Here is a 144179-nt window from a genome sequence, read left to right on the forward strand (position 1 = left end):
ATATAGCTGATATGTGCATGAGTTTGTGTGCTCAGGCATATATTTGTGTGCCTTGGTGACCGATGAAGAAACCAGTTTTCTTAATAGTGCAGGAAATGTCTACATAAACAAGGTTCAAGTAATCCTGGTTTTCATGACGCACAGGTATTTCTGGAGTTCACTGTCCAGAACAAACACACAAACGCACTCTTGACTTTCAGTTCACACTACCGTGGACAGAATCTGATCGTTTGACGTCTATCTTTTTGGCTTTGAGCATCATACATCTCTGAGCTATTTACAGTACAGCACATATATTAATTTACTCATCTTAAATCGACTCTGTCTTAAATCATCTCTGAGTTTGGGAGATCTAGGTCAAACTCCCAGCAATGCTTCATTGCCAAATCATGCTTAACATCTCTAATCTATCTCTCAATCTTACACACACACAGACACACTTTTTGGATTGAGTGGCGAATGGCCTCTGTTAACCGTTTATGCTATTCGATAAAGAATGCAAATTTAGAGTTGAAAAAGTATATAAAAGCAAAACCATTTAGAATTTCTTTGAGCAGAACTAGATTCACCTTTAGTAACTTCACATTACACTGTGGAGAAGTGTATTTTCTCAAGCATAAAACAATGTAGAGCAGTGGTTCCCAACCTGGGCTTCGGGCACCCATAGGGGGGTAGGGATGTTCCTACGTGTCTATTTTCCCATTCATCTAAACGCCAATTCAAATTACATTTAACCGACTAGCCTAAAGAGGAGAAAATACCTAGAAAATAGTCAAATTCCTCACAGGATCACTGTTTCAGTGGGTATGATGTGAGCTTGTTACTCTGTTCAGCGTGGCTAACATTCGCAGCTAGCAGAGGTGGGTAGTACACGTTACATTTACTCCGTTACATGTACTTAAGTAGTTTTGTTTTTTTGAGAAATCCTACTTCTGAGAGTAGCTATTTAGCAGAGTACTTTTTACTCTGCTAAATAGCATGGGCAATACACTGGTCGCTACTTTTACTTGTCTATAATTTATTTTCATTAGGTATTTTTCTTACTCTCAGCTGAGCTCTCACAGCAGCGTGAGGTAAAGTCCCCTGCATCACAGAGTAAACAGAGGAGTGAGCCCTCCCCTACAAAGACCAACAGTTGGAGATAATGGCTGAATATGTAATACCTGCATCTCCTTCAGAGGAGCAGGTTCATCCCTGGCCCAACATCAAGACTCTTTGCCTTTCAAACGACGAGGAACAACAGTCACATAATGCGCTGCCTACCATGTCTTCCTTAAACGGTGGAAATCTCAAGCTTCAAAAATAGCACGTCAAATCTAAGAAAGCATGATATGGTAAGTAAGCTAAACAAGCTAATGACTGCACTGCTGGTTAGCTAAACGTATAAGTTCAAACCTCTGTTTTAACTTGCAGACCGCAAAGATACAGCTGTGTCAGTGATTTATGATGTCACGTGTCCAGGCACCGATATAACTCTGCCACAAAAGCGCTATGTCGTAGGTGAAACTACTATCGTGTGTGTGGCATATCTCTGATATCAGTGATTATACCTAACATAGTTATAACGTGGGGCTAGTGGGCCACATTTGTCTTTGGGTTAATTAACTTTCAGTTTGGCTTGCCAAATTTGTTGAGTGATAATCAGGATAAAAAACATCATAAATTGGAGCTAAAAAGTCAGAAATGAGGCCAGCTCATAAGATCAATTTCATAAATACGAGCCAAAAATAATTAACACATGATAAAATAAATAAAATGTGAATAAAAAGTAAGTACTGCAAGGTACAAATTCATGTGAGATTAAAGTCATCATGTAGAAATAAGTTAACTGTTATGAGAGAAAGAGTTTGTTTTTTCTCATTATATTGAATTTTTCATCCCATAATTTTGATTAACAAACATAATTTGACTGCTGCTTTATGTATTAAGTTTTTTTTTTTTTTTTTTTTTAACTTTTGGCAAGTTGTGCTACTTTATTTATGACAATGTGCAGTTTACATTACTACCCCTGAATAATATGTTGTAATGCAATACATTTTAATAAATTGCACAAAATGAAGTTAATCATGAAGCTACTCACTACTTGAGTAGTTTTTTAATGAGGTACTCATTTACTCTTACTCAACTACTTACTGTTATGAGTACTTTTACTTCTACTTGAGTAATAATTATTGTTAAGTAAAAGTACTTTTACTTGAGTACTGTAACTGTGTACTCTACCCACCACTGGCAGCTAGCTCCACAAGCCTTTATTCCTCTCTGCAGATTAATTTTGCTTTGATATGTGGCCTCTTTCCACTTCAGGTGAGTAGTTTCTGTGAGTTCAACCCTACAACTTTATTTACATTTACTACTAAAAAAAACTGTCATACTACGCTGTTCAAACCACACGGTAACTGCTGAGCTACTCATATTTCCATCCAGTAAAGTGCCACGGGCAGCTCAGACAAGAAGGCAGCAGCTATTAACTGAAGCTTCAGTGGCCTCTAGTGGCAGGAGGTTCATTAAAGTTTAAAAGAGCATTACAGACTGGGATTTCAAGCTTGTGTTTATAAAAAACTACAGGTAATTAGTTTAACCATCTTGTAAATCTCATGCCAGCTAATTTGATAAACAAATTTAACCATTTAACTGTGTGCATCCATACAAGGGGCAGCTAAAGATCTCAGGGGGGGATGCAAGACCCAGTCTGTTCCAATGTCAAAATTAGATGTACATATATATACTTTTTAAAACCACAATAAGAAACATAATTTATTAGGGCCAACTGAAAAGATGAAAAATAAAGGGAATCTGTTTTTTGTGCAAAAAAAAGTCAACATTTAAAAAAAGATTATAAGGTTATATATTTACCAGAAATCAAACTCAGAGCTCCAGAGTTAAAAAAGTTGGAAATTTACAAGAAAAATAAGTAAAATTTCAGATCTTAAAAAGTCTTGAATTTTGACACAAAAAACCCTCAAAAATGAGGAATTTCTTTGTAATTAATGTCATTTTAAACTTGAGAATTGTGAGTTTTTTTCTTTAAAAATCAACAGATCTTCTTTATTTTTTTCTAGAGAGGGACTAATGAACTGTTTTAATAATGGGCAGTTTATACATATTTCAGGGGTGTACAAACTATGGCCCAGGGGCCAAGTATGGCCTGCAGGCTATTTTTGATTGGCCCACAGCAGGTCCAGAAGATAAAATGAAATATGGCCCACATTAGAACATGAAGCTTGTGCTTGACTATATTGTACTTTATAGTTTCAGCACAAGGCCGTGCTACCATGTTAATTCTGTAAACAAACAATTTGACAAGAAGAATTTATTCATTGTTTTCTGAGACTTAACTGAGACAACACTGTAAATGGTAAGCATATTTTAAACCAAAATATGAACAATGATTGATTTATAATGCCCTAATGGATCATGGCAGAAAGTAGCACTGCAGAGGCAGATCCAGGGCCAAGCAGGGCCACCTGAAATCTAACTGGCCTCCCGAAAATCCTTAAAATGACTGGCTATTTGCCTTGTCAGCTATTCCCTACCCATACACAATCACTAAGCATATCTTAACCTTTGGACAGTTCGGACACACCTGACATAAATCTTTAACCAAGAACAAGTTTATTTGGGCCTATTATGTTGGGATTTTGTCAATAAAAACCATTAAAATTGATGTTTAATTTTCAAGTGTGTGTGTGGGGGGCCCTAAGGAAAAAGGTTGGGAACCACTAATTTAGAGAATAGCTCTTGACATGTGTAATAAAGTAAAACAGTGTTTTGAAGTGTAACTATTAAGAATGGGAGTTAAGAAAAACTTTGCAGAAAAGTAACTGAACCTCAGTGGAGTGAAGCCATTCCTCTGAGCCTTCATTCTTCATTCATGCAGGTGAACCATTCTTGGAGTGGAAATTAACAACCGCCTGTTAAAACACAGCAGTTGGGCAGAGCTACTGACAAGGCAGCCGTGTTTGCATTCATTTCAAGCTTGTATTAAAAAGAAAAGAAGAAGTAAAAGAAAGAAAACCCATGCCTGTCTTCTGAGTAGATATCTATAAAAAAAATAACACAGGGCACAGCTCTGCAGGCATGCGGATGGGGAGGGGTTGTTGGGATTAGACGGAGAAGGACGGAGCAAGTCAAAAAGACTGCCAAACCCATTTTCATCCCTCCCCCCTCAGTCAGAATATCTCTCTTTTTCCTCTTATTTTTTCCTCTTCCTCTTCTTCTTCTCCAATCAGGCATGGTGGCAGACAGCTCTAACCCGACTGGCACGGAAAGCATCTGATGCCGCTGTTGTTCTGAGTCCTTGCTGCCTTTCAGTCGCCATCCTTTAGATGCTTGTAGGATAGTGGTGTGACAGGCGCAATCTGCAAAAGCACAAGCACATGGATCTTACTTTACTGTGTTTTTGTAGGGAGTGTTTGACAAACAATACAACAAGACACCATGAAATCACCACGATCTTTGGAATGAGCTTTGATTGGACACATACCACAACACAAGAGAATACACAAAAAATACTTGTCCCACCACCATAAACGAGCAGAAATTAGTAAAAGAAAAGCTTCAAATTTCACCCCCAGTTATCGGTTAACGCTCAGCAGGGAAAAAGGAAAAGACAGACGGTTGGTTGATCTGGCTGTGGTTTACCTGGACGTTTGGAGGAGGCCGTTCTCTGACAGCTATTGGAAGAATAGAGATGAGGGTTAAACTGTGAAAGCTGTTGCAAAAAGGTCTTGAGCAGATATTGGTGACCCTGGTGACCAGTGATGAGAGGGTGGAACATTCAGACCTGTCTACAGGGGGTGGACAGAAAAATGAAGACATCTCCACATTAAAAGAAACGACTGACCAGGCCTAGGGTTGCTCTCTCACCTCCTGTATTTGTGTTTCCAGATTTTAATCTGTCTTTGAAGGGACATTGAGTGGCTTGATTGAACAAATGCTTAGTAGAGTTTCAACAAGGTCATGGCGGTAAAATATACCGGTATTTAGCAGGCCTGCCCACAGATTAGGCTGGGCCCTCCCCTGTTGTGATTTATTGATTGTATCAATCCATGTGTGTTGGATCAGGAGTATTGGTACTAGCATCCTGGCTAACACTCGCTTCATTTTGGAGCTGAAAAGTGTGTCAAACTATTATAGGGTTATGATGTGGAAATCATTTAATTTGTGACACTTTTTAAGCCTCTTTAACCTCTTTTTCCAACCATTTTTGTCAATATTATTTGGCACTTTACATCAATTTTCCACAATTTTGACACATTTTTGCCACCATTCACCTATTATTGCCCTGTTGACTCATTTTTATCACATTTAACTCCTTTCATCACTTTTTACAACCATGTTTGCCATTTTAACTGTATTTTGCCAATTGATACCAGTCTTTTGCCACACAACTGCTTTTCACCATTTTGGGAGTCTTTTTGACATTTTGAACCCATGTTTGCCTCTTTACACCCATTTTTTGCCACTTTTAGCCCATATCTGCTACTATTAAAGTCCCATTTCACCACTTTTTCTGCCCATTTTCACCAGTGTAAGTCATTTGGCCACACTTTAACCTTTTTTCAACATCATTTTCCACCCATTTTTGCCACTTTAAACATATTTTTGCCACTTTTAAACTTTTCTGCCACATTGCCATTCCATTTTACCTCATATTCCACCCATTTCCTGCCCTTTTGAATCATTTTTGCCACTATTAACCCTTTTTCATCACTTTTTAAACCTATTTTTGCCATTTCAACCACAATTTGCTAGTTCACACCTATTTTTTGCCACGTTGAACCCATATCTGCTACTATTTAAATTTCATTTCACCACTTTTTCTGCACAATTTTGCTAACTTTTAAAACCCACTTCACCTTTTCTGCCACTTTTTGCAACTTTCCCATCCCATTTTACCTCATATTCCACCCCCTTCAGCTCATTTTGACCCATTTTTGCCATTATCGAACTATCGTGGCCTCTGTTTACTTAATTTTCCTGCTATTAACTCCTTTTCATCACTTTCTAAGCCCATTTTTGCCAATTTTACTACATTTCTCTGATTGTTATGCCCATTTTTGCCACTTTTAACCGTTGTCAGCTACTTTTAAAATCCCTTTCACACCAATTATTTCCCTTTTTTTTTTTACCCATGTCAATTCTGTTTAAGCAAAGACAATTACATTTTAGAAGGCTTTATACTCAACATAAACAATTTCTGCTTTGATAAAAAAAGGTTATTATATTGGTAAAAAAAAAAAAAAATCTAATAAAATACGTTGACCACATCTTAACTTGTAATGGACCAGTATTTTCCTCACCTCTATTGGCTCCAGAAAGCTTCATCCCCCTTGATTGTGCTTAAAAGGATTGAGATTCTTCATGCATTTTTGCATAAAAAATACAGACTGACCAAAAAAAGCAAAAAATGACTTAATATTCCAAGGGTTAAAATGACTGTTTTAAAACACAGTGTATCTAAAGGGACTTGAGTATTGAACATTTTGATAGCCTTGGCCTTGATATCAGTTTTACTCCACAATGCCATTTCACATGAGGAGGATTACTTTGTGGAGCCAGCTGTGATTGGCTGTTGGTAAATTTAAACCAAAGTAACAGCCCTTTATCCATCTGACCAGTTTCTTTAACTGACCTGAATATGTTGAAGTGAGAAGTGGAATTACCTACTTTTTTATTAATAATAGAAATGTTAAAAAGTGGCATTTCAGCATAAAGCTGTTGACATACAACTTAAAACACCTACATATCTGATATTGTGAAAAAGCAGGCTTGCAAAGTATTCAATGTTTTTCTTCCTATTTACAATACTCCAGCGTTTCCTCTGCATCAGAAATCATTATAAAGTATTTTATCTGGAAATGTTCGTCTTCACTTTGTTGTGAACCCCCTGTACAAAATGCAGCTGCATTCAGTCTGAGGTCAAAGCAAGGTCACATCATGCAGTGAGCTCTATTCAGCACCTAAGAATGCATTCGTTATATGCCAAGAAAGAAAGCAGACAGCGACCACCGACACGTGTTTGGAACGTGCACACAGAATGAAACACCCATGGCCAAACCACCACATCACAAATAGCACAGTGGGGATGACGCCTCTGTTGTAACATCAACACCTTACACTCAGGCAACTTTGACAAATGTTATATACCGACATGAAAAAACACACTTTTAAAAAGCACATGCAGGTGGTTATATAAGCTGGGCTTCCAAAGGGAGGCTGAAAGGAGCATATGTGAACACAAACATATAAAAATGTATGGTTTGCAGCATTAGGCTTAAGGATGCATTCACCTTTTGACCTTTTTGACTAAACTTTGACACAAAACATTGAAAAATGCATCTCTTCAGCCAGCCAATATCAGCTTATACAACACATGAACACACTGGGTGTTGAGTGGGGCCTGTGTGCCGTAACGTCTTTTGGTTAAAACTCAGAGTTAGAGACCAGAACTGCTGAACAGGTTGGCTGGGGGGTGGGGGGGCGAGTCTTTGATTGGCTTAAATGTCCTGAAAGTGGGCTGGTACCTGTTTAAATGACAGTATTGGACTCATCTGAAAAGGTTCTCATGAGCAGAGGCCTGGCTGAAGACCGGGGAGTCTGGGGGCTCCCGGCGCTCGACTGAACCGGCTTCTTCTAGAAAGGTGAGGCAAGAGACACCAATGACATCACTACGCTGACAAACACAAACATACTTCGCCGCTCTCACCATGTTGGTCTCTTCCCTGCACACATACACAGTCACACAACGGATAGACATAAAGACACACAGACTGAAAAACTGGACAGGTGGACAATGAAAATCAGTCCAGGTGCCCTCTGAGGCACCTTCACCTTTAAATTCTTCCCCTGATTTTTACAAAGCTGCTTCCCTTGCGTGTTTCTATGCAGCATATGTGAGATAACGCACGCACAACACACGCACAGACAAAAATGCAGATGCCCGCAGGGTTTTTGGTGAGGATCCAGGATAAGGTTGTTGACTTGAACCTCATGCAGGTAAGTTTTGGTGCTTTGTCGTGCTGCATTCGACTGACTTGACATGCGGAGGCAGCAGGCACTGGGGCAGCACAAGCGGCCAGGAGGAAACATCGACTGATATAACCGGACAGACAAGAATGGAAGGCTGACTGCACGTTTTCAGCATGGACACCCGGTCCTACTCCACACTGCTAGTTGATTTAGGAACCAACTGACAAAAATTCCTCCCAATTAAACCAGTTTTCTAAAAAAAGAACACATCTAGGTTCATAGAGAAGGCCCAAAAAGAATAGCATTTCTAAACTCCTCATCCAAGCAGTGGCTGTAAAATGCCACAAAGCACCACCCCAAGTTTCTTTAGATGGTAAGAAAGAGATCTAACAGTGGGAGGGGAAGGACACAGAGGGTGGAAAACAAGCAAGACTGGAAGACACAGGGACTCTGCAGGAAGAGGCTTAAGACTAAAGGCTGACAGAAAGAAAAAGAGACCTCAGTCGCTCCATGAGAAGCTGTGAGTGCTAGCAGTCTGCGACAACATGAAGATAGTAGACGTCCCCGAGGAAGGAAGGCGATGCTGCATCTTTAGAGTAGAAGGTCCAGTGAGTAGAGAGAGGGAATAAGAGGGCAAGACAGAGCAAGAAGAAATATTTAAAGAGCATAAGCCACAGCACCAGTTAAGAAAACAAAGTCAAAGAGGAGGAAAATTAGTACAAATAAGATAGAAGGCCGTGCATTTACTGATTAAATATTTATACGGTGATATTTCACTGATTTTGAAGACTCTGATGTTGAAAAAAGAAATCCACACTGTACAAAGCTGCAGCATGATTTCTCTCAAATCGTGCAAAACATTTGGTTAATTTAGTTCTTTTCCTAATAAAACAAGTCTAGACACAATTTTAACAAGGAGGAGAGTGGAGCACACCCAGCAGCACACTGCCTGCCACCAAACAAATCCAGCTGCTTGAGAACACATTAACCACATGTAGAGCTGATGATAAAGTGGATCTGGGAAAGTAGTCTTCAGGAGGAAATTCTGACTGTCTAAGGTCCAGTCACACCAACCACTCGCAAACAACTTAAATATAGGAGGAAAGTAGCACCTTTTATCTTTGTTCAGTTATAAATATGCTGCAAAATATCTGAAGATTAAAGTAGGGCTGTCAGAATGTAAAAAAAATTTAAATTTTCTGTGGTGGATTGTGATTAATATAGCCTATGTGTCACATTTTTAAATTCCACTATTTTGCATTTAAAACTGTTTTGTTTCATTCTGGGGTTTTGTACTGTCTTAATCTAAGGGTCACTAACTTCCTGTTTGGATACAGACTTGTTTGTAATTTGAAGGAAAATAAGAAGCTTTAGGCAGATTGAGGATTATGACTGACTGTTAAGCTCAGTTCAAAGATTCGCAACATGAGACGGTCTTAGAACGCTGCTGGTGAGAGTCGCAGCAGTCCAAACTGAGCCACTGCAGCTTGAATCAAACCGTCTGATGTAGTCACCAGCCATTCAGCTTGTCAAGTCGCAGACAGCTGGGTTTAAAACGTTGCAGATCAATGTAAAAAAGGTGTATAAATCTCACTTTAAAAGGCTATAAATACTTTTTTCTTTAGCTAAAGTCATGTTATACATTTTGGAAATGATTGCATCTTTTTTCTCATTGATCTTCATAAAGGGTGCATGAAAGTAATTCATAATTATTCCTCCCCGTTAAACATCGCAGCACTGCTACAAAATTTCACAGCACATATAAACACAAAACGTCTTTGCTAGATCAGTCTTGTTATAACAAAGATATTCACTGAGAATAATAAGCTCCTTTTGTCTTGAATTTCTCATATATTATCTTAAAAAGTGCCGTGCATCTTGATTACAAGTGGAGCTGTAACAAAGACGGTCTTTTCTAAACTATATTTCTACTATATTTTCCTTCTTCAAATGTATCTGCTTCTTGGAAATGGTTAGGCCTACATCTACCTTTCTAAAGATTTAACACGGAAACTTCAGCCTGTGAACTCCTGTTTTCTGTCCCATCTTGTCTCCTCCATCAGCTACAAATTATGCTGAAATACACAGCTGATGGAGGGGACAAGACAGCTAACAGTCAGATACTATGTGGGAAAACTTAAGAAAAAAAAAAATATAATCATTTACAAGGTGCAGATAAACTTAATGGAAATAAAAAATACAGTTTTGAAAAGGCTCTCTTTTTTACAGCTCCACCTGTAAGCAGGACACATGCTGCCTTATTAGATAATATATGAGAAGTAGAATCTTGAGGGTAAAAAATGAATTTAATCCATTTTGGAATAAATGACCTATCATAACAAAATGTGGAAAAAGTGAAACGCACTTTTCTGATTCAGTGTAACTACAGAAAAATTAACTTGCTATGGATTGAAAAGGAAATAAGGGGACAGTAGAAAGGCAAATGTTTGATATCACGAGGTGCAGATGAAGTTTGACTTGTCCGCTGAGCTGCCGTCATTTTTTAAAACAGAAATGAGACTAAGACATGTAAAGCTGTTGCAGTAGTTTACAGGGACAATAAAGCATTTGATTCAAACATTTTTTTGAAAACCCACCAATTACGGATGTTACTTAATGGTTATTAGTGCATTAAAGCTGACAGCCCTAGATTAAATACTTTTTGAGACTCATCCTGAACATTATGCTGTATGCAATATATTCTCAAAATGTGACTCATGTCATGTTAGCCAGCTGTGCTAATACAGGTGGTGTGTTTTTGGAGGTCAGGTAAAGGTTGTACTTTTATCACAAACATGAGGTCGGCATATAAATGTTCCATTTCCCCTTGTCCTATATGTCCACATCTAACAATACACACAATAAAGTTGTTGGTGAAGGCAAAAAAATCCTTTAAAAGAGCAATTAAACATATTTGAGGGATTTAACTTAAATCCTTCTTATAACTAAAACACCAACACTTCATTTTCTTCACATTGCAATCCATAGAGTAACGGCTTTATTAGCAACAGAACCCCTGAGAAAAGATGTGGTTCAATTTTTACATAATTATACATGGTTTGATTGCTATAAATCTGGGACAAATGTGTAGTAGATGAGGCAGAGGGGACAGAGTGAGAAAATATTGAAAAAGAGAGAAGAGTAGTAGTAGAGAGCAAATGTGTGTGTCAGGTCAAGTGTGTGTTTGTTTCAGCTCTTACCTGTCGAGCGTGGGGCCCTCGGGGCTTGCGGAACACCACAAGCAGGATCTCTGGCAGTAGGCTGACGAGGATGAGCAAGATGATGACCAGCCATGCTGACACGGAGCTCAGCATGTTGGCAAACACAAAGTACAAACGCTGCTGCCTCAGGAAAGGCCTGCAGGAGAGGAAACACACTGGTTTAAAAAGCTGTAGAACAAGAAGACTGAATAAAAATGAACAACGTAACAGGTCAGCTAAAATGACTACATGGGTTCAGTCATCACCATATTATTCCTCCCCAGAAGAAGCTGAAAAACACGTAGAAAGCCAAGGAGCCCCAGATTACAAAATGGTTGATCCACGTCCAGTGCCGTGTGTCCAGTGCAAGCTGGGATCAAAAAAGGAAAAGTTTTTTGTAAATATGTCAAATATCTGACAGTCTACAACAAACCCTGGGATCTCAAGGTTCTTCTAATGCATTCCAACCTTGCATAACTTTAGATAAATAAAAAAGGGCAATATTTTACCTTTAGTGTAACAGTGAAGACTAGAACGGTGAAGACAATTGTTCCATACGACCAGTTGCCAAAAACCTGGATTGAATTAAGACAAGCAAATGTACTTGAGAGGCATAGATTAAACAAGAAATTTAATAGCAATTCTATTTTAAAAAGGGGTTAAAATCCTACCTGGCCATTATCCTGCAGTGCAGGATTGCTGAACAAATATCGGACACCAAAGAAGAAGAGCAAGCCATGGAAGACTCCAAGTACAGTCCAGTAAAGGAACGGTCCCCACCGCAACATGGCATTCTTGGCAATCTCTCTAAAGAACATTGCAGAAAAGAATAAGAAAAGAAAGAAAAAAGATTGACCGAATTGTTCTTTACATATATCCTACTATTTTCTGTCTCTTTTCATAAAATCTCAAATATAGGTGTGGAGATATAAATGTAAACCAAACTCATATTTACTGGGAATGGGTGAAAATTGAAAGGTAGTGGGATGATATATGGAAGGAGCTGGGCATAATGTTGGGTTATAAATTACAAAAGAAGTTTACAGTGTTGCATCTTGGTAATCTGACAATGAATAAAGTGCATTATGAGGACAGATATCTGGTAAAAATTAGCCAAAAAAGCAGTCACAAGGAAATGGTGCAAAGAGGATCCTCCTTCTTTGAGACTCTGGATGAAAACCATAGATGAGCTCTACAAAATGGAAAGACTCACACATATTCTGAGGATTTAACAATCAGAATTTTCTGAGAAATGGGAAAAATGGACTATGTAAAAAAACTCCTCAGAGACACTGCCACCACTCCATGAAAGACACAAAGATGTGTACAGTTTTAACAAAGCTTCTGTATGTATCCCACTGATGTGTTTTTTGGGGGTTTTTTTCTGCTCTTTATGCTGTTTTACTGTTAACTTCTAAAACAAAATAAAATAAAATCTCAACCATAAGGAGGTAAAAAACATAAAATATTTGGGCAAGGAAAAGGAACAGATTTACCTACTGAGGAAAAAGGAACTACAATGCACATTTATAATATTTAATGTCATAAATGAAGTCTTAATTCTATAAATCTATGAATCTATAAATCTATAAATTCTACAAAAACACACCAATTAATTAAATGTTCTTGTAACTACTTTTTTTATTATAACCAGTAGACCTGTCAAAATGTTAAGCCAGATCATAGACTTTTGTCCAACACAAGATTATAAACAAATAATCACAGATTTAATCCTTAGGGGAGGTTGTGTGCATTTTACACACTTCTCATTCTTCATTTTTGATAATTTTGGCTGTTCATGTATACAGCGTGAATTTTGGCAAGATTGTGTATTTTTATTTGATCGTGTTATTTCCAGTTCAACTCCTACAGTAAGTCCAAAATACTAACCAAGGTTATAATAGTTTGGGATTTTTCATTACTTTCTATTTTTCATTTTTCACTTTCTGCATTCAATTTAAGTTTAGTTTTAATTAGGTTTAACAGCTGGTTTGTTAGTTTAGTTTCATTGTTATTTTGCAAAGATGCTTCGTTGTAGTTTGATTTCTATTAGTTTTATTTTTTTTCGGATAGATGTCGGGGCTGATTGAATGTCATACTTTTTTAAAAACCTATTCAAACATGCTAATCTCCACTTATCATTTCATTTACCTAAAGATGATGTTTGAATACAATTCCAGATACAAAATTACTGTGTGAAGTCTTATCCAATCAAATCAGGCCATTTTACACTTCCCAGGCTTGGGTGTAGGTGCCAGTCAGTATAGTTGTGTCAAAGACTAAAACTGAGGATATTTTGTCTCTACTTTTTTTGGTAAAGCATAGTTTTTATTTAGTTGTAGTTAACTAAAATGATTTTCGAATTTTAGTTTTAGTCATATAGTTAGTTTCAGTTAACTATAATATCCTTGATACTGACCAGTTCATTAGACACATCTGTGCAATGTAATCCACACCAATAACAACATCTCTACCATGAATTCTACTTCAATAAATATTACTTTATAAATGTTGCTGACACTGAGAAAAATAATTCATTCTTCTGAGATTACAGTATGTGTTGCTGTTGTTAGAAGAAGTGTTCCTTATATTTTGACCCTCTGGTGCACGTGAGTAAGGCTGGTAAAATATCAGATTCCTCAATATGATGTTCCTCACACAAACACCCACTACCACCTCAATAAGAAACATACAGAAGAATTATCAGCTTTCAAACAGTCAATTAATTTAAAAAAAAAAAAAAAAAAGTGTAAAATTTAATCGGCTGATACTTTTCATTCCCTAATATCGGTATCAGCAATGGTCCTCAAACATTCACATCTGTTGGGCACGAGTTACAAGTAGCTCTTCCTTTGATGAATACAATTTTTAAAAAAGGGAGCAATGGATTTGCCTTTGGCTTAGCTTAGTCCACCTCTGTTGCATGCATAGATATTTGATATGAAGTGCTGTTAAAACACATGTTTGAGTCATGACTAGACAAAAAATAAACTATATGTAAACTGAGTGCAAAAAATATAATGGTTAAATTTGTCAAAATGTACTTGCAATCTTTGCATTTTATGACTTTCACTTAAATATAAAACAAAATTTCAAGTCATATGTTATGACAGTTTAGAAAAAGAGTGCAAAATCCCTTCTCATCACATCTCATTCTCGTTCCCAGTAAGACTAAATCAGGGTAAAATGTAAGTGCTGGACATTCAGAACTTCTCAACTGTGCACATAAAGTATGTCAGTATTTTCAGTGGGGTATTTTCAATTAATTTTCATTCTCATTAATATTACTGTTTTACATTTACATATTTTTTATTACTATTTATTTTTTGGTATGTAATGTCTTTCAACTATTGTACAGTGTCTTTGAGTTTTTGAAAAGCGCTGTATAAATAAAACGTATTATTATTATTGTATCAGTTATACAATATGGCTAATTATATTATTTAGATGAAAAAAGTTGTTTTGACTAAAAGTAAAGACTAAGATGTAAGGACTTTCCACTCTAATGTTTTTGAGTTTTCATCTACTAAAACTAGACTAATCTTAAAATAGCTTCCAGAATTAACACTGGTTCAAACCAGAACACCTACATCTAAAAACTAAGAGGCAAACTTGACCAGATTTGTTTATTGCTCATCCTTAACTGAAGTGAGCAGCTTAGCAGGCCCTGAATATACTGCTGATAACTGTAGGTTCCAAGGTTTACCTGTAGAGGGTAGCATTGTCCAGCAGAACCTCAATGCACATGTGCTGCTCAAAGAGGCTGTAAGCCAGGATGGGCATAGAGGTGAAGCAGATGTTGTACATCGTCAGATAGGCCGCATCATACAGGGGCTGGGGAGGATGGGAGGAGGAACAGGAGAAGAAGGGAGGGAGGGGTAGGAGGAGGGATGGGGCAACCAGGGGTTAATATCATGGAGAGGACAAGACTCACTCACACTTTAACAGTATACATGTGTATATACATCTTTAAAGTCCTTATGATTGAGCTACACTAAAGGACAGAGATAAAGGACACTGAAATATTCACCTTTAAATGACAGAAATATGATATTACTATTAAAACTGCTACTCCATACATACACTGCTATGATGCATCATTATGTTATGACTCATGATTGCATAATACTCACACACAACAAACCATAGGTGAAGAAAAAACATCTGTAGCAGTGCTATGCAGTCACAGTCAGTATAAAACATATCAATCAGAGCTCAAACATCCCAGGGGCAGTGAGGTAGGGGCAATCTGAGGGAAAGAGTCTAGCATTCAGGACAACAAGGACATGTGGATTCAAGGGACACTGCCTCCTTTCATCTTCACAGCATCTTTGAACCTTTAAAGGCCTCAGCTCATACTCACTTGCTGGGAATAGCCGCAGAAGAACTGGTACAAAAACTGAGGTAAGATGAAGCAAAGGTTCTGCAAGCAAACAGAGAAGAACAGGCTCACAATGGGAGATGAAAGCGTCAAAACATGAAATGCATTCATATCAAAGATTCCCACATGATGAATAATGCAGAACATGAACCGGTGCTCAACCTAAAAGAAAACTTTTCCCTGTGTAAGGTGGATTTATCTAGCTAATTTAAGTGAACGTGTGGGTTTGTTTGGGAGACAGCCTTTGTTGATAGTCAAAACAAGTTCTTAGTCTGAGAATGTGAAGTCAAAGTGTGACAGACGTGTATTTCTCCTACCTTGTAAAAGAAATATTGCACAAGATGTGCAATGCGAACATAGTAAAGGTGCCCATGAGCTAACAAAAGTTTCTTGAGGTGCTTGAGTTTAGGGATGGCGTAGTCACTGTTCCTCACTGCCTGCCGACCCTCTTTACCCTTTATACCTGAAACACAGAAACAATACTACTGTCAGGAATGTTGCTATTGCAGAAACAGATCAGTTCTGAGGACTAATATCTGTCATCTATAAGAAAAATTGGCCTCTTGAGTCCAGACACATGGTTAAAAGATCTGTATCTGACATCCAGTGGAGAGAAATCTGGTCTGTTCATCCTCCATATTTGCTAGACACAGCCTATTACAATGTAAAGTGCATAGTGGCTACATTTGGGCGTGCAGCAGCACACCCCGACCCCTACGCTGAAGCCCCAGCGTAGGGGTCTACACTTGACAGTGCAGTAGCAGATCCCGACCCATACGCTGGGGCTTCACCCGACTGGTTCGGTTTAGGCGTTTAAATCCGACTGGTTAGATTTAGGCATTAAAACCCGACTGGTTAGATTTAGGCATTAAAACCCGACTGGTTAGATTTAGGCATTAAAACCCGACTGGTTAGATTTAGGCATTAAAACCCGACTGGTTAGATTTAGGGTAAGCCTGTCGGCAAGCGGATAGAGCTGAAGTTTTGTCGCAGGTAATATACGTCACGCCCCAGCGTAGAGGTCCATGGCTTGGGCAATGTACGTCACGCCCCAGCGCAGAGGTTTCGCCCCACCATAGAGGTCTCCAGCCAAACACCCCAGCGTAGAGGTCTGCTCGAGGGCTGCAGCCAGATGCCTCTCGTCTGTGGCTTTAAATGCTAATGAGCAGTCTGACTCTGCCCCCGACTTTGCCCCTCTCAGGAAATAGATGCGGCTTAATGAATTGAATTCTCCTGATCCTCCTCTCAGCTGCTACTTGAGAGGGGGTTCAGGAGAGGAGGGTGGAACTTTTTCCCAAGTGGGGAGGGCCAACCGAACCTGGGGGCGGTGCTAGCTCCCTACATCATGAAGGGAAAATCTGAAAATGCCATATTTCAGCATACATTTTCTGAAAGCCTGACAAAGTATATTTTGCATAATATGCAACCTTTAAGCATGGATTTAGACACAGGGTGTGAGTGTGTCAGCCTTATATTCTCTTGCATGGAAAATGTTACTCTTACAAGTGTTAATTTAAGCAACTTTTTTTTTTTTTTTAAATCTAGTCTTAGTATTTAAAAACGTTTCAGTTTTATTTAGACTTTAGTCAATTTTAACCTTTATGTTTTTTGTCCAGATTTAGTTGACAACAGTTCGAAAACATTTTAGTCCAGTTTTAGGCAATAAAAAGTTCTTACATATCAGTCAAAACTTTGAGTCAAAATATTTATTCTCTTTAACCTGACTTAATCAAATTGTATAATTAATAAAACTGTAAAATATTCATATTGATACATTATCTGCTTCTGTTCAGACATACTGTCTCATTTTGTTGTCCTGGATTTTGACTATTGAAGATCTCTTTTAGCTACTCTTAGTCTCATCTACCTTGGACACTTACCTATGGACAAAAAGGTTGCCAATGAACATATTCATATTCATATTTTTAATCAATGAAATTAATGCAGATTCCTACAGTGGAAAAACTGAAAAAGACCATCCAGCTTCAAAACAAGATTTCTTACCGATACCAACGTGAGCTTCCAAAATCATGCTGACATCATTGGCACCGTCTCCAATGGACAGTGTGATCGGGCAGCCTTTGGAGTTTTTCACCATCTTGACAATCTATAATCAGCAACACAGAGAACAGCAATGGAAGTATTAGACAGAAAATCATTTACACTCTACAGTGATTAACATTTTCTTGAGTATAACTGACGATGCCAACCTGTGCCTTCTGTAAAGGTGCCATGCGGCAACAGAGCACAGCACTACAGTTTTGACAAATCTGCAGGAACAAGTTCTTGTAGCGACTTTCGTTGGATTCAGAGGAGTTGTTAAGCACCATCGACAGGGTGGCTCCATCTATGATAAAACCATAGTCCTGGTTTGCCGATGACCAGCTCCTATAATTCAAAATAGGACAATTCTATCAATCATTAAATAGATTTGGTTATAAATGCCATAACTCAAAAGAAAAACATAACAAAATAATCTCAGTTCAAAGAATGTTCTACCCTGAAGGTCAAGGTACAAACCTGGTGACGCCTGCTTTCACTGGTGGAGCATCCTGCACAGCTTTCTTATGGTAGTCAAGCAGGAGCTCATGCAGTCGTTCCTCCCGACTCCTGCCTCCGTCCTCCAGAGTACGCACAGTCAGCTCTAGAAGCTCTGTGTTTCTCTGGAACAATCTACAAGCATAACAGGTGGACTTTGCTGTCTCCATCTTGTCCCCTGTTAGGACCCAAACATTTATGCCCGCCCCCTGCAGCGCCTCCATGGTCTCTGCTGCCTCCTCTTGAAGCCTGAGGAAAAGGGCACAAATACGAGACATGAAACAAGTGAAAGATTAAACTACACTAATAGTAAGATCATGACTTCAAAGAGGGCAAAATGCTGGTTTCTTAAAGGCTTCAAGGTTGAATTTCACAAGAGATTTAGTGTAAAAGGAGACTGCTGCACACAGAGCACAGGAAAAATCATATTTAAGAAGAGCAAATGGAAGTTTAACAGAAATAAGACTTTCATTGCTTCACTGATGAGGCTGTAGTAAAATGCATCCCTCTTTTATCACATCTAGACAACGCATTAAAAGGGATTTATATGTGTTTTGGGCATTTGAACACCAAGAGGTAATCCTTAATGCTTTGTGTGATTGTACTTCAATGCATACTAAAACAGTTTGATGTCCAATAGCTTAGTCTGCATTCAGAGGTGGTCTAGGATGCCTCCACTGGAATTAGTTTGGAAGACCGCCCCATCAACTGATATGATCTGCTGTGCTGAGCTAGTAAACAAAAGTATGTCTTTACTTATGTCTGTCCAGCCTCGCTCAGAGTGAACTCAGCTCAATGAAAACAGATTGTCTTCCATTTTTAAAACAGCTTTTCATCCGCCTTCTTTATGCACTTTAAACAACAACAAAAGTGGAAAAAAGAACCACCATCTCTCTAATGGGAGCTTACTCCCATCGATCACAAAAGAAGCCAGCCCTAGAACCAGCTCGTCTGTGAATTACACAACACGACTCCCTCACAGCTTGTCATCTTGAATTGAGCTGTCATTACAGTTTAATCAGTAGCCCACAATATTTATTATCTAAATTACTGTGTCCTTTAAAAACATGTTTATCGTAACATGAGAGAGAAAGCTCTTAAATAGACCCTGCTAGCCTCTTAGCTTGTGGCTAATTCCCCAGCGGCTGCATTACACCAGCAAAGAGAGTTGCAAAGTCACCGTAAAAGAGGCACGGAAATGATGCATGGGCTGTTGTTTGCATAACAGGCAGGAAAGACATTAGGTTATCACTGAAGACGTATTGTTAGTGCATAATATGAAGACATGTGCTGAAGTGCAGTCACTTGGTGCCCAAATGCTCAAACATGAGCCTCTGTGATACAGAAATGTAACATCAACAAAACAGTTGCTCTTAAATAAGCATGCACCCTTGTCCTTTTCATCTAACTATTTAAGAAGCCAATGATTGAAAATGTATGTTAATTAGCTTTTTCTTAGGATACTTTAGATTCAATAATTTGATTTAATGTCTTATAAACAGATACATCTATTAAAGTGTAGTCAAAACCTCTTCTTATTTGTGTTTTACACATAATACATGTCCCAAAGTTTTTCAACTCTTGAAGTGTGACAGAGTACCCAAAGTTAACCACAAGATGGCAGTCTAACATCGCTTTTAAAAGTACCTAAAAGAGGGGGCTTTTTGCTGTCACCATTAGTAAATAAACTACTAAGAATCTGTTGATGTTGAGGTTAAGAGTTGGGGCAGTTACAAAAGTTTCAATTTCAATCACAACTGGCTTTGTATGATAATAATTCATAATAATTCACTTTATTTATATAGCATTTTTAAAAACAGTTACACAGTGCATACAATTAGCATACAATCAATAATAAACATAAGTAAAATATGTAAGAATTATAAAAATGCTACTCTATAAAACTGAGTTTTTAGTAGCAAACTTAGTAGAAACTCCAGATTGGTATACCTGATAATACAGGAAAAACTTCCAGATGTTACGAGCTGTCACTGCAAATGCACGATCACCTGGGATTTAAAATTTAAAGGAGGGACTGTTAAATGGCCCTGATTAGATGATCAGTGATGGCGACTGCTAGAATAAGTGCTCAGTAATTCAGTTACATATGTAGGAGCCAGGTCGTCAAGGGCCGTGTACACAGCAAAAAACTAGAGTGTTAAATTCTCGGTGTTAAACATTTCAGTGTTGATTTTAACACTCAGAGTGTTATTTTAACTCTATTCAGAGTAAATGGTCTTTAGTGTTGGAGTTATTTGACAGTGTTAATGGACCAGTGTTACTCTAACACTGTAGAGTGTCAATTGATCCAAGCCCTGCCTACTGCATTTTCAATCTGGAGGGCAGAGTTTTCCCATCATGCCTTTGGGCAGTATGTATAGATGTGTTTTAGATGTTTTAGATGTATTCAGATGTCTAGCTGTGTTTGTTTTGAGAGAGTTGCATGTCTTGTATCTTGTTATTTATAGATAATCTTCTACACCCACTGGAGTTAATTGTAATACACTCACTAGTGTTATCACAACAGATTTACATGAAGTCCAGTAGAGTTGAATTTTTTAACACTGACACCAGTGTAGAGTACTATCAACACTACTCGGTGTAAATTTTTAACACCATATAGTGTTGGAGTAACACTAGTTCAGTGTGAAAAAAGTAACACTTTGAAAAGTGTTAAATTAACACTCAAAAGTGTGGACACATATAAACACTTTTCTAGTGTTAGATTTAACACTCTCAGTGTTAATCTAACACTGCCGATTTTGCTGTGTATGAGCTTAATTTTCCATAAGGTCTTCCATGTGGTTGATGTCTTAGTGTTTGTATTATTTTTGCCTATTAATTGTTCTTATATCATATCATTTTTATAAATTTATATTTTTTTTCTCATTTATTTTAATTTATTGTTTGTTTTTCAATGTGTTAAAGAGTGTTTAAGTTTAATTATTGCAAGCATTGCAGTGTTGCAAAATCAGTGAGTAATCTTGTTTAAAAATCATGATCTCAATTCAACCTTTCAAAATAATGGTGACTATGATTTTTGCCATAACTGCCCTAAAATAAAGCTGCTACTACTTGCAAAAAAATGTTATTTGAATATTTAATGTTTGTTTAATTTCTAATTTAATTATTACCTGCTGCGAAATGCATGAAAGCAGGAAAAAGGTGCTGGAGGACCTTGTCTGATAAAAGAGCAGCAGGAAGTGTTGAGATTGTATAAGCAGCAGGAGTGATGTTTTTAAGAATAGCTCATAAGAATGGGATGTTTCTGGCAGGTTTTCTATTGCTGGCTTTTTTTAAAATTTGGGTCTCTCTCATCTATTTAAATCCCTTTTTAAGATTTCTTTAAAGGAAAGGAAGGGGAGGATAAGAGGAAGGGAAAGAGTATGGACAACTTCAAATATCAGCAGCTTCCAGTGGGACATGTATGGTTGTGTTGTGTAAGCACGCACCGATCTTCCACAGCAGTCGCTCCTATCAGACTCATGCCAGTCTCCACTTGGTTGTAAACAGCCATGAGCTTCTCCTCTCTGTCCTGCAGAGCGAGCCGGGCTTCCCTCAATCCTGCATCTGCCTGGGCGTACTCCTCTGCACTCAGATATTTGTAGGCCACACAGAGTGTCCTGTAGCCCTCCTGAGAAGTGATACAAAGAAAGCACAAAACGTGTCAGCATTAGAGTCTTAAATTTAAATCTGTCCTACCCCAGAATCATTTATCATAACAGTAAAAGCATCCAAAGTACTTCATTTTAAAAGGTTTTGCCACCCACTGTTGCATTACGCTCCACATGCATGCGTATCCTTTCGACTTCCTCTTGTCTGACGCGGGGAAAGATGGAAGAGTCTGCTCCTTTACAGAAAAGCAGTGTATCACCTGGACACAAACATATCGACACACAAACACAATGCTTGTTGAAGGACTCAGCGCCAACACTAAATCAACATCAAGGCAACAAACCTGACAGTAAACTTGAGCTCACCTGATTTGGATCGGACTATTACACTCATTCTCCTTCTTACAGGGTCAAAGTTTAACACGTGGAGGAGCTCATACCTTTAGGAACGAAAAAGATACTAAAATTAATCACAACATTAAAGCTAAAGAGCAAATATAAATGTAAATGCAACTGCTAACTTACATTTCTACATCATTGTTCCTGTTGAGAATCTTCATGTTTTTACTTTCAAGACCCAGAAATGTGAAGCCGTACCTGCAGATGGAAACAAATCATCACAAATGAGCCTTTAATGCACTTCTTAATTAAATTCACATAACTTTATTAATCCCTCTAAAACAGTGGTTCTCAATTGGTGGGTCAGGACCCAAAAGTGGGTCACAAAGCCTTTTCTAGTGGGTTGCAAATGTGTGCCAGGAAAAAGAAATGCAGCAAACGTTTATACCGAAGCCCTTAGTGGACATCTACTAAATTCATACGTGTATTTTTAGGTTGTCCTGTGATAAAGATTACATTTCAGTGTTTGTGGCAAGGTAAGGCAATTAAAACAGGATGTATACAAGCTCCTTCTGTAATGGTGTGCTTTTTAAATGTTCAGACCTGTCTCTTAGTTCTAAGGATGTTCAATTCAATTTGAGGTCCAAACTGCAACATTTTTCACTGAAAAATTTTGAGTGATCAGAAGTTTAAAAAAAATTGGGTCACAAGCTCTTAAAGGTCACATTTTATGCAAAACACACTTTTTCAGGCTTTTCTAACAAAATTATGTGCCCCTTGCCTGTCCACAACTCCCCCAAGAATCAAAAAAATCCATTCCATCCTCCCCTCTCTTTCTCCATCTTTCAGAAAATGTGTGCTAAAACAAGCTGCTCTCAGATTTTCCCCTCATGATGTCATGTGGGGAGTTAGCACTGCCCCCAGGTTTTGGTTGGCCCTCCCCACTTGGAAGAAAGTGCCACCCTCCTCACCCATTAAGCCACATCCATTTCCTGAGAGCGGCGTAGTCAGGGGCGGAGTCAGACAGCTCATTAACATTTAAAGCCACAGACACAGAAACAGCCCGTTCCGAGCAGTGCTAACAGAGGGGTTTTTTAGTGTTTTTTAGTTTTTAGTGTTTTTACAGCAACAAACTTCACAGGCATGTTTTGGGGACCTCTGAGACCAATATAAACTTGTCTTAAAGGTGTAAAATATGTGACTTTTAAGGAGCTGGTGGTGGGTCCTGATGCCCCACCAGTTGAGAACCACTGCTCTAAAGGTGGTTTGTTTGAAGCAGCTTGCGTACAAAATACAAACAAAACACAGCAACTTACAGACAAAAGAAGTTTTATACAGTTGTCTTCAAAGTAACAGCAGTTCAACCAGGTAAATCACTTTTTTTGGTAGAAAGTATCTTTCTGCATGGCAAATAATTCACTAGTTGATGTAGTCAACAGTCATGATATGCGTGCTGCTGGTTCTGTGTAACTGAATCATTAACTGAAAGGGCGTGTTTAAAATGACAGCACTGTGGAGTTAAATCACAGTGAGGTCATTCATTCTGTGTACAAACAGGTGTCAAACAGGTGGCTTTATTTAAGGATGAAGGCAGTGAGTGTTCTAAAAGCTGGTTATAGTGCATTTCTCTCTGAAAATCTGAGTAAAATGGGTCGTTCTAGACATTGTTCCAAAGAACAGCGTACTTTGTTTACAAAGTTAACTGAGAGAGGAAAACATATAAAGAAGTGCTCAGCTAAAATGATCTCATATGGCAACCAAAACCAGAAAGACATGGGAGAAAATGGAAAACTACAGCTGGAATGGATCGAATAAAGCCAAAATAGCAAAGACTCAGCTCCAGGACTATCAAAGAAAGTCTGCTGTTAACAATTAGAAGACGCCTATGTGACGCCAAGCTATTGGCAAGGAGCCTCGGCCAAGTCCCATTGTTGAAAACCCACATGTGCTGAAGAGGTGACGATTTTCCAAAGAACACACTAACTAGTTTACAGAGAAATGGTGCAACATTTTCTGGATTGATGAAGCAAGATTGCTCTTTCTGGCTCTAGGAGCCGCAGACAGTTTGTCAGATGACCCCCAAACACTGAATTCAAGCTGACAGTACACTGTGAAGACAGTGAAGCATGGTGGTGCAAACATCATGATATGAGGATGTTTCTCATACTGTGGTGTCAGACCTGTTCACTGAATGCCAGGGATCATGGATCAGTTTGAATACATCGGAATACTTGAAGAGGTCATGTTGCCTTATGCCAAAGAGGAAGTGCCCTTTAAGTGGGTGTTTCAACAAGACCACGACCCAAAACACACCAGTAAGCCAGCAGAATCTTCTAACACTATGGAGTGACCAGCCCAATCCTCCTACCTTGATCCAATAGTAAACTTATGGGGTGACATGAAAATGCTGTTTCTGAAGCAAAACCAAGAAATGCAGAGGAACTGTGGAATGTAGTCAAGCCATCCCTGCCTGGAATACCTTTTCACAGTTGCCAGATTTCATGCAGCACAGATGTGGAGCAGTTCTTAGAAACAGTGGTTATGCAACTACATTTTATTACAGTGATTCACAGGAAAGCTAAATCTTTTTCTTTCTTAGTTAATACAGAAATGTTTGAGTTTGTAAAGAAAAATGCAGACATTGCACTGCCTAATATTCATTTTTTCCTCACTTTCACTTTTTAAAACAATGACAAACTTGGTATATTTTTCTTCATGTTTTGATTTGGAATAGAATGTGCAGTGTTGTGCATGCTGCTATTATTTAAACACAACTGTATGAGGGCAGAAATATGAGATTAAAACTAAAATGAACACTTATGTTAAGCAGATTGAAAATAAATGAACATATGGGATACAAAAAATAAAAAGAACAGTCTTAATTAAGGGATAGGATACACTGTCTTAGAAAAAAAAAAATCATAGGCTGTACATCCTCTTAAACAGGGGTCATCAACTACATTTACAAGGGTCAGCTTTTTCTTAAACAGACACTTTGGGGGCCAAACTTTCAAATAAACTAAAGAAAATTGTCATATTAACATATTATTTTAAATATCTATTTTCATTTTCTTTCAAATGTACTAAATTTTTTGGCTTCAGTATTTGGATCAATACGTATATCACAGCCAGCCACAAGGGGGCGACTGAGAAATTTTAGCTAATTATTTCTGTGGCTGTCATGTTGTCTATCATTTGGTTTGATGCTAATATACTGTGTAATGGTAAGTGAAGAACCTAAGCAGGAAAACTGCACTCCCAAAACACCTTAAGCTGAAAGTTTCAATAGAACCAGCATTTTTTTTAATCAAGAATGAACTGATACATACATGTTTAACATGCACTATATTTGCTAATAATGGCTTATAGGTGGTTTTCTAAAAAAATGGATGAAACAAAGTAATTCCTGATTATACTGTTTTAATCTCAGTCAGTTGTTTATGGAGTTGTTTTAATAGTAGTAGGGAGTTTTAAAAAAATAATAATAACAACATTTTTTTCACTAGAATTTTAATTATGCTCATATTTTGAATTTGATAATATTCTGGGGGCCGGATGGGAAGATATGGGAGGGCCTGATGTGGTCCCCGGGCCTCCAGTTGATGATCACTGCTCTAAAGAACATTCAAACTCTAATGTGTTTTTCCGTTTCACAACATGTCATTTAAATTCACTGCATGGCTTTAGCCTCTCTCTTACCTCATGGCACCTTTGACCAGAGCAACCTCATCAGGTGAAGATGCTATAAAGCCCCTCTGCTCCTGTGGCGAATGAAGCACCCCTCCGTCCACCCCTAAGCCATCCACCTGGTCTATGAGTCCATCCCCTTGGCCTTGACCCTCCTCTGTAGACTCCTTCACCTGGACTGTGTGGCACAGGCACAGGGCACGCAGGAACAACTCCTCCCTCTCCTACTAACACAATAAACATGGGTTAGACTGGAAATTCTGTTTCAACACATTTAATCATTAGCCACGTTAACCTTTACTCTATTAATTAATTAAAAGCACGATAAAAAGCCATATACAGAAGCTTGAGTTCAAAGCTCAACCATTTCTCCAAACTGACTTCTTATCAATATGTGTTGAAGAACGGTAATCTGTCAAGTGTCATCAGGTGCTCATGTTAAGAGCACAGTCAATTTGCTCCCCCTTCATGTTGAGTGCTTAATGTTGACATGTCAAGGAGGATGTATGCGGATGACCTATGAAGGGTCTTTCTGGGCAGCGAGCTATGTAATGGCCATATGCTGCTGCTAGTGTGTGTGGTTATTTTAACAACAGATGGAGGGACGCCACAACACCCACCCTGCCAGCTTTCTGCTGCAGTTTGCTCACAGGTCCATCTGTGACACAGAATCCGTCCAGCTCGGAGCTCGCGTCCCGGTACTTGTACTGGAAACCGTCGATGCAGCACTCAATGAACTCCATGTTGTTCTGAGTGAGGGTGCCTGTTTTGTCTGTGAAGACGTACTCCACCTGCAGGCGACGTGATAAAGGTACATGACAGGCTCTTTCAAACACATAAAAATCCAGCCTGTCCATTTAACAGCTTTCAACAATAAGACGAAGCAGTTACTCCCAGAAAGAATTACACTGCATTCATGAGTTTAACGGAGCATCACCTTTAATTAAAGCAATCATCTAACAAACCAAGTGTGACTGATCTATGGCAGTGCTGTTTGAGTCAGAAAGGAGATAAAGTAGGTGAAGTCAGGACAGTGCAGGCAATCTGCTCTTATTATAGGCTGCTCTTATCAACAGCAGTACAGAAGAAATCACTGTAGACCAGTGGTTTTTAACTGCTCTAGCCTGAGGACCAAACATCAGCTCCTTCATGAAAAAACCAGACCCTTATTTCAGAACATTTTTGATGAATCAGATTTAGTTAACAAATATATAGTTTACTTTACACAGTTTGGCACTCAGAAGGTAAAAAACCATGCAACAAAAAAAAAAATAAAATACAAGCCTGTTGTAAAGTATTTCATGTGCTTTTTACGTGATTATTTTTCACATGCACACCTTCATGACCCAGAGAAAATATCCTTGCGACCCACTTTTGGGTCCAGACCTACTGACTTAGAACCAGTGCTGTACACAGAAAAAAGGGCTACAATTGGAATATAGAGTCAATTTAACTCTTGCAAAGTCTAATTAAACAACATGAGAGTCAATCTACGAAAGTCAAATTTTCCAATTAACTACAGTGTTGATTTTAATTCATAACCAGTGTCAACACCATGTCCAGAAATCTGGTTTGCAGTTATTCACTTTTGCTTCAACTGCACAGCACAAATTGGAGTATTGATATCTCCAGGTTAACCATTTTAGAGTTGAATTTACCTCCTATAGTGTAATTTTAACTCCATTCTGACCTCCACTTTCCACATACAGCGACCACACCCTGGAGTACCACTCCACTCCGCTCCATTCGAGATACGCTGCAGGTGTATTTTCAGTGCCGGCCACTGCCAAACCACATCAATTCTCGTCAATCAGAAAGCTCCAAAAAGCAAGTCACAAGCGTAGAATATCCGTTTTTTTTTTTTTAAATACAACACAATGCACAGACTTCCAATTGTAAATCATCACTACATCAACATTACATCTCATCCTGCAGCAAGAGCAAAGGGTCACTGGGAGGTCAGTGGGACACAGAGTTGCAACGGCACCACTGACGAGGAAAAGGTTAACTTCTGAAGATATCTAGCCAAAGAATTTAAGATAAAACCACAGTTTCTTTAAGCAAACATTAGCCTTTTAACTTCCTTATGTACTCACCCAGTGGCGGAAGCAATAATATCATGGACTTATACCGGAATGATATTTATAATTCAAATCTGCAGGATATTTGTGCGGAATTTCCAATCATGCCTTGGGCAGAGTGTTTAGCAGTGTTTATATGTGTTTAGTGAGCTCTGCTGGGATTCATGAATGCATGTTACTAGAGGACTGTTTGTATTTATTTATCTTTTTAATGTGAGACGCATCTGAACCATGAGTGAAGCTATCCACCAAGTTAGTGAGCTCTCACCTGTGAAAGCAGATGGGTCCCAATTAATGCTCGTCTTTCACCTACTGACTTTTCAAGCAATTTCAAAATCACAGACAGAATTCCAGAGTTGGAGTAAAATCATGAGAGTCTTGCTAAAGTTGCAGCGTGCTCCTGTAACCTCAGTCATTGTAAGGTGGTCATAAAACTCGACCAATGCAGTTTTAAGGCAGTCCTTCTTCAGTTTTCGAGTTCCAACAATATCAAACATGTTTGAATCAGGTTTTTAATGATGACATCCACAACGAATGGGAGCCAGTGTTGTGCGTAAGCAAGATAAAACAGTTGACTTTTGAAAACATGAACGGAAGATTAGATCAATCTGAAGCTGCTGAATATCTGAGGGTTTTTTTACCTGTTAGATGCATGGTTTTCAAGAGTATTAATTGTGCAGCACAAGCTCTTGTTCATAGTACTGCATAATAACATTACTCACAATAAAGGAAATTTTACAATGTGGAGAAGAGTTCAGGAAAGTTGTTGATGTCATAATGAAGGTTAATTTTCTGATTTTACAAAGAAAGCAGTTCCCATTTCTTAAAACCCAGTGCCACTTAACATTTTATTCAAATTCAATCAGAACTCAAGGACGCTTTGTTCTACTTTGTAAAATTTCAGGATCTTTAAATCCCTTGAAAGATGAATAAGATTTATGAATTAATAATAAATGGGAATGCTGAGTTGACTGAAATCGGTTCACCCAGACATTAACTGGCGTCATCAAGTTTTCTCTTTGTGCCTGACCTGTCCCAGCTCCTCGTTGAGGTCTGATGTGTTGACCAGCGCTCCCTCCTTGATTTCAGGGTCAAAGAAGTCCTTGTCCCAGGTGATGAAAAAGGATCCCAGAAACTTTTGCATCTCAACAGTCACATACATAGACACGGGGATGATGAAGTTGAAGAGCACCATGAAGGACAGGAAGTCAGTGAACATCTTTAAGTACTGTTGGGAAAACAAAAACAAAGATGGAAAAATCTTCATTTAAAGTTTGAAAACAGATCACTCTTCTCTGTCAGTTAGCTTTAAGGGTAACAACACTACTTCTTTGAACAGTTAAGAGAAATGAGTCTACATTATCCAAATATATGAATTCAGAAACAGCTATGCTGTAGCAGAGTGTTTGCAGTTCACTGAGGGCTGGAGCAGAAGGTTAACAGCCAATGAAAAGGACCATATCACATTATAGGCCTGCAGTGGCCTTTTCCCTGAGAAGAGTTTTATTAGTTTGAATCAGGAGAGGCTAGGGCTGGTAAAAGGCTTTTTTACAATGAAACTTTGAGCTCTGAAGTTATGACTACAAGCCTCTACAGGATCAGTGTTAAATGTACTAACCAGGGCCTTCGAGGTTCAGTTACATTTCTACAACACACGATAGTGTAATAACGGAAATTATTACTTTACATAGCCTTCCTTCAGTAGTGCTTATTCCACAGTATTACTCTGTCTTACCTCAGTTTTTAAGCACAAAAGGTCACGCCTATGCTTTATTATATCATTTCATACAGTTTTAAACTTTAACAAGAAGGACAGACACATTTCCTCAATGCTCTCACCAGATTGGTGTCCTTCTCTCTCTGGGTTTTCTCGTTGTACCATGGCTCGTCCTGTCCAGGCTTGCCCTGCCACACGTACTTCAGTGTAGTGCACACCAGGGCCTTGCTCACCAATATGCAAAGGTAAACCAGAAGGAAGGCATTGATAGACCTAGAAAACAATTAATTAATGAGCATTAATGGCATTTCATGTATTTAAAGCACAAGTGATCTTTTATAATCTTTTCCGCCTGTTCTATGATCTACTATTTCTTATTAATATCATCCAAATTATCCTCATTCATGTCATGAGCCACCACCATGAAGAATCATGATGTAGTGGCCCAGTGAGGAAAATTGGCAGGGAAATCTGATTGAAGTGCCTTTTTTTCACACCAGAATGTTAATATGCTGCACCAGTGATTTGATCATTTTACCGCATAAGTCAGTAAGCTAATACAAGGTCATACTGATATTTTGTCCAATCCCTGTCAAACATGCTCACAACAATTCCTCTTAACTTACTTCTCAACAACAGAGCGTTTCTGAGACTTTCCCTGGTAGTTCAGGGCCATCTTTGTCTCCATGCCGGTGTAAACTGCTACACCTTGACAAAGAAAAGGAGAAAGTTTTAAGATGCTGAGCTTCACTTCTATAACTTATTGTAATAAAGTCAGAGCCATCTGACTCACCATAGATTTTCTGAGTGTTTTTTAAAGTTGCTCCTTTCAGCAGAAGGTTTTCTGGGCCCAAAGACCTGCACAATCACATCAGTAGATCAAACAGTTCAGGCACACAGAAGCTGTGTAATCGACACACTCCCCCATTCTCTAAATGGAAACCTGGCAGGCAAGCTGGCATCCACTCTAAAATACGCAGTGACAATACACAGTACGACTGCGGTCTGGGCTTACACGGCTCCCAGTGTTCTTGAGAAGGACACTGGCATTTGTTTATACGGCCATTACAAAACAGTCAGTGATAAATGCCTTTGGGAGAGCTTTGGAAGCAGTGGCGGCAGCCATGCCAGGCTATTTTAATTTTAAAGCTTGTCTACAATGCAGGATCAATGGAATAATGAATTGTAGGTAATTCAAAGAGAAGCAAATGAGTGCTTAAGCTACTGTGTTTTGATTTTACCTCAGACAGCTGTGCATGAGTGCTCTCACCTTACTGCAGGCTCCTGATTGGTTCTGTAGATGTGCATACGGCCAACAAACCTGGAATGATATTACAAAAGCATTCGGAAGTCATGTTCAATCTCATATTTGCTTCATGTAGGATTCTATGTGATTATAAAAAAGCCGATTTTAACATGCATTACCCAAATAAATGGAAAGGATATTAACCAAGCAAAACTTTAAATAAACACTTAACCTAAATCAGTTGCAGAAATTTTGGAGCCAGCTAATTACTGGTAGTTAGCCAGCAGCACGCTGTCAGCTTTATTGACTCTGAATAGCACTTATTTGGCACCTCAAACACCATTCCAGCCTGGCTAAATTGCAATAGTCCTGCTTGCATAAAGAGGAAGCAACAGGCTGTCAGTGGACAGATTTGAGATAGGCTTTGCACCAGACAAACTGAAAATACCAGGCCTACTTTCTTATTGCTAATCAAACACCAGTTAGCCTACTAAGGCTTGTGAGAGCTCTCACACATTATTATCAGTGTCATTTAGCACACCCGGCACTGACTTAATGCATGGCAACGCACGCTTGTGGTGTAAACTTGATGGAGCCACATGATGAGTTCCTACTTGTAAAGGTCAGGCTGTGGCTGTTCACACTCTATGGTGGCGTTGAGAGATTCCAGATCCTTCTCTGTGTCTGGCACTGTGTAGTGTGTCTGTGGAGGAGGCGAAGAGAGACGGTATGAGTGATGGCCAGCTCAGGTCAAGTGATCATTTTAGCTCTCCTCTAAGTAACAGTTACAGACACTCATGAAAAAATGAAGACACCGAGATATCTCTGAGTCTAACATGAGCACAAAAAGGCAGAAATATGCATTTTTTAAGAACTAGAAAGCCGAAGAGCTTTATTCAAAGTACGATGATAAATATAACCTTACCAGAGACAACTGTGATAGACTATAAAAATAAGAATGCTCTTCTATACCAACATACAGATGAGGGTGAAATTATTAGCATCCCCTATGGAAGTTCTGTTTTTCCCAAGTATTTCCAAAGTGCTGTTAAACAGCAAGGGCTTTTTAACACAGATTTTCTAAACATGCTGGTTTTATTTTAAATGTTTACATTATTTTACTTTGTACAGAGAAACAAAAATATTTTAAAAAAACTACCAGGGTCAAAATGATTCACCTCCCCAATGCTAATAGTCAATTGTGTTTCCTTTTTGAGGGACAACAGCCTCCAATAGTTTGTTTTTCAACAAGCCTCAGACATGTCTCCTAAGGAAACACAGCCCATTCTTCCCCGGGCAATCACTCAAGCTCCTCCACATTTGATGGTCTTCTGGCATGGACCCTGGTCTTCAATTCATCCCAGATTTTCAATGGAATTTAAGTCAGGGCTTTGTGCAGGTCACGCAATAGCGTTCCCTTTGGTCTTCTGGAGGTAGCTCTTCATAAGCAGACACGTATGTTTTGGGTTGTTTGCATGTTGGAAGACAAAGTGACAACTCCGACCCAGTTTTGCTGGTAAGTGCTTAAGGTTTTCTTTCAAAATCTTCCCATATCCTCCTTTCTTCATGATTCCTTCCACCTTTATGAGACTCCCAATTCCAGATGCACTGAACTTTAACTTCAAAGTTCAGTTAAAGTTTTTAAACTTTGGTTTTTAAGGACTAAAGTTTGTTTCCTTGGTCATCCTGTAACCTTAAAGTGGGTCCAAAAGGACTGAAATTTCTTGGCCGAGAAGTATATTTAAGTATCGTATTGATATCCATATCGGCTAAAATGAATCTGTAAATATCAGCATATCGGATGTCAGCAAAAATCCATTACCGCGCATCCCTAGTCTATACTGATTTCTCGTTTTTGCCATTAAACTTTCTCCAGTGACAGCACAAAGCTCAAAACCTTACTGAAGTTTTCATACTGTGTGTAAATAAGAAGATTACATATAGTTTTAACTTGATTTTACAAGCTTTAAAAGCTTTACAGTAGCTTAAGCGTTACAACAAAAAGGTGAGTTCTGAAAGGAGCTTAAAATTCAGACCCTTTGTGAAATAATTCTGTTTCTGTGTGCAAAATAAAATAATCCAAGCAACAAAAATAAGGATGTTTGGAAAGCTGTGTTCACAAGTCGATGCTTCATGTAACAGCACTTTGGAAATACTTGGGAAAAAAATGAAATTGTCATGGGGGCAAATAATTTTGTCCTCATTTGTACCTTCTTTAACTTTAAAAGTAATATTCACTTTAATAATCAGTGTCAAAATTTAGATTATAATAATAAACCACAAACAAGGAAAACATGCTACTGGAAAAGGGAAGGGGGGTGTCTTCTTACTTTGTGGTTAGACTCTCCATCCAGACTTGCTGTGGTAACAAAACATGTGTCGTCATCTCGACTGGACTGCAGCAGAATTAAATCACAGGGAAAGGTCTCATCTTCTTCCACTTCAACAACATCTCCAACCTGATCAAATAAACACAACCAAACGCCACTTGTTAGCAGCGATCACAGTTTGCTTTCTTCTTCTTAGTCGCCAGATCAGTGGAGTTTGTCTTAGGATGAGTGGCAGAGGTTTAAACAATCATATATTTGAATGCTGTCACCACTAGGGAGTAGAAGGACTCCAAATCAAAATCAATCACTACCGATTTCCAATAAGCAAACAACTGCCTGCTTTAGCCAAAGATTAAACATTAATAGAGCCTCATGAATATTCGCTCAGCTTTTGCTCCTATTGGTTGAGTGCAGACACAAAAAATCTGGCACTCTTTGGCTTTCTAAATGTTTACTTGAGCTCTTGTCCTTGTATCGGTGGGTGGCACCAAACAGTTGTGTGAGCTCTCTAACTGGATGCAGCTTTCCAAAGACTCACACAGAGTGACAATGTTTTGGTTTTGACAGCTGGATGTTGAGTCTCAGTGGTCTCAACAGCACTAACAGCCCTCTAGCATGACCAGGAGTAACTATGTTCATTTTAAATATTCAAACCTATTAACTCTTTATATTTCATGATATGAGTAATATTCATGGTATCTTTTTCATGCTAATATTCAATGCACTTTTTACCTCACTGACATGCATAAATCTTTGAAAACCTGCACCATACAACCATCAGATAAGAATGCACTGGAGAAATCCCCTGCACAACACACCCTGGATACATAATTACTATCACGACCATATTTGAACATGTAATCAGCTCAGCAGAGCATGTTCCCCCCTGAGCATTTCTTCCAAACACTGTCATGTCAGCCTGCCTGCAGCTTCTCTCTGGACAAGTCTCCAAGGAGATATAAAAGGTACCTTGATCTTCTCACTCTCCTTCCGTATCCTGCGGCCGTCCTCCAGCACTATCACTGGGTACTTATTCACCTCATTGTCAGCTTTGTGCCGTAGCCAGTCCTCATATCCCTGCAGCAACATAACATGATCAGAATTGCATTATTTGCTTAGTAATCCAAAAATGCTAAATTTGTTCTTCGTGGTATTAGAATCCAAAGAACAGAGAAAGTAAAAATGCGAGTTGAAACATGGTGTCTGCACATATTCAAGTAATATAATTACTTTTTCATTACTATGTAAAAAATGTGCCCGCAGTAGCAGCAGAATTGGAAAGCAATTGTCCAGCACTGAATTGAAACAGTATATCATGAAATAATACTCAGTAGGGTAATAACATATTTCCTGGGGTTACCAAAGCAGCAGTATAAGGTACAGTGCCTGATGCAAAATTTATGAGTATTCCAGGATAGTGATGAAGACTTTAGTCTGTGCTCAAAACTTTCTCTGCCCGTGCTCAAAACTTTCTTTTTACACGGATGAAATGTTCAATCCGTACAAGTTTTAAATGTTCTCTGCGCCCTCGACATATATTTTCACTCTTTGGCTTTTTCATGATCCAACCAACAGGATATAAAAATAGGGTTGGCCAATCATGCTCTTCCTCTTGTTGCTGTGCTGTTCTCTAGGAGACACTATTTTTTCCTGTCGTTTTTTTTTTTGTTGTTGTTTTTTTTCACAGATTTTTAATATTACTGTTAAAGTTTAATGAGGATTATTAGATGTGAAACTTTTAAAATGAATGTGTATGTGATAAAATCTGAAACCATTTAAATGTGTCTTGGGGAACAGCACAGCAACAACAGGCAGAGCAAAAATAATTGGTCCCCACTGTGCCTGTATCCCGTTTGCTGGTTTATCAAAATATAATAGCAGAGATATATTTTTTGCATGGAGAGAAAGTTTAAAGCATACACAGTGAATATTTCATACATGAACAGAGAAAGTATTGTGCTTTTGCAGAAAAAGTTTTGCACATGCACAGAGAAAGTTTTAAGCATGTGCAGAGAAAGTTTTATACACAAACAGGCAGAGGACTGAGCATGTGAAGAGGAAGTTTCATGCACAGAGAAATCTGTACATACACAGTAAAAGTTTTAACAATGGGCAGACTAAGTTTTGAGTGCATGCACAGAGTAAAATCAAAGAGTGGCAGTTTTACAAACAAACAAGAAGCAACCTGAATGAGAGGAAAATTGTTTCAGCATCAGCACAAGAAATTCTAGCAGGCAACTTAAGATTTGGAGGAAGTTTTGAGCACAAAGGCAGGTTTCAGTGCAAAGTTTGAAAGAAAAAATGTGAGCCCAAGATCAACAAGTCATGCCTCAAAATGTTAAAATGTGCTCATGAGTTTTGCAACAATAATGACTCCATACTTCAGAGATGGTAAAAGATGCAGACAGTACTAGAGTGAGAAACCACAGTGTGTGCCAAGGTAGATTTTGTGCCAAAAAGCTGGATAACCAGGAAAGGTGATAGTAGGAGAGAAAAATGTTGTTGAGTGATACAGAGCAGAGATGGCAGGTGGAAGAAAGGAGGAGAGACGCAGAGGGAGGCATTCCACGGATGGTCAGTCGAACTATACAGTTCACCTCTGCCTGACTAATGGAGTCGGGCAGGTCGCCTTGGTGTCCTACTTCAAAGCCTGTCTGAAGGCGGTCTGATGCTATCAGTGTGCGGCACATACTTTCAGGAGGAAGTCCACCCACTATTGTGCATTTCAAAGCCCCAGCAGTCGACTTACTAAAAAGCCAATCCTAAAACAATACATCTAAAGCTGAGACGCAGCAGAAACACAGTAAGAGAAAACGACACTGAGCTTGATCATTTGGATCTCTGAAATAGACTCCTTTCTCTCTCATACTCATTTTTCTCCAATTTCCCCAGAGCCTATTTTGTCTTTCCACCATCAGACTCCACCAGAGAAGAACATTAATACAGCAGTAGTCACAAACTTTGTACAAAAATCACAGCAAGGGATTGAAAAAGGGAGAGAAACTAATTATTTTTAAAAGAGATGGAGAAGAATTTAATGCAAAGAGACAATATGAGGAAGCAGAGAATAGAAATCATTTTAATACCATCACTTATTAGCAACTTTAAGCAGATCCTTACCTGCTTAATAGCGGTTACTGTGATCACAAAAAATAAGGGTAGGCCACTGGTGACTGGGCTGGTGGGGGTATCCACTATCACCTGTTTGGGACAAAAAGAAACAACTTAATTTCAGAAAAAAAGTGGAATCATGCTCCTATATAAACTCAGAAGACAAAGGCTTACTGCAGCACATGTGTTTTTTTGTGACTACAGAGGGAGGAGTTTGTGGTGTGGGTTTCTTGGAAGTGGTTTGCCCTCTAAATGCTGGGTGTAGTCTCTTTCTGTGAGGCAGTCCTACTATCCCCCCATTTTTTTTCCATCCGTTGGAAACAACAGGGGAGACATTTACATTTTGCAAAGGAAGCCAGAGAGGTTCTGGACCACAGAACTTTTAATCAAGTGGGCAAAGGACGGAGTGCTTAATCTGCAGGCATGCCAGCACTTCTGTGTCTCTGCCAAGGCATGGGAGAAGAGCCAACACAAAGCTTTGCTGGACTCACCTTACCTGACTAAGCTGTGTGTGAGTCGATCTATACTGTATGTGTTGTATTTTTATGTATAGTATACGGCTTCCCCTTGAAATTCAGGCATAAAATCATCATTAAGAAGACCCAGAGGTGACAGCCTTTTTCTTAGTCCAATATTTCCACTTCACAACTGTTTAAGAGCAGTGCAACTCATGCAGGAATAACTGTACTGCCAAACAACCCTTCAGTGCTTAATATTGACACAATGAGCTGATTTATCTGAAAAAATGTCCTCCTAAGCAAACAGAACGAGTGAAAAAAACACTAAAAGCAATGATTGAAGCAATAAGAATCCATGCTTCTCTCAGGATACAAAAGATGTCGGAATGGGCTGTGAGCTGAGCTGCTGTTAGCTTTTTTTCTCAGTGGCTCAGCTTTTTCAAGCCAGGAAGCATTTAGTGTTCATCGCTCACATAGATTCTTTTACATTGAGGCGTAAAGCAGCAGTCTTCTCTTTTTCAAAGCAATCATGCTGCTAATTAAATCCTGAACTATCACAAAACCAGCTTGATGCAAAAATCAAAGTTTCCCTAATTCTCTTGGCAGGGTTTTTGGTCCTGAGAGCTAACTTTAGCTCACTAGCTAAATTAAATCCTTCACCCATTTAAATGATCTAATTAACAGCAACTGTGATGTTATTCAAAAATAGGATAAATGTAGTCGACTCATGTTTCAATGTTGAGCCAAAGCCAGGATGTACTGACAACTCTGATAACTATAGGGGTAAAGATGAGCCAGTGGGTAAGCTGATCTAACCCCTGTATTTAGCTGACTGTGCGTAAGTTTGGTCATGTGACCATGAAATCATCCATCTTTTCTATCTTGCTGCATTTGTAGAGAGCATAGGAGAAGTCGTGACTACTTTTTTACACATTTCACTCTTTGCCTTTCAAAGCAATTTTTTACATGTCAGGAGTAATGACTGCTCTGTCAAAGTAAATTCGTCCAGGTCTAAAAATACATCATACATGGTGATTTGCAAGCATATAAAACCATGTAAATCATTTTGCTAAAGATTAGATTGAATAACTAAACTAGGCATTATTTTTCAAAATGGCAGCAATGGGGCAAGAGAGCTAAAGGCTACAGGGTAAGTGTAGCAAGACATTTAACATCAGTTTAGTCTCTGACGTTTGAAAAGGCATTTACTGGACTTGAACAGCCCTGATTTAGATCCTTTTATTGTGCATTTGTAGCTTTTCTGTGCTTATTATGAGCAAACTGGGTTTTATTTTGGTGTATTTTAGACATAAGAGATATCTAGACATAAGAGGCTGATCTGGACTTGTCCAGCAAATGTGGCAAGCCTGCTTGGAGTCTACAAAAAGCTCCACTGTTTTGCACTGAGGAGAGGCTTCTGTCTAGCCACTCTGCCATAAAGCCTAGATCAGTGGAGGGCTGCAGTGACGGTTGTCCTTCTGGAACTTTATCCTTTGTCTCCACACAGGATCTCCGGAGCTCAGTCATTTCCATTTGAGAATTATGGAAGCTACTGTGCTCTTGGGAACCTTCAGTGCAACAGAAATTGTTCTGAAGCTGGTCAACAATCCTGTCTGAGCTCTGCAGGTGGTTCCTTTGACCACATGGCTTGGTTTTCTCTGATATGCATCGTCAGCTGTGAGGCCTTCTATAGAAAGGTGTGTATCTTTCCAAATAATGTCCAATCATTCTATTTTACTAAAGGTGGACTCCAATCAAAGTTTAGAAACATCTCCACAAAGAACCAGAGAAATGGGAGAAACCTGAGCTAAATTTCAAGTGTGTTTGCAAAAGGTCTGAATAGTTATGTTAATGGGATATTTCAGGTTTATATTTTTAATAAATTGGCAAAAATGTAGAATTCTGCTTTCTCTTTGTCATGGTGGCATACTGAGTGTAGATTATAGGGGAGAGGGAAAAAAATCAATACAGCATAGTATTGCAACATTTTGCACTATGATATATCATAATGTATCTATCCCCAAGTATTGATTTTTCTTCAAATAAGTTGCTAATATGAACTGAAGTCTATGATACTGGATAAATAGCATCAGTTGCTTTGCAGAGGTGACGGTCTTACAGCCGGAGAAAGTTAGTACAACCAACATGGCAGCACCAGCGGAAGGACATTAGGAAAGCAAGCAGGGCATGAACAACATGGACATGACTCATGGGGTTTGCAAGGAGTGCCACATAAAAATAAAAAACTGCGGTAATATGATAAAAATGAAGGTAAGGCTAATGCTAAATCAGCTAAGCAGTTGAAAAAAATGGTAAGATAGCACATATATAACAATATATGGTATCGCAATACTAATATCGAAATTGTGGCATAAGTATCGTGATAATATTGTACTAGTGATTCCCACCCCTAGTAGATTAATTTACCATAATTTACTGTTTTTGGACAGTAGCATCAGGCTGCAACATAACAAAATTAAGGTGAAGGGGGTCTGAATACTTTCTGCGTGCATTGTATTTAAGTTTCCCTTTTGAATTCATTGATGGGAAAAAAAAAACTTTGTCATGACATTTTCATTTTTTGAGATGCACCTGTATATCTGTTTAAAAATATGCAGTAAGGACCAGTGAAAAACTGCACTGTGTCACAACCAAGGGAGTAACAGAACAGCTGCACAGAAGAAATGAACACTTAAAAATGTTGTAAACTTAGGCAAATCTTCAAAGATGACATATTTGGACTCATTCTTGGTGACGCCCTTTGAAATGAAATGACAAAGGGTGTGACCAAGAGTGATTTTATTTGATCAGTTTGTCTGTTAGTGTGTTGCAATGTGTGGTTGCAATTTTGTTGACTTGCCTAGCTGTTTCTTTGTGTTCTTTAAAAGTTTTGGCTTTGGCTTTGGCTTAGGAGGTAAACCTCAGCAGAGAGAGGTGTAGAACTAGGATTTTTTTTCTGTATCTTTCACTTCATCGCAGCTCTTTTCAGATATCTTACCATCCTGGTTGGTAAAGGTTGGCATGGCCCATTAAAAGGGACATTACAAGGATCAATCCTGATAAAACTCACTAGAGTCTTCCAAAACTGTCTTTTAAAAATGCAAACCACATCCTGTTGAAATCTGATGAAGGGAAGACAAATGGCACAACTTTGACTGTGCTGTTATGGAAACACTGCAGGCTTTGTGATGATGGCATGAATCTCTGATTGTCCTCAGTTTTTCTTTAAAATACATGCTTGTTGCTGTTTGGAGCTTTAAAGGCTGAAATCTTACTGACTGTTGGAATACTTTTAACATTTTTATTTCTATCTTCAGCTTTTATCATTCTTTGACTCTGTGCCTGTTTGTAACATGTGTAGTAGGACTGTTTCTGGTATAAAAAGTAGGGCTGGGAAATTAATCAAAAATTGGATTAAATCGCATATAGCCTGCTGCAACTTTCAAATTGCATAAGATGCAACATTTCTTTAACCTGAAATTTGTGTCAATATAGCAGTTTAAAACTTTTTTTGCAGCAGAGATGTTATGCATTACACATCATAAAATTATCCACAGGCATTTTCTTTAAGAATTGTCTACAAAAATGCTTATTTTTTTTGTACATATTTCTTATTAAATTTGAAAATGGCATAAAATTATAACTCCCTTCAATACAACAATTCCTATCCAATTTGCAATACAAGTCAAAATCATCACAATTAGATATTTTTCAAAATTGTTCAGCCCTAGTTTGATCCAATATTGTGTTGGTTATAATATAGAATGACTTATTGCTCGTGTTTGTTGGTGAAAAAATATAACGTAAGGAACTTAAGAAATGATCGCATATCAAATCGCAATGGCAATACTGGGGAAAAAACTGTAATTAAATTATTTTCCCAAATCGTTCAGCCCTAATAAGAAGGAAACAATAATAATCCTAAAGAAAAAGAAAAAGAATCAAGTGTGGGCCCAGTGATCACGTAATCCCTCATAACCAGTTTAGGGGCAGCACCTGACCAAGGCTCACAGCTAAAATCCTAGCACAAAAATGCCCCTGTGTGTTTATGTGTTCCTTAAAACCATCATAAGATGGATTTACTCTGGCATTTCTGATCCTGCAGAAAGCACGCTGGCCTCCCCCTGAGCCGGCGTGTGTGTTCCAGCTAGCACAGGCACGACATATCCAGCTTGTTGGTATTCTGACCAGGAGCATTACACGCCGTCAGACACACATCAGCTCAAGGAAAAGCAGGAGATGCGTTTTGAAGCAGTCTCCAGTGTTCTTACTCACTTGTGCTTGAACTGAGAATAAAAACAAACCTGCTGCACCGGGTAATCACGAACACACCTGAACATGCTGTCACATTCTGTCCTCATAAGGACCCTTCCTCTCACTACATAGACACACTAAGTACAAAAGTTGCGGACTACTAGACTACCCCAGATTTACTGTGATTACAATTAACTGGAGGATAAATCAATTACAAGGCAGAGATGGACTTGGATGTGTGACCATTTAGAGGAGAGCAGACACAGAGGAGAGTGAGTATTGTATTTGTAGCAGTTGGCGATTCTGCTAAGACAGAAGCAGAGTCATAATTCTGCTGTAGAAAGCCTCAGGTGTTGAGAGCCAGGGGTAAGATTACTCAGTGTTCAAAAACAGCAGAGTGTGCACATGTGGATTGCAAATGGGGCTCTGTGTTAAACACCCATTACACATGACACATTTCTGTAGGCGTAGCTCGAGGATTAGAGAGCTCCTCTGGAGAACACATCCATTTAAAGGTATAACATTCAAGATACGAGAATTTTACATTTCAATATGACACTTGCTCAAATCAGATGATATGGATACCTGTTTCAATACCATAGAGAGTAAGATCCTCTCCTGGAAACCTGAAACTGGGGAATTCAGGTACTTTTTAAAATTTTCAACCAGCACATAGAAGACGATCACAAAACATTAAAAACTGAATTATCATTAAAAGAAAAAGAGAAGCGTGTGCTGTGATTCTCTCTATACTTTCATTTTTTTTCACATTTAGATCATTTTCTGGGTGTCAATGTTTATGCAGGGTTTGAGGCGGTCTTCATTCTGCAGGTCAGGATCTGGAGACATCGCTGTCTCTCTCCTCTGCTTTCTGCCTGTAAGAGACTCTGACATTGGCATGTGCATCTTTAAGCAACACTAAAGAGACTTATAAAACGTATTTGCTGACTGCTGAATTATATATATTAGAGAGGACAGAGGCTGTGATGAAGGGCAGAGTGGATGCAGAAAGAGGTATATCTATTTCTTTTAAAGATATATATTTTAGGCCTTCAATGTCTTTAATTAGACAGGAAGACAGTGTAAAGAGTCAGTAACAGGCATGGGAGACTGGTGGAGAGACATGCAAGAAAGAAGCCGCAGGCTGGACTTGGACCCAGGCCATCCGCCTACATGGGTGTGACCTAACCCTAGGACATCTGCGCCTTAGAGGTACATCTTTTGCATCAATAAAGAAAATCCTGGATCTTCCTTCATGCCTGAATATGCAGAGTTTTAGATGTGTTTTTTAATTTTTGTGAGTGTAACCACTGTGAAACAATCAGGAACTAACATCTCCTCTCTCTGCATCACCAATCTGATTCTTGCTGCACGTGCTGTCTCTTCACTTACAGCATCTTTGGGCTGAAACACTCACTTTCATGAGTTAAAAACATGTTTAGAAATTAAAGGATATTGTATACTTTAAAGCATGCTGTATCTAAAATTTTGAAGCACCAAGGCGAAGCATATAACATATATACAACTCGCTTTGGGTTTGTTGTTTTCAGCTCTGTATTTACACAGAAGTTACAAAAGTTGGTTTTTGTGTTCGTGTTTGTTTTCCCTCATGAACCCGTCCCTCGCCAACCATTATCCATGTCACATAGTGGAGGAATGACAACCCCGCCCACTCAGGGATGCTGTATGTTGTAACACAAGTTTCATCAGTCAAGCGCAATTCAAGTTGTACCAACTAACATTCCAAATCAAAGACAATACTTTGTTTGGTCTTGATGACCTTAAAAAAATAGGAACCTAATCAAATTTGGACAAAGTATGTTAGAAAGAGAAAGAGATCTACAGATGGCTGCATCTGGACGGAGGCAGAATACAGAGGGGGGAGTGGGGAACTGTGTAATTAATGTTGGTGTGAGACTGGTGTTAAAGTTCAACATCCACTGGACATCTACTCATACTGATAAATTTACTTCAATTATGGTTATAATTTTAGCTCCCATGATCATGAAAACAAGATAATTAAAAGTAAACAGTAATTAAACAGTTGAATTTACAAGTCATGTGTGGCAATTTGAGCTTAGCTCAATCTGAAGCTGATGAATGAGCCTTCAGGTACGGTAGGCCACTGGGATGCATTTCAGAGTAATAGCAAGGGTTTGAGCTATACTGGTTTTTCATAGCCGACACTGATACAGAAATACTAAGTTATGGATACTGATAACCGATATTTGAAACTGATATGCATTTATCATAATGTGCAAAATGTACTTATTGTGAAGCGCTCAGTAAAGACATTTTTTGTTTTTTAAACTTGGCTCCTCTTTCTAATTTTTTATATCGACACCCTTCTCACTTGTTCTCAACTCTTTCCCCTATTACTTTCTTTATCTTTGCTGTTGACCGATATTATTTAATCTTTTTATATATATGTTCACCTTGCTGTTACTACAAATAAAAGTATTCCATGTGAGATGAGTAACATATGCCTAAGTTATACCATATTCAAGTGCACAGGAGAGCTTTATCATTGTGATTACTTTTTACATTGTTCTACCAAAAACTCAACAAAAACATTAAAAAAAAAATGCTTCATGTGGCAAAAGTAAAATTGCGTGAACAAAAACATGAAGGAAAAAAAAAAAACATTTGAGTCCCAGCTTTATCAATTTTAGAAACAACACAAAGCAGCACAGTAGAAGTAGGAAAACAGGAAGTGATACCATATTCTCACTTTGTCAGCAGCACCCTGTCGTAAGTGCCGATTGGATAATACTCATGTGACATCTAGCCAATCAGATTATGTTGTATAAAGGGCATTCGTTGAGACTGTGGTGAGTAAAAACAAGGCTAAAGGAGGAGACATGCAAGAAAAGTAATGTACCTTTTGATTAACTAACTTTATCCACTATATATTAATTAAATGCTGATATCAATAATCAGCCAAATGTCAGCATAAATAGTCGTTAGGCAGATAATCTGCCAACCCCTAGTGAAAGTGTAATCTGATTTTTTGATGAAAGGACTACTTACATTTTCATACAAGGCTTTAATTCTGAAATTGTTTCCAGGGCTATTTTATTGCTGAAGTCACTTTGCAAAGTTGTAAGTTTCTTCACCAAAAAAAAACAGCCATAAATCACAAGTGTAACTTGTACATGCTTTTCAAATTATTGATATGATCAGGTTCTGGGTGATATGCTTCTTAGGATTTTACATTTCTTACAGTCTTTTGTCTTTTTACCCTCACAGACCCTTTTAATCCCTTTATTAGACTAATCCCTATTATTTTTAGTCCATTCATTCTTCAGCTTAATTTTTTTTATCTGTATTTGTTTTAGGTCTTGTTTCATATTTTTTAGCTTGCATGTTGTTGCTCCCTGTGTCACTGTGTTTTCATCTGTGTTTTATGTCTGTAACAATTGCCCCTTAAGGGATTAATACAACTGTTGAAATAAACTGAATATTCATTGAATGTTTTGCCTCCCTTTATGACTCACTTCTGCGTGCAGGGTTTTCTGCACCTGTGTTTCTTAATATAGTTTTTTTAAAGGAGCATCCCTGACATCTGTTCAATAACTTCAACCATCTCCTTAAAGGTATGACAAATACCTTTAAAATAAGTGACTAACATATCTGATTGATGTGCATTAGTTATAATTTAGGCCTCTCAAGGCAACACAGCGGCTTTCTCGAGCCTGATCATTTGAAACTCTTGCACAGATGCAGATGTAAAACCAATTAGTAATCATATATGATAGTTCTAATTTTAACAACAATCAAAAATAATCATGATTATGATATTTCCACAATAAACCAGCTCTAACGTCTGCTCTGAAAATAATTATATACCTTTAAACAGGTTATGTTAAACCTCCACTCTCTACAGGACTAAATCCTCACACTTGCACACTTCCCTGACTACAGATGGCAATGGAGCACTCCTTTTTTGCTTTTAAGTTGATATAAATCCTTCCACCTGCCTAGATCGAAGATTGGCTGATCACAGGGAGAAAAAAAAGGAACTACAAGAGCAATCGAGGACATCATGTCCCTCTGATGCAGCAGCCAGATGGCCAGACTTGAAAAAGTGTGACCACAGCACACAGCAAACGCTTCACAAAGCTGACTCTCTGCCTAAATGTTGTTTGATTGTGATGTCTTTGGCTCCTCTATGACAATTTTGATGGCGATTGTTCAGCGGAGAACTATAAAAAGAGACAGATCTTTCAGTGTCTTTTTTTAGTGTTCATCAACAATGATTCTATAAAAATGCTTTCTTTCATCTCACGCTACAAAAGCATGTGAAATCAGACTCGACAAGCTGCACAAACATAACCGCACCAAGGACAGGCCTCGTTTCTGGAACAGGCTAAGGGGTTAAAACTGCCCGACTGAAAATACTGCAGCAGCAAACTCCAAAGAACACTAAAACCTTCACAAAACCTTTAGATACTGTACCACAGCCAAACAACACATAATTCTCCCGGAGCTCGTCTTACACTGTTTATCTGCACTGATTCAAAACAATCCCTGCTAAACTTCCAGATGGTCAGATACCTTTCCTCCTCTGCACCAAATGCAAAGCCAAAAACCCTCAGCGATATGACTGTGTGCTGCTGATGCTGATGTGTTGGTGTGATATCAGAGCTGCAGAGAAAAGCAGCACAAAGCCCTTCATCTGTGCTGGGGAAGTGTGTCAGAGTGAGCGACAGACAGCAGGATCCGTGAGTCCCTGAGCAGCGTTATGGGGCCCCCTCGTGTCCTCCCACCCTTTCACCCCCCCTCCCCACCTTGCTCTCTCATCACCATTTCTCTCACTCTCTCCCCCTGTTCTATTCCCGTTCGATCAAATTCGAGCAAAGACATGCAGAGCTATTTATAGCCCAGTGGTGCTTTTTTATCAGCCTGTGTCTATTTGTGGCTCTCAGAAGTACAGAGGGCTTCCTGGCTGCTGACGTCAGCAGTGCAGCGCTGCAGAGAGGTGGGTGGAATGTGGGAGAGAGCGGGGGGGAAGAAGGGGAAAAGGGAGCAAATGACAAAAGAGAGAGACAAAAGAAGGGTAGGGCAAGATGCAGGGTGCATGGTATTTGGTTGCTGCTTGAGCATTTGCATGAAATCTCACAGGGGAAGTGGCAAGATTTTTATTCCTGCCGACGTGATGTGAGTGCAAAAAATGAGAGTGAACTGTGTACCTGTTTCCCTCTCATCCCTGCTCTGTGATATAATAGCAGGCTGCATGGGAAGAACTGAGTGGTTAGGATAAGGAGCCCCTCAAGAGAGGCTGGATTAGTGGAGAAACGCCAACCACGCTGCAGCGAGGGTAAACACCGTCAGCAAACCCAGGACACCCACTGAGTCATGCATCACATACACAGGCACACACACATACATGCAATGTGCTTACACACAAACAAACATTTCATGCTGTGCGCTTTACACACGCTGATAAATCCATGTGTCCGTGTGTATGATGCAAGCATGCTTGATGGTTTGCTCTGGCATTACCACATGATAATTTCACACTTTAAACCACTACTGCTCATAATCCAGACCTTTATCCTTGCTGAGGATAACATGGGAGTAGAAATAAATGGTTACCGGTTATAATGATAGCTGATAAAATTCCCCCATTGATATCATACCATTAATATTTTAATTATAAATGTAAATAATGATAGCATGCATCTTGAGTTTGTTTGCCAAGGTGAATTAGGAAAAAACCATCTGCAGGTGTGGGGCGCGCCAGTAGTCAAGTGGTTAAGGCACGCACCATGTACACAGGCGGCCCAGGTTCAAGTCCAGCCTGTGGCACCATTTCCTGCATGTCTCTCCCCGCTCTCTTCCCTGTTTCCGAGTCTATCCACTGTCGTCCTCTATCTAATAAAGGCACGAAAAGGCTCAAAAATAAATCTTAAAAAAAAAAAAAAAAAAAAAAAAACATCCATAGGTGTACCAGAGATGTAAAGAGACATCTCAGTGAGGAGGAGACATCACTGTCTCTCTCCTCTGCTCTCTCACTGCACTCACTGACATTGTCTGTTGGAGTTCAGGGCATAGACACCGACAAAATAAAGCCTAAAGACCTCTAAAGTAGAAGCTTAGCAATTCATGAGGTCAAAAAACATCAGCATGATGAATCAAATTAAACGAAAATGCAGTACCTTTAACTGTTGGCTTGAAGAAAAAAAAAATCCGACTGTTGAAGTAGCATGCACTCACTGGCTTTAGCTGCTCATCCATTGCACAGGAAGTAGAGAGGTTCCAATACCATCTTTTCCTTCCTGATACCAATTACAATATCAGAGTGTAAGGCATCGGTTGATACAGAGTCAATATACAGTAAATATTTTAGCTCTAAAGTGAGCTCATAACATGGTTAAACAGATAAAATGGTAATGCACAGCCTCTCTGTGACACTTAAAGTTGCATTTCCTGCCAATTATTGTGGGTTTTACACCTAAATATTGAAATGACAATCACACAAAGAGCCACATCACAGGCTCTCTGTCTCTCTTTCCCTCCATTATGAGCTATTCAGGCCATCTCCACAATGATCTGCATGTTTAAGCATGCACAGTTTGACACAGAATAACATGATGACAGAGCAGCCTGCCATCGGTTGTCAGCCTGTCACAAAGCATTGTAAGATACAATATGGTGGTTAGCATTCAAAGCTAGAGGCAGGAATGAACCAAAATTGTTTAAAAATGGATAGTAACCCTTTCAATATCTGATTTACTGGTGTGGAATTAATTTTTAAATACCCTGGAAAGTGACCCAAGTTCCAGGCTTGCTAGAAAAGTTCCCTAAAGGGCTACAAGGGCATAGATAGCAGCGTTGGAATGGCGCAATGGCTAGCTTCAAGAGGGGGAAAAGTAAGAGGGTACACTTTATGGTTCAAAAGTCATTTGACTTTTAATAACCTGCCACTTCCTGTCATACACAACAACACCAGTCCACAAGGGTTTTAAACAAATATACACAGAGAATAGTGAATGTCATGCTGCCTTCAAACTTTGCTGCTGCAGTGGGTCCATTGTTTGGTTCTGCTTTGCTGCTCTAAAATGCATGCTTGTGTTTTCGAGCAGCAAAGAAGCACTGATTTCTGGTTTGTAATGCTAAAAAATAGCACAGCTAAGAAAGAAAAATATAAGGTTAAACAACTTTTGTATTTTCCTGTCAAGCATAAAAAATAATGTGTAATACATTGTTTAAAATGTGGTATCAAAAAAGTATTAAAAATTTGATATGTTATTCCTTTATGCATGCTATTTATTTCTGTCTTGCTATGCTGTCTGGTCATTGGAAAGGGGTAATGTGTGATGTGTTCAAAACTTCAAAATTTCAATAAAATGTGTTTTAAAAAAGTACCAAAAATTATCAGTAAAGTACCTTTGTAAAAGTAAATTTATTGACACATTTATTTTCATATTTACTTTTAATTTTGGTACAGATATAATGTGTATAGTCCCCATACTGCTAGTTTTATACAAAGTGGTGGTGGTGGCGGCGGGGGTAAAAACAAACTTGATGAATTGATTTGAAATGATGAATCTGCACATTTTGTAAATCTATCTAATTAAAACAATACTGTGATAATACTGATAAATATGATATTTGAGGTCATGATAATTGTAATAGAAAATGTTCAGACTGTTATATCTCCAATATGAAGTAGAACTAGACTGACTGGAGAATAAAGTCGGAAAAGTGAAAAGTAAATACAGCAAGAAACAAGAAACAAGAAACAAGGGCCTGGGGAAATATAAACACAATGCCATTGACTCAAGAATTATGGTATTACTTTGTGACAGCAGCCTAGTGATATTTCTCAGTTTCGCACAGTGCTGGGCCTTTGGGAGAAGTCACTCTGTGAGCTCATTCAGTCTGTATGTGACTACAGAAAGCACATCCCTCCTGAACAGACCCATCACAGGCACCTGTTTACACTAGAGGGCTGTTTGCTGCCATAGTTTAGGTTAGGAGGGACATTATTTTCCATCTTCATAGATCAGAAAGGGAACATAAAAGGGAAAAGATGACAGAAGAGCAAGCAGAGAGAGAGGAGAGGAGAGGAGAGGAGAGGAGAGGGGAGGAGAGAAGAGGAGAGGAGAGGAGAGGAGAGGAGAGGAGAGGAGGGGTCACTTCAGAGCATAGAACAGGGGAATAAAGATGCCAGTCAATACATTATTGTCAGCGCTCTTGGCCAGCTGACAGTTTCCACTTACATGGATAGGAAAACAGGAAACAAACAGAATACAACCTACCAAAGACAGACAGAAAGAATTTCGATGCCACTAAAACCCCAGCAAAACTGTTATAATAGCATAAAAATAATGGGATGAAAAAGATATGCAATTAGAATATCATTTCTGCTGGTCCAAAAACTGTTGGCACTGTAGCCCCTTTTTCTGGGGTTAAATGCTGAACTGATTCTCAAACACTGATTCATCTTTTGAACCCTGTGATCTTATTCTAAAGTAATTCTGTACTGACGTGCTATAAAGATATCTACACGCCCCTGAGTAATTTCTAATAGCCTGTAATAAAATCCATTAACATGGCTACATATGAACTGGCCTGGAATAAAGTACATAATGGTAGAAAGGGTGTGATGTTAAACAGGACTTCCTCTGCGCAGCCCAGGTACTACTCAGGTGGTTTCAAGGAATATAGGCAACAACAAAAAAGGAACAATCTGCTGCACGCTGAAACTTTATTTTGACTTTACTGTGGCTCACAATAACGTCACAGCCAAGTAACTTTCTGTGTGCAGCTGATTATTTCTATCCTATTATATGAAGGTGTATTGCATACAGCTAGGTGGCAATTTAAATACAGCTAAGTAAATTCTGCTAACAGGAAGCTCTGAATCAAAAAAAATGGCAAAGGAGTAGAAGTAGAGATGCACTGCTTAGCTCAAACCACCTCTGTTGTATAATTCCTGTTTGGATTGATGACTTTGTTCATAAAAATTGAACTTCATAAGGTGTAATTTACAAAGCAGTAATCAACCATTTCCTTTTCTTGGATGAATTCTCAATAGGGCTGAATGTTTGCAAAAAATAATCTAATTGGGATGTTTTCCTAAATATTGGGATTGCAATTTAATATGTGATTATTCTTGAAATTATACAGAGGACTTTATCTTTAGTAGCATGAATCTGAATATGGGGGTGCAACAAGTTTTAAGCTATAACGGAGGCGGCTGGGGTGGGGGAGGTAAGTAACGCTAGGCTTCATCAGTTTTAGATAGAATGAACTAACTATTTTTGTTCATATTGCAAATGTGATTTGCTTTGCATTTGTCATTAAAAAAAAACAAACATAAAACACAAAAAGGAGTTTTTTTCACATTATAAAAAAACTGACACTTGAATGTTTGCATAATGTGCTTAAATCTCTGCCACTGCAAAAAATAGATTTATTAAACTGGTATTTTGACACATTCCAAGTTAAAGAAATGTTGCAACTTCTGCGATTTGAAAATTGCAGCAGGCCATATTGCAATTTAATCTATTTTGTGACTAATTCCCAGCCCTAATTCCCAATAATGAGGAGAAAAAGCTGTTTAGAAATGTCATTCCTGGTATGCATCATAAGCTAGTTGCAGAAAATAACAATGATCAATCATCCAGAAGCAGCACAAAACACGGATATGGCACAAACCCAATGGTAGCTTCCAAAAGCAGTTCCCACTTTATGTATCAAAACTTCCACTGTTTCCACAGCAGCAGGTGACAAGCAGAGCCTGCCCTAGGCATAGGCAGTAGAGGCAAATGCAAGGGGTTTATGAGCCCTCAACATTTTGAATGAAGCCCCAAATGTAAAACAGTTACCGCACTGCCAGCACCCCTGCTCATCTCAGTCTCTACTCTGCTTCACTCAGACTCTCTCTCTGCACAAGAGAAACTTGAAGAATGATTATTATGGACACTATTAAGGTAGAGTTTCTTTATCACAATTGTAGGCGCTATAACTGAGAAAGTTGTGTGATTACTTTCATCTATTCAGATAGATGGACAGCTGCAGGTGATAGAGAGAGATAGGTAGAGATCAGCAGACAATGAGAGGTAACCATCCCACACACTACTGATTAAACTGTATTTGAAAACTTGAGTGATTACAGGAAGCCTTTTGTGGCAGGCCAAGGTATCTGTTTAGGTAGCTGTTTCTCAAATTCAGCAAGGTAAGAGCTCTATGTTTGACACAAATACGGATACAGACGGACCTTTTTGTCATTACTCTGCGTTCATTTCATAGATTTTTCGTCTGTCCTCTCGAAGCTTATGGATACGGACCAAATGTTGTAATACTGCTGCCCATTGTGAGGGGCAGTGTCAAGCAATGCAGCCAACAGTTCAACCCAGACTAGCAAAACACAACGAAGGATAATTTGAAAACAGGTGGAACTTAAACAAGTTTTTTAAGGAAATATTGCAGAATACTAAATGAGTTTTTAGAAAACGCAAACATATCAATGATGTTAGCTTATCTGGGCACAGAGACAGACAACTACAAGGGCACAGCCGAGCAGAGGGCGGACCGTTTTTTCTCCAGTCTATGGGACAGACGGAGCAGCTTCAAAGTAGCTCCGTGAAGGGCAGGGATTTCTAGTGGACCAGTTTTGCAATGTCCACCCCGACATAATAGATGCATGTCAGTATGAGAGCAATGTCGGTTGTAAAGTTAAAAATGTACTGATCTATTTTTGGATGTGTGTAGAGCATAAATGAACCTATAGACATACAGTCCTAACAGCACACTGTCTAATAAGCAATCAAATCATCATAAAATCATATTTTATATAATATATAAACAAATGGATATAAAGTGCAATTTTTTTTCTTATCTTTTAAATTTTTGTTTTATTTTGTTTTTGTTTTTTTAATCTTCTTGCTAATACTTTTCCCTTTTTTCATCTCTATTTTAAAGGAAAACTTGAAAGAGGAATTATGCTGGAAGTCTTTTTGCTAGTCATCATATCATTGTCTATTAGGTATGACTTCAAATAAAAAATAAAAAATGTGTATATAAAATCACATAACCATATTCATCATGTAATATAATACAATGATATTCTTTGGCACTGCTTTTACTACTTGCTTTAATGCCATAAAATTACAATGATCACAGATTTACGGTGAAAACGGGATAATACATCTAAAAGTGTGTAAGTGGACCTTGCTTCCTCCTGATATCGCCATTTTTTTTATTTTCAAGAGAAGGAAAACAATGTGCATTGGATTGTGGGTAATTCATGTGAGCAGAGGATGCATATGTGAGAATCCTCTGTTGGATGGACTCAGTCTTTTGAATAATTTTAAGGATCCTAGACATTGGGAAAGTCCTCCAGTGGCAGGACTTTGAAAAACTGCTATTCCAGGATCCTTCCTTCACTTTAAGAAACTGCAAATATCATGTAGGGGTGGAACGGTGACCAATTTTAATGGCAACTGTGATAGGGTTAGTCTACCCCACAGCATTCAAATTTTAATCATAATTTGTAACAATAAATACATTGTGTTAAAATTATAGTTATTTGATACAAGGTTGGACTGATGTATTACATGCCTAATCTTGAAGAAGTTCACTCCAACATTTGTCAGAGAGTGACTTTTCTTCACAGAGATTTTATGTAAGACTAAATGTTTAATGAAGATGAGTGGCTCCTTCTGCCCTTTGGTTAGGCAGTTCCATTTTAATGGCAGTTATCTGTGATTCTACAAGTGCTTCCTAAGTACAAATATTTTATTTATTAAAGAATCACAACTGTTTTGTGTTGTGAGCAGCCTTGGTTTGAATCTGACCTGTGGCCACTCTGCCGAATGTCATCCTCCACTCTCTCTTAATGATTTCATGCACTATTCACTGTCCTATCTTCTACCAAACACAGACAACATACCCCCTCCCCCTCAAAAAAAAAAGCTGCTATATGCTAAGTTATCTGAGTGGTTTGAGGCCAGCACTTGATCAACTTCCAAGAAGCACTTACAAGCACAGGCGTAGTTCACCCCTGCAGCAACTGTTTCACACATGCCTTCATAGCATGCAAATGGTCACATTTTCACACTCACACTGTAATCAGAGACGCTGATACCTGATACCAGAGATCAGGAAGCTGAGACACATTAACCCATTCAGGTCAATCATAAACAGGTCCTAACCTGTTTTTTTTATGTTTTCTAAAATATTTATCAAACGTGCATACACAGGCCCTGTGTCACTTCAACCCCAAATGCACCCATGAGATTGTCATTAAGTATGAAAAAATCTTTGTTTGGGTGTGAGCACACAGAATTCTTGTTCTTACCTGCACCAGGAAGATGATAAGGAAGTAGAAATTGGCAATTCTTCTAAACTGTTCAAACAGGTTCTTTGGTAGAAAGTTCCAAACTGTATACTAAAGGGGAAGAGAGAAAACACTCATGTTAGTCACAGAGAAGTTAAAAAGATATAACAGTTTCTGTAGCCTGCTTTTTTCTGTTATTTATTTCTTTATTTCTTTATTTTTGGTTTAATTTTCCCATTCAGGCAAGATGTTTTTCTGCTAAACTTTGGGAGGTTGTAGAAAGGCTTGGCAGAAAAGGAGAGAGATTAGAGGCATTCGATATTCACAATCTCTTGCATGTGTGCATTCTGTCTGAACTGAGGAAGGGGAGAGGAAAGGCAGCTTCAATAGCTCGTAGTCTCTGTTCTTTGTATCGCCTCGGGAGAAGGGCCTTAGGAGAGCGCAGGTATTCCATTGATTCAGATTAGCGATTTATCTGCTTAATTTGGCTCCCCTTGAACGCTGAGCCAATGAACTTATCAGGGTTGGTGACTGTTTCTGTGTGTGTTTTGTTGTTTTAAGTGGCAATGACTGCTGATACAATCGCGGCTGAAGCGAAACTTTTATCTACTTAAACCCCTGAGAGGCAGCTCAGCAATACTCTGCTGGTAACTTTGTGTCAAATAACAAAGTATCAGGATGAAAAACACAAATACACACAGGGAATCACAAAGAAATGGCAATAAGCCGGCATTTATGAAGGGGGAAATGTCTGCATGGGGATAGTGTTGAAATGCAGCCGCAGCAGAATGGTCCATCTCATTTTGCCAGAGAGAAAAGAGAGTGGAAGTAATGAGAAAAGGGGGGTGGGCTGGAGCAAGGGTGGGTGAGTGCGGCGGTGCGGTGCAACAGCAGCAGCAGCAGCAGCACTGAGAGAGAAAAAGAGGAGAAGCAAAGATTGGTCATTGCAAAGTGCAAAAGCAACAGGATGATGGAGAGTAGAGGCATGGGGGAACATAAACACTACAGCCAGGGTAATTAAAGGCTGTTTACCCTGACATACTGGCAGGAGCCGATTGATTGGCCCATCCTCACCAGGACCCTCTGCACCACTATAAATCCCACTCCTGTCTCACTCTCACACTGCGTTTCCTTCCCCTCATCACCCTTCATATCCATAACCTGTGTGCTAGCGCTGACACCGGACTGACGGGTGAGATTTAGGTGGCAGGAAAGGAAGTGAGGCCTATCAGACTAAAATAGGGGTAGGACCAAAGTGCCCACCCTGCTAGTACATTAATAGCAGTGGTGTATTTCACTGCTCCCCTGACAGACAAATAATCTCCTTCCGTAGGGAGTGAGGACAAGCATGTGGAGTGGCAGGAATAAAAAGAGGAAGACACGGGGAATGCTCAGGACTGTTCAAGAGTTCATTTTGAATTCCAAGTGTTAGATAAGCGAAGAAAAAAAATAGCCTGGAGGCAGTTGGAATGTAATATGCAGAGGAGCAGAGAAACAAACTGAGAGGTATATGAATTTCATCTCAGTGCAGGGCCAGACTGCTGCGCAGGGATTTGTGAGTGTGAGTGTCTTTCTCACCTTGGAGGACACGATCCTGTTATCACAGAACTTGGGTGGGATGAAAGCCTCACTGGTTGAACATGAGCGATGACCAACGTAGATAGTCCGACTGTCCACTCTTCTCTCATCGCCACCAAGCTGGAGGAGGAAGCAGCAGAGGTGGGAGGGGAGGAAGATGAAAAGAGAGAGAAAAAAAAGGGAGGATGTGTTAGTCATTTAATGTACCTCTCTTCAAATAAACACAGATAAGACACTGAACCTGCATGAGAATCTAAGGAAATAAAAACTAACCTAAGAGGAAAGGCTTAAATTGTCTTGCCAATAATTACCAAGAGGGATGTAGAATAAATCAATAAAACATGTGAATTGTTACACTGATCCCTGTTATTTCAGCTGCAGAAAATCCACAATAACCACCAAGGATTTGTAGAGACCATAAAACATTTTACAGTGCGATGAAGCCTAAAGTCCACCCACAAGTCAAGAATTAAGAGATTAAAATTTCTACTGGGGTGCAGAAAATTAAAAAAGGCTGAGAGCATTCTACTGGAAAACAGTTGAGCGTCAGCCAATACCTCAGAGAGGGGACAAAAAAAAGTATGACAAGGGTCAGCGGGCCAAAATGGGGATCACGCAAGGACTATAACTTAATTTCTCCTCTATGTGGTGGTCACTCATCGATAATAAACGAGTAATAAATGTGAGCAGCCAAGAGAAAAATGCTGCGCTCAGATTTATGGGTTGGGCTATCTTGTTGTGATGCAGATGGCAAGGTGATACGCAAAGATATATGTGCACACATGCCTCACCATTGGGAGGCTGGTATATTCTTTTTCTATAATAGGAAGCTGAATGACAGAGAGAAGCTGGGAAGCAGGATTTCACTTTAATTTATAAAACCCCAATTCCAGATTGGGGATGCTGTGCAAATTGTAAATAGAAACAGAATGTAATGATTTGCACATCTCATAAACCCATATTTTAAACACAATAGAACATAAAAATAAGAGATAAGATATGATATTATTTTATTAGTCCCACAAGGGGAAATTCCAAATTTACAGCGGCAAGAGTGGTGTAAACAAAGCACGCAAGAGAGTAAAAAGAGCATTCAATTAGTATAATGATTACAAAATAGGAAATAAAAAAATGTAACTTACAAATTAAAAAATTATAAATTGTATTTATAGCTGTTATGTACATGTTGGATATATAACGGATTGGATAGCGGAGATATTTATATGCACACCTATACTCACATATATACATACACAAATCTATATGTTGATGGCCAACCAGACCAGTTGGCAGCAGGACAGATGCACTCTTGAGTTATATCTTTGAGTTGTAGCTTTATTTCACATTTAAGTTGACAACATATGTTGAAATCAATGACAACAAGAAGATAGATAGTCCAGGACATCTTTGAGAGAAAGAATGGGAAACTTCCATCAAGAAAAACACAAAAAAGATAAAAAAAGAAGACCGCAGTCTCAACTACAACTCTTGGCTACCTTAAAAACAGGAGACTACTGAATGCTACCTATTGAGGTATGTGTCTAAGAGACTGCTTCTTCAACGACTGCAAAGGAAGCGTGCCCATGGAGTTTACATCTTTCCAGACTAACATCCAACCAGCTCCTTGGTCTTTCCAGCGTTAATCTGGAGGTGGTTCTGCTGGCACCAGTCCACAAAGTCCTGGACGAGTCCTCTGTATGACCTGTTGTCCAACAATGGCAGATTCATCAGAGAACTGCAGGTGGCAGGTGGGTAACCGGTGGGAAAAGTCAGCAGTGTAGCGGGTGAAGAGTAGTGGCGCCAGCACTGTTTCCTGGGGGGCCCCTACACTGCAGAGGACAGTCTCTGACACACAGTCCCAGGTCCTCACATACTGTGGGCGGTGAGGTACTCCGCAGCATGTGAGGTGTTGGTCCAACCCCAAAAGCTCCAGCTTGTCCCTCATGATGTCTGGGCTGATGATGTTGAAAGCACTGCTGAGGTCCAGGAAGAGGACCCGAACAGAGCTCCCAGGGTACTCCAGGTGAGACAGAGCTCGATGGAGGAGGAAGATAATGGCATTGTCCAATCCGATGCTGGGCTGGTATGCGAACTGCACGGGTCCATGGACGAGCTCATCAGGGGCCGCAGGTGGCAAGGCTTGCTGCTCTAGGGCCTTGATGAGGTGGAATGTTAGGGCCACCGGCCTGTAGCAGCTAGGGTCCTTGGGATGCAGGGCCTTTGGCACTGGTACCATGCAGGACGTCGCCCAAGGCGTGGCACCCTTCCCAGTTTCAGACTCAGGTTGAACAGATGTCCAATGAGCTGTCTCTTTCAGGGAAAGCTTTGCATATTTCAGCTCAGCGATGCTATACCACATACCGCATCCATCACAACAGCATGGCTTCACAGTAGAGGAGTATGGGTCCTGAAATGGCTTGCCTGCAGTCTAGACCTTTTACCGATTAAAAAAAAAAAAATTTGCTGCATTATAAAAGAAAATCCAGAAAATAGGATCCAGCACTGTTGAGCAGCTAGAATCCTTAATCAGACTAGTATGGGACAACATTCCTCTCCCAAAACTCCAGCTACTGGTCTCTTCACTTCCCAGAAGTTTAGAGACTGTTGTTAAAAGAATAGAGGATGCTCCACAATGGTAAACATGGCCCTGTCCCTTCTTTTTTGAGATGCATTGCTGCCATCAAATTCAAAATGAGATCATATTTTTCATGAAATGGTTAAATGTCTCACTTTCTACATCTGATTTGTTAATAATTTTCTTTTGTAAATTATAAATTAAAAATTGATTCAAGAATTTAAAACCATTTTCCCTCATACTGTGTGCAGCCTTTGGGCTCTATTCGTCTGTATGTAAAGTACTGGAGGCTCTTAAACATCACTTGTTAACTGTAAATGGAAAAATCCATTCATTAACATTCTTTAAAGGCTTGTGAAAGATTTAATTATATAGTTCTACAAAAGATTATAAAGCAGCATTGTTACAATTTTATAATAATGACTAAGTAAGGGGATTTGTGCAGAAAGCTCATATGTGAACACTGCTCAGTCTGTTTAATAATGAAGGAGCAAAAACAAACAGTGCATCATATTACTGCACAATACAATTACAATTCAGTTTAAATGAACTAGATGAATCCCGCCTGTACACATGTACAGATGTTTTTTGTCCTAAAGAGTGCAGCCTTTCTGTTCATTCAATGGCCTCTTTAGTGTCCTGACTTTAGCTTTTGGGTGGACAGCCACAAGCGAGGGCTGGATAATCATGATAGCAACAGAGCCAGAGCACTGCATCAGCCAGAGTAACAGCTTTCATATTTGTTTCCACCTCCTCTCCTTCTTCTTTATCCTCAAGGATGTTCCCTATCGCAGTGGGGATGAAGATTAGTCTCACTTTCAAGGGTAAACTAACAGAGAAGTCAATAAAAATACTAAAGATGTGCAATTATATGCTGTTGTGTTGTTCCTTAAAAGGTACTAAATTATCTAGTATTGATGTTATCTGTTCATGTGTGTGTTTTTCACTATTACTCATCAATAAAGCAAATAAGCTGGATCAAAGATTGGCCATGTTTTTGTGCATCATAGATTTTGATAGTTCCTCAGTTTGAAGCTTTTTTGCTCCTCCTGGACGAAATTTTTGGCATTAAACTTTAAAGATGTCTGATATCATTGGCATAATATTAATTAAAAAGTGAATTATCAGCATGGGCAGATGATCAGAATTTCTTATATCTACTGCTGATATACTGACTGTTCATAAAGTTAACATGTACAAGCATACCAAAATGCTTCACCTTTTAAGTTTGTGTAGTTTAAGCAGAGCCAACAGGCCCACGTCAGCTGAGGTTTGTTTCTCTGTCTATCCTTATTACTTATCAAACCCATATCAATACCGTCACCAGTAAAATTTCTGCTGCAGAATGAATTTTTGCAACACTGTCATCACATGCCTTATGCTTTAGTTCATACACAAGGCGAAACTGATGCTGCTGTTAGCAAAGCAGAGTGATATGTGATGGACAACGGCTCAGTCTGGGTCCATTTATCAGTCTTTTTTACTCCAACTCTGAAGAGCAGCCAAGGCAAACGCCACCTGTATTATGCCAGTGTAATCAGGGAAAACATGTTCTTTCCTCTCCAAGTTTGATGTCTGTGCTAACAGCAAACTTACAGAGTGAGTTCACTTCGCAGAGCATCTCTGTTGGTCTGTCTGGGGCTTTAACACAAGCTGTGAACTGCAATGGATCAACTTGGTTGAACCCAAGGCTGTAGTGGTTTGTATAAATAGCTTAAACAATGGTTCATGGGTGGGTTTTAACTGATGACTTAAGTCCAAGGTGATACAACGAAGCAGGCTATGGCATTTAACAAGGTCAGAGAGGCATCTGTAAAGGCAGTTGCTCAATACAATCACTGACACGCTATTTCCTCATACCAAAAGTCCCTAGTTGTTATTTTTCTTGAGAGTTTTTTTTTTTGTGAATGCCTTACAGGTGTAGTTACAAAGAAGTGAACACAGACATATAAACATTTTTCTGTGACCTTATGCTCGGACATGAAGGGAGAAAATGGGGGTTGCAATATCTGATTAAGCATTTTAAAGTATCATGTCTTTTAGTTTTGTAAAACTGCATTACAATGTTCCTGCAAAAGGCAAAATATGCTGGTATACATTTTAGGCAAATTAGTGAAACCCTAGTGTAAAGTACACAACCACATTATTAGGTACACCTGTTCAATTGCTTGTTAACACAAATAGCTAATCAGCCAATCACATGGCAGCAAATCAATGCATTTAGTCCAGTAGATGTGGTCAAGACAACTTGCTGAAGTTCAAACCAAGCATCAGAATGGGAAAGAAAGGGGATTTTAGTGACTTTGAATGTGGCATGGTTGTCGCGCCCAATAGGCTGGTCTGAGTATGTCGGAAACAGCTGATCTACTGGGATTTTCACACACAACCATCCCTAGGGTTTACAGACACTGGTCTGAAAAAGGAAAATATCCAGTGAGGTCCAGTTGTTTCGAAGAAAATGCCTTGTTGATGTCAGAGGTCAGAGGAGAATGGGCAGACTGGTTCAAGGTGATAGAGAGGAAACAGTGTCTCAAAAAAAAAAAAAAACACATTACAACTGAGGTATGCAGAACACCATCTCTGAACACACGTTATGTCAGCAATGAGCTCACTGAACTCCAATGGCCTCCACAGTCACCAGATCTAAATCCAACAAAGCACCTTTGGGATGTGGAAAAACAGAAGATTCACATCATGGATGTACAGCAGACAAATCTGCAGCAACTGTGTGATGCTGTCATGTCAACATGGACCAAAATCTCTGAGGAATGTTGCCATCACCTTGTTGGAATCATGCAATGAAAGTAAAGGCAGTTCTGAAGGCAAAAGGGGCTCCAACCAGGCACTAGCAAGGTGTTGTGGTTCGCTTTTGCTGCTACCAAGCTCTGTAGCTGCAACACTGGCATGATCCATACTGAAAATACCTGATGTTTGTCACTTTTTTCCTCACTTTATTTCTCCAGTCCATAAATTTTTCAACATTGCACTGAAACTGATGAGATCCCCATCTGGTGTTGTTAAAAATTAATAGCAAGTGTATCTGAAAGGACCAAATTGAGTCTGAGTTTTGTTTTTGTTTTCTGCTCACCTATACTCTCTCTCTGTTTTTCTCTCATTTTTACCCCTCTCCACTTTTTAACAGAGCAAAAACATACTGATTGTGTCAGGTTGGGGAGAGAGGATACTTGGAAAAAAATTGTCTACTTAGAAAAAGGTTTCTCTTTCACAGTGCAATACTAAGAATAAAATCCAGTTCATTATTGTTCTAGCATCAAGGTTTTATCTAGGAGACAAGATCAACTACTTGCAGATGTTTTTATCCAATCTGCAAGTTCAGGCATGCTTCATGAATGCATTCTTAAAATTTTTAGTGAATGCATAACTTTTACGCAACATATTTACATATAAAACATTGAACTTCAAGAAATGCATGACAACAGTTTTTTCCCTTTACATTTATTTATGCTATGCACTTATCTAATATAGGTGCCAGCTCAACCAGCAGCCTACTGCTATTACAGAGGTTTCTCTGCTCTGACAGGCCATAGCATCCAGCAAAAATGTGTTCTGTGCATTTTTGTTTACCCATTAAAAATGGAAAAGCTGAATTATAGACATTTTTTTCAGATGGATGTTGCGTAAGTGGGTAGCTTCTAGGGCAAAGGGTTCATGATAGCAATCAAGGCTATTATTCAGAGCTACTCTACCCATGTTTACTTTCAGTTCTTCTCCCCTATCCTCAAGAATGTTTTTTCTCTAGTTGGGATAAGACTATTTCCTATAAAAGTAGCAAGATTAGCATTGTATAATGAATTCTTTTCTCTTCTGTTTGTCCAAATGTTACCCAAGACCCGACCCTTCCCAACAGTTCTGAAAAGGAGTTCTGCTATTAGGTTGAAAGCAAGTTGTGCAGCTCTTACTGGGTCTGTAAATTATTAAGGCCTTGCAGGCAGGGGATCTGTTTTCTTCAACATAAAGGCCAACAACATGTGGGTTGAGGAGACAAATTACCATGACCATCTAATCCTGGACAAATGCCAGCCAGGGGCGGTGCGAATTACGGCCACCTGGACGGGGAGCTGCCCAAAGTTTGTTTGTGACGAGAGGTTAGATCAAAGAATGGCCTCCAACACTAAGACATCTAATTTATGCATATGGGGGCACAACACAGCTTACATAACTCCAACTAGTGCAACCATTTGCTTCTCATTAATGGTCAAAAAACAAAATAAAAGCCAAATTTCTGTCTTAATTTGAAACATCTCCTATTCTTTCTGGGGTTCAGGCTCGAAGAGGAGGCCAACAGGCTTACACAGTGTCCCTTATGCATAAGCAGTGTTGTTCGCACCTCAGTATGTCTGTCAAATCTACCATCCCCTACCCGCTCAGCACACACTGACACTCCTTCAACAGGATCGGACAGACCTGGCTGCCAGAGGATGAAGGCAGGGAGAGAGTGGGAGGAAGAAAAAGTGTGAGAGCAGGGAAGTAAAACAGGATCCAAGGACACCAGCATATCCAGGTTTTCAATATCAAACAACAACAAGAGCAGCAGCAGCAGCCCTTAGGAGGAGATGGAAGCCAAAAACAACCCCTTGGACCACCTCATTCTGCTGGCAGTTATACTTCCTCTGTGCAATCTACAAATTTAATATCAGCATTCTGGATCTGTGATGCTGCTAACACCTAATATAACATTAGAAAAAGCAATGTAGGAGGAGAATGCAATCATGTAAAAAGGCTGTGCAGACAAAACATGAAGTGCAGAAGAATTTACAAAGCAAATTAGCTTTGAGGAAAAAGACATGCAAAGAGCTCAAGCTTCAGGATTACAGGTCAGACGGTCAACAGGAATAGTTGGCTGGCTTCCCCTTTTGTGCCAATCCTTTACCTGTGCCCATCTATTTACAATTGATTATGCATATGGGCAAAGATTATGCACATGGTTCAAGGGCACAGGTCTATGAAAGAAGCTTGTGCAGATAAGGTTATACTTGCAACAATATAAAAGCATGCTTCAGAATGATTCTCTCTAAGAAATGTTGCACATACACATAACTAAAGTTGAAAACTGTACACAAAATGAGGAAGGTTTCCATGCCTTCAGGTGCCAAAGATAAAAAAAAACTATTGAATGGCCATTGATTTAGTGGCAGATTCACAGTAAAACATAATGAGGGTCAGACCATAGGGCCTGCTTCATTTTGGAGCAGGTACGTGATCGCAATGCTCATCTAAAAACAGTGAGCTAAAGGCCACACAAGAAATGCTAATGCAAGGAAAAAATAGAATAGATTGCATTATTGTTGCCTCACTGCCAAAGGTCAAACAAAACCATTCTATGCCGATGATGTTGGCAAATAAAGCCAAAGTGGCCGAGAGTCTAGTGCAGGTAATTTTAAACAACAAACATTAGGTCCATCCTTGATGGCAGAGAGCTCCAGCTCCAAATGGTAACTGGAGATCGATAAGCAAACATCCAATGCTCATTTGAGCTTAGATGTAACTGCTCAGTCAGACATAAACGGTGCATTAGAAGATTGAAACTTTACATTAAATTATGCTTTAAATTGAATTATGCACACACATTGAGAAATTAGCTCAGGGCAGGATGAGGAGGGGAAAGGTGCTCCACTGAGAGCAAAAGGATTGTGAGAGAGCATTCAGCTCTGCCAAACTCCCAGTGATGACTCCAGTCTTATGACACAGCGTCCTGTCACACCATCTCACTACTCAGTGACTATCCCGCTTTGTCACAGGCTGCATGCTGTCAGCTGAATGGGTAACTAGAGCAATACACAACCACATACACTGATACAGTCCGCCACAGCAGTAACTTTCTGTCTGAAACAAATTATAATCTCACATGTAGAAAGTAGGCTCCTAAGAATCTCTTCATCACAACAGCAAAATAATTCATTTGATGATTTAAAGTTGCAAGACAAGTTTTTGTCTTCCTTATTAAAGAAACACTGCTAATCAGAGATGCACAATATTGGATTTTTGCCAATATCCAATATGCTGATATTTACAAATTCATTTTAGTCAATACTGATATTTAAACAAGCTTTACATAACTAAAAATTCCATCCTTTGAACACATTTTAAGGTCTGAGGATGAAAAAAGAACAACTTTTTTCTCAAAATACACTTTGAAGTTTAAAGAATGAAGCTGACTAATGAAAACGATCTCAACTTACATACACAATATATTGCCAAAAATATTCGCTCACCTGCATGTGAACTGAAGTGACATCCCATTCTTAATCCATAGGGTTTAATATGATGTCGGGTCCACCCTTTGCAGCTATAACAGCTTCAACTCTTCTGGGAAGGCTTTCTACAAGGTTTAGGAGTGTGTTTATGGGAATTTTTGACCATTCTTTCAGAAGTGCATTTGTGAGGTCACACACAGATGTTGGACGAGAAGGCCTGGCTCTCAGTCTCCGCTGTAATTCATCCCAAAGGTGTTCTTTCTGGTTGAGGTCAGGACTCTGTGCAGGCCAGTCAAGTTCACACCAAACTCTCTCATCCATGTCTTTATGGATCTTGCTTTGTGCACTGGTGCACAGTCATGTTGGAACAGGAAGGGGTCATCCCAAAACTGTTTCCACAAAGTTGGGAGCATGGAATTGTCCAAAATCTCTTGGTATGCTGAAGCATTCAGAGTTCATTTCACTGGAACTAAGGGTCCAAGCCCAGCTACTGAAAAACAACCCAACACTATAATCCCCCCTCCACCAAACTTTACACTTGGCACAATGCAGTCAGACAAGTACCGTTCTCCTGGCAACTGCCAAACCCAGACTCGTCCATCAGATTGCCAGATGGAGAAGTGTGATTAATCACTCCAGAGAACGCGTCTCCACTGCTCTAAAGTCCAGTGGCGTCGTGCTTTACACCACTGCATCCGATGCTTTGCATTGCACTTGGTGATGTATGGCTTGGATGCAGCTGCTTGGCCATGGAAACCCATTCCATGAAGCTCTCTAAGCACTGTACTTGAGCTAATCTGAAGGCCACATGAAGTTTGGAGGTCTGTAGCAACTGACTCTGCAGAAAGTTGGCCACCTCTGTGCACTATGCCCACTACCCTGCTCCGTCATTTTAGTGGCCTACCACTTCGTGGATGAGTTGCTGTCATTCCCAATCACATCCACTTTGTTATAATACCACTGACAGTTGACTGTGGAATATTTAGGAGCGAGGAAATTTCATGACTGGACTTGTTGCACAGGTGGCATCCTATCAAAGTACAGCGACCCATACTTTCACAAATGTTTGTAGAAACAGTCTGCATGCCTATGTGCCTGATTTTATACACCTGTGGCCATGGAAGTGATAGGAACACCTGATTTCAATTACTTGGATGGCTGAGTGAATACTTTTGGCAATATAGTGTATATCCGTTATAGGGCAGAAATGTTCATATCTGCCAATACAAATATTTAACTTTTTAGGCTAATATCCGTAGATATTTATATGATGCCAGTAATGTTGTGCATCCCGATTGCTAATGAAATACTTTCTGACATGACTGAGGGAAAGACTATGTTCATGGACTAGGTACTGCTTTATAGATTGATAAATAGTGCACACTCACAGTAGACCCCGTTGCCCAGTACTAAAAAACACTTCATGACTTACATTTGAAATAAAGCTTCAGTCAATCACATAAACTGTTTTAGGTCATCTCATTTGTAACAACCTCTTGAACTGACAAAAGAATAGATATGCAAGAGTATAGCCCTTGGACGGCTTTTTCTTTTTGGCTAAAATGCATGCCACCAGTAGTGATGTTGATTTAGCTCTCTCTTGATCTATAAGCAAAACAGGTGCTCCTAACATGACCTCCACACCAACATCTTCTTGCAGCCAAAATCAGAGTCAACTGGTGTCAAAGTTAGCATGAGGTGTCTTGATATGCCTTCTCAAGTTGTATTCCTCGCACACCAATATAAAAAATAGCTTAAATGTACTTTAATTCCATGTTTGATGCATTCAGTTAAGCATTTCTTTTTGCATTTGAACTTAAAAACCATAAATACTGGTATAATACATTTAATGAAACCAATATATTTACTCTTTTTGTTGAGTTTTAAGTTATTATAGTTGTCCTATTGAGAGTAATTGACAATACACTGTGGCCCTCTGGCTGTAAGAATGAAATTCATGTGCCTCCCTTGGTAATCAAAATTGCCTACCCCTGGTCTAGACTCTAGAGGAAAGACTGCATCGATTGTATGCCATGTCCGCGCTGTGCACCCGTGCTTGTGCTCTTGTAAGAGTAATCGTACCATGCTGAAGCTCAACTTTTCCATCCTTGCCAGGGCAAAGGAAGTGAACCATACCTAAGCGCTGTACAGAACTCACACTCCACTTAGGGGACCAAGCGTGCTTAGGCATGGTACAGATCGCCTAGTGTGAGTGCACCCTTAAACACATCTACGACATAGCTTAAAGCATTCCTTTAAGACGTGAAATGTTGAAGACATCTACTAATATTAAACCCTTTTCACACAGGCACTCCTGAAAATTCCAGGAATTTCCAGAGCAGTCTGCCCTTGAAACCTGCCTAGTTGCTCTTTCACACTTCCCCCCCTTACAGCGGGAAATCTTTACGGTCTGATCGGCCGGGGTCTCAGGGGGCAAGACATTATCTAAAGAGAGTGCTGTCAAAGTCTGTAACGTTTACAACATATTCAGAATGGCGAACAAAGCAGCACAGTGCAACACTACGGGGACGGCTTTGCTTTCGTATCAATACTGCAGGACACCGGACATGTTTGGGGTGTAAATATGAGTGACAGTAAACATGGTGGCATGCAGGAGGGAGGAGGAAGTAGTGCTATCAGAGGCACCAAGATCAAACCAGTGTTACAGCAGTTGCAGGGCACATGTATTTCATCTTCTAACAGAAAGGATAAGGCAGGAAAAAGTGTGGACAAGCAGTTCGTCCTGACAAATTAAGGAATTTTCAGGAATTTTGCATGTGTCAAAGGAGCTGGAGAGGCATCTATAAGATATCCTGATTGCTAAGGTATCTTATGCATCCTATCCAAATTTATATTGGTAACACCTAAATCATATAAGAATTATAAGGTACCTCCAGTTTCCTTCTCTTAAGACATAAACCTGCTGCCTTTTAAGGTCTGACAGAGGCCCACTCTAAGTGGTTCTTGATCTGAGGTCTGCTCTGGACAGTTAAGTATGTTTTAATGCCTGCATCTTTAGCTGTTTAGCTTTTAAATGAAGCCCGGCTCCTGCTGCTCCTTGCATGTGTATGTACAGGCGAGGACTGTTTGCTGTCACGCAAGTTAACCAGACAAGTATTTCTAAGCAAACAGCAAAAACACATAAAAGCATGATGTGTAAAGGAAAATAAGGTAAAAGACAAGTTAGGCAATGACAGAGCAAGGAAGGATTAGTCATTTACTCAGCTACAGTTTGTGGTCACGCAGAATGGATGCCGTTACTTTTTTTCTAGGAAGATGCCAAAGCAAATTGAAAATATAGTAAGCTCCTAAAAGGATACAGAGGTTTTTCTTTGTTCTGGTAAGTCTGCTATTGTGGTTTTGTAACTTGGATTGAGAGCACAAAAAAACATCAAGCTCATTCAGTAAGGAATGCAGGAGCTGTGCCATTAAGCTAACAGAAAAAACCCTCCTAGAAAATCTACTTAAACACATTTAATGAGGTGTGAGGGAGCTGTGTGAAGACGAGAGAGCGCCAGGGACCTGCGCTTGTACCTCTTTCTGTCCTGCACGTGTACTAATAACACTCTGCAGCACAGAGAGAACGACAGAAGCGTTGTTAAAACCATGTTCGTGTTTGACCTCGGTATCCATTTCATGTAAGTCTCTGAGCAAAAATGATCCAAGCCGCACACTGTCTAATTACTCATTCAGTTTTAGCAGTACATGAGGAGAGTGGGCTGCGTGTGAGAGTGCCTCAGTCCCTTATCATTTTCTACGACTTAACAACATCTGCTCCGAGTGCATCTTATCTCTCCTATCAGCTTTTATGATGTTGCTCTCAGCATAAGTGGATTCACTACAGGTCAACCTTATCTGCAGCTTAATGCAGTACCTTTTAGCAGTTTTCCCTGAGAACACAGGACAAACCATAACAGAGGAAGCTTTAAGAGAAGATAAATTGCGTTAGAGCAAGGTCTGAACACTTTAAAATGGTGTCTTAGAGTCGTGTAAAGAAGGAATGCCAAAGAAAAATGCTTAACTGCCACTAACCGCTCGGAGAAATGTTGATGACAACAGTAAAACAGCCTAACTGCAACATAAAGTTGGTACAATGACAGGCTGAATAGCGTTGAGTGATGAATGTTTGAATACGAGGGGAAAGATGCTCGCGGTGAGTCGATGCTGTTAGTCACTGCGGTACTCTATCCGGCACTCTACGCTTTTTTATTCTCTCTTGTCTTTTCTTGTCAGCCCACTTGCCTGTCCTCTTTCAGCATGATCACTCTGTCTCACTAATTGTTAGTCTCTCAGATTTGATTACACATCCAAGAGCTCAAAGCCCAGGTAGCAGAGTTTATAAAAGCTAGGTTATCTTTTGAGGAAAATATAGCACTGAGACACATTAACATCAAACCAAAATTAAAAATTAAAAGTTCATCACCGCAGGGGCTTTAAAAGTATTCACCTTTTGATGTATTCCCCTCAAACAAAGGAATCCTTGATAGAGCGACTTCACACCATTAATTTGTATGATTTCAGCACAAAGACTCTGTTTTAGTCAAGTATAATATAATCTTGAATAAATCTTCTCAAACATTCTTACCACAGCAAAACTAACATTTTTGAATTATTTATATTACCCCAAGGGGAAATTACATTAAGTTTTCATGCCATTAATCAAACTGAATCTTTGAGTTAAAGTTTGACTTTTCTATATTTGCTTTCGGTTTTAGCCCACTTTCTACACATTCAAACCCAGAGAAATGAACAACAACACAAGGTCATTGTGCATCTGCATTGGAGCCTTTTTTTTTAGTGTGATGTTTGGAGAGATTTCTCATTCTTTCAGGCTCCCGGGGGGGTGGGGATTGCAGGGTTACTCACAATACAAAGGGTCACAATAGAAACCAAGGTTGTCAAAATATTAAATACTTTGATAGTTTTTGGATACCACATGCTTTAAAATACAATATCCATTATGTTTTTGTTTCATTGCACCAAAAGCTCCAAAGTTTTTCCAAAAAAACATTCAACCCGAAAAAGCTGTGCATGGAGAAAGATGGAGACAGCGGCGGGCGATCAACTGAGAGTCAGTACCTGTGTCCTGTTGCTACAACAATGCAGTCATACAGAGAGAAGATGTTATTTTCTGATTGTTTCACAGTAGGGCTGTCAAAATATCAGATTTTCACTTCACGATTATCTTGGGCAAAAAATGTCACACTAACGGTATTATCACGATATCAATAAAAATTTAAATAATAATGGGACAATCAATCAAATTTATCTTTACCTTTTTTCATGTTGTGTTCTCTCTGTTGGCAGATGAATTACACTCAAAATACGTGTCTAAGGAGGTATTGAGACAATATGAAAACAGTAACTGTAAAACTGCATATAAAAAGTGCAATTACACTTGATAGTTAAAAGGTAACCAGATAAACTGAAGGTGCAACATCTGCTATAACTACAATATTAACTGAAACAAATCATTAGTGGATAGCAGGGGACACAGCATTTGTGTGCAACTGAAGAATGACAACTAATAACTTTGGAATAATCCAATGTCTACTGAACAATCACTGGCATGTTTTCTTTTTCTGTTTCCATTCTGTTTCCAAACTGTGTTCAAGTGGCATTGGATCATTTACACGATATTATCATATGCACATTTTTAACACGATATTGAAATTTTATTTTTTAATATCACGATTATCGTCAATACCGGTATATTGCAACAGCCCTATTTCACAGTTACGCTCTAAAGAAGTTAGTAGCACACCAAAACCTCTGCACAGACATGAAGGAAGCATCAGGATTTTGCTTGATTGGTGCCGAAGACATTTTACTTTCTGCCTGCGGCGTGCCGCTTTGCGCTGCCCTCTGTCACAGCCTCTATCCTTGCTAATCCTTTAATTCACCAGTCAGCAGGTATGTTTTAGTGAGTCTTTCTTGCATTTTTTTAAAGATGCATATGCTAACTTTATGGTCTGTTACAGACGGATGGAGATCAGAGGACAGACAGCGATGTCTCCTGGTCCCTTAAAGTTTCCTTAATCCCGACCGGCTGACTTGACAGCCTCACAGCCCTGCACAAACACAGACAACCACAAAGAAGCTTAAAAAAGCCAAAACACTCCGGGCTGTCCAGAGATTGCCCCTGTTATTTTCTATAATCAACACCACACCTGCAGCTGCCAGACGTGCATTGATGTGTTGTGTTGGCTGCACAACACTGCTCTGTTCCTGTTTTATCCATCTCGGCTGCTGTAGTAGCAGCTCTGTTTGAGAGCACAGAAAAAGAAATATCAAACTTTTGTTCAAGATGTAGAATAAATAGTGGTGAATTACCACTGTTCCTATCATTTTTCCAATTACCCAGTGAGGTGGGGAGGCAAGACTCAAGCAGGCTTTCAGCTCTCGTATCAAGCACCAGACCCAGCAGTGACTGGAAAGGAATTTGATGCTGACATGCTGCTGTTGGTTGTACTAGGAACAGCAATTGAGGCTTAATATAAATCATGACGAGACGGTCTGGTGTAGGTGTGTTTTGGGCTTAAGGAAAAATTAGAAATTACAGAGATCAGAATCAGACACTTTTTCCGGTGTATTAATGATAATTCAGAGGAAATATTTGACTTTTGGTAGGCCCAATACTAGTGTTCTTGTACTCGAGAATGGTCTTGGGACCATTCTTCAAGACCACATTTTTAATGTCTTGGTCTTGTCTCAAACTCGGGTGCATTTTTACTCGGCCTTGTCATGGTCTTGGACTGGACGGACTCGGGATTTTCCACCAACACCGGTTGAGACCAACACTGATCTGCTATTCTTCGACTTCATCAATGTGATAATAAGTAGAAGCACTTGCTAAAACAACAAATAGCTACACCTGCAAAAACTTGGACATCAGTCCATCTTATTTCTAGTCAAAAATACCTCTGAAAACTTATTTTAGGCCTTATTCGCCTGAAAAATCTAGATAAGCATCTTATTTTCTCATATTTAAAATAATTCTGGACATGTCAAATACATACAATGATTTACTTTTTATAAGAAGTTAGTTGAAAAAATTTGTTAGGATTTGAGATTTTTGAAAGTTGTGCATTGACAGAGTTTCAGCTTTTTTTTATCCATCAAATTTATTAAAAAGAAAACTAAAATTAAAGAGAGAATGCTCTCTAACTGTTCAACCTTGTCATGGGTTTTTAAAATGGATTTTTATGGTCTTGGTCTTGTCTTGGTCTTGACACAGTCTCGACCCCCAAAAAGTCTTGGTCTTTTCTTGGTCTCGGTGCACTCTGGTCTCAGGCAAGTCTAGGTCTCAGATAGTGTGGCCTTGAGTACAACACAACCCTATACATTATATTAGGAAAAATCATATTTATTTTTGATACGACAATTGTAATGCATTATCATAGTATATATAACATTACGTAGCCCACATTAACAATACTGTCACGATAAAGCCACTATACAATTACTGCTATATTTTAAGATAATCCAAATCCTGCATCACAGTGACTAATGAACAGAGAAATACAAAATGCTTCTAAAAAACAGAATTATTGCATTCATTCACTTCAATCTGGAGTCATGACAGTGAGTCAAATTTCCAAGGAAATCTGTTTAGAGAGCTGTATTTCATTTTAATAGAAATATCCATATTTGGCACCAACAATTTGCTAATATCACACAAGACATTTAACAATATACAAACTGAAATATCTGTATTCTGTACTATCCCTACTATCAAACCAAGTAAGAGTAGAGACGTTTCTCCTGAAGCCAAACTAAAACGGAAGTTACCTCCATCATGGGCTCACCAGCTCTCTGCCTACGCCACAGTCTACGAACCCCATATCCACTCTCTCCCCTGTGCGCTCAGTTTGCTCACAGTGATGAATGACCCCACAGCGTAATAATAGTCCAACTTGAACTGAGGGCTGATCCTAAGGAGCTGTTGTGGATGGGCAAAGGCCCATTGTTCAACTTGCATCCCCGCAGCTGTAGGAGACACAGAGAGCACTGTACCATGGGCTGGTACTGGCCTACATTAGGCTGTGTCCCTTGACAATGGGGAGGAGGGGAAACTCATCTAGACCTCGCACTGGGAGCTGCTTCCTCAATCATTCGGTCGCCTCAAAAAAAGAAACACAGACAGATAATTTTCATACCAGTTTTATGACGCCCATGGCCTACTGACAGCTTTGAAATGTGTGACATCTAAAACCCATTGACATTTTGTGACTACATAACAAGTAGCTGTGAAATGAAAAGCCTTTGTATGAACTGAGGGCTGAACTGCTCTTGGTTCCTGTCAGAGCACAATGTGAATAAAAAATGTGCAAATCATCAGTGGAAAACCTGTAGCCCTAGGCTAGTGTTTGACAGCAGAGAAGATTAAAAAGGGCAATGGAACACCAAAAAACGGCTGTAGACTTTACAACAGGAAATGTGTAAGCACGTTGTATATTGCTGACATAGGTCTGTGGTCGTATATGTTGTTTTGTAGACATGAAGTTCCTAAAAAAAGGAAACAGTGAGTGTAGATTAGACTTCTCAAAACATAACAGAAACAAGTTAAAATTCAACCAGCAAGTCTTTTTTTAACTGGTTTATAGTTTTAAAGCACTCATTCACAGAGGTTCTGGTTTGGGTTTTGATCACGTTATTCCACCTTCTCTAGCTCAGACTTTGTCCCCTGAGCTTCCTTCTTCTAGCTTAGTGAGTCTTTGAGCAAATGACAAAAGTGGAGAGGGTTCCTCTAACTGAGACACTTTGTGTTTTAAGACAGGGAGAAGTGAACACATGCCGAGCTGCAGCCTAGTCACACTTTAATCTATAATTAAAGAGAATTTAAAGTAGTGTAGCCATAAATGGAGTATGGTTTTTCCAGCCAAGTGCACATACTCTCTGTACTCTGTTTTAGCGTGCATGTGCGCGACAAATCACCAGATTCAGCTATTCAGATGCTTAATTTAGCTGCTTTTTCTTTCTTTTTTAGTATTGTACGGGTTGTAACTTAACTGCAAACGCGCTACAATGGCTTTCATCCCCTGGCAGAGAGCCACACACTAACAACAGAAAGGCATTAACAGTACATCCTAATGCTGACAGGCTTTAAAAAATTCTCCATCTCAGCTTCAGCCCTACTGATGACATTATCTTTAATAATGTACCAAGCTACACTGGCTGTAATTGCTTTCCAATTAATTATCCAAAGACACTGCAAAGGAGGCTAACGAGACTAATGACAAAAATCAATGTGGCTCTTTCCTTCTTTTACTCACAGGGGCACGGTTGATTTGGGTTTCCTCGGCGAGCGTTTCCTCCCACTGAACTGTGACCACTTTTAAGAGACTTATTTTTCTCCCAGTGACTGAGCATTGCCGCCTGCCTGCCTGTCTGCCTGTCTGCCTGCCTGCCTGGTTGGCTGGGAGTTCACCATGGAGATAATAATTGCAGGCTGATGCTGATGCTTAACTGAGGTGATCATACAAGCCTGTGCGTTGGGCGGGGGCATGTTCGTTTGCCTTCCAGCACTCGTTAAATCCTCTCAGGGACCTTGCGGTTCCTCCTCTCGGTGTCAGCGAGTACCCTATCATTTCAGGTGACAATAGAAAACTGGGATGACGAAACATCACAGTCGTTTCTCTTTCTCCCTGTGTGCTCAGACACAGAGATTGAGACAGACAGAGACCTAAAAAAAAGAGGAGAGAAAACATCACCCCCCCCCACACACACACACACACACACCCACACCCACACACATCTCAGCATTCCCTTCACATCTTACTGCGATGCTCTCTGGGTAATGCTAGAGCTGGAGCATGGCACAGAGATTCTCTGGATGAGCCTTTATACATATATGGATGATGAGGATGCATTCTGAGTGCCGCGAGCCTGGCGAGGATACGTGGGGTCAGGAAAAAGGGAGGAGCAACGTGAGGAGAATTCAAAATAAATGAAGCAACCTGAATTATTTAGAAGTACAAACTGAGAATTCAACCAAGCTTTTAAAGGGAAGTGGAAAATTGCCACAAAAAGCCATCCGTGGTCCCCTTGTATCCTAGCAAATCCGCCCACTCCAGTGTTAACCACCGCAGGAAGCCCAATAGAGCCTGTCCATTAGGTGGAGGAGGAGATGGAGAGGTGCAAAGAGGCTACAGGTCCATACCCCACCTCCTGGTTTCACTCTAGTTTCTCAGGTTTGAGTCACGCAGGGCTTTCCATACTCCCCCACTTTATTTCATCAGCCCGCTAACCCCACAGCCAGCCGTTTATTCCTTCACACCCCCTCCCTCCCTCCCTCCTCACACTAAATATATTTATTATCCTGCTGTGTGTTGCAGATGAGCTCCTTTGGCTGGGTTTCCATTACTGGGCAGAATGCAGGAGGAGACCAGACGGAGAGAGAGGAAGGAAGAGAAAGAAATCAGAGTAAGCAATTCTGTTCGCCAGCCTGTTTGCGATACAAGACTAATGGCGGCAAAACTGAGCACAGCTCCCAATCAATACGCATCTCTCCTAATCAAAAAGAGGCTGATAAATCAAACGGCCCTGCATGCTTTGTGTGGTCCGTGGCCTTCAGATGTACTCTTACTCTAATTACTCACCCAAAAAGTGACAAGTCTGTTCAAAGACTCTTGTATCTCATCAGTTAATAAAAGCCCCTAATATGTTCCCAACAGGTGCTACCGGCTGCTCACAGACGTGAGGAGGATATAGAAGCAAGACTGACCTGAATGCAAAACAGGAAACACATTTGGAACATTCAGAGGCAGAGAAGATGATGCAGCAAAACATGAATACAGTAGGTCTGCAGGATAAGAGAAGGCTATGTGCAATATCACTGTTCCATAATGCAATAACAATAGGAATGCAATAAATAAACAAAAAATACAGAGGTCATTTCAGCTGTAACTCACAGTTCCTATCTGCTTCTCTATCATCATGTTTCACAAGTCACCCGTGTCTGCATGCTACATGTCACTACTGAATGCAGAGTAAGTCCTAAGAACAGTTTTTTTTCCTACACTTAATTGGCAATAACTAATCTGAGGGTAGCTTATGGTCAGTTTTAGCTTTATCTGACTGCATCAAAATAGTGTGAAAGCATGGGAATTAGGAATGCAATTGGCCGGCTTATCAGTAAAATTCTGATGTTTTTGTTGTCGGCACCAGAATCGCAAGTCTCCAAAACTAATTAACTTTTTAAAAAAAATAATTTCAGGCCCACAATCCCTGTCAAACACACTAAACTGTAACACAACCGCCCGCCACTAGTAGATTTTGCTAACATCTAACCAAAGCAGCGAGTGATGATATTCAGTTCAAGAACGTGGACGTTAATCTGCAAAGAGGATCGAAGCACTGTGGTGTTAGCATTGCTAATGTTAGCCAAATTCCTAGTGATGCACGATAACTATTTTTCTGAACCGATACGGATAACCGATAGTTTCCTACTCCTGATGGCCGATAACCGATAATAACCGATATATTTTTTTCAATTGTTGATTTAACAAAAGAAGTTTATTTGATGTGTTTATGCACAGCTGGGGGTAAGAAGGGGTTAATATGTAGTGAGCAAAAATATTTATAACTCATTTTAACTAATATCACACATGTTTTTCAAAAAACAAAGAACCATTCTGACTTTATAACTGTTATTATAGTTCACTTTTCTTAGTTAAACATTTGTGTACCAAGTACAACATACACAAACGACTGACATAGGTTTCTCCCATAAAACCAAATGATAACAGGCTGTTATGCTGAACAAATGGAGATAATTGGGGGTCTGTTTTTTTTTTTTTTTGCTTAAGCCAGAATTAAAGCAAGCTGATGTTTGACATAAAGATTAAAAATATGCACTGACACAAGCCCCATCAGAGATAGGTTAAGAATGTAAAGTCCACCGTGGTCTGTGGTTAAATTTCTGTTCATAATATCGATTAGACTGAATGAAACCACATCAAACAGAGCAGGCAGGTATACGTCTATGAAAGTAGCGATTGATCAGGAGACTGTCAGACTGATTTTGTTATAATGTTGCGCCTTTTGGCTCTGGCAAGCTTTCTGCAGTTTTCAATTCCTGCTAATGCCCACGGCTGAGGCTAGTGGCTGCTGCCGCTTCATTGTAGCGTTGTTAGGATGATGACTCTTAAGTGACTTATAAGATCCGTCGACGACTTCTTTCTACTCTTTGCGACCTTTGCAAGGCAAATTCTACACACACGGTCGTGTTATCCTCCCCGTCAATGCTGAATAACGGCAACGTGTTGTTAGCATTTTAGCACAGGGGCTGCTACTTTCTCTTCTTCTTTGGTGCTTTAATAGCAGGTCGTGTACTGCGGTGCCACCTGCTGTTTCGGAATGTGTAGTCTCCTGAGAAAGAAAACAAACGCCAGCACTGCCGTGCTGACAAAAATATATATGTTATCGGGGCTCGTCGTAATGATATCGGACTGATTAGAATGACGTAATAATTTCCTGTTATCGGCCCGATAGTTATTGTGCACCCTACAAATTCCACAAACCTACTAAGTTGGTTTACAGAATGGGAAATTATAGGCCTAGAAACATCATTACCTACGCTCAGTGAGAAAACTATGCTTTAATATGACAAAATGTTTTATCTTACTTCTGCAATTGGCATCTGTCTGTCTGTCTTGATTTGTACACCACACCGTTGCTCCAATTGTCCTTGATATCTCATGGAAGACTTTTTGGGTGTACTGGTTTGAAACTAGTGCCACAAAAAAAATCATTAATATGTACAGATTTTCAATAAAATCCAATTTGTTGCACCTTTTGCTTCAGTTTGCCCCCTTCTCAGTCCATATAACACATTCACTCAGCCCTCCACCATGCCAAAGAGGAGACAATCTTCACTCTCAAACACACAACCACATGCTACAAGACGGAAGCTACAACGGGCTCATGAGTCTACTGAAGCTACAGGTAAGCTTCTTCATTATTGTTCCTGCCACGACCCTGCATGCACCGGCCACTACTAAAGCTCGCACAAAGTTTGTTGAAACATCACATCAAAACAAAGGTCAACTTAGCTGCAATATAGCATTACTTCCTGCTTTTGCAAGCCCTACATGACTCAGATGTTTTGTGTTTGCATGTTTTAATGATAAACTGAACATTTCATACTTCATATATGCAGTAATATCAAGTTGTGGATGTCAGCACTGGCCTGTGACTCACTTTTAGAGTGTGCCATATTAACTGGTGTTGAATTAACTGGTGACAGTGGGGGCAGGTATTCAGGAGGCGTGGCTTTTGTTCTTATCAATTGTGATAGCTGGCGAAGGCTTACAGAGGGACAATGATAAAGGCATGAAGATTTGTGCAGTCCTAGAATCAAGGCTGTCAAAATGTATGATAGTTCCCAATATCACTCATTTCTAAATTATATATTCCCTTTAATTTTAATGCATGATAGTAGTGCAACATGATTTTGCAATAATAAAGTGCGACTGGGATTACACAGAGCATAACAAAGTATTTAGACCCCGGAAGATTGTTGGCCCCCACATGTTGCCAACATGCATTTATTTGAGAAATTTAGGAAGTTAGTAGGAGTGTGTTTGCATTTTTTTCCAGAACTGAAACCATATTAAGTGCCTGGGAATTCTTTTTTTTTTGTTGCTGCAGTATCCCAACAGCTATCAATGTCATTTGATTTTTAATATTAAAGTTAAAAATTCTGCTGTCATGACAACAGTAATGAGCCTTCTCAGCAGCCTGTTTATGAACACAAATGAAAAAAGTGTCAGGTTCTTTTGAGATCACTGGTTTGGATGCTGGAAATTAAACTAATTAATCAAAGAGATGCATAAAAATCCTGTTTTAGCTAACAAAACATTAGCTTCCCAAAGGAAAACTGATACCAGAGAGCGTCTTTAAAGCATCTGGCGTGATTAAAAACTATGTTTGCACAAATCACCTTAAAGTGCATTGTGTGTGCATGTCAGCATTGTCGGCCTGCATGTTCGTGTGTGCATCCTAGAGCTGTGGGTGCTCTTGGCTGACCCGAGAAACTAGTTTAAAGAACCCCGGTGCTTCTAAACACACCTGACATGCAACCCTTCACATATAACTACATCTCCTGCCAGGTGAGGGCTTGCTTACTGGTGCCTGGGTCACAGTCAAGTGGAGACACATCTGACACCGGCAGACCTCAGTGCATCATTCACCCTGCAGCGGGGTGGATAGACTAAAGAGAAATGGAGAGGAGGGCATAGAGGTGAGGGGGAAGCCTGACTGAAATGGGGGAGCACCCGAGTAGCACTGCACCCAGAGCAGAGGCAGAAAACGTTTGACTGTTCAGGCCTCAGAACATAACTGGATTAGCATGATAGAGAGAAAGACAGAAAACCCCCTCACACTCAGAATAAAATCCCCCTCAAAGGTGCACTTCAAAGCTATATCAGGCCACTAGAAAAACACACAAAGCTTCAAAGGTGGATGTTCTATGTTATGGAAATGAATTGTGTAATGCCATGACATCTCTGTAGTGACTATGAATTGAAATCTAAACCCCAGCAAAAACCTTTTTCTGGAATGTATTGTAGTGTTTCAAATGCTGCCGAGCCAAACGCGCACAACTCACTAAGCTGTCAACAACTTATGTCTGAGTAGCGTCAAGAGGCTGCTTTAAAGTGAAGCCTAATTCAAGGCATATGAAGCCAAATAAACCAACCTAGACATCTTACACGTTATACAGGGTGAATAAATTCCAACCATAAAACGGTCCATCTAGCATTATATTTTACAAGCACCGTTGTTTTTAAGGGAGCTGCCACCAACTAGCATTAATATAAATCATTACAATAAACAATTACTCTGCCAATTATTCTCTTGCAGTTTTAATTCGGGCTGCAGTTTTAAATCTAGTTTGAGTCTTGGCCTTTAGATTAAAATACCTTTCAGTTCTAGTTACATTTTAATCCAGTTGTAGTCAAATAAGTCCTTCTGTCTTTCCTTTTAGCCACAAAGTAGAAATGAGTGTCCGTAATACAGTTGGCTCACACTATGCACTTCTGAAAGTTTTAGGCTCGGCTCTGTGTTAATAGCACTTGGTAATATGGTGCTTTATGTTGGTGAAGACAGCGTAATCGATGATGATGTTAAGTGGTCCCACATTGATGGCTTGCTGTTTCATTGCTGAGGTTTATAGGATTAGGAAAACAAAAAAATGCTTCTGTGCACCATGTGCACTGCCTCAAGCACTGCATGGCAGCATCTGTGCCCGATCAGACTTGCAACCCCTCCTGATGATGTTTCCTCCTGTCTAGATCATTGCTTGTGTTCAACTTACTCTCAGATGTACATTGCTGTGGACAAAAGTCAGGTCAACAGATATTGGTTTTTCACGGCCCATACCAATTTATAAGTTCATGAAACCGATAACCTATATTTGGAACGATACACATTTATAATGACGTGCAAATCTACTTAAAGGGATATTTCAACGTTTTGGCAAATTCGCCCATTGCCATAATCCCTAAAGTCTTAGAAATAGGTTCGTTACATTTAGTTGTCGGTGCAAGCTGTTTTTTTTGATTGGCAGGTCTGAGATGGGAGCTGCTCTGCCAACACAATGGAGTCTTATGGTAATTCCAGCTTTCCCTCATCAAACTCATCAAATACGCAATCCAACAACTCCAAAATGCTCTGGTGGACAAGTTGTGACCTGCACATTCACCATGCTATGAAATAATAATGTATAATTATGTTACATTATGACACATGAAGCAAATACTCGAAACTACTTTCTTGAGTAAACCACTTTTACCGCTTTTGAAATCACTCCGCCCAGCAGCCGTGTAAACGGTGTAGTTCCGGCTTTGCATTTTCCTGTTAAACAACTTCGTCTTGTAATGTTCTGTTATTATTTCAGATCATTTCAGTGATCTGGATCACTCCCAAAATCTAATCAGTTCTTCCTTATACCATTTCTGACATTTCCTGAAAACTTCATCAACACCCATCCATAACCTTTTGAGTTATGCTGCTAACAAACTAACAAACCCTGCCAATCACATAACCTCCATTGCGGAGGTAAATATCTTTTCTCCAAAGAATGTCTTTTTTCTGTCTGTTTATGCCCTTTTCATTCTTTTTTATGCTTCCCACTGTTTAATTTCTACTTCTCGTCTCTGGCATAATTGTTCAAAAGCTTTTTAATTTTTTTTTTTTTTTTTTTTGATTGTGGAAATACTTCTTGACATTTTTAAACCCCCAATGTCAAGAACAACAAGCTTTCCTGTAATTAAATGAGCTCTATAAATAGTCACTTGCTTGCTCGTATGCATAGTAGAGACATATCACAGATTTTGAAGGTCCAGCAGTCCAGCACTGACATTTAAGTCTCATTTTAGTGTCCTCAATTATAACTAAACTTACTTTTTGCCAGAGTTTTAATCACTAAATAACTATTACTTCTGGCTAGTATTAGCCTTCATCGTGGAAAAAAAAAGGTAGTCAACAGACATTTTTTGTCATAGTTTTAGTTGATGAAATAAACACTGTTCTCTTTTATTAATCATTATGAAATAGACAGCAGTTTTGATTCCATAATGACAACAAAAACAAAGGAAATCCAGGGAGTTGAGAGGCCAGTTGGAACTAGAGAATGTCCGGTGTTTTTGCCTAGTAAAGGATTTTAAAGATAAGCTGATTATCAAGGAACTTGTTCATTTAGTCAACTAAATGGATGATTGTTTCAACACCATGTTCTACTATTACATAACCCAAACATAAAGCAGTGCCGCGGGTGTCAGTGGGACAACATCCTGCCATTGTACACAGGATAAGAGCACCTGTGGAGTCTCCAACTGTGCGCAGGGCTCGTCAACTTTGCTACAGCTCGGGCGTACTTCAGTGCAGAGTAGGAGGAGGGTTTTTAAAAGTACTACAACACAAAAATCATAAGCTTCACACGTGTGATTTCATCGAGCCACAGAGTAGGAGGAGGACTAAAAAAAGATAGTGCGAGGTGCTGCCTGGGTGATTGTGTTTTCATGGGTCGCTGCTGTTCTCCATGCAGTCAAGGCAGGGGCTCCCACCATGAATACTATCACATTTCCGCCAGGCTCCACCTCTAACAGATCAGACTGCTGCCTTCAAGGGCTTGAACGAACATCAAAGGGAAGTGTGTGATTTTGCATTCCTGTCAGAGCATTACAACCACTGGAGCTCCCCCCTCCCAGTGAAAAGCCTCGGCCTCAATCGTTCCCATAGCCATATTTAATGGTTTCCCAAAGACACACTCAGGATTTAGTGGCACAGGGCAGGATAGCGGGAGAGTCAAGTGAGACACGTGGAGGCTCCTCTGCGCCTTCTGGCATGAGCAGGCAATCCCCCTTTCGCTCTGTATCGCTCCCTTCCTTCATGATGCGCATGTACCTCCCGTGGGCAAGGGGAGGATGGTGTGAATCAGGAGGCAGGGAGCCAGAGCCTGAGATAACGGAACTGTGTGCATTACTGACAGTGTGGCTGGCTGCTTCACACAAAATATTATTTACAGCTCACACTGAAGAGAAATTACAGCAGCAATCCTCTCCAGAAGCAGGAAAATCAGCTGACCTGGCAACACTTAGAGGGAGGCCAGGAGGAGGGTCAGGCACTATAATTATTATATTGCTTCCCCTTATTCACTGTCAGTATCTATACTGCTCACAGAGCCTTTGGGGGATTCAATCCAGCGGTGACAACAGGTTCCTGGTGCATAAGAGGATGATAAAGGAGCAGTAAAGGCGATTTAGCATTTATAAACCTGGCCTTGCAGAGAGTTACTCCACTCTCAACTAGCCGGCCCATGACTGATTAGCGTATGAGGAAGGCAATGAAACCAATGGAGGAACTTTAAAAGGGTACACATTAAATTGACCAATCGAGAAATATGATGTCAAAGCAGTTCATGCTGGCAGAATACCCACTTTTTCTTTGTACTGACATAATCCAGTGGCTGCATTTAAGTGACACAAAAGCACAGAAAGATTATCATTGTCAAATATTGTGCATCCTCAGGAGGGTTGCATAGCCTTTTATACTGATTGTTTTCTCAATAAGGTCGTCAATGAGGAAGAAAACACTGGTGGCTTCACAAGATGCTCAAAAATATAGTCAAGTCCAAAGATATACTGTTTAAAAGAAATTAAATTCATCATACTTAGGGATGATTCCTTTATAATGCCTTTGTTCCACGTGCCTTGAAAACCACAAACTCACGTGAGGCAGTGAAGTGAACAAGAAAAAGGAAGTTGAGGAAGTAAAGATGGCAACGGCCACAAAGCTATGGAGGACCAAACCTGTCAAAATTAAAAATAAATAAACAAAATTAGGTCCAGATAAATGTCAGGAAACTTGATTTGTGGCCAGATATCAATGTCCACAGACTGGGAAACAGTTCGGATCTCTGTCGCGTCCGAATATTTCCAATTTAAGCAGATATTAGTTCGTTTTCCTCCCGTTTTCCCTGCTCCTCACAGAGCACACTTCCAGTATTTCATGCAAAGTAGATCTCTGCACTCACATGCCGATCAACCAATAGGCGAACACTTCAACCCAACCCATGTTGGCAGGGTTGGTCCTCATACAAAACAGGCTAAATGGGTCGAAAGTGTGGCTTGATTTCTCAAGACAATTCCTGTCGAACAGTGATTTCATGGCTTATATTTTTTCCTAGATTTCATTTTATTTGTTTATATGTCCAGTGATCTAGGATCTAGAGACTAGACTTTTATTTATTTTAAGGTTTTATCTTTTGAAGAAAATGAGGAGCAGCATTGTATTATATTTCAAATTCAGAGACTGAAGATCCAAAGTTTATTTTAGCAGTTTATTTCAACTGAGACATTTCCAACAAAAAGAGAACTTAGCATGTTTTCCTCCCAAACACTTAGGCTAATGTTTAACACCTTTAGTTATCAAAACTGTTTCTTAAAGCCAGTAATTACAGTGTGTTTGTCACTGACTCTCACTGAAGGTGGCATGCATCTTGTTCTGTGTTAAGAGGAAGAGACCTATTTAAATTTGAGTTAACAATGAAAACATCATGCAAGCCCCTCAAATATGTAGGCAAAATACTTCAATCGCCCCCTAGTGGTAGTTGTAGTTTAGGTAATTGGGACTGATCTCACTGCTAAAGGCAAAACATTATTTGTATTTCTGAGAAACAAACAAAAACAATACACAAAAAGATGTTAAGTTAACAAAAATATTTATTTAATTTTAGTTTTTGTCAAGTCCGGCCCCTTCCAAGAAAAAGGCTGGAACTTGTACAAATGTAGTTGATGACAACTGCTACATAGTTGACTTTTTTCGGAAAAGAAAATACACAGGAAAGAATTGATAAGGGAATTGATAAAGAATTTAATCGAAAAGAATAATCAATAATGGCAATAATCTAAATCAATAAAATCAGATTAATTTCCACCCCCACCCATGAGAGCTGCACAGTCTTTTACATTGATTTTTTTCTCTATAAAGTCATCAATGAGAGAAAAACCAGTTTGGTGGCCTCACAAGATCCTCGAAAATACAGTCAAGTCCAAATTTATACTGTTTGAAAGAAGTTAAATCCGTCCTACTGTCACTTAAGAAACTAGAAAACTGGAGCAAGTGATATATTTAGCCTGGTTAAATGGCTGCAACAGTTAATCAACTGACGAGTTTGCTCCTTATTGATTTGCTGTCCATCTATATAAATCGACTAACGTTAACCACACAGGTTACAGGGGAAGGCATATTGTTTGATGCATGTCCGTGCACGTAAAACGAGCTCATACTTTCAGCCTTTGGGGACCTTAGAGAGAAGCAGCCCAGGTCCCTGGAGACAGGTTGATGATGCGCTCTTAATTTAGCATCAGTTTCAAGGCTGCTTTACATCACATAAAGCTGAGACGCTGTTGCCACTGTGTTTTAGATGATACGGTTACACTGGAGGTAAATCTCCCTTATAAAAGAGTTCAAACGTGTGACCTGAAAGTGTGTTATAACGTCTCCTGAGTTGAGCTAACATCAGCATACATCTGTCGTGACTTCCTGGCTGTTTCAGGAACTTAACTAGCAGTTAAGCTAACAGGCTGACTAACGAAGTGAGACAACAGCTGCTTCGTGTTATGAGGCAGTGTGAAGTAACAGTTTGTTTTATGCTCTGTACTTTCTCATGAATTTTACAGGGAAGAAAGGGGGGAGGGAAATGACTGGAAATACCAGCTTACATTCTTCCAGGGAAGAATCCCAGCAGTTAATAAAACGCTAGCAGGGGCAGCAGAATGTAAGAAGCTAACAATGTTTATGTGTGAGTAGTGTAGTGTTGTATTGATGCCAGGGCACACATACCAGTCGGTTCAGTCCTCTCCGTAGCATCTTCTTCTTTATCTTCTGTGATTTCGTGATACTGGTGAACTCTTCTGCTTCAACAGACGCCTCCGGGCTCTGCTTCTCCGGGGAATAACTTTACATGTATGTTAGTTAACCTGCTAGCTCCTTAGCTATCTATTCTCTACTCTACCGTTAGTTCTAGCTATATGAAATGCCGCAGCGACGCTACATCGTTTCCATTTTGTTTGATTTCGGTATCTTCGCACCATTCGCATTCTCACCCCCCTTGAATATTTTCCGCGTTGCGGTGTACTAGTCGCGCTTCCCTCTGCTCAAGACTGAAACAGTCCCTGACATTTCGCTCTGTGCCCTGTTGCTTACACTGGTACAAATCATTTGTCGCGCTCAAGTCTACCTCCAAGCTGACTCGGAAACTGCCACAGACACGCTAAGAACTTCTCTCCTCTTGTGTAATCCCCTCTCACAGGTCGCCTAACCTCCCTGTCAAACAATTTTTACTCCAGCAGCAGAAGCAACCCGCAGCAACCCACAAACGTTCCCACGTTCACAAGCTCCACCCGGCGAAGGTGCGGCGACTTTCGCTCCCACACGGCATTCTGGGTAATGTGGTCTGAATTCGAGCCAGTGTCTTCCTTATTTCCTTGCATGTTCTGTGAAGGAGATTAGCCTGAGAGGTGGCAGTTTGATTCCACTTCAAGCATCACTGAGCAGTGAGTAGAAGCCTCATATGAATACATTCTGTGGATTGACGATGATGCAGAAGGGATTTTCTACAGTGACAGCTCATCCCTTATAATAGAATGATGGATAATAAGCTTTAGGTGGATATTATACCAATATCTCAGCATAGCCCTACATATATTGCTGTTATTGAAAAAAATACAACAGCCTATTCTTTTGAGTTTTACTTTTTAGATTGAATCAACATTTTAACATGATATATGAGGCATTTTTCTGCTATATTAATTCCTCAACATCATTATTACTATTAGTGCTATTACTATGAAATAAGAAAAAAGTATTCTGCCTCCAAAAACCTTCCACATTGCATTATCATATTATCACATGCGCATACATTGCTGTGAAAAAGTTTTTCCTCCTCCCTTATTTCTTCTTCTTTTGCATATTTGCCACTATTAAATGTTTCAGATCATCAAACATATTTTGATATAAGAGAAAGATATCTTGAGTAAATACAAAATGCAGGTTTTTTTTTAAATGATGATGATGAAAAAGTCATTGCCCCCTAAATCTAATACCTGGTTGTTCCACCCTTGGTGGCAACATCTGCAAGCAAGTGTTTGCATTAACTGGCAATGAAGTCTTTCATATCACTGCAGAGGAAATTTTGGCACACTGCTCTTTGCAGAAGAGTTTCAATTCAGCCACAGTCTGTTAAAGGTCATGCCGCAGCATCTTAATCAGATTTGAGTCTGGACTTTGACCTGAAGGTCCTGAAGCAGCAAAGAAGCCACAGACCACCACACCACCACACCATGTTTGACTGTTAGTATGATGTTCTTTTAGGCCAGATGTAACGGGACACACACCTTCCAAATAGTTTAACTCTTGTCTTGTCAGTCCACAGAATATTTTCACTGAAATTCTGGGGATCATCATGATGTTTTAGTCAAACGTTTTGTCCTTTGAACTCTCCCATGGATGCCCTTGCTGCCCAGTCTCTTTCTCATTGTTGAATTGTGAACTCTGACCTTGGCTGAGTCAAGTGACACCTTTGACAAACATATCTCGATCAGCATCTCTGCTTAAAGTGTCATCAGTTATAATGTGCACATGTGCTGAAAATTTGTGCAAGTGTGTCACAAATTAAAGCTAAGATACGCACGAGAAGCTAAAACCTGTAAAATAAGGAAGTGAAGATACCATCTGACTGTCCCCACGATCTGAAGAACAAACTATGACTGAAGTCTTGGTAAGGGTCAGTGACTTTAATTGCATGCATTCTTAAGAACTTGTTGCAAAAATACACAAAAAAATTAGCTCAATTTATGCAAATGGTTCTGCCTCCTGACACTAAAACAACATAAGATTCCTTATTTCAACCTTTTAGAGTCTTAAATAGTAGAAAGAAACTTTGAAGAAAATTCTTGTGTTTAAACTTGTAAACCTTATATTGAAAACTTTCAGTCTGAAACAACAAACAGATATTCAAGTGCATGTAGGCTGAAATTTGAAATCTGACACTCTCTCTTACCCACATCTTATATGTATTGGTGTGTCTCCTAGTTGTTATTTGCATGTGGCACCATGTTTGCATGTCAGGCTCAGGAACTTCCTTGTTGGTAAGGCATGCAATCAATGTAAGACTGAGCAGAGTAAAGCAGGAAGTGTAACCAGAGTGGAATTACATATGAGTATTGCACAGATATATCTTTATACAGATATGAGTGTAACTCTCAGATATCACCCCTGCCGTCAAGGACACCGGCTGAGTCTTATCTGAGGTTACTGTGACTTTGTATATGGATGTTTGGATTAGTGCTCCAAACAGCAAAACCTTTGATGATTATGTGAACATGTGTCAACCTTAATGATAAACCAGCAGTCTTTTTACAAGATTGATCTTTTACAGAAAAGCACCCACAACATCAGCTACACATACATGGTTTGTTAAGATAATTAAGAAAAAAACACATGTAAAAAGTCTTTTAATGCTAATAATTTTAGCAGTGCGCTTGTGTTGTGCAGAGAAAGCATGCAGAGTTGTCTCCCTGCTGACAAGCAACAACAGTGACCAAATACCGGAGTAAATGTTTGCCTAGCAACTTCCACTTTGAATAAATAAATAAACATCTGCAAGACAAGTCAGAGCATTGGCAAAAGATGCTGTGCATAAAGTCACCTTTTACAGTTCAGATCTGATTAAGTCACTATGGAAATTAATGTATGCTAAGTGCCTGCAAACTGCTCAGAATTTGTCCTTACAACCTGCTGATTAATGATGGAGGTTGCATAATAAGAAAGCACAAGTCATCTCACTGCTGCCAACAGATACACAGCTGTAAGCTGGACTCTATCGCCACCATGTGGCCAAATGAAGAATTGGTTCATTTTATTCTACTACAGTGATTAATGACTCTAGTTTCTGATGGTTTACAGGACAGTCATTGGACTTAGCTGGAGCGAGGAGGACAGGATTTAAAAACAGGGTGAGAATATATTTAGAAAAATCATCACCATTGAGACACATAGCAAATAAACTGTAAGCTCATCACCATCGCCTTAGCTGAAACTCAGTTTCTGGAGCTTTGTTACATGATCTTCCCCTTCTATATTGCAGGTATTAATAGAACTAGAAAGGCTTTAGGCTCACAGTTTGCTCTGTCTGTGTTGGGCACAACCATGAGCCTCCTCAGAAAACCTAACGGGGTGCTGTGATGTAAGAATCATTTCACCAGCAGTAATTAAATGCTGTGAAACAACTCAGTTTATGATTCATCCTAATTTTCTGAATAATTCAGTAGAAGTGAATTTACTTTTACTGACTCAAGTCGATTAGCACATATTAGGGATGCACAATATTATTGGCATGTTATTTATTATGGTATCAGCAGACATTTGTTTAAAAAGTCAATCATCTGCAGTAGCAGATATGGAAATTTCAGCCAAAATTTTAAAATGATACATCGGCCTATATCAGCGAAAATATTGCATGCATGAATGAATATGTTTGTGGAGTTTTTGGCTGGATCATCAGACCTATATCAGGGTTTTCTTTGCTCATCCTCATTCATTACAAGTTGAGATCTGATCTAAGGACTGAAGTTTTAGGCCTGAACTACATTTATATAGCAGTATTGGCATATTGGCAAAAATTAATCTGTAAATATCAACATTTTTGATATCAGCAAAAATCCAGTATCATACATCCCTAGTGCATAAATTAATTTAAATATTGTTGCGGTTTTGTTGCCTTTGCCAATTATTTATTTCTCTGGATTATTTGAACATTTTGGCTTTAGCTTACTCTAACTGTCCTGTTGTGCACAGATTGGTATCAAAGCAAAACATCTAAATGGCAGGGATGGAGGATTAAATACAGAGATTTATGATTGAAAATGGGTACATTTTCTTTGACATAATTTACTTGCTTTTAGCCTGTGTGCATATACACTATAATTATATTAATTATACAGGAGTGGCCAAATTATATTTGGCCACATCTGTTAACTACTGAGTTCAGGTGTTTCAATCAGACCTGTTGCCACAGGTGTATAAAATCAAGCACCTAGCCATTTAGTCGCTATTTGCAAACATTTGAGATGCAAAACGGGTTGTTCTGAAGAGATTAGGGACTTCAAGTATAGCACTATGATGGATACTACCTTTGCAATAAGACAGTTCATGAAATTTCCTCCATGCTGGATATTCAACTGTCAACTTTTAGTGATATTATTAGAAAGTGGAAGCATTTAGGAACAACAGCAACTCAGCCATGAAGTGGCCACCAAAGCTGATCTGATTCCATAGCTAAAGAGCTCTACACTTCCCCCGGCATTAATGTAAGCACAAAAACTATGTGGCGGGAGCTTCATGGAATGGGTTTCCATGGCAGAGCAGCTGCATGTAAGCCTCATATCACCAGTTCCAATGCCAAACGTCAGATAGAGTGGTGTAAAGCACACCGACACTGAAATGTGAAGCAGTGGAAACGTGTTCTGTGGAGTGACAGGTCACACCTCTCTGACTGGCAGTCAGATGAGCAAGTCTGGGTTTGCCAGATACCGGGAGAACATCACCTGCCTGACTGTGAAGCTCGGTGGAGGGGGGATAATGGTATGGGGCTGTTTTTCAGGGTTTGGGCTAGGCCCCTTATCTCCAGTGAAGCTTAATCTTAATGCTTCACGATACCAAGACAGTCAGTACAATGCTATTCTTCCAACTTTGTGGCAACAGTTTGGGGAAGGCCCTTGTCTATTTCAACTTGACTGTCCACCAGATCACAAAGCAAGGACTATAAAGACATGGTTTGATGAGTTAGGTGTGGAAGCACCTGACTGACCTGCACAGAGCCCTGACCTCAATCCCATAGAGCACCTTTGGGATGAAGTGGAGCTGAGATTGCGAGCTAAGCCTTCTCGTTCAACATCGGTGCCTGGCCACATGAATGCTCTGCAGAATGAATGGGCACATGTGGAAAGCCTTACGAGAAGAATGGAGGCTGTTCTAGCTACAAAACAGGGTCCAACTCTATATTAAAGTACACGTATTTGAATACAATCTCATTACAGTCCCGGAATACCTTTGTCCATGTAGTGCAGGGGTCATCAAGTAGGTTTGCATGAGGGCCAGATTTAGTCCTGCCAGAGACTCTGGGGGGCGGACTTTCAAATAAACAAAAAACAAATATTTTGGTCTGATTAACATATTGTTATATTAGTATTTGTATTTTCTTTCAAATCCCAGAGAATGCCCCCCCCCCATCAGTTGTGATTTAGCACCAGTATTAACTAGTTTTGACACTTTTTAACACCTTTTCAATACTTGATTCAGCCATTTCTGCAAAACATTTGCCACTCTTAACCCATTAAGATCATTTTTGCCACCTTTAAACAAAGTTTGCCACAATATAACCCATTTAAGCCACTTTCCTGCCAATTATTGCACCTGTGTACCACTTTTTAACTTTTTCACTACTTTGCCAGGTTATTTTTGCTATATTTTTGCCACTTTAACTCATTTTTGATACCTTTTACCCCCTTTCGCCTCTACCCCAATTTTTGCCATTCTGTGCCACTCTTTTATCCATTTTGCCACTTTTCATCTATTTTGCCACTGCTTAACCTCTTTTCATTACTTTTTTGCACCATTTCTTCCAATTTTTAAACCATTTTTGATAGTTTTTAACCCTTTTTTTTCACTTTTACCAATTTTTTCCTCATTTTAACCTCTTTTCACAAATTTTTCCTACCAATTTTTGTCCCTTTGTGCCATTCAGCAACCCATTTTGGCACCTATTACCCATTTGTGTCACTCCCTAACCCCTTTCATCATTTTATCTGGACATTTTTGCAACATTTCTGCCAGCCTTAACCCATTTTTTAACATATATTTAAAAAATATTTACCAATATTGGCTGACAAGAGTATTTCTTTATAAACAAATGTTAAGTCATACTAGAACTATTTCAATATTAATCATTTTTGGGGTGGGTTTAACAGACAATGAAAGCCAAAAGAAACTTAAAACCACAACATCTTTTCCTCCTTTTCTGAATTTAGTGATCTTCTGGGGGCCGAACAAGAAGCTTCGGGGGGCCTGATTTGGCCCTCAGGCTGCAGGTTGATGATCAGTGATACAGCGTATTATTAACATTGCAAAACACTGACAAAGCAACTGGTTGCGGTTATGCAAGATTTGTCCACATGGGGGCGGCACAGTAACATCAATGAGATGTAACCAACTTGTTGCACAGAGGAGAAAGGTAGAGCAAGGCTGCAGGGCTGGGTAAAGCCTGTTCAAAGAATTACTGTATCAAGTACATTTCAGAAAAAAAGATATTTAATGATATTTTAAAGTGATATTTCAAAAAATACAGTATCATTATGATGATGGCTTGCAAAGTGCTGTCCAAGACAGACATGTAAGTATTTTACACATGCACACAATATCAGAGTGTCTGCAGGTGAGTCTTTCAGTTGCAAAAGATGTTGCACAAGTGCAAGAACACATTTCAATCCGTAATTACAACTTTCAAATCAACCAGAATGACTGAAAGCACTGAATATGGTGAATTATTTGAAACTATTTTTCCCCTAAAAAAATCCTTTATTACCACTTTTATAAATTAATGAAAATTATTATGATTATTATTATCATCATTACAAGAATGTAAGGCTCAAGAGATGAAAAAATGTGTAAGTTCTTTTGTTTGTGAGCTGATAAATTTGCTGATAAGTTATTGTCAACTCTCAACATTTATTTAAGGCTAACATTTAAGGTGCTTTTTCTAAAATGCAATGTTAGTGCAACATTTCTCTTATTTCTGAGAGTATAAATGATATCAGTCAGCTGTATTTGAGTCGCAGAGGGTGCTGCTGGTCCTGTGCTCTCACCCTTATTTAAATGTACAGTAGCTGCAGAATTTAGTGGGCATTCCTTCACTGGTTCTTCCCCCGTGTGTCTCATTCGTAGTCCTGAATCTAAACTGACAGCCCCTGTGGAGGAGTTGGTAGACTTCCCCAGCCATCTGTCTTAGAGCAGCTTCCCCCCTCGACACCCCCTCCCCTCCCTCCATGCATCCCTCATTCCCACACTGGGCCTTTGTCAGCAGTTCCTGTCCCTGGACTAGGCGTGGCGTGCGCAGAGGCTGGGGCGACCGTGGGTGCTTTCAGAGGCACCTGCAGATGGGACAAAGGGCCAAGGGTGCTGGGGCTGAAGACAGATTGATGCTTTGTGCACTGGGGCTGGAGAGAGCGAGAGAGGGAGCAAGGGAGAGAGAGAGAGAGAGAGAGTGAGGGTGGTGGGGGATAGTTAGCTGGGAAGTTTTCAGGGAGAGGATTTTTTGGGGGAACACGGGTGGGTTTAGGGGGTGGAAGGGGGAGTTCTGTCACTCCAGTCTGTGTGAGTCCAAGCTTTGGAGGACCCAGAGAGATTGACAGCTTTTGTGGACTGCATCTCCGCACAATGGTCGTGCTTTAATGGGTGGTGAAGCTAGAGGAGAGCTTTGGGGAAGATTTTTTTTTTTGGAGGGGAGGTGGTGCTTGGTGGTGGTTGCGATGGTGGCGGTGGGATGTGTGTTTGGGGGGGGGGGGGCAAAGGCTTTACTGCTTTGCTTGGTGGGGACCAATTCATGGGTATTCAGTCCAAGGCTCGTTATTCACTGAATGCATCCAGTGGAGGAATGCAGCAGCATCAATTAGAATGCGTTAGCAGATAGCAACGCAGGGAAGAAAAACCTTTCTCTCCCTTTTGCTCACAGGACAACACAGTCCCACTATAGGAGGTGTCAGAGCCACAAAGCCTTTTTTGTGGCTCTCTCTCCATTACATTACCAGTGCAATATGTAAGGTGGGGACTCTTTTGATTTAAATTAAGTGGAAAAAACACTAAATCCTATTTTTATTCAGCAGGGATAATGGTGTTATACTCTATAAAGGTCTTTAACTACTTATGTGTGGCTTAAAATCTTCCCCGGCTCCCTTTTCACTCCACCTCAGTGTCTTACTCTCATTGGGGGCATTATATTTATTCAGTGGTGGAGGGTCAAAGACAGACGGTTAAACAGAGTTGCTTGTAGCCTTAACTGCCGCATCACTTCTAATTGTGTATCAGTGGGTCAGCGGTTTGTTGTGTTGTCCCCCAGGAAGAAAGGACGAGCGGATATGAATTTAAACAGTATCTTGTAAGGCATTGTTTGGAGTGTGGCTCAGGCCACCACTTCACACTCAGAGGGCCTTTTAGAAGCACAGTTTTTTCTATAACTTTCCAGACAGTGGTATAAAAGAAGAGGAAGGAGTGGAAAACACTTTGATGGCGATCACATGTCAGGGTTGACACACTATTCTTGCTTTTTGAAAGTAGAGAGGCCGGCCATGCATGCCCTTCGAACTAATTAGGATGCACTTAATTGAAAGCCTTCTCAGCAAACACCTACTCTATTTGAAAACAATGAAAACAGCTTTAAATTCAATCAGGGTTGTCGCTCGTTTTCTCTACTTAGAGCCAGAATTAAAGAAAATCTTATTCTTGCACGGACTATCATGAACAAACTGACTTTAAGTTTTCCATCCATGCTCTCAGCATCCACTTTGAGTCCAATTTCCTTGCTTTTAACACAAGATGATACAGATGGCATGCGTGCTGAAATGGAATTGGGAATTTTTGTTCTCCGTAGGTTTAATGAGAACTAACTGGCAGGAACCTCTCGCAGAAAGGTGTAGATTTCAATATGAGCAATTATGCCTCATTGGAAGCCAAATGAGCCAAATTTGCATCCCCTGAAAAGGGAACCAGAGTTAAACTGTATGAAAAGTGCAGCAAATTGGGGCAAACATCGCAACGTGCAGAAATGCATCTCCGCTGTAATTGTGTAATTGTAGAAGAGCTCTAAATGCACGGCCCAATTAAACTTGCTTCTTCTGCAAGGGCAAAGAATTGGCAGGTTATTATGCAGGAAAGTATCGGCACATTGAAAAAGCTGCCTCCCTCATGGGTGGGGATGGAGGGGTGGGATCATTTGCAGCAAAATGGAATATCTGATCAAATATGGACAGATGTCTTCATACATGTGGAGCGAGTGTGAATTGGATGGGAAGAGGCAAAGATGGATGGATGGCCTCCTCTAAGAGATGGAGCTTCCTGCCCTGAGTGCCGAGGGGGCACAAGAGGAAGAGGGTGAGAGAGGGGGGAAGGTTAGGCTCTCAGTGGGGGGAGACATTTCCCTGAAACACCAGTTGATGGGTTTCTCCCACAAAGGGTGGAGTGACGCAGTCTGCACTGCTGCAGAACAGCCTGGTCTCTGTCTGGATTAGGCCCTGCAGCGCACAAAGGGGAGCTCAAGTAAACGGTTCATGAATGTTGATTAATTGATGCCATTTTTTGCAGCGTGCCATGGAGATGTAGAGGGTAAGGGAAGCAGGGAGAGCAGCAATCTGAGGCTGGAAAAGTGTTTTTGTGAGTGCATTTTCCACATATGCAAATCTTGAACCGTTTTTGTGTATCACAAAGCGACACAACTTTGATTCATAACTTCTGCAGAGATTCCTTTTCTCTCTCTGATGACAATTTGTGAATAAAAAGTTCTAAGAGCTCAATCAATCTGGCACGCTGTGACTATCTTTATTCTCTTTGACTCCCAGTGGGTGTTGTCAGATGTGCCCAGCTGGCACAGTGATCCGCTCAGGTGGCAGAGGCGGCGAGGAGGTTCCCACGATGGGGTTTTAGGGGTACAGGTGTGCCGGGAGAATGAGGGTGGCCTCGAGTGAGGAGGGGCGAAGCACTGGCCCATAGCCCACCTCAATGGAGGGATCCCAGGGGCCAACTCAATAGCCCGGGTTCCACTTGATGGAGAGAGAAAGGAGCGTTTCAGCCGCTGCCCAGCAGGAAAGATCTGGTTGTGGGAGACCTCTTTCAGGACTCACTGTTTGTCTGAAGGCTGTCACAGCAGATGAGTACTCAGCAAACAGCGTGAACAAGGATTTGAACCAGAAAACCAACAGAGCCTTGACAATATTGTGATTGGGACTTGTCTCTTTAGAGGGGGCTGAAAGCTGAATTGAGAGCAGTAACAAGTGCACATTCAAAGCGGGACGGGGATGCCTTTGGGTTGTGTTTTATGGTTTTGAGGCTCGCATGTGCTGGATAAAGCAAAATCATGGTAATCTCCCTTTTCTCTGGTCTAAAAGCAGAATGGGAGTGAACCTGAGGCACTTTAATGGTCTAACTAAAGTCTTACAAAGTCATTGTTGGGGTCTTGTTAAGTCAAATGTGAATGAGACCCTGGCAGCGTCTTGATCCAAAACAGGAGAAGACTTTAAAAATGGGAATAAAGCTGCTGCAACAAACGGTTAAATTAAGTTATTTCACCTCCTCTTGGATATCAAAGGAGCCTATTAATGGGCCTGCTGTTCCCTCATTTAAATGCTACTTTACCGTTCAGCACATTTCAGGCCTCTCTAAATGCAAAGCAAGATTCAAAGTGCCTCTTCAAACTTTGAGCATAGTTCAAGTTGCTATAATAACTCGGTATCGGCTGGTGATGGGAGTTGAAGCTCTCTTTAGTGATCTGGATCATTTGGCTCAAATCAGCAGCAAATCCCAGATCCATTACCTTTAAACCAGCTCCTCTTTCAGGGATGGGCAGTAACTGATTTATTCAAATTACTGTAATTAAGTAGCTTTTTTGATACTTGTACTTTTCTGAGTACATTTTAAAATCGGTGATTTTACTTCTACTTAAGCAAGTTTAAACCAGAGTAACTTAACTTTTACTTGAGTACAATGTTCTTGTACTTTTTTTTTTTTTACTATACAGTAACACATAGTCAGAGCTGATCCCTGCTGGGGTTCTTTTGCCCATGTTTCTGGTGGATTGTTCTTTTTGTACATTTGCACCATGAGCGAAGTTACCCACTGAGTCAGAGTAAGTACCTGCAGCCTAAGGTGTCCTTAAGTGGTTCTCTTCCTTAGGGACCCACTTGGAAAAATTAAACATCTGTTTTTTTATTGACAGAATCCAAACATAACAGGCAAACATAGACTTGTTCTTGACAAAAGACCTACGCAATACACTATCCATTATTTTGATGGGCCACTCTTGAAAAGAGGTTCTGCTAATTTTTTAAGAAAACCTCATAACTCTCAAGTTTAAAAAGTTTTTTTTTTAAGTTGCAAATGTATGTAAACCAAAAAGTTGGGTTTTTTTAGACTATCAAGTCAAAAACCCAACCACTATTTCCATTTTTTTTTTTAATTTTCAGTCTTATACATTTTTGATTTTTAAAGCTTTATTTTTTTTTGTTTCTTGTGTCAAATTTTAAGACTTTTTAAGCTTTGAAATTTCAAAGTTTTTTCCTGTAAATTTCAGACTTTTTAAAAAAATTCAGAGTTTGATTTCTTGTAAATATACAACATTATGATCTCAATTTAATTTTTCTTTTTCAAAAATTGTTTTTGCACAAAAATTAACAAATTCTCTTCATTTTTTTGGTTGGCCATAATATCTTATGTTTCTAATCATGCTTTTCAAAAATATACATTCATCTAATATTGGCAGACAGGGTCCCGCATCCCTCCCTGAGATTTAGAGGTGCCTGGACCCCAGACTGGGAACCACTGCCCTAAGAGAGGCATAGTGACTATTCTTCATTAGTATGTATCGCCTTGCAATGAGGTTGAGTCTCTAAATTGTTGTTGCCAGAGAAAACTCACATTGTCACAGATCTTCTAGAGTTAATGTGGCTCTGCCATATTGAAAAATATTTATTTTGAAAGTGTAGTTTAAATAAATGTAGTGGGGCCCAGTAAAGACACCTTTTAACTCTATATGAGTCTAATTAACACCAGCAATATTGCTGTGTATTTTACTTTATTATAGAGGTCTGATTTTATCTGAACAACCTGGTTTAAAAATCTGTTCTCTTGTGTTTCTTGCCAAAAGGAAATATTAGATTTTACTGACTAACTCCTCAGTAGATTCTCAGTATTTAGTATGTAAAGTAAAATTTAAATACTTTTTTCTTTTACTTGAGTACATTCATAGACCACTACTTTGACTTTTAATTAACTTTAAGTAGTTGTGTACTTTTTCCACCTCTGTCTTCTTTGAGCACCATTTTGGTGATGTTTTGACCTATGATTGCTACATGTGCTTGTACTCTGCTGAAATAATTCATTCCCTGAATAATGATGATTACATAAATCAATGTTACATCCCCGACTATGGCCAGGTGGTGTGTAGAAAACATCCTTCCTTCTGCTGTGTGGTAAATACCAACAACACTGAGGGGGTAAGAGGAAATGTCCCTCAAAGACACAAAGAGCCGGCTCGTTCTTGAACAACACATCACCAGTATTAGCCTTATTGCAGATGCACACATGCAAGCACGCATGTATTTACACAAGACATGCACACAGTCAGGCCTGCATGCTTACTCACTTAACGTGACTCACGCAGACACGTGCACCTTTGCTTAGCCACCTGGTTTCTGCCCAGAAAAAGGATTAGAAGGAAAGCCGCAGCCCATTCCATCAAGGGGAGAGGAAAACTCATCATACATGCTGACAACTACAGAAACTTCTGCAGAGCAGAGTTTTCTACCTGTGAGCATTAGAATTAAATGCAAACCAAAAAATAGCTCTTGAAAAAATCAGCTTTTTTAAGTTGGACTGGTAACTATCCAACAGAGTAAGAATCAGTGAAATCAGATGACACATTAAACAAAGTGATTCTAAGCTTCAGTCTGGTTTCCTCTAAGACTCTATATACATTTATCGATCTATTTATCCATGCGATGGTGAGCGAGAGGGGCACACAAAGAGCCATGTTGTCTTTTGGAGGAGTTGGGCTAACTTTGAAGGTTTCTAAAGAGAGAGAGGCTTGTGATGGAATGGGCCGGGAAGGACTGTGACTTCTCCATTGAGAGCGCAGGGGCACGCTGGATTAGCTTGATTTGCCTGTGAATGGGTGCATTCCATTATTCTTGTTAGGGAGCTGTCACATCAAATTGAGAAAGTGAAAACCTCCTTTTATCAACCTTTTCCAAGTGAAACTGAACGGGCAATCAATAACTGAATTCAGGCCCAGGGGAAAGTCAAGCAGAATGATATGGGGCTGTTATAAAGGGGGGATTTGTCAAATTGCTAATGGGAAAAAACGGATAACTGATGTAATTTTGGCTCCAGATGCCACTGAGTGTAAGAGGAAATTTAAAATAAAGAAATAAAGTTGAATTCCAAGAATTATTTGTAGTTATTATGGTAATTATAAAGATATTGAAGCAAAAACCACAATACGACTACTCCTGTTATACTTGTAAAAATCATGCTGTGATTTTACCTTTTTCTTTTTAGAAAATTGACATTTTTTGGCACAAAAAAGTGCTTGGAAATGCAACCCATCAATTTAATTGTTAATATTAAGAAAAAGGCACCAAATAAGAAAGATTTAATTCCTTTAATTAAACCCCAATCAAAAGAAATTAAAAAAAAAAAAAAGAAATAAAGCAAACAAATGCAAGATTTGCTTCAATGCATGTAGGCTGAGGGCCTCAAGATTTTCTTTCAGCGTTCATCATAATCTGGAGTTTTTAAAGAAGACATTATCTTGCGTTTATAAGTTAATTTTTTTATTTATCACATTAAGTGTGCACTGATTTTTTCTGATGACTCGAGTGTTACGCGACCGCTACAACAAGACCAAACAGACCGGGAGTGGCTCACATTTTATTTTATGAATGTCACCATATTGTTTTGGAGTTTCATTATATTGACCTTATTGTGCCATTGTGCTTGTTCTGACACCATGATAATGCCTGAATACAGAGGGAATTATGCCCTGTATAAATAGATCCCATAGTCAAGGATCGCTTCAATTATCCCTCTACACATTGACAACACGCTCAGAATAAAAAGTAAAGCCTAGTCCAAGCTGGTCTCAAGGCGCTCTTCAAACATTGTTTTGGCCATTGTTAGAGGGGCTGAGGAACATCATCGGCATGAATGGAAGGGGAGAAAAGAAATACAATTATCTGATACATTAACCACTCTAATACAATACAAGAATTGTTAGAGAAAAGGCCAAAGACAAATCAAAACTACACAAGGATTTTTTAATTATCTTTATAATCACTTACTAAAATCAGAGTCAGGCATTTTGCTAAGTGCATTAACACATGCCAGGAGCTTGTCCTGGTGGTTTTAGTGCTAAGAAAGCAGCATTTCTCCTACTGTCAGGGGAATTAAAAAAGGCAAAATAAACAGTGAAAATAAGATTCAGACAACTTTATTTATCCAAAGGTCAGTTTAGTTTTACAGTCTACCAAGCCTTTTTAGAAGAAGAAATCTAACACAAGTGAGGGAATAATATCGGGGAAACAATCACAGCAGCATTTAGACAATCACATTCACATGTCAGTTACAACAGACTAGCTGAAAACATGAGAACAAGGCTGCACATGGGGGGGTAAAGGGGAAAGCTTTATGGGGTCCAGCCAAACTGGGGGACCATAGATGTCTGAAGTTAGGATGACCATATTTTATTTTTACCCTGATTGATAACCGTTGTCACCACTGCAACAAAACATGAATTTCGTTTGTTTATGCTGTGGTACAGTATATATTCGTTAAAATGTAAACCCCTTTCATTAAAACAGAATTACCTTTTTATTAGTAATGTTAACAATGTGGATGTGGATTTATCAAACTATCAGGGAAGTAAGGTTGGACTTTGAAGCCAGGCCGAGAAGTGAGAAAATGTCATAATGCCAGAAAATAAAACAGAAGAAAACTGAGGCAACTTTTTGGAAATATGGTGGATAATTGAAAAAAATGTGAAAAGAGACAAAATGGGTGAAAAGTACAAGAATGGGGTTATACAGTAAAAACAAAATGGCAGGGGTGAAACAGGTGGCAAAATTGGTTAAGGGGGCAAAAACAAGTGGCAAAAAGAGCAAAAAGAAGCAGAAAAAATGTGCAAAAATGGGCATTAAGTGGCATAAATGAGCTCAAAGTGACACAAATGGGCAAGAAGTGGCAACAAAATTGACAAAAAGTGGGAAGAATGGGTGTAAAGAAGCACAAATGGGTTAAATGTGGCAAAAAATGGCAAAAATTGAGAAACAGTGGCAAAAAGCGCTTAAGTAGCCAAAAAGTTGCAAAAAGTTGTGCAGTAATGAGCAAAAAAGGGGGACAAAAGAGGTTAAAAGAAGTGCTAGGAATAGCTAAAAAGGCAACAATTGTATTGAAGTGCCAAAAATAGACAAAAAGTGGCAAAACAAGCAAAAAAAAAAAATTGCACAGCAGGCACAGAAAAGGCAAAAGGTGGCTAAAATAGGCAAACAAGTGCAAAAATATGTTGCAGAAATCGGCAAATAGTGGTAAAAATTGCTAAAAATGTCAAATATGGGCAAAAAGTGGTTTAAAATGTTGCAGAAACTGATTGAAAAAGGGCACAAATTAAAAGAAAATGGCAAAAACATTGAAGTAACCAAAAAGTTGTATATTAATGGGCAAAAAAGAGGACAAAAAGTGAAATAGAAAATAAAAGAAGCAACAGAAATGGATGAAAGAAGGCAACAATGGGATAAAAGTGACTAAAATAGCCAAAAAAAGTTGCAAAACAGGTAAAAAAAAAAGGCAAAAGGTGGCAAAAATGTGCAAAAAATGTTGTAGGAATGGGCAAAAAGTGGCAAAAACTGCAAATATGGGCAAAAGTGGTTTAAAAAGTGGCTGAAATAATTGAAAAGGGCAAAAAATGGGATAAAAGTGGCAAAAAAAAGTAGCAATAATGGCTAGGAAAAGTGGTGACAGTGGTCAATAAGTACCACAATTAAATCATTCCAACATTAGAAACCTTTAATATGTTGACATTTTTCAGCTCCAAAATGAAGTTTACCGTTAGCCAGGATGCTAGCACCAGTGCTACTGATCCAACACACAAACAGATCTGTGGTTGGACTTGAATGAGAAAACTAAAAAGAATATTTTAAATACCATGCCAGAACGCATTAAGAAGTGAAACACACCTGAGATCTAAGGAGCACCAACCACAAGTCAGTTTCAGCGTTCAGAAGCCTGATGGCTGAAGGGAGAAATTAGTTAAAGTATCTGTTAGTTTTCCATGGGGGTGCATGATAGCGCCGCCCCCAGGGGTGTTAGAGAAAAGTCAGAGTAGAGAATGTGTCCAGGCTGATCTATTATTCCTTTTCCTTTCTGGACCACACAGTCCTTCCTGAGAGAGCTCGAGTCCTTCAGCTAGACTCCAATAATGTTGGAGCAGACTTTAACAGTGTGGTTCAGACTGTGTCTGTCCTTGACAGACAACCCACTGAACCAGCAAATAAAAGAAAATGTTGAAAGACTTCCAATAATGGAATGATCAACACAGGACTTCAGAAAAGCTAAATTTCAAGGTAATGTAATAGAAATATGTGCAAACTGAGTGTGTTTGCATTGCTCTATAATAGGAACTTACGATGTTTCAGTCTTGCTGCTTATGCCATTAAAATAACAGAATATCAGAGGTAGAAAATAAATAAATTTACTGAAACTACTGGATTTTTGGTGGGGGTATTTGTGTTTTTTTTTTTTTTTTTGAGTACAATTTAAAATCAGTACTTTTACTTCTACTTAAATCCATTTGAACCAGAGTAACTGTACTTTTACATGAGTACAATATTCTTGTATTTTTTGCACTTCTGAAGAATATTTAAGCATTTTCTGGTGTTAAATTAACCTCAGTGTTAAAACTAAGGGCTTCCTGCACATTCAAAATCATTAATCAACAAATTCTCTCATATTGCTGCTCCCAATTTTTACGCCCGATGGAGAAAATGAATCGGATCATTTGGCCTCATCAATCAATTTAGTAATTGATGTCTTTATCATTATACAGTTAATTGAGCACCTTGATTGTTGCCTGTCAATGTTTAAAGTACTCAAATACATTACCCAGAATCCATTCTCTGCTGCAGTTTGGAGGAATTCCAACATATGAGGGGAATTTTGTTGCACTAAATAGCCCAATATTCCAAAACTCAATAAAGATTGATTTCGATTTTCCTCTCAGGGCTTTTCTGCACCATTTTGGATCACTTAAAAATAACGGTGTAATGATTTTGAGTGCTGTGTGAGGTTTTCATCAGCGTAATTGTCATCCATCCATCTTCTGAGCACGGTGAGTTGATAACAGCAGATGAAAAATGACTCCTGGCTGTAATGAGTGTCTCACCTCTGTGTGGGAATAAGTTAACAGCCTCTCTGTGGAACAGCAATTCCCCATTTATTCCACTTCACTGTCTTTTCTCCACCTCATATACCCTCTTACCTTTAGATTTTCTCGTAACTAATCCCCCTTTTCTCACCGTCCTGGTTAAACAGAGAAGGCCCCGGGCCGGGCTGAGGACAGACTGCATCTCCTCTTGCAGGGTTAAGGTGTAGGTTAGCAGCTTGTTCTCTGAGGGAGGAAGATTTCTTAATTGAGTTACAGAATACTTTAATTACAACTGTTTCCCACATTCCTGCTCTTAATACCACACACACACAATATGAGCCTGCGCTAAAGGAGAAAAAAAACACCCAGCTCCAGCCTGAGAGTGCAGCTGCGAGGCAATTATCATCAAGCAGCCCTGCATCTGTGTACAAACAATCCCACAGCTGCTGGCATTGATACTGTATGTGCAGAGAGGAGCACAGAAGGCCCAGGGTGACCTCAGGGCTCTAGTATCGCCTCCAAGATCGTGACCTATTCATCCAGAAGGTGTCTGTGACACCTATGAACACTAGACCTGTTTACAATTACAAATGAGCTGTCATACACTGTTTACTCCAGCCCGGCCTCTTTGTTGATATAAAACCTGGTATTAATGTTTAGTGGAAATCATTAGATGTCCTTTATGGGACATTTCTCAAGTGTTAATGCACACTTGGCCTAAATAAGCCAATGACACGGGAGTAATCTGGCACCACTTCATGAAATAAGGTACAAGAGAATGACATATAGCCTACATGTAGACACAAAAGCTTTAAACCTCCACCCCTTCCTCTTCTTATGTCTCCTTTCACCACTTAAAGGACATTTTTCCCTTTTTATATCTTTAAGATTGGAGAATAAACCTTGCTTAACGTCATTTGACAGCGCCATTTTTTTCTGCTTGCTTATTTCAAAGTAGTTTTTTTTCTGCGTGTTAAAATCAGCTCAGTCAAATGATAAAAATTTGAAAGCGCGATTAAAATTCCACTATTCTGCACTTAAAACTGTTCATTTTTTATACTTAAACCAAGAGTCACTTACTTTCTGTTTGGACACAGACCTACTTTTACAGGAAGATCGAAGCTTATAACAAACTTAACAATGGAAAAAGGAAGTTGTTAAGGATTGTAAAGGAACTGAGTGAACAGTAAAAAGGTAAATGTTTGATATCACAATATGCAGATGACTTCTGACTTGTCCACTGAGCTGTCTGTGAGTTTTTTAAAGTGTAATGAGACATTAAGGAGCATCACTGTGGCTGCAGGGAGACACTCCAGAGGTTTCACCAAAGAATAAATCTTGTGATTAACTACAATTAACATATTATTGCACTAATAGAGTGGTGCAGGAATTAGTCCTAAAAAGCAGAAGTGAGGTAGCATTTTAGCACTTCCAGTTCCCTCATCTGAAAGTCTTTGGGATTTTTGACTGAGTTTTTGGTTAAATGCCTGAAATAAGGTCTGTGGTGAACACAAGCTCAGGAGAGTTTAACATTTTGTCCTACAACATAAAATACATCTGAAATGTGCCACACCTTTGAATTGAGTATCTTTTCAAGTCTTAATAAAGGCCGTTTATAAAAGACAACTAACAAGAAATACAGCATTTGTTGGGAATACTCTACGTCAACATTGGAAGCGTGGCAACTGAGCCTGCCATTCACTTGTATCCACGGGTGATGACATTAAACTCAATTGACCATGTTGTAGTTTAACACAGCATGACGTAAGCTTTTTAAAAATTTTGCTTCTTTGGATTTAAACAGAATTTTGAAGTGCTCAAGTGCACAGCTTGGCTAAACATTAAGGTATTGTCACATGCCATTAAAATTGGGGTGATATAACTTTAAAGAGCTAAGTACCTGCTACTTAATACAATTATTTCAATGAGTATTTTCATTTTTTATAGGTATTCTGTCTCTAATATGTTGAGTTCTATTTATTTATTGGGTTTTACAGTGTGTCTGAATTTCTCTATGTCACTTCTTAATGTGTTTTTACTTTTTCACGTTTGACTTAGTTCGACTTTTTTCCCATTATTTAAAGTGCAGGTTATTTCAACATTAACAAGTCATTCAGTGTGTCACAGTGTGTGTTTTTGAGAAATTTCCAAGCTCAACTTTGATTGCTAGTGACTGTGAGATTCCTCTTAGGTGGTCAAAGGGAGCACATTAAGGAACAGTTCACCTCTCTCAGTCAGGGGATGCTCCAGCTCTGCAAGTTTCGAGGGTCATCTGAAAGAGACAAACCAGAATTATAACCACAGTAAACCTATTCATTATCTCAATGTGTAAATATTTGTACAAATCTTTGTTTGCATCTTTTGTGTGATATCACATCCACAAATACACTTATATACACTGTTCCTGTGCAACAATGCATGTGTAACATGACTGTATATACAATCTGTGTGCAACAGGGCTATGTGCAGCTACACCAGCACTTTAAATAAAGAGGCCAAGGGAACATGTGCAATTTTTACAAGCACATTTATAATCATGTGCAATATATCAGCACTTTACCATCTGCCTTCTGCCCTTTAACCTTATGCATTTTAACTGTAATTGTCACTTTATTCTTGGTCAGTCTTATGCACAAAGCATAAAGCCATCTTCTGTATTGTTATATCTTTTTTCATGTTAATATACTGTTTAGGTTGTTTGGTCTCTTGTCTGGTTTTGTGTCTATTTTTATTATGTACATAATTGATGTACACTTTTACATGTAAACCATCAACCTGCTGGGGACTACAGATGGAAATTAGCCTATGGAAGTAATCTGACATATTTACATGTCCATGTTCATCAACATAGACTGTCCCATATAATAAATAAATAAATAAATAATAAAATCTGGTTTAGTATTATTGGTTTTTATCAAGACAAATAAATGAAGCCAGTAAACTGATGCCACAAGCTTTGGTACTTACAGCTTAAGTTGATTTAGATAAGCCATATAAATAACATTATTTTTTCAAATATGCAAAATACAATATAAAGAAAGTTGACAACAAAACCAACAACAGTATAGGATTCAAAACGTCCTACAATGAAGCAAATATTTGTGTGCAAAATACCTGTCTTCTAATAATAAGTTTATAAATGTTTATCCATCTACTTGTAAAGTTTAAGAGATGAACACATGAGAATAATGTGTGCATAAATCCATCCACATAGGCAGAGACTTGCTCCTGAATACATTTTGTTGAACATTTATTTGCCCATGACAAGAAGAATGCATTAGTTTTTGTGATCATTGTTGGCATATCTGAATAAATACACATATGTTTATGTATTAGAGCCAATGTTTGTGACCAGTAAGAGTGAGTGGGTCTGTCTGTGAGAGCGCCGTGACAGAGAGGGTCACTGTGTGATGGAGGGGAGATGGAGGATGACTTTATGACACTGAGGGGACAGGATCAGGGGGCACAAACAGACAGGGGGCCTGGTGGAGATGGAGCTGGTGTGAGGAGAGGGGGGAAGCCTGAGCTGTCAGCTCTGAGGGGCTGCTGGAAGACTCAGCAGGAGCCCGGCTTGGCCCCTGGGTTGCCTTGTCACCACGGCGAGGCCTAGGAATGCATCAGTACACAAAGAGCTCCCGGGGCTCAGAGGGCACTCCGATTTGATAACCACATTAAAGTCCTAGCAACATCTGTTGGGGTGCGAGAGAAAGGGCCTACTGGCAGGCTTTAACCCCCCGAAACTGGGATCATTAACCCTCAGCCCTGTGAGAGAAGGGGGACAACAGCCCTCTATTTGTCAGCCGCCCTGCACAGGGCTGCGGGGGCTAATATTTTACCAAAAACAGCGTGAGAAGAGAAGCGGCCCTGGGCACCATGGAGAGGGCTCCTTCACACTTTACTCACAGATTAACAGGAGAAGAAAGTCTGTTATTCTTAAAGGAACCTGAAAAATAACATTTACATAGCCCCCAAAGCAGGCATCTGGTAAATCTGTTGCAGATCTACATGATATTTTTAAAAATCTGTACTTTTCTTACTTGGTGAAATTTTAAATTCACAGAATGCAAAATAAAGGAATTACACTTTCTTGGAGTAATCTTGTCCAATATGGAGTTTCTTAGGGTTACAATCTATCTCAGAATTTCTTTAGCTAATTTTGATATATTGCACCTTTTAATCTAATTTTTAAATTTTATTCCACTCTTTTGCATTTAGAACTTTTTGTATAGTTTTGGAGTCTTAAACCAAGAGTACCCGACTGCCTGTTTGGTAGTTCTGCTTTAAATTAAGAGATTATGACATGAATTTAACCACCAAGAAAGGAACTTGTTACAGATTGAAAAGGAAATAAGGGATCATTATAAAGTAGAATATTTCAAAGCATAATGTGCAGATAACTTTTGATTTGTCCACTGAGCTGTCTGTTAGTTTTTTTTTTAACTGAAATGAGACATTAAGGAGCAGTGGTGCACTTATTTTACATCACTGTGGCTGCAGGAAGTGTGTTGAAAGTGAAAATAAAGCATCTGATTAATTTAGAATTTAATAAATGAGTGCATTAATTTTGGAGCTTAGTTAATTGCAATTAATGCAATTAATCCTGACAGCCCCAATCTTTAACTTAAAAAAAATCATATTTCTGTCAGCAAAAACTTACAGCTTTGCAAAAGTTTCAGGCTTAGAAAAAATCCATAACAAAAGTTTTTTAATGACCCTTTTGCTTTTGTAGGTAACAACTTAAAAAGCCCTCACAGGAACTTTAACCCGAAATAAAATATGAGCATCATCTTGATGTCAGGTTTTATAATTTTATTCATTTATCGATTCATTTGTCAGAGACAATACATAAGAATTGGTGTATCTAATTAGAGGGCAACAGATGCAATATAAACAGGACCTCTAGCCCTGGTTAATTTTCAGGTCTTAACCTTCATTAGGCTTCAGAAAATGACATACACGATACAACAGGGTGAAATAGACCAGTACTTACCAAAGTGTGGGCTGGGGCCCATTGGTGGGCCCTGGGGATACTGCAGGTGGACTGCGAGAGGCCTTTTACTTAATTGAAAAAACAAAAACATAATCTTTGAAAATGAAATCAAGTTTTACATAGTCATTTAAATACTTTAATTTTAATGTTACTGAAATACTTCAATATTACTTAAATGTTAACATGCTTCTTTGAAGTCCAAGAACTTACAAAACACAGCCAGGAGATTTAAATGACATGTTATTCATTTTGTCTAAAGTACAGACTGGGTGTCACGGTTTGAATGGTGCTGAATTGACTGGTGACGCACCATTAAACATTCCACTATGCTGCATTAGGAGTCGCAATGCACATTTTGAGAGATGTATATGGATAGATAGGAACAGATGTCTGTTTAAACAAAATAAACACGGGTGGCTTGTTAACTGTACATGGTGACTGTGCCAACACTTTCTTATTGTATTAATGTCTCTGCAGCCAAGGCATTTGCTTTAAATTCCTCTGTTTATGTAACAGTTCATATTAGCTGTGCCTTTATTCAAAGCAGTTCCTATCTGCAAAGACACAGAGAGCCACATCACAGGCTCTCTGTCTCTTTTTCACCTTCATGAGCTATCCACGCCATCCTCAGCATGAAATGCCCAGTTGAACATGCACAGTCTGGCAAAGGATGGTGCAACGACAGAACAGCCTGCCATAGGTTGTCGCAGCCTAAATGACAAAATAATGGCTAATGCTAAGCTAGCAGCTGAAATGTTGAAAATGGATTAAAAATGGATAAAATAAAGTTAAACATTATAGTGACTGGTGTTGGATTTATTTTTTAAATGCCCCAGACAGTCCCTAAAGTTCCAGACTTGCAAGACAAGCTTCCACAAGAGCTACAAAGACATGGATAGCGCCATTAGAATGGCACAATGGAGAGCTTCCAGAAGGAAAAAAACAAAATGGCTATAATTTATGGTTCAAAAGTTATTTATATTTTTATAACTTTTCTTTTCTTGTTGTTTACAACAACATTGGTCTCAGAAGGATCAAAAAGCACAGTACCTCTCCATGCAATACGCCAAACAGTTCAAAAAAGCCCCTGAGGCTTCCGGATCCCACACTTCTCTGTAGTAAGCACGATGACATTATCTAATTTGTAAACTTTTGAACTCATGCAAAAACTGAATGAATTAAAGACTTATCAGTGCCTTGCGGTAAAACATCCCGGACGAGCCCCCAATTTGTCATGACCCAGTTCAAAATTCAAAAACAAGGGAGACTTATGGTTGAACTAAAAAGTTAAAGACTTAGAACTAAAACAGAGAATTTTGGCAAAATAAAAATGTGACTAAAATTCTGCATTACAAAAGAATAAACAAAAAATGGACAAAACCCAAAAATATCATAACTCTGGCAGTATTAAGATGTAACTTGCGTAGTGTCTTTGCTCGAGCCATTGTTTTACCCTGTTATGAACATTTTGGAGGCAGTAAATGTTCTTATTTCTGAAGGTAGAATATTCCAGATTTGTGGGCCTTTAAGTGAAAAAGAGGACTGGCCAAATTTCATCTTACATTTTGCAGGTTTACATCCTCTACAAATGTCACCCTTTTTGGTTCTGGGACAAGACAGGTGCAAATTTAAAAGTCATTTAAGCAATGAGAAATGTATGAGATTTTCAAAGCTTGATAAATAATACTTTTTAAATAAATTAACATAAGAAATTATGGTATTACTTTCACCTCTGATTTGTTAATGTGTAGTTAGAGAATGGAGAAATAACAGGTGTCCTGTCACAAAGACACGTCTCAGGCTCCAGGACGCTCTGCTGCTTCATGGGGTCAGCGCCAAGCCTCATCCACCTCCACAGGTTTCAAAGCGAAGGCCACCTCTCTGTAATGAATAATTAAGGAAACAAAAGAGCCCAAGGGGGGGAGAGGAGGGTGGAAGAGGGAGGAGGGGAAGCTGTGGATGGAGGGACTAATGCAACGAGGCCAGATGCAGCTAGGAGAGCTGAGGTTTTTGCCCCTGCGCTTCATAGAAAACATCATCCTAAATGTATTCCCTAAAAAGATGAGGGCCCGCAGGAGGTGCCCCCCAATGCACAGGGTCCTCAAGTGCCTCCACACAAGTAATCCCATTCACTGCAGCTCATTACATGGGCAATTAAGTGCTGGGGTGGAGGAGCGGGGAAGAAGTGTGTATGTGCGTGTATGGAGGGGAAACCATGGCCCATCATTGAGTTTTTAAGGATCGAAAACCCCCACCAATCCAATTTGCCGAAGCCCAACCCCCCCTTTCTCGCTCCCTCACCTGGGCTGGGTCTCAGTGGACACCTGCCTCTCCCTAATGAAGATCCATGGCTTCATTTCCATTTCTGGAGTCATATCAGAGACTGCCAAGCACAAAACAGGCCTGTTTCCTCCGCGGCCCTGGAGAGCCGGATAGAATGACACGGCTAAGTGCTCTGGCAGAGCCGGGCAGCTGCGGAGCCTGAAAATGGGATTTGGTCGGGGGGCTTCTGAAGTGGAGGGGCTCGGGGATGGAGAGGACCTGATGTTTGGATTGGCCACAATGGCAGCCGTGTGCTACCTCAGCAGCTCCTCTGCGCTAATGAGGCTTTCTGCAGAGATGGAGGAGGAGAGGAGAGGGCACGAGGAGGTGGAGAAGAGGAGAACAGAGGAGGAGTGAAGCACTACACCCCCACATCACACACCACTCTCACCTCCTCAGCTGATAACAGCCACGCTAACTCAAGATACACACCAAAGATCTTCTATAGCACACTGAGCACTTATTCATGTCTCGTCTTTGAATGCTGGAGCACAGGTGTCCAGCTTTTTGTATTTCCATGACATTTACCAAACCATTATTTACTACACAATACTTCTGCTGTGCATTAAAGTTGTTTAAGCTGTCGTCCAAGGTAGCTGCCATACTTAAAAGGAAGCAAGTAAAAAAACTGAATGAGGATTTTGGTCCAATATACAATCAAACACAGTGAAGAGATGAAGGGGATGTCTGAAACGAATACAAATTTAAAAATCAGCAAAACAATAAGCACTCATTAAAAAAAAGGGAAAAATACTCAATTAGAAGTCCTTTTATACGTATACCTTAACCAGACACTGGTATTAATGATTGATGCCACTGTTACATACGTATAATTCTACACACCAGTTGGGCTGTTTCATATATCTGTTGCACTGAGTTTGTAAAGGGCAGGACCTTTCAAAAAAATCTCAAACGAATCTTGGATGAACGTTGACAATCAAGGCAACAAGACAAAATGAGGTAGCAGATGTGCAGCTCCAGTGCTAACCTAGCACTTGGGGAGGTGGTCTCGGGTGCGATTCAAGTGGACTCTGGCACAGTCAGGATGGAACGTGAATGCAACTGTGCCCTGATACAGGACAGAGTGTCGTATCAGCTATGTCAAGTCATCCTAAAAACAAAACTTCTGTCCACGGCGTGGCGGTTTGTTCACATTTTTCCTCAATAAAAGGCAGAAAGCATCAGAATCAAGTCAACAGTCTGTTATAAGTCACCTTGTGGATGAACACAAGTTGGAGTCAGTGAGATGAGATGCAAAGGCAATAAAAAGTCTCCTGTCACCTCAAAAACGGCTGTATCTGTCCATTTAATCCTCTGATCTGCACGCAGGTGTGTAGATACGAAGAACGTTGTAGCTGGCATCTTGAAAAGTGATTTCAAATCATCCATGGTGGCAGGATGGACTTTTTAGCCAGGTTATAACATAAACAAACTTCTCTCAGCTCATGACTGAAGTGGTTGCCATGGTATCGTCTTCTTTTTCCTCCTTGGCAGGTTTGTTAACCAGTTACCATAGACTGTAGAAAGAATTGGACAAACCCCGTGTGACGTCAGCCGTCTGCTTACAACAGGCGGACTAAAACAGCTCTTGAAGCTGATCCACGGAGGCTTCCATATTGAAATCATGGTCTCAACCAAACTTTGAATCAACCTAACGGCCCGCCCACTATGCGCAATTTCCTGTCAGCTAGCTAGCTAGCATTCTGGTTGACAGAAACGTAGCCTCTGCTTGTCAAGCTATCTGTCAATCAAATGAGACGGGCCAATCAGGGAGAAGTGAGGTTTATCCTAAATATGATCCAAACGATCATGGTACAAAAAAATTCACCCCCCGTACAGTGAGAGCACATGAGGACATTAGCTAATGAGACACGTTTGGTATTTTGAACCAGACTGTAATCCAGTTTATTTCTAGTGTAAAAACCAGACGTTTCAGAGGTGTCCAGATGGGACTTCCGGTGTTCCTGCAGCCAGCTTCAAGTGGACACTTGCAGCATTGCAATTTTTTGCACTCCACATTGGCTTCATTTTTCAGGACCGGAGGTTGCCGCTTGCCAGTTTAATGCACACCGCCACCTGCTCAGTGTTGGGTAGTGTTACTTTTAAAACTAACTCGTTAGATTACGGCGTTACATATTGAGAAAAGTAATTTGTTACGTTACTGCGTTACCTAACTAACGCGTTAGAGTACTTTCATGTTACTAAATATCAAACCCTTTAGCCACATGTTCCACTCAGCGGTTGTAAAAACGATAGATAACAACCACATGTCTGCATCTGAATGTGCAGACTCTAATGCTAATGTACAGCCTAATTAACAGCCCAAAATCTGTATCTCTGCGGCCTGAGAACACCGCTAACAGCTCTTTAACATGCTCACAATCTGATGACAGAATCACTCGAACGCTGTGTGTAATAACAGCGCTTAATTGGAACAGCTGCACAGCTAATTCTATGAAAGCAAACATAGCTTTTAAACTTACGCTTCACCAGGATGCTGTTCTTGTCCCTTTAATCCATCATAATGGGGATAATTCCACAGTGTCATACTGTCCTCTCTGCCCTCTTGCTTGTTCAGCAAGCTAGCAATGCGTGCTTAATGGCACAGAATGTTTACCTTCCACTGGAAATTTGGGATTTTTCTTTCAGTAACGGATTACTTTTATGATAATGTAATTAATAATGTGATGAATTGTAAATCTAAAGCGTTATGTTACTCAATACAACAAAAAAGTAATCTGAGTACTCTACTGGATTACTTTGTGATGCGTTACCCCCAACACTGCACCTGCTGTATCAGACTAGTACATACACAAGGAGGCATGGGCACGGATCGATGTTGCTAGAGTGAAAGCAAGCCGGCGGGGGGAAGAAGGATGGGGAGAAATCACATCGCAGTTCGAAACAACTAGGCCCAGTGTGAAAGCGCCCTGAATCCTGTCCGTAACTACCACAAACTCATGCTGAAGCAGGTCAGGAGACCTTTAAATCTTTCAGTGTTTCTTTATTTCTCTTGTAAGAGAGAAATGTTGTCAAATTATGATAAGAACTGCTGCTACATCAAAGTTCCGGCTGCCAATGTTTACTGGTTTGCAGTACAACTAAACCACGTATGTAGTTACTGCCTCATTCTGAAGATTATAATATGGGCTTGACCACTGAAAAACTTGTTACGAATCGGAAACCAAATAAAACGACAGTAAAAAGGTCAGATAACAAAAGTGAAATGAGCCATTAAGGAGCAGTGGTGTACTTAGTTTTCATCACTGTGGCTGCAGGGAGATGCTGATGTGGCTTAACCAGTTTGTTGAAAGGATAATAAATCATGAGACTAAATGCAAAAAAACCAACAAAAAAAGAAAGGGAAAACAGTGCATTTGTGGATCTTAATTAATTGACATTAATGCAATTAATCTTAACAGCCATAATATAAACAAAGCTAAGTTTATCACTGCTGACCTCACATGCCTTTAGGTGATAGAAATACATAAATATTCATTTCAGTCCGTTTCATAACTAGCTAAAAACTCACCACTGTAATCTTAAGTACATTAAAATTGGTCAGTACTGGCCCCACCGCCTTATACCCAGCGTGTGGCGAGCATTGTGTCTTTCAGTACAGTGGTCGAGGCTGTGCTTGTTAACATGTTCTAGCTCACTGACTCCTCTCAGCGCCCGGGGGTGGGGAGGGAAGGGCATCAGAGCCGAGGCCAGGTGAGGAAGAGAGAAGGTAAACAAACAAGGTGACACCTCAGCCGTATCACAGCTGCCTGACATGGAGACACACCTGAATGAAGTCCCACCCACTCGCTGCTGTTCACTTTATCCAGTCAACAAACAAACTAGGGAGGAAAAAGTGAGTCTGTGTTAAGTCGTAAAGTCAAGCTTTGATGAAATTTCTTTGGATTCGTAACAGGAACAATAATTTAGTGTTGTTTTAAGAGGCAACTTCAACAATTTAAGCAAGACAGATAAAGTTCAACCGACACAGTCTGACAAGGTAGGGGAAGCACATCTCTCATAATCCTTCAATTAAGGAAATTTAAGCAGTACTTTTTAAAGAAAATAGGTCAAAGTAAGATACATAAAGTTGGCCTGTTTGTGTGTTTGGGGAGGAGCCAGGGAGGGCAGGACAGGGGGGGCTAAGGTGAAGATTGTATATGGTGTCATTTTGCGGGCCCCTCTGCACTCACCTGGAACAGAGCACTTCCCCTCCTCGAGTCTTATCAGTTCCCAGAGGAAATACCTACTGCAGGTAAACACGACCCCCGACCCCTCGGCCATCCACTCTCAGGAGACCCCATCCCTGTCTCTGGAGTGTGTCTCGGTCCAAATCCGCTAGCTCCATCCTGAGCTGCAGCACCAAGCTCCCCCAGCTGGACACGACTAAACCAGATCTTCAGACGACACTGAGCACCTTAAATGTTCTTTATGCACCGGTGAGGACACCTTTACCTCCCCAAAATCCCTCCCCCCTCCTCTTTCCCGTCATCCCTCTGTCTCAAATTTAATCTTATCTACATATCACCAGGTGTAACCAGATATCCCTCTTATCAGCTGAGGTGTCTTCATTCTGCTTTGCATTTGCACAGGAGTGATTTATCCGGTGGGGAGCTTCATATAAATAATACATGTCACAAAGATGGCGCGGTATTTGCGATTGGAAGTTTGCTTCATGGGGACATATGATGAATTCTCAAACTGATCTAATTAAAGAATGATTGTAATTACACTGGAGTCTACTTTTAATGACTTTGGAGTGTCATTAATTCCTCAGTATCTCTAACAGAGTTTCTAATAAATGTGGGGGTGGTGATTTATTTTTAATTACTTTCTTAGCAATTTTGAAACAAGAGTTTTTCCATGAAATATGACATAGTCAGTGATCATAGAGTAAGAAGCCACACCCTGCTCATTTTACAGATGACATATGTGCATGCTTATGGGCTGAAGCACCCATGTAAGGAGCACATGTATGACAGTTACATTCATGGAAATGGAAATGGTTCAGATTGGTTAACAAAATGCGTAACATAAGGAAGCGAACAATTATTTCTTAATTTTATTTGGGGTCATTATTGTTACAAAACTCAAGGGTGCATCCTAAAGATTTGAGAGCATGACTAGTTGATTTTGGCATCAGTTTTCTCTTCAAAGATTGCATTAAAACCTGCCTTTTTTGCTTAGAAATTACTTTTTATCTGTTTGTGCTCAAAATATCGGCTTGCATACAGATCTTAGGTTGCTTGCTCAAATTTTCTATGCTCATTCTCAAACCATTGTCCTCTCATTCATGTTGCTTCTGCTCATTTCAAAACTGCCTCTCTAATTTTTCTCTGTCTCCTTAAAACTATGTCTTTGTACGTACCTAACTTTCTCTGTGCACTAGTGATGTGAATTTAGGCTCTTTTCAGTGATCCGGCTTATTTGGCTCAGCTCAACAAAAAAAGTCGGCTCTTTCAGCTCCCAAACGGCTCTTCATTCAGGTACCAGTTTGGCCTCATTTGATCTGCCAATTTTAGCAATGTTATAACATATGATTGATATTTTGTCAGGTGTTTTACTCCAACAATGCCCAATTTTTAAAATCGATGAAAATCTTGTAATTTTTCAAAATCAACTGTCTCTCCAAAACACCTTGTGGGTCAGATGAAATCTGCTTACTGGCTGGGATGTATAACACAGCCGACAGAAAACATTACTGCTACATCATCAGACATGAGTCCTTAATGCATGGTGTGCCTGTGGTAGAGGAGAAAATATCATCCCTTCTACTACAAATGACACACAGACACATAACCTTTCAAAGCAGATGGATTTGCCTGTTTCCGTGTTTCTCACTGGTGAATCCATCTTGCAAAGCTCCCGTCTGAACCGTTTAGAAAGTGACAGGACCAATCAGCTTCAAGGGGCAGTACTTCCGGGCACGACGGAGTCGTGACGTGAACAAGCAGCGAGAAGAGGCTGATGCTGTCATGGCGGAAGACATTAGCGTGGATGCTGCTAAAGCGTCAGTTTTATCAGATTTTGACGACATTTCTTCATTAAAAGAAGAACAAAGAACAGCAGTGAGTTGATTTCTTTTCAAAAACGACAAAAGTTGAGTGCTGATATGTCTACAGTCGTAATAGTTCGCGTTATGCAGTTTTCTATGGAGTTTACTCCTCGGTAGCGACTAAGTCATGTGTTTTGTTGCTCTGATTGGCCCGTAAAGATGTGACAGACAGAACGTTCATCCATCACCCTCCTTGTTTTTTTTTTTTCAAAGGCTCTGGCCCTTCCCAAATGCCGTCTATGGAAGGTTTTCCATAGACGGCATTTCGTGCGTCAGGTTAGCTAACTTGGGTACTGACGACAATATAGCTAATGACCAATGAGGAAAATGAATGGGAGTTTTCCTTCTGGAACCACACTGTTGGCTGGCTCAACAAAATATTAAGAGCAGAAATGTGTTTCAAGTTTGCAGAGAAAGTTTCATATGTGTGCAGAGCTTTGAGTGCATGCAGAGGAAGTTTTGTGCCTGTGCAAATATAGTTTCGTAAGCAAGCAGAGTTTTGAGTGCATGCAGAGGAAGTTTTGTGCATGCACAGATTTTTAAGTGCACAAAGAGGAAGTTTTGAGCCTGTGCAAAGAAAGTTTAGTACATGAGCAGAGTAGTGAGTGCATGCAGGGGAAGTTTTGAGCCAGATAAAGTTTTCAGTGCTTACATAGAGGGACAGTTTCACCAACAAGCAGAAGCAACCTGAATAAGAGGAGAATCGTTTGAGCACGAGCGCAGGAAATTTGAGCAAGTAAACACAGATTTTAGAGCACGATGACATTTTGAGCAAGAACAGAGAGGCAGTTTTGAGCACAAAGGCAGGTTTTTAATGGAAAGTTTGAAGAAAAATCTGAGGCAAAAAATGAATATTAAGCTCTTAAAATGACAATAACTGACAACAATAATGACTCCATAATTTTACGCCAAAAAATAGAAGTTGAGCAGTAAAATGCAATAATTTTCCCACCAGAAAGATTAAGTCTTGCTGTGAGTAAACTTGTCCTCCCAGTCCTGCAGTGGTTTTGCTGGAAAGATGAGGAGGTAGTGGAGGGGGAGGGGTGAGTGGGTGAAACACCACTGATACTCCCGGAAAGGGGACTGTCTCCCAAGGGACAGGTGGCCTGGTTAGAAAGAGGCAAAGTTCCCACAATCCTTGTGTCTGGCTCTAGGACAGAGGGCGCTGCCGGCCTGACCCCTCCCTGCAGCGCCTCCCACTTCAACAACCCCTCCCACCTCCTCACCCCTACCTCCACAGGGTCAGGGTTACTCCCTCACCCCTGGGCCACCTACATCCCCCCTGTCACCCCTCCTCTGCCGTCACCTGAGCCACACAGGTAAATGCTTGCGATTATTTGATGGATGCGGTTTCCCACGGCGACAGTGATGTACGCAGGCCCAGAATGCCCTCGTCACACTGGTGGAGACCAGAGGTGGAGTGGTGATTTTGTGCTGATAACCTCCTCGGTACATCCCCTTCTCAGCCCGTGCAAGTGAAACCAGAGAGGACAAGACATCCTGTGTGACGCACCTGAGTGTTTGCCTCATTGGGCTAAAACAAAGAGGGATCCATTCAGACAGCTCCCATTAGGACATCTGCACGCATCATCCTATCATACCTGCTGCTCTAACATGACATGACCACTGTTTGTGTGCAGAAATCCAACTAATTTTAATGTGATCTGATGTCAGAATACTTTTAATAACTCATATAGCCTCATTCTTTTACTATTAAATAGTATAGGAAGGCAAAGTGACCCTAAATCATGCCTTAATTACCAAAAATGACTTTTTGTTCCTTATCAATGACAACCCCTCCCTCTGTCTCCTCCTCCCCATTATTAGTAGATAGTGCTACATCACAGATAAGCAGGACAATGGCTGGGGTGAAGGCCTGGATCACAGTTGTTTCTTATCTCTCACCTCATCTGCAGCCTGTGGTGTCTCTGTCAGAGGATGTTGTTAAACCAAGTCAAACACTCAAACATCCTGTGGCATCACCCTGCCTATATGGCCCACAGCCCCCCCCCCACCCACCCACACACACACACACACACACACAAAGAGTAGGCTTACACGCACCTCTCCTTTACAGTTGTTCACACTAGGGTCTGCTAACTGTGGATAGAGCATCCTGGACTTCTTTCTTTCTTCTATTAATAAAACATATCAGAAGGGTAAAATTAGCAATTTTATTATGTTAAAAAAATTGGCTTGAAATAGTCAAAATGCATAAAAATATTAATGAGAATCTTAATAGCCAAAAATCTGTTTAAAAATAAACCCTCAGAATCATGAACTTAAAAGATAAAATGAGGGGAATTGAGTGTTAAAACCATTATTCATAGCTGGCTTATCTGCAGCCATAAACAGCAGGTTTCAGTCCTCTAAATCAGCATCCAATTTCAATCTGATTCTATAACAGTCATGGGTGATCATCAGCTCAAACTGCTACCAAATCTTTTCTAACCAGCGACCATCATGCACAATTTATGTGCCCAAACTGTGCAGTGCAATTGTCTGCATGGCTCTCAGTGCTCACACTGTACAAGTGAAGTCAGGACAGACTGTGACAAACATCAATGGAGTTTTCTTTGACAGGTTTGACATGGAGGTAGCAGATTTATCTATTGTCTCATTTTCACACTTCAGACAGCTAGGCAAGCCCCCCACATAAATATCGTACCATAGACTTGTTCCCAAGGTATTATCACACTGCAAGATTTTGATACCATTATTTCCCTACGGAATTCACTGCTTTGTAAAAATGTCTGGTTACGATAGAGCGTTGTTCTGATTCTGTAACCTTGCAAAGCAGATGGATACGCCCGTTTTCGTGTTTCTCACTGGTGAATCCATCTTGCAACGCTCCCGTCTGAACCGTTTGGGCCCAGTTAGAAAGTGGCAGGAAAAATCAGTGTTGAGGGGCAGTACTTTTGGGCATGGCAGGGACGTGACGTAAGCAAGCAGCAGCAAGAGACCAAAGCAATTATGGCAGAAGACATCAGTGTGGATGCTGCTAAAGCACCAGTTTTATCATAACTTGACATTTTCTCATTAAAAGAAGAAAAAAGAACAGCAGTGAGTTGTTCTCTTTTCAAAAATGACAAAAGTCATGTACTGACATGTCTACAGTCGCCATTGTTCGTGTTGTGCAGTTCTTAATGGAGTTTACTCCTCTGGTAGGGGCACAGCTTGGTAGTGGCTACATCACGTGTTCTGTTGCTCTGACTGGCCCGTAAAGATGTGACAGACTTCCATCCAGTCACCCTCTGATTTTTTTCAAAGGCTCCGCCCTTTCCCAAATGCCGTCTATGAGTGGTTTACCAGATGGATGTGTGAAACACATCCATCTGGCCAGGTTATATCCTGCACACACAAACTACCATTTTCAGAGCGGTGAAGAACTCATTAGAGGCGTGTAACATAGTAAGCTAAATGTCTACATTTTGGCAGTATATTACACTTGAAAGTACAACAAGAAAATCAGAAAAGCATCTACAGTACAAAAGGCCGTCACTGCGAGGAGGCGCCACTGTCAACTCCAACATGAGCAATCTGTTAAAGCTAATGAAGATGCGTCACGTGAAGGACCACGATGATTTCACGTCCAAAACAAAGGAGGGGGAAAAAAAGACCCACTCAAGCAGCAAAGTTTGGACCAATCCCTTATTTTGCTGCTCAATGAGTCATTTGGAGCGTGATATCGTTTGCCAGGTTGCAAATTTATACCTGAAAATCCTCAGCGTGGTAAGTGAACACGTTTCATATTTAGTTCTGATGTATGAATAGGTCTATGGGTGAAAGCTGAGTTATTATTTTTTTCTGCTGGAAACAGTGTATTGTCCCCTCTGGTTGGGGAGTGACTCTCTGCCTCAAGGGAAGAAGTTCAAGTGTTTCAGGTCTTGTTCATGATTGAGGGTAAAAAGGAGCAAGGGGTTTACAGGTGAACTGATGCATCTTCAGTGGTACCACTGGCGTTGTGCCGGTCTCCTGTGGTGAAGAGGGAGTTGGAAGGCGGAACTGTCGATTTACAGGTTGATCTACCTCCCTGCTAACCTGACACACCAAATAGATTTGTTCACACATCCATCTGTAAACCTCCCATAGACAGTGTTTGGAAAAGGATAGAGCCTAAAAAAAAAAAGAAAAAAATTCTGAGGGTGATTGGATGAACATTCTGTCTGTCTCATCTTTACGGGCCAATCAGAGCAACAAAACATGTGACGCTGAAGCTGCTACAGAGGAGTAAACTTCATAGAGAACTGCATCATGCGAACCATGGCAACTGTAGACATGTCAGTACACGACTTTTATCATTTTTGAAAAGAAAGGAACTTAATGCTGTTCTTTGCTCTTATTTTAACAAAGAAATGTCGTCAAGTTCTGATAAAACTGATGCTGTAGCATCCATGTTAATCTCTTCCGCCATAATTCTTTTTGCTGCTTGCTTACCGCCTCTTGCTCGTCAGACGGCGCTGATTGGTCCTGCCACTCTCTAACGGGGTCCAGTCTGTTCAGATGGGAGCTTTGCAAGTGAGAAACATGGAAACCAATGAAGGTTACTTGCAAGGTTACCTCCCCACCCTATATGATCATGAACTCTGACCAAAAGAATGAGATCACGAATACAAGTGACTGAAATGAGTTTTCTCTGGAGGGTTGCTGGGCTCAGCCTTAGAGGTGGCTTGGGGAGTTCAGACATCCGGAGGGAACTAGCAGTAGAACCGCCGCCCCTTGGCATTGAAAGGAACAGGTGAGGTCTTCTGGGCACATCTGGCTGGCAGAGGACCTCGGGGAAGACCCAGAATGCACTGGAGACATTACATATCCTGTATGGTCAAGGAATGCCTTTGGATCCCCCAGACACATTTGGAAAGTGTCGCTTCGGAGAGACACGTCTGGGTTGATTTGTTCAGCCTGCTAGCATTGCAACCCGGCCCCGGATAGGCAGAAGAAGATGGATGGATGTTATGTTGATATTGCACAGTAAAACTCACAATAACTAGCAGGAAAAACAACTTTGAGTGCCACAAAGAGGTCTGTCTTCATGATTCTATTTGTTGAGCCATGTTCTAAGTTCACTGTAGGGCTAAAATAATGTGCCAGTTCTCCACAGCACAGTTGGTCCACAAGGTTACACTGGTATTAGACCAGTACTTGCAATTGGACGGTACCAAACCCTCTGGTTTCAGAACCAGTATGTTGAGGAAAAAAATGGTATTGGAACATCTCTAGTTTAATCTCAAGGACACTCTTGTAAATCAGATTCTTGATCTCAATGAGGTTCTCCTGGATAAATAAATGTAAATAAAATAAATAAAAATTAAACGTACTCTATTAAAGTTAATGTGAAGAGATACAGAAACTAAAATAGTATTTAAATTTTGAAAGCTGTTGAAGAATTTGGTTTTCATTGGCATTTAAAAAAAATATCAAACTCAGAGTAAACTTCTGAGGGCATCTCTTTTTGCCCAGCTTTAATCAGCAGTAGCTCTGAAACTGCTTACATGATGGTGACCCACACGCACACTCCTCCTCTGTGAAGGGAGCTAGCCCTGGTGCAGGCAGGTTAATATCAGGAGCACTTGACAACAATGGTGTGTTATGAGGTGCTGCAGCGGTAATAAGGTCTTTGTTGGGACTTTAGAGCACAGCCACATCACATCATTACTCATCCTGGGAGACCAGTTGCCAGTCGGCATGGCAACCGGGACTTGGCTGGAGCCAGAAGCAAGACCAGAATCTCAATGTCCCGAGGGTGAACGCACACACAAAGACTGATCCAGAGGAAGGAAAAGTTTACAAGTGGCTAGGGCGACCCCAGACCACTGCCTCGGAGACGGAATAAAGCTGATGTAAAATCCAACAAATTTAAGAATCTGAAAAGGGAAGGCTCACTAAATGTGAGGAATGTGAAAAATTAAATCAAATTTTGCACTACATCAATCTTAACTGCATATATCTAATGTGAAAAATCCAATTTTCCTATGTTTTAAACCTCCTATTGGTTGATAAGAGTCTGCATGGGTTATCCAATCAAACAGGAAATGGGCTCAATTCTCTCCATTTCCGTTTGAGAGTGAATGGACAGATTAGGCTTGGTCAGTGGAGGTATGCAGCGGTGTGAGACTCTCATCCTGCAGGTTGTTGGGTGTGTTGGGTCAGTGTGGAGCGGTCAGCAGCTGCTGCCTGGCCTAGGTCCCACAGTTCCCAGGCTGGGGGGATTGACAGGCCAGTAATAAAATCAGGCGCCCTGGTTGGGCTGTGTGCGGCCCATTGTTCCCCCAGCAAGGCCCGCGGCTGCTGTTTACTTTCTCCCATATGCATTATTCAACGGCACAGGAGCTCCCGGAGAAAGGGGCCCCATTCAGGGATCCTCTTGCCCTTGTTTTGTTTTGCTAATTTTCAATTAAAATAAACCATCTCTTGCCAGTGCCATGGCTGAGTGGGGAAAGAGAGAGGGACACTGTCCCTGCCATTTGGGCCGTCTGAGGAGATTAGACCACATGTATAAATGGGAATAAAGTGGGATGTATCATTTATACTGTCAGTGATATGTTTTTCTATGGTGGGATTTAAAATCAGACAATGAATGGGGTTGGTGTTTCAGTTGAGAGCATATGCCGGCCTCTTATTTATGTCATTGTTGTCGAACATGTCCCCCAGCATGACCTCATTTTTTTATAAGAGGATTAAATATGTAAACAAAAATCAAATATCTCCAGATTCATTCTCTACAAGTGCGCTTTTGTCCCACTGAAGCACGTTACGAAATTCACCCTTGAGGTTGTGACAGGGGGATTCCCATATGGCAGGAGAAAGTGTGAACTAATCACAAAGACAATGACTTTTCAATAATGACTCCCAGAGGTCATTAAACGAAGCTGGCAGGGACAGTCTGGACTAATCAATAAGTCCAGTGATAGCTCTCTCTTTTAAGTCGCCTCTTTCACACAGGAGGGGGCCGAGCCAACCTTGTGGAGTGCAGGGACAGATGCGGTGACAGTGGGGAACTAGCAGAGTTAAAGATTCACCACACATCTGTCACTCTGACCAGGGCGGCAGCTCTCAGGCTGCCCCCGCTGACAGCCTGCCTGCCTGCCTGACGCCATGCCTACCTGTGGATGGGGCTGGGTTCTTAGCTAAGCTTTACCATCTGCCTCTCCTTTGAGGTCTGCTTGACTGATTTCCTAAATGTCTAATTCCTTCTCTTAACCTTTCACATTCTTCTTTTTAATTTCCCTTCATTAGCCCCCACTCATACTACTGCAACAAACACCACTTATCATTCTGCATACAAGACACTTTGACTGGTGGAATTTATCAGGATAAAATATTTATAATAAACCGACTTAATACAACATTTAAATTAAAGAAAGTAATTGTAGCTCTATGTTTGAGTTGATAAAACATATTTTTAGTTTTAAATAAACTATACTCAATAAGTGTAAGTATGCTTCATCATTTTACACACATTACTCGGCATCATATCTTAATCTGCATGTCGTCAGAGTCACCTTACCAAAACTGTCTAAGTCTGCCATGTTTTCCATCAATGGGAAAGTAACACTTTGGAGACACGCAGACGATAGAAACAATTTTAGAATTGGCTGCAGTGGCGTTGCTGGGAAAACTTAATTGAAGTACGTGGGCAGAGTTTTCCCAGCATGCCCTTGGGCATTGTGCTATAGATTCTTCTTTACAGAAGCTGCAGAGAACTCCCTTTGGGGTTCAAGCAGTGATTTCTGCATAGAGAAAGGCTACCAAAAAGCATATGTTTTGTGCGTGTTATGACAATGCCAAGTGTTCAAAGTGAAAAAATGGAAACATCATTAATTCTCAAGCTAATTTTGTGTCCCAAAAGTAGTGAAATATTCAGGCAAAAATATAAAGTGTTGAAATGGGAGCAGGTAGGCTGTGTCACACAACACTTGTGTGTGTTCCATTTTTATAAAGCAGTTAGTTTTGTTTCAGTGCAGAATTGCCATTATTTAGCAAATTAACCCCTTAAAACCTACGGGAGCGCCATCGATCCCATTTGCATTACTTTTTTTAACTGTGTGTATAATTGTAACCATTTGAGATAAAGCAAAAATTCTTTTTGCATGTAAAACAGGAGACGTAACACTAACATCACACAGTCAATGTGTTCCAGAGTCTGGTTTCCTTCTAGAAATATCCTTCCTTCTTTTGCAGAAATGTAGTATAAAGTGCACACATTAAAAACAATATAATATAATATAATCTGGGCTATAATTGTGTTGTTTAATTTCAGGTTATGAGTTGCACTTGTTATTGTTCAACATGGTCTTCTGCAAACACATGTATGCTCAAAAGTATCTAGCACACTTAGAGATTTGATTGTACTACTGTGAATAGTTAATTTTAAAATAATGCTGTTTTTTGCAAATTGAGCCCATTTTCATTTTATTTTTGTTTTTGCCACAGTTCATAAAGATGAGTGTATTTCAGAAATGAAGTTATGAACATACTCAACGTAATTTTTTTGTGGGTTGAAATGATCTTGTTCAACTTTTTTACAATCACAATATTGAGGGATGCAGCTATGACATCGCTGTATTTAGGAATATATATATATATAAACACTTTTAATTTTTTTTGTGTGTTTTTTTTGCACTTTTGAGCAATTCAATTTGTTACTATGGACTTATCACACACATATGAAAATTTTGGTTCTAAGGGTTGTATTGATGTACAGCCAATTTAAATACTCCAAAAAATGGCACTACAGCATGTAAAAATATAAAGATATGCTCTGGCAGACTTGTACTGAACCTGCCTGTGTTGCCTGTGTTTCTAATGTCTGTCCAGTCTTGCTCTGTTTGACAGAAATCAATCTCTTTTAACAGATCCAGATCATTTGGCTCAGTTCAGTACAATTGGCTCCCAAACGGCTCTTCATTTTGTAACAGTTTGGCCTTTATTATGTGGATTAAATGTGTAATAATAATAGTAATGATAATAAGGATGGAGGAAAGGAAACTGGCACTCAAACAGCAGCTAGCTACAGTGGCTCACTTTAGGGAGCTGTTTTGTAGAAGAAGCTTGTTTGTGAGCGGCACACCATTACTCAGTCGCTCACCCTTCAAGGTTTATTCAGTTGACAGTACATCACTGTTTCAACTAAAGGCATGTTTGTAACAAAAATTAGGATTTTTTTATATATTAAAGAGGCTCAGTTAGCCTCTTAGCTCAGTACAAGACTCCTCAAGACAAGGAGGCCAGCATGATTGAGTAAACTGTGATATTCAGGGCTGTTTCTAGCCATTTTGGTGCCCTACGCGAACTTACAATTTTGTTGCCCCCAGCATTCACGAACAGTTATCAGGAAAATAATTCCACCTACGGCTTGAAAAAGAAAGAATGTGTACATAAAGTCTGTAAATTTGACCCTGACATAACTCTTATTAATATAACCAGGGATAAATTAGTCCGGGATGCCAGCTGTTATAGCTGATATTTTTGGAACGTTACGCCTGATGAGGATGTGAGAGTTTTCTTTCATGCTTCCTTCAGTGAGAAAACTTTGACTAGAACAGTAAAAAAAACGTATTTGTCAAGGGCAGTTCTTAACTGAACGCAGTTTTATAACTTCTTAACCTGAACGCAGCTTCTGTCATTCCATGTTTTACGTGGATGGTCAAACTTTTGGAGGAATTAGACGCACATGTTGCAGATGCAGGTGGGAGGGAGTGATGACACACACTGCACAAGCAGGTTTTAATGATCAGGAAATCAGGGGGAATGGGCAGGTAGGGTGTTAACTGTCCAACGCAGGACTCCATCTCAACATCCTGTCCGTTCAGCGCTGTGTGAACGAGGAAGAAGAAAACTTTTTTTTCTCTAAACGTCTTGCTGAGCTCCCAGTGTGAGGAGAGAGAGACAGCGAATGGCAAGGTGAGCCTAGACTGTTTCACGAACGAGGGGCGCAGAGGTTAGAGCAGCACAGGAGTTGATGATCTGATACATTGGTGGAACTATTCAATATGTTCAGGGCTCATGACGGTGCCCCCCTCAGCGTGGCGCCCTAGGCAACCGCCTATTTCGCCTATTCCCAGAAACGGCCCTGGCGATATTGATCGCCTCCATGCCAGGTAAACAGGTTGAACTGTGGAAAAAAAACTCTTTTTGTAAAGTATAAGGATCATACTCAATGCATTTAGAAATTTTCTGGTGATAACTGCAGTGTGCATGTTTATTTAGAGCTGTAAAGTACTAACTTCTTCCGTTCCCATTCATTCCTTAAGGCTGTCCCCACTTCCAGACCCCCAACGGACATTTGCACCTCATCAGAATCTTGTGACTGCACAGAACCTGTTGCACTAAAAGTAAGAGTAAACTGTGTTTAAATGTGCCAGTTATGCAGCAATCACTGTTAGGATTCTTTTGCACATGCTCCCAGTATTAGTGTCATTTTGCACCATGAGTGAAGTTACCCACTCAGTTAGAAGGACAACTGTAGAATCGCTTGAATTGGGTGCAGAACGCAGCCAGGCATTTACTGGTTGTGGAGTTCACGTAACTGTGCCTGGACACGCAACAAGTTGTATTGGGGTGGAATGAATGCACAAGATATTATTAGGTGAAAGCAATGAGTGAAAATTGTAACTAGTTTCCATAACTTTGTAAAACTTTGTGAAAGTTTAGAACATGTACCATACAAGTACAATTGAGTTAATGTACCTTAAATGGCGAAGTACCTGATACTTAACATATACTATATCTTTCATTTAGGATTACTTGGAGAGTTTTAGGTGATCAGTCACCTCCTTTTTTTAGAACTATGAACTTATCAGGCTTTATAGTGTAAAGTAATCAGTTCTTCTACAATGTTTAAAAAATCTTTGCTGGCTGCAGCTATTAAAACATTCCAATTAAAGTGAGACTTGTGCACAATTTGGAGAGAGTGGAAAAACGTATTTGCATCAGATTTGCAGTTATTTTCTATTATTCTTGGTACTAACATAAGCGTTTGTTTTGTGGAGAGCGATTTGTAAATGGTTTGAAATGAAATAGTGCAATCTCAATAATCAAAGTCTAATCTAATTGTGAGCCTACCAATATGTAATTTAAGGTGAAATCACATACTGGTATTGGAACAACTTTAAACACCTGATATCTTACATCCTCTTCCAAAATTCTCTCTTTAAAAAAATCTGGAAAGCAGCCTTAACTGGCTCACTCCCAGAATCTGTCGACCTGTCAAACTCTGATAATTACAGTTTAGTGACAGCTTGTCCAAGCCTGTTTTGAGTTTCCCAGCAGCCAACATTCATTCAGCAAAATCATTTATCACACATCACGTATGTCATTATCTACACCATCATATTCAGATCTGCTTCTGTCTGAGGGGAGAAATTGTTTCTCTCTGTGGAGACGGACCCATGCTTGCCCATCAGAGCGCGGTGAGCGAGGCTGTGAATGTGGAGGGCCTCTTGGCTCGGCTGGACACAGTCTGTTCCCCTGCTGGGTGCAGGTGAGCTCTCAATGCAGCCCCCAGCACCTGCCCTCTTTGTTCCCTTGTTGATGGCTTTATGGCGTGAAGGGGATCCGTCTGTCTGGCTCTCGTAAAGCCAGCGGCGCGAGGCCTAGTAAAAAAAGCCTCACTGCTGCCAGGGCATTGTGTGGGGCCCCCGTGGATCCCAGAGTGACCCCACCAGCCCACAAGAGGGACCAATTTAGCACCCAATATTACTGGTGCACGTGATTAGCATGCATCCCTATGGGCATATACATGAGTATGAGAAAATACACGTAATACATGCATGTACATATGTGAATGTATGTACTTAGAGTCAAACAGAGGTTCCCCAGAGCCGTCAGTGATCAACACTCCTTGTGGTGCTCTTTAAAACAATAACTGTTAAAGATAAGATAATTCTGTATTGATGTCCCAGATGGGAGATTCAGCTGGTGCTGCAACACAAGACAGAACAGGAAAGTGAGCAAAGTGGGCAACTCTGGAACTCACTCCCACCAGACATCTGGAACACCGACTCTCTCCCACTCTTCAAATCAAAATGTGTCTTCAAAATGTTTTTATCTCTGTAAAGTGTCCTTGAGTGCCCATTTTTCCACAAAACTTAGAACTTTTAATATATGGCAGTTATTTACATTTTACTGCATATTGGGACTTCCGGATTGTAGATGAGACTGTAGACAGCTAAAACGAGGAGCTCCCGGCCTGAATAAGTTTAAAAAACGGAGAAAACCCTTATAATCATAACTCGATGATGGAAAAATAGTTAACATGGATAAAACACATTTTACTGCATGTTAAGAGTGTTTTAACAGTTTAAAATGAAAAAACACAAAAAACATTTATGCTAGAATCTTAGTGAGAAAAGGGGAAATTACAGTGATAACCACATGCTGGCTGTGAAGCACAGTTTCTCAGCTTTCAGAAACTGTCTGAATTTTTCCGATAACACAAACAGTCATGCAATTATGGTCATGCAAAGTGTGCTTCAACAGGATTTAAAGGGTTAAACAAAATTGTACCAGTTCTACATTTATTCATTAAGTAATAAATCTAAAGTCAAAATTATAAATGCATCTTTCTGAACTTATCAGAAATCTGGCTCACACTGTCAACATGGACGTAAAAAATTTGATTTGAAATGCATAATGATTACATTTTATCATGCCATCAGAAAATGAATTAATTGCAATCAGCTATAAAAAAAAATCAGCATTTTATCACAATCTAAAAATTGACTTGGGACTTCTAAGTTCTATTTTTAACATATTTTTTCAGCTAAATGCAGTTAAATGCAATATTACACACAGCACTTCTAAAGCGTTTAAAGAACGGCTTTAAAAGTACAAGTGACATGAAGCTAAGAAGCTAAACAGTCTCTGCTTTCCCTTAATCCACTTTTATTTTGGACCCCACATTTTCAGCAGAAAACAAAACTCTTGAGGCAAGTCAGACACCTACTTTACAGAGCAAGAGAACCAATTTATTTTTAATAGGAGAATTTAAAGAACACTGAGGATTCAGCAGTTTCTATGCTCGTGTCTGATGCATTTCTAGTCCACAAATGAGAAACATTTGAAGCTTACTCCATCACTTGGCAGTTGTAAGGTAATATATTTGCAAGTTTCTTTGCAGAATGAAATGTTGCATAAATCCATTATAACACAATGTTAGATAATAAGCTACACGAACAGTTGAAGTCACCAGAAGTCACTCCACTATATTTAGATGCTCTTCAGCACTGTGTACCTATAGGGGAGAGTGGGGTGAGTTGTGCCAGTTTTCACTCAAAGTGACTTTAAAGTGAGGCCATGACAGTAATGCCTCCAACCTAAGGATGTACGCATATTTCAGGATGTGGTGCATCCCTGAGAACAATAACCTTGGATCTGAAACAAACTGTTTAAGAAGCTTTCAGAAAAAAAAAGTGGTCTCTTGGCACAACTTGCCCCCAGTGCAGGATAAGTTGTGCCTTTGGGGAGAATATGGTAGGGTAAATTGTGCCAGTGGTTACTGAAGATTATTGAAGTAAAACAGAACATTTTAATCTCATAAACTGTAATGGTATATAAAAGCAAGACAAAGTCAATACAAAATTACTCATTTAAGTTTTATTTAGATATCATCACCCTATTAAACAAGGGCATAAGTCATATTTTCTAGTTTTTGGGAAAATACAAAAAAACTTAAATACACAATATATATATGATATTTGTGAATCATTCAATACAGTGATTTAGACCAATTTCTGATCATCTCATTGTGACTTACGCCACTTAAAAACTGAATAAAACTGCTCTTTAATAACAGTGCAAACTCAAAACTGAAATCACTGTTAGCTAAATTAAACACATGGCAGGTAAATCAAACACTTATGAGGCATGTCCATCTCCTCACTTCTCCAGCTGTTTTTGGCTCTTCTTTGTTGGGCTCTAGATGTGTAGTTCTTGGTGTATGGTTGTGTGGATTTGTTAGGGTGGGTGTTTCGGTGTGTGTGGGTTAGGGGTTAGGTCTGTTGGTGTGGGATTTGTGTCTCTGGGTGTGTGGGTCTGGATTTGTGGGTATTTGGGTCTGGTTGTGTGGGTGTCAGGGGTTGGGTTTGTCTTTGGGTCTGGGTTTATTGATGTGCTATTGGCACAACTTAACCCAGGCCCTTTGGCACAAACCAACCCAGCCCCAGTATTTTGGAAAAACTAGCATGATCCAGCAGTTTAGAGCTAACATCATGCTAACTGTATAGACTCATTGTGTAGCCTAAAAAAGCACTAAAACATGTGTGAAACATTTTCTAACTTGTCTATAATTGCTCAGACACAACAATCAAAAAACCTTGGCCATAGAAATTTTACTTTGAAAGGCAAAAAACAGTTTTTGAGCTAAAATGTGCTTACCTCTCATGCAGTGTGTCTCCCTTTTATGCAGGATGAGTCAAATGGATGGCTCTTCAAAAAAAGTGGTCACATGACCAAATTCTTCTATAGTTTTCTATAAACAAGGGGTGGCACAACTTCCCCTTTGGCACAAATCCCCCCACTCTCCCCTACTTATATTGCAGCAGAAGCTGAGTTATTTGGCATTGTGTAAACTTTTAATAAAGTTTATTTAAATAAGAGAAATTAAAATTTTTTGATGAGTTAAATACGTTTAAATGTTTTTGGGTTTTTTGTGATATTTTAATTTGAAAGCCAAATAAAGGATGGATGCTGCCCATCATAGTGTCTCCCTGCACCCACACTTATGGAAAATAATGAAACTATTGCTCCTTTCAAATGTCTCTTTCATTTTGGAAAAAAACCCTGAAAGACGGCACAGTAAAAAGTTGTCTACACTATGTGGTATCAAACATTTCCAAGACAGTCTGCTGCAGAGCGTAGATTTTAAATTCAACTTCATGCATAAACAAAGTCTGACAGTTACAGTCATTAAATAACTAAACTGCAAACATTACAGAATAAGCAACATTTCATAAATATAGCTGGATAAAGGTCTGAGGTTCAATCCGGAATGAAATTATGTACGGACCCATTTTAGAGGTAGATATGTGTACAGCGGCTCACTTTAGCTTTGTTAGCAGTAGCTAAAGGTAGCATTAAGGTAACATCTTAGCATGAAAGCATAAGTTACCATCAAGATAACACGATACTGCATGAGCTAATGTAGCTAAGTTAGCTTTAGCAAACATATGTAGGAATGTAGCTATGTATGCTACACAGGTAATGTGGCTATGTAGCTTATGTAGCTAACGTTAGCTTTGTTTGTACAGATTTCCATGAACTTTAACTTTAGTTGTGTTAACTAGGAAGCTAACTAAGCTAACAGCTACACTTGTTTTTTTCTTGTAAGCAGATTTTTAACTTGTCTTTATCATTGTACATTTTGTAATTAGGTTTTGCAGGTCAAGCTTTTAACTTTTAACTTTTGGTACCCTAACTTAACCTAAAGTTTAATCCGATTTTATTCTGAAAGTTTTAGCTTGCATTTCCATTCTGACAGAGGCAGCGTCTCACAGTTACAACCTGCGAGAGCAACCATCTGAGAGCTACAGTCTCTTGACATTTTAGCTTTAAATTTGATTTCCTTCACTTTTCAAATCAAAGTGTGTACTTTTTTCCATGTAAAGCCCAACGTTAGGAGATCCAGAGATCCTTACATTCTTACAAAATAAAAGCAGGTTTTTATCTTTATCTGAAATACTCTTAGCTTAAGACAATACAAAATTACAAAGAAAAAAAAATAATAGGGAAGAGTTTAATGAGTAAATCTCATTGCTTTATTGCCAACAATAACTGGGTCACTTACACAGGAAAAAAAAAAGCAAAAAAGATGAAACTTCTAAAAAGTGTAAATGCTGTTGCATTAGTGAGTCATTCTGTACATGCACTCCTGAATATTTATTAATATTTAACAGTAATAAACACTGTTTTGTAACAGTGCTGCACTTATTTAGATAAGTCAAAAGTCAAAATTATAAATGCATCTTTTTTGACTTCATTTGATTCACAAATTAAAACTGTAAAGAACTGATTCACATCGTCAACATGGACTTAAGTTTTTTTTGAAATGCAAAATAATGACATTTTATTAGGCGATTGAAATTGATTAATTGCAATTAACTATGAAAAATCTGCAATTAATCACAATATAAAAATGTAGTTGTTTACCAGCTTTAATTTATCTCTTCACTATCTGAGTGTACAAATGGAAATTGTGAGCCCAAAAGACGTGCAGAACCACTTTGGTCCTCATCCTGTTGGACTTTTACATTTTACAGTGCTACATCATTTTTCTTCTCCAAAAACAGTGTTGCTTTACATGGCTCAAATCTCTAAAATAATGAAGAATACCATCTTTTAAAGACTTGTTAAACAGCATATATCCAAAGATATTTCAGTACTTCAAACAAGTCAGACTACAGTCTTTCTAAGAGGGTCTGTTGAAACCGTCACATCAGTTTGAGTGACAAACACAAAGTCTGAGGCACGATAAAGCAGCTCAATGGCTGTGTGAGGTCAATGATGGCGCAGAAATAAGCTCTACATTAATGTTTAATTTATATGATTTTCCTGGATATGAAATCTCACTGATAAGCTCAAGCAAATTAAGTGTTTGAAAGGAGGGCCATAAGCAGCTTGGTATTTGAGATCGGGGTCTTTGAGTGGGAGCATCTTAGAAACCAATTACCAGACAAGAAATAGATCATTATTTTTTCTCAGAGGATTGGGTTGTGAGGATGTGTGGTAGGAGGGGGGGGGCAAAGGTGGTTGCTAAAAGGAAGGGAGGGTTTTCGAGATTGAGAAGGGAGGGCACAATAAAGACATAATCATCTACCCTCAACTTTTCCTATCCAACTTTCAGATTTTAATTTGCCGTCTGTGAAGTGGTACCTAATTTACTTTCGCCTCATCCCTTCAATGCGCCATTGTTGCCGCCGCTGAGATTCAGAGCTTCCTCTCTTAGCTCACCTCGGCGTGAAATTGGTTTAATGAAGCTGAAAGGTATGGGGCTCTCACAACACTGTGGATTCCAGTGACACTGCTTGATCCTCCTCCCCAGCCCTCCCCTTCTCTCCTCTCCTCCCCCCTCCAAATCAAGCCAAACTCCCTGCGCACTCGCATTACGGTGACAATTTATAACACACCCCACAAAAGATCCCTATCTCACACATTACATCAGTGCATATTACTGTCCCTTTTCACAGCGCCGACTCTCAGCCTGCTGGGGAGGGGGCGAGAGGCCGATCAGCCCAGGCACTTTAAATTATCAGCCAATAACAAACGGATCAAAGAGATAATTTAAAAGGGGTAAATACTAGAGAAAAAACAAGAGAGGTGAAACTAATCAGAGAGATGAACCTCACTTCTTTTTCCCACCTCGTCCAATCTGACCCTGTGAAAGGTGTCCTGTTACCTGTCCTCCTGGGTGTGGTTTCTAATGGGAATGGGGAGGAAGTCCTGCGGGATTATAGTGAACATGTTTGAAAGAGACCGTGTGCACGTTACACTAATATGATCCCCTTAAGTCATATCGTTTACTTCTTCTCGTCCCCTTTTAGGACAATCGAATGGAAATGCATCTGTAACCAAATATTCCTGCCTACGTTTATCTAGTTTGAGGCCCAGTTTACAGCTGGGAATCTGTGGAAAAAACTCAACATGAAGACAGGAAAGAAGGGTGTATATGTGACAGCAGGGAGGTTTTCTATGCTAGAAGTGAGGAGGGAGGTTGACAGGCAGCTGTTTTGATTAAGGGTGGGCTGATTTTTTGTACAGGTATGTCTTCTAAAAATGTGAGGGGCCTAAGTAAGTGTTGAAGGTTTAGCATTCAAAAGATCCCTTAAAAATGCTTCTAAATGGTGCCATTAGTTCAGAACAAACCCAAAAATTTGTTTCAGCAGAAAGACTTTATGTGGCACTAATATTTCAGCCTGTGTTACTCAGTTGAAATAGATGGCTCCTGAAGTAGCGTACGCATTTCCCTCTGTGCAAGCACTGCTTCTGGAACAGTTTTTTTAAGACTAGCAGTGCACGGAACTGGATTCCTGCAGATATGCACAACGTTTTTCTTATTTCAAAGAGCACCCAGTGTCTTCTGTGTAAAGCGAGGCTGAATCAAGAAAAGCTGAAGGAGTAGCAAGGAAGTTGACAGTCTGGTAGCAGTTTTACGTTTTGGGTTTCATTCAAAATGTTCAGGACTCACAGTGGGCCTCCCTGAGTCAGTGGCACCCTAGGCCAGGGGTTCCCAAACTTTTCAGCCTGCAACTCCCAAAATACCAGCGCCAGAGACCAGGCCAGGGACCCCCCACTGTATCTGAAGGTGGCTGAACTACAGTTGAACATAGCCGTGCACATTCAAGAACAGTCACGTGCAAATGAACATATTTAGGGTTTTTTAAACTCTACTTTGATTTCTTCTTTTATCTGTGCAAGATACATTTTTATTGTAAACTGAACTAATTCCATGCATAAATCTTTACAAAAAAGGTAGAATTTACAATTCGAAATAATTTTAAAAATATCCTTTGTTGGGGTGCAGATGGCCCAGTGGTTAGGTGGCGCCATCCGGCCTGGGTTCAACTCTGGCCTGCTGCTCCTTTCCTGCTCATCTCTGCCCCACTCATCCCTGTGTCTGACTCTATCCACTGTTCTCCTCTCTTATGAAAGGTATAAGAAGCCCAAAAATATATCTTTAAAAAAAATATATATATATACTCTTTGTTTTACAGAAGGCATCTCATAACCCCCTCTTAGTGTCTCGTGACTTCCATGGGGGTCCCAACCTTCACTTTGGGAGCCCCTGCCCTAAATGTACCTCAGGGTACACTTGTATATTTTGCTGATATTTAAGGCTGATATAGTGGCGTAGAACAGGGTATATGCAGGTAAATGGAGTATACCTCCTTATTTTTTGTCTCTATAGAGTCTACGCACTTCTACATAAAGAGTATTTAAATTAAGAGTATACCCACTTCTGCCTGCACCACTATATCACTGCTGATACATGATTTATACTGCTGATATGTACGGCTGATACATCGGCTGTAAACATGAGCAGAAATGTTTCATACCTGCAGATACAAATATCATGCTTATATTAATGTCTTGAACTAAGGGTGATTGGCTTCCTGTTGAGCCACTTAAAGGGAATTCCTTATGGATCTTAAAGGATATAAACGTTTGATTGCAAAAGACAGAGTTTTGAAGAGAGTTGGGCACTTAATTGACATTTAGATCTAATAGTGATTTGTCCCACACATCATGCAAAAATCCTCCCTCATTTTTGTTTTTCTTCATCAAAATAAAAATGATCACTCCCTTAAATACAACAGTTCATATGGAACTTGCATTATGAGTCAAAATAATCACAATTAGATGTTTATCAAAATTGTTCAGCCTTAGTTTACTCTCTCTGATAGTGTGTTGGTTATAATGATTTATTGTTTGTGCTTGTTGACAAACACATAAGCAGAGGATCTTAAACAGAGTATTATGTTGACAGATGCTTGGTTTAATTTGAGCAAACCCACTTACAGCTGCTTACATTTCTGTTTATTTTTCATTAAGGTCCATCGGTTGGATTATTAAAACAAATCAATGAGCACATTTAACTTCCTGAATGCTGGTGAGGTGTTTAAGAAAAGGATTCATTTCAGTCAAGCAGTGACTAGAATAATAAAGAATTTATGTCTACTAGTGCTGCAAAAAGTTTTGATTAATTTCGATTAACTAATCACATAAAAGCGATTAGAAATGTATGCTAAATAATCACACTGATGCCATCACACAAAAAGCTAAAGTAACTTCACTCAGAACGGGTTAAAATTCTCTTTGTTTTTAATTTTCTATAATTTATGGATAAATCCATTTTCTACAGATTATCACCTCTTAGACTGACTAGTGAGTGGAGGATCTGCCCTCAGTCACCTCTTCTCCTGTTTCAAAAGCTAGAAGAAAGTTTGATGCCATGCAGAAACACTTCCTTCCTGATTGTTTGGTTACTGTTATTACCAGTAATGCAATCTTTCTAATATTATCAACATGTGATCAATTCATTACAAACCAATAATCAATTAAACTGATTTATTAATTAAAAGCCTATAATTAATTACATTTAAGACATAATATAAAAAAATAGATATTAGTGCTGTCAGTCAATTTAAAAAATAATCTAATTGATTACAGGCCTGTAATTTATAAATTGCAATTAATCACACATGTTGATAATTTGAGAAAGATTGCATTACCGGTAATAACAATAACAAAACAATCAGAAAGGACATGTTATTGATTTTTTTTGGCGCCCCACCTAGGGGGTCCTGGACCTCAGGTTGGAAACAAATAACTTAGCCCTGATGTGCACAACTATGGGGTGGATGAAACCAAACCAGACCAAGCCAGCCATTAAGTGTAATTTATTAACTGCAAAGCCAATAACCAATTAGATTTATTTAATTGACTGATAGCACTAATGTCTATTTTTTAGATTATGCCTTGAATCTAATTAATTATATGCTTTGTAATCAATGAATCACATGTCAGTAACGTGAGAATGATTGCATTACTGGTAAATTTAATAACAGTAGCAAAACAATCAGAAAGGACATGTTGGCATTAAAACTTTTTGATAACTTCTGAAACATGAGAAGAGAAGTCTAAGGAGAGATTGCCCGCTCACTAGTCAATCTGGGATGGTGTTAATCCATAAAATATGAATTTTATTCATAAAATTGTAAAGTTTAAGAGCACAGAGAGTTTTTATGTGTTCCAACTACAGCTGCATAGCTGCTTTAGCTCAATGTGTGATGACATCAGTGTGATTAATCAGCATACATTTTTAAATTGCTTTTTCTCCCATGTAATAAATTAATATACACCTCTGATGAAAGCATTTATAAATCTGTCTCAATATTCACTTTAGCCTTTGACCCTTCCTTTGGTGATTAACTTCAATGCTATCCAATCATTTCATGCAGAGGAAAAAATAATAATCAGAAAGTTAGGAAGCAATAATAAAAGAGTCGTTGAAAGGAAAGTTCAAAATCTTGTAGAGAACAGAACAAGAAAAGGGACAGGGCTGACTCACAAAGCTTTCTTTACTCTGTAATGACACGGCCATTATGCTGAACTCTGCCTGCAATAACCAGAAAAAGGAACGACCACTTTCACTGCTGCGGCGCTCCGGCCAGCCTGCAGCACGCACTGCTGTTTGTCTTTCAAATACCATTGTGGGTGAGGCCACTAGTGTACGCACAAAGTGCCTGTTACAACTTTCTATTCACTGCAGGATTGTGAAACTTACAAAGGAATGTCAAATTACCCGAGTATGATTCTGTGCAATTTGGAATATCCGACTGTTGTGCATTTTATCGTGGGGGCAAATGAGTTTTAAACTCTTTCCTGTTTCCTGAGATTTCTCCATTTCCGAGTGTGGCTATGCATGTACAGTCAGCTCTAACACATTAACACACAAAGTGCTGCTAAACTGTTGTATTTAGCTTCTTCCTGAGGTAAAACCTGATCCACAGTGGATGCAGACTGGGAAGATTACAGCTGAACAGAGCCGCAGGAGTGCTATCTTTTACAGGTAATTATCAGTAAACACTGTCGCTGGAGACACAATGGTGAGAAGGGATCACAGTGATTCACTTCAGCACCATGAAGACTTTACACCCACTTTTAATGCATCCTTGTTCTGTGATACAGGAGAAGATTTGAAGTTTTCACTAAAGTCACATAAAACATACGTTTCAGGATTGACTTATTGTTCAGTTTCTGGCAGTAAAAGTGTCTCTCCAGGTTTATGCAAATGCAATATGGAGACATAAACATCTTATATATCAGCCACTGAACTCACCACACTGATCTGAATCAGATCCCAGGCTGCCTCAGGTTGACATTACTGCTTTCAACCACTAGTGGGTGCTAGTAAACAGATGACGTGAGGCTCCCAGGATACCCTTCAGACTCCAACTCCAACAACAGAAAAAAGTTCTTGTTTGAACAGTGTTAGGAACCAACACTGATTTCAGAGGTTTGTTTAAAGACACAGGTTAAGACAGAGACAGGCAGGTAGATAAACAGATAGATGAGGTTTTTAAAAGGCTGGGTGTAAAGTTACACTGATGTAGGCTGAAAGGATGAGCAAACTCACAGTCCTTTCATTAGTCTGTAAACATTTAGGAAGAATTACCAAGGATAAGATGCGACACTTGCCCTGAGGTGCCACAGAGTGGCTGATCTGTCTATGCCTCTATCTTTAGTTTTAATTTTTAGCCCATGGTTTGATAAATGTTCATCACAGTGCAGCATTTTTCCCCCTAGAGTGTGAAACCACACACACGGCCCGGGATGGAAACTCCATCTGGCTCTACCTGCCTGTGGTCCGCGGTAACACACCTGTCCTAAAGCCATGGCCCACAGTCCTCCACTGTGGTCTCACACACACTCACCGCATGGGTTTACACACACTGCACAGAAGCAGCCCTGCAGGCTTTCTAAATCTCTCCTTAGACAACCTGCCGTGAGGTAATGAGGAATTAGAGGGGAGGAAGGAGGTCTCCTGAAGATTTACAGGTTTTAACTCCTGTTACTGTCACCCAGGAAGAGCCACAGGCCTGTGGCTATCAATAACAAACACAAGCAGCTCCCAACCAAAACAAATGCAGCGCACAGCTACTGCTGGGAGACTCGTTCCAAGGGGGGTTGCGGTTTTAAGTGGATCTTAATTTGTAAGTCTGTCATACGAACTATAAATAGCTTAGAAGTGCTGTTATAACTCATGCTGTGGCCTCGAACAATCCCTCATAACACAAATGTGTCACCATTCAGAAAACGACTAGCTCAGGGATGACTGTCTGCCTGCCTTGCTGTATTTCTCACCCTTTTTTAGCATGCAAAAGGTGACAACGTAACGGGACGATGCAAAGAGATGATCGATGACCAAATCTGTAATACAGAGCTATCAAAAACCACCATCACTTCAATTGTTTCAATAAATAAAGTGGGTCCGCACATGTTTATCTCACTAAGACCTTTGTTTAAACTGCTGGATAAACATTTTTCATGATTTAATTTCATACTTGCAAATCTACCTCAGAGCAGACAAAGCCCCTGAGATTTCTGGCAACCGCCAAAGGGGGGTCCCTGACCCCGGGTTTTGGAACCAGTGGCTTAGGAGGATGTGTGATCAAACCCTGGAAAAAAGTAACATTACAAGTGAGTTCAGGTGTGCACATAAGGGGGAGGGCTTATGTTGTTATAAATGGCCCAAAAAAGGGTAAAAACAAAATAAAAATAAACTAGGAATATAAAATTAAACTGCTGAACTGCTAAACAATAAGAAGATGGATACAGATAAATGAGAGGAAAATAGATTAAGACACAAAGAGGAGATATAAAGTTTTAAAAAGTAAGGACCAGAGTCCCTGAGATGTTTCAAATTAAAACCCACTCTTACCGCTACGCCTGCAAAAGTTTAGTCATTAAGATGTTTATAAATCACAAAATGTGTGTTTCAGTGTTTAATTTAAAAGACAACACATCCCTAAGGCTTACTTCCTGTTTTATACTCTTTAAAAATCTAATCCTGAGTTTTTATATTGGAATTTTACAAAATCCAGGATAATTTCAGGAGAGGTGGAAAAAGTGCACGACTATTGTACTTAAGTTAAAGTACTCTGGTTGAAATTCACTTCAGTAAAAGTTAAAATACTGCTCTTTAATTATACTCAAGAAAAGTAAAAAGTATTCAAATTAAAGTGTACTTTAAGCAGAGAGTAGCTTCTGATGAGTGGTGCATTAAAATATGATGTTTCCTTATTGGCAAGAACAAGAGAACAGATCTGCAACCAGGTTGTTCAGGTAAAGTCACACCTCCATAATGAAGTTAAATACACAGCAGAGTTAATTTGTTAATTCAACTCATAGATTTAAATCTAACATTTAGAAGTGTTGAACTGGTCCACATTACATCTAGTTAAAGTGGTTCTCAGCCTTTCATTCCCATGACTCCAAAAATGAAGGTGCCAGAGACCGAGGATCCCCACTGTACCCGAAGGTGGTTGAACACAGAAATGCATGTTCAGGAATAGTCATGTGCAGACAAGAAGCTGTGATATCCATAGTTTATATATAACCTGAATAATAAACTCTCTCTGGCAAAAATTGGTGGAAAAGGTGGTGAAAGTGGATTTTAAAGTAGCAGGAATGGGTTAAAAGTGGCAAAAAATTGCTAAAAATTGTAAAAAATAAGTTAAAAAATGGCAAAAATTGGTCAAAGTGGCTGAAATGGGTTTAAAGTGGCAAAATGTGTTTAAAGTCGCAAAATGGGTGGAAAATTTGGTGAAATGTGATGTTAAATTGGTTTAAACTGGCAAAAATGGGATAACTGAGGTAGGGAAAAAGGCAGAATTTGGCAAAAACCAGTTAAAGTGGCAAAAATATGCATAAAAAGTGCTAAAAATTGAATTGAATTATATTTTCTTTGAGATCATAAGTATCTATCTAATCTAAAAGTGGATTTAAAAGTGGCCAAAATGGGTTTAAAGTGGAAAAATTGGTGAAAAATTTGGTGAAATGGGATGAAAAATTGGATTAAACTTGCAAAATAGAGCATAAAAGGCGGTTAATGGAGGCAATCATGGGTCAACACAGGCAGTAATAGGCGGAAAGTGGTAAGGATTGTTTTAGATGTGGCAAAAACAGGCAGAAAAAAAATGCTGGAAAGGGGTTATGGTGTGCAAAAATTTGTTAAAATTTGTGTAAAGTTAGAAATGTGTCATCTAAAAAATATTCTTAGTTTTTACGTAGTCTGGAGACCCCATCTAAGTGTGCTGCGACACCCAAGGGGGTCCAAACCGCCACGTTGAGAACCACTGAGTTAAGCTATACTTTTGTGCTATGTTTAGACAACAGAGATGGAAAAAGAACTAGATTATTGTACTCTAGTAACTTCCTGATTCTCAGACTTGAACTCCCTGGTATATACGCCACTGGGTAATTTTTTAATTAAAAAAATAGGTGTTTAAAGAGTGCCGTTCTCTGGGCTTTCAGGGGCCCTGCCATTTCTGTGGGCAAAATTGAATTGAAAGTCCTCAGTTTGGCCAAGAATGACAAGAACTTCTGTTAAAGACAACTTCTGAAATACATGTGAGTTTAATTTGGAATGGGTTTTTTTGTTTGTTGTGGATAAATACAAATTTATTAAAACTTTACATGTTAAATTCAGAGAAATTAAAGCTCTATGTAGCCTGGACACCACATCTTTACTTTTACTCACATCTATATTATACACTAAACTAAAGAGTATCACACTTAAAGCTGCAAATACACAAAGTAACTAACAGAACAATGTGGTGTATGCCATAGTGGAAACAAGCTGCCTAAATTCACCGAACATGTTGTCCTTGTTTAACTCTAAATGTTCTGTATGATTGTACATAAAGTCTTATTTGTCTGTAATGTACTGAGCGTGTTCCCAGACAGGGCTTGTGTGACAAACTTCTGTTGCCACTCCTCATTCCAGTTTAACTCTATCGGGTAATGAACTGGTAAATAATCCCAAATAAGTCAACTTGATCTCTCTGTGAGTCTCTATTTACTCATGACCTTCTCACCCCATCATACCCACAGTATTTTGTTTATGCTGTGGAATAACACGTCTTACTTTCTCTTCCTAATCAAGAAAGACTCTGCATCTTACAGGACATTTTAGAGTTTGTCAGTGTAAATATGCTGGTAATGGTTACATAAAAGCCAAATACTCAATTCAGTGATAATCTGACAAGAGTGTGTGGGAGTTTTGGAGCTGATTCGCAGCTATTCGACGATCAAAGGAAGAATCACCGCTTCCTGATTCAATCTTAAAGTGATAAGCGTTGTCTCTGATTTCAAGTTAAGACTGCGGCTGATACTGGTAAAACAAACCAACCTCTAAGAGCTACAAAATGATCCTGCAGTCTGATATATGCTGTGTTTTTGTGGTTACAGACTACAAACTGTACTACCGCAAACGTCAGCTTGGCTATGACTCATTCAGATGATATGAAAATAACCGCAGGATTAAGCTCTGAGCACTGATTCATAGGCCAGATGACTGTAGAAAAACCATCATGACTTAACTTTTGACGGGGTGATTCTTGTTCTGTGGGTTTAATCTTGAACCTCTTATGATTATTTGAAGTTTGCACACAGTTTAAATATGAACCTTTCTGAAAATTGTCCTTGATAACTGTGGGAAAAATGCCTCACAGAGTGCAGATGCATGCCGACAATGATTGATACTGAATGACAGATAGGAGACTCCCTCTCTTGGAGTTACCACAATACTGTGAGCAGAGCTAGCAGAGGGGCCCTGTGCTCAGCGGATGGGCTTACACCCTGGACAGGTATGTACTGTGCAATTACCTGACTAGCTCAGAACATGCAATAATCAGTAGGTGCTGTACCATTAAGTACGGGGGCGGTGGTGCAAATACCTCTAAATAGAGACCACTAGTGTCAGGTGTCGAGATTTACTCCACCTGACTAATTCTCCCCTCTTTTTGACTGCAGTGCAGGCCGTCCTGCGAGATGGTGACAGCAATGACACGGGCCACAGTGGGTGTGACCTGAGCATGGGAGAATGTGTGTAGGTGTGCGCTCAGTTTTAAAAATAGGCCATGCTTGACAGACAACTGACAAACCAAACGCTGTTTATGTTTTCGTCGAGGTAGAGCGTGTGAACGTGGCTTGATTGTGTCTGACACAAGGAATGAAGAGTGTGTGGCAGCTCCATCATCACAGGCAGAGATAGGGAAGAGATGGCAAGAATGTCTGCGTACAAGGAGAGGGTCTCCTGTGAGCATGCACGCTAGATATTTGGAAATGTAAGGAAGTAAAAGTATGCTCACATGCTTGAAAACATGTACATGAAAGATGCACATGGGTTTTACTATGCGGGTGTATGCATGTTTGTGTATGCATGCGTGTGTGTTTAGAGCCATGTCTGCAGGGTGAGGTGGAGGCCGATGCTTTGGCAGCAGGTCTGGCACGTCTTTCAGGCCCAAACCTGCAGAGGAAAGAGAGAGAGGGAAGGGAGGAAGAAAGCAAAGAGGTGTGAGTCTGCCTGCCTTCATGTGATATGCTGCCCTTTAAATTCACCATCACTAAAAACTCCTGCAGCCATCAAACCAACCCTTTAAACTACAATCAGTCATAATAAAACTGCATTAGAAAGTGAGCTTGAATATTCATCTTTGCATTCATGTTAGAACAACCTAAAGTGACTTCCTTTGTATCTCTGCTCACATCTCCTCCTTCTCTGCATCCAGCTGGGTGGTAACAGTTCTGACTTGATAAAGTCTTGGTGTGTGTCCGCTCAGATTCAAATCTGCACATTTATCTTGAAACAGGGCAATGGCGAGCATGTGGGGTAACTTTGTTTTGCTCCGACATTGCAGCCAGGCACATCGCTGTTGATGAACGCATTGTGTTTCAGCGGTCACGCGTTTCAGGAATGTGTACAAAATGTATTTGTGGTGCTCTTCAAAAATAGAAAAAGATTTGGTGTGCCCTTTAATTGTGCACACATTTTAGCTTTTAGTGTCATTTAGGCCGCTGCACTGTGAAATCTCACATCTAAGCGTTCCTGTCTCATTTACAGTCAGAAACAGCAATTTACACTTCTTTTACACTAGAAAACAGATAAACATTTAAAGGTGCAGTACATAATATTTAGCCTGTAGCATTTAGCAGACCAAAGTTGGTAAAAAATGAAACATAATTCAACCTCTTAAGGCCCTAGCTTTTTTTCTGAATGCATTTTTACTTTCTTCCACTTACTTGGGATAATTAGGACCTGATAAGTTTGAAAAGCTCAGCTTTGTCTTTTAACAGGAATTCATTTGGACAAAGTTGATTTCCTCTATCAACACAAATTCTCTAAAATTCCAAAGAAAATACCAAAATTCCTCTGAAAAATGCTTAATCATATTTTCAAAATTCACATAGAAAATACCCCCAAATCTCTTCTCATAATCCTCAAATGTTTAAATTAAACTCTATTATAAAGCCTACATTTTAATTAAAAATTAACTTTAAATTCCTGAACAATTTTTAAAAACAGCCCCAAAATTCCAAAGCAACTTCCCCAAAACAATTATATTCCCAAGGTTCCATGAAAAAGTTAGAAAATTCCACAAACAAATTCTTCTGAAAATTCAATTACATTATAGCAATATCAAAGGATATTCCATATCAAATTCCCAACATTAGAAATAAAATTCCCAAGCTTCAGTGAGCATACATGAAAATTTCAAAGCAACCCCCCCCCCACCCCCCCCCCAAATTAAATAAAATTCCCCAAAAATGAAAATGACTGGCCTCATTCAACAGAGGTCCAGCCAGGTGGTGCTAGTAGTCTCACAAAAAATGGAGATCACCTGAGTCCAGTGAATGTGTCTCAAGTGATTGTAGTATAAAGACACTTGTGTCTGGAAGGTCCAGTCACTGGTTAATCAGTATTCCTGGCTACTATTACACCACAAAAACAAAAGAACACTTCAAGCAACTCAGAAAATTTTATTGAAAAGTATAAGTCAGGGGATGGGTGCAAAAAAATTCAAAGCCACCGAGCATACCCTGGGTTACAGTTAAATCCATCATCAAGAAATGGAAGAATATGGTGCGAGTGTAAATCTGCCTAGATCAGGCCATCCTCACAAACTGAGTGCCAGTGCAAGAAGGAGACTAGTGAGAGAGGCCACCAAGACATCTTTGACTACTCTGAAGGAGTTACAAGCTTCAGCAACTGAGATGGGAGAGACTATGCACACAACAACTGCTACTGGGTTCTTCACCAGTCAAAAAGAGAAAGCCACTGTTAAAGAAAACGTATTAAATCTCAACTAGAGTTCTTTGGTTTGATGAGACCAAAATGGTGATTTTTGGCCGTCAGACAAGATATTGGTGGACATCCAAACACTGCACATCACCACAAACACACCATCCCTACTGTGAAGCATGGTGGTGGCAGCATCATACTGCGGGGATGCATTCAGCAGACAGCCCTGGAAGGATTGTAAATGCAGCAAAATATAGGAAAGTCCTGGAGGACAATCTTATTCAGGCTGCAAGAGAACTACGGCTTGGAAGAAGATTTATTTTTCAGCAAGGACAGTGACCTGAAGCATCCAGTAAAAGCTACACAAAAATGAAAAAAGGTAGCGTTAGGGTTATCGACACAGTGCTGTGATTGCAGCCAGAGGTGCATCTATTAAATACTGACTTGAAGGGGGTGAATATTTATGCAGTCATTTATTTAACAGTACATATTTTTATTTAATTCACATTGCTTTGTAAATATCAATGTTCACTTTGACATCAAAGAGGGTTTTTTTGTATTTTTTGTGTCAAAAAGCCTATTTATATTCACTATGCTTGATTTATAAAATCAATAAAAGGGTAAAACATCCGACCAGGTGAATATTTTTATAGGCACTGTATTTCTGACCAGAATGAACT

At 39.7% G+C, this 144179-nt stretch overlaps 1 protein-coding gene across 1 annotated transcript; it reads right to left on the minus strand.

Annotated features, from left to right (window-relative positions):
• Positions 1 to 1971: 1971 nt before the first annotated feature.
• atp11c (ATPase phospholipid transporting 11C) lies at positions 1972 to 84473 on the minus strand. Its single transcript, XM_041797173.1, has 31 exons — positions 83937 to 84473; positions 54798 to 54917; positions 53241 to 53330; positions 36225 to 36305; positions 34074 to 34181; positions 33105 to 33233; positions 31389 to 31477; positions 30799 to 30849; positions 30322 to 30386; positions 30155 to 30236; positions 29651 to 29801; positions 28842 to 29039; positions 26351 to 26521; positions 25743 to 25954; positions 22230 to 22301; positions 22071 to 22144; positions 21861 to 21964; positions 21543 to 21724; positions 18073 to 18339; positions 17763 to 17940; positions 17557 to 17659; positions 15870 to 16015; positions 15535 to 15594; positions 14878 to 15005; positions 11843 to 11978; positions 11681 to 11746; positions 11438 to 11541; positions 11172 to 11328; positions 7527 to 7635; positions 4642 to 4673; positions 1972 to 4358 (listed from the first exon to the last, which is right to left on the minus strand). The coding sequence occupies exons 1-29, from the start codon at positions 83961 to 83963 to the stop codon at positions 7531 to 7533; spliced, it is 3456 nt and encodes a 1151-aa protein (XP_041653107.1). The 5' UTR covers positions 83964 to 84473; the 3' UTR covers positions 1972 to 4358; positions 4642 to 4673; positions 7527 to 7530.
• Between the last annotated feature and the right edge of the window lie 59706 nt (positions 84474 to 144179).

Source organism: Cheilinus undulatus, linkage group 10 (genome assembly GCF_018320785.1).
Source record: "Cheilinus undulatus linkage group 10, ASM1832078v1, whole genome shotgun sequence".
NCBI lineage: Eukaryota > Metazoa > Chordata > Actinopteri > Labriformes > Labridae > Cheilinus > Cheilinus undulatus.

Excerpts from the sequence above, each read along its gene's own strand:
- atp11c (XM_041797173.1), bottom strand. The coding sequence starts at position 83,963 with ATGCTACGGAGAGGACTGAACCGACTG. Across the intron at positions 22,145-22,229 it reads AGGAACAATGATGTAGAAAT|GTATGAGCTCCTCCACGTGT; the intron begins GTAAGTTAGCAG and ends TCGTTCCTAAAG. Across the intron at positions 21,725-21,860 it reads ATGTGGAGCGTAATGCAACA|GAGGGCTACAGGACACTCTG; the intron begins GTGGGTGGCAAA and ends ATCACTTCTCAG.